The sequence below is a fragment of the Delphinus delphis genome, chromosome 8 (genome assembly GCF_949987515.2).
Source record: "Delphinus delphis chromosome 8, mDelDel1.2, whole genome shotgun sequence".
NCBI classification, from domain to species: Eukaryota; Metazoa; Chordata; class Mammalia; order Artiodactyla; family Delphinidae; genus Delphinus; species Delphinus delphis.
In genome coordinates, this window is record NC_082690.1 from 99425861 (window position 1) to 99539930 (window position 114070).

The window sequence follows — 114070 nt, forward strand, 5'->3', positions numbered from 1 at the left end:
TCCGCGTCTAGGGACCGGAGAAACCCTCCGCAGGCGCGGGTTTGCCCGAGCGCCGGGCTTGGGAGGGGCGACTCATTCTAGAAGCAGCTGAGCGGAGCCACAGGGAGGGGGAGCTCTGTCCCAGGCGGCGACAACTGAACGTGCGGTGAAAGGGTGGGGAGGGAGGGGAGGGAACTCGGCGTGCCAGTCCGAGCGCGATCGCGCGGCGAGATCCCACCCCGGCGTCTGCAGAGCCCGAGGCGCAACTGGTGCGAGGGCTTGATGCTCGTCTCGCCGTCAGCCCCAGCTCGCGGCCGCCGGGGCTCCGGCCGCGCGCCCGCCGGGTGGCTTTGCTAGGCGGGGGCCAGTTTGCAGAGAGCCGGACATTTGCATGAAGCGACTCGACCCCACGGAGCAGCGGCAGCAGCGGCGGACCCGGGCGGCGGCGGCGGCGCGCGGTCGGAGCCCGGCGGCCCTGGTCTCCGGGCCCCGGTGGATGCGCGGCTGGGGGGCGGCCCATGGGCCGGAGCTGAGGCTGCCCGGGGTGTCGGGGCGCGGGGCGGGGGGCGCGGTCGAGGCCCGGAGGCGGCGGCGCAGGAGGAAGCGGAGGAGGGCGGGCGCGCCGGGCCCGGGAGGCAGGCATCGCAGCGCTGCCGCCGCCGCAGCCCCGGGCTCGCCATGCTCCTGGCCTCGGCCGTGGTGGTCTGGGAATGGCTGAACGAGCACGGCCGCTGGCGTCCCTACAGCCCGGCCGTGAGCCACCACATCGAGGCGGTGGTTCGCGCCGGCCCCCGCGCCGGGGGCAGCGTGGTGCTGGGCCAGGTGGACAGCCGTCTCGCGCCCTACATCATCGACCTGCAGTCCATGAACCAGTTTCGCCAGGACACCGGTGAGCTGGCCGCCCCTGCCCCGCCCGCGCCTCCTCCCCTGCCTGCCCTGAGGTCTCCCACGTCGCGAGCCCACCGGGGCCCACCTTTGTCCGCATCTCCATACACTGGTGTCACCGAGAGGGGGTCGTGGAGGGGGCGCTTGACGCCCCACGATGCTCTTAAGATACTCCCTGCAATAAACGTCCATGCAAATAGTATCCGTGGTTTGGTTATGCAAACCGAGCTTCAACCTAGCTCCTAAAAAACCCCCTTTCACGCCCCCCTTTGAAACGCTTGGTGGCTCTTGTAGAAATTCCGGGGCTCACCAGCCCACAAGCAATCCCAGCTGATAGGAAAGGCTTGCTGCTCTCATTCCTCACACATCACCTTGGCTCACTGACCCTACCGTGCCTCAGGCACCCTTGGGCCTGCCACACGTTCCCCTGGTCAACCACCTTGCTGCCTCTACCCCTCCGGGGTGGGATGGCTTCCCACAGCTGCATCCCGGGGGGGAGGAAGAAGGGATTCCCGGGAGGCTTTCACTGTGGTCTAGTACGGGCAGGGAGGGGCCTTCCTGGGAACAGAGATGGACTTGGGGATTCCAGGGCAGGAAACGCCTGGGTTGCTGTGGCATTGGTGAGTGCCTCTGCTTGGGCACTCCAAGCATTGAAGCAACAGGCCAGAGCAGATGGAGGGAGGCGGGGGAGGGACACAGCTCCGGAATGCCTGGCTGGGAAGCTGATCGCTTTGTCCTTGGAGGAGAAGAATTCCTAAAAAGAAACTGTCCCCAAGATTCGCCCCGTAAAGGTCCCCTATGGGGGACACTAAACTCCTATCTTTTTGTGAGAATCAAGTTGCCACTGTGGCCACCGCAAATCCCACATCCCAGCTGGCCAGCCTTTCCAGGTCAGAGCCAAGAAGAGAGCCTGCAGGCTGGAGGTCAGGGTGGCGGGTCCTTGGCGTGAGGGGCAGAGGGGGGGCTGCATCTTTTGTGTGGCCCACGCATGGTGCCCAGGCTTAATTTACCTGGGACAGGTCTGTCTCTCCAGCAGCCTCTTCATGGAGGTGGGCAGTTGTTTTGGGGATTCTGGCTCTGCTCTCCCGAGAGTGTGACCCAGGAGCCTGGAGAGACAGGTGTGGAAGGGAGGGACCGGAGGGGAGGACCGGGTGAGTCCCAGAGGGTCAGAGAACAGCTGTGTGAGCAAAGGCATCTCCGCCTCCTTGGAAAGCCCCCGCATCCTGTGCGCTAATTAGGATTGTCATGGGAAAGGGGTATCTTTCCACCCTCGTGTCCTCATCTTTAGTCATAACTCCTAACAACCTCTTTGCCAAGGACTTTGTAGACACCGACCGACCGGGTGAAGCTTTCTGGGGAAAGGATTCCAGAAGCGTTAGCATCTGGAGGGGCTTAAACCTTGGTGGGAAAGGGAGGGGGTTGGAGCTGAGAGGGACTGGGAGGAAGAGGGAATAAGGAGGAATGTGGGGAGGTCGAGAAAGAGGATTAAGTGTGGCCAAGGGGGAGGGGGGAGAAGGTAACTGTGTACTTTGGACAGAAGTCCGAGAGGGGAGGGTGGAGGCATCAGACTGTGGGGAGGGGGAAGCTAGCCCTGTAGGTGGGGTCAGAGAGTCTGACAGTCAAGACACCTACCTGACAGGGGACTCCAATCCTGCTCAGAATAGATGGGCAGGTGTTAGCTTTTCTATTTCAGACTAAGTCTCAGCAGCGGATGGAGAGACGTCTTGGTGACATAAAGGTCCCAGGCCTTGTCCCACATTTGAGAAGGGGGAAAGTTTCATCAGTGTTTAGGGATGTCTGAGATGGGCGTGGTTCCTAGGAAGGGTCATGGCCTGAAGGGCTCTTACTACAGAAATGAAGTTCTGGAGGAAACTGGATTGAAGGACAGTTGCTACTTCCCCCAGGTCTGACCACCCTTCCCTGAGGACAGGCTGCCCACTGCCTGGTGGTTCACAGTTAAGTCGGAGGCTGGAGCTCCTCAGATTTTAGACCCGACCTGGCCCTGGATCATTTTTCGAACTGCCTCAGGGTGTGTTTTACATTTTTTGTCTGTCTCTGAGGGATTCAGACTGCTTTGGTGTCATCCACTCATTCTACTGGTTCACCGGCCAACGTGGGCTGAGAGCCTCCATCCTCAGCGCCAGGCCCCGCGCGGGGTGCGCTGGGTGAGAAGGCACTGGGCTGAATTCCCAGGACTGCTGGGTCTGTCGGGGAGCTTGTCAAAGCAGAATAGAATCTCTGGGTTTCTGGGCTCACAGCCCCCCTCCTCTGTCTTCTCCATCAACAGACACACAGTTCCTCTCAATATAGCTCATTGATGAAGCCGTGACAGGGTAGGAACTGTAAGCCACCGGCTCCCAGGCAACCTCCGCCAAGCCCTGGCAACGTTTAATTAAATTACCCACCATCCCCAAGCCACAGTTTGAAGCTGGGAACCAGAAACATCCCCATAAACAAAGGAGAGCTGGAAGTCCCCTGCCCAGAGGCGATTCCTCTCTTTTTTTGTTGTTGCCTCCTCTGTGTGGGGACATTTCCTGACATGGGAGCTGTGTTTTTTCAGAAGTTGCCTGCCCTGCTGCCAAGGAAGTCCTCAGACTCTCCACTCCCCTGGGTTCCGACCTCATCCAGTCTGTCTCCAGGGAGATGGCTGGGAGGTTGCAGATACCCCCTGCCCACCTCTGTCTGTCCTGGACCCTTCTCCTTCCCCAGACCGTCTCTGAGTCTGCGCTTATTTGCATTCTATGCTGGTCTCCTCTAGGCATTTTGGGCTAGAGAATGGGGAAGAAGGGAAGAGACAGGGCTAGATAGAGGTGAAGGAGTCTTGGCTGCTTCGAAAAGCCTCTGTTGGGTCCTCTCCACCCACGATCATTCACCTGGACTGGGCTGACCTTTTTCTGTTGTAGGGCAGTGGCTGGAGCTCTGTCCCCTGTAACATCCAACATCCCTGTGTTCTGTATCTTCCAACATACCTGATCATTGCCATTTTCAGGGCCTGGCAGCAGGATGGGGGAGGATCCGGGCTGGCAGTGGGAGACGTGACTCAGGGTCTCATTCCAGACCCACTGGCTTACTCTGTGGCCTTCAGCAAGTGCCTCGGCTGCTCAGGCCTCATTCTCCCTCGTAGAATGAAGAGCAGCCTTAAGATTCCTTCTGTTTCCTTTCCTCCCATCATGCACATCGGCAGGTGAACTCTGGACTCTGAACTCTGAACTCTGAACTCTTGGACTCTGCGCCAGTGATGACGCTAATTAGAAGTAACATGCTATGAGGGAGGGTTCTTTCCAGCTCAGTTTTCTGTGCAACTTTTGCCTCTTTTATGTCTTTAACGCAGTGACGAGAGTCAGATGGAGAGTGATTCAAGGGTTTGATAGAAGCTGATTTTTAGTGCCCCCCCCAACTATACTCCCCACCCTGTGCGAGCACAAGAGTGGTGGGAGCAAATGTCACGACCACGTGATAGCTCCAGTATGAGGGAGGCACCAAGCACACTGCACACATCATCTGGTTTCATCCTCGGCCATCTTATGAAGGACCCATTGTTCTCACTTCATAGGAAAGGAAACAAGTTGAAAAAGATGAAGTTGCTCAAAGTTTTACAGCCAGTCCACGGCAGAGCTGAGATTCTGAACCAAGTGCCCATGTCCTCCTTCATTTGGAGGACCGCCTACTTCTTGCAGGCACTGTTCCAGGCTTGTGGGATATAGCAAACCATCCAAGTCTTTGCCCTCATGGAACATTCTAGTGAGGGTGAGGGGTGCTGGTAAGAGAGGCCTGGGATTTCCTGGGTACAGGAGCACAGTGCTGTATGGACGTGGGTGAAATGCCCTGGAGTCCTAGGGTCATGCCTGAAAGGAGTTGTCTGTCATTTCCCAGGAGCCAGAACAACTTGGGTGCTTTGGGATGTACGTGTCTGAGTTGCTGGAAGAAGCTTTTTTCCTCTTTCTTCCTCCTTAGTCTGTGAAATCCTTTATCCCTCTGCCATTAGAAGCCTTGTCCTTGGGTCACACTGCACCTTAGGACCCAGTGGCTTTCCTCAGATCATCTAATTCAGGGTCCTGATTATAGAAAGGTCCTGGACTCGCCCATGTCAGATGGAGTGATCTCAGAATAATCAGAGAATGTAATCCCACCATCTCTCTTGTCCCACGACTTTCGTGCTGAGGTCTGCCTTCTGTTTTTAACTAACCCTCTAGGGCTGAACTGAACGCAGCATCTTTCCTTCCAAAAATCAGCTCTTCCTTGTGACACCCCTCTTCTTGTTAAATGGCGTCACTACCTTACCGCTCGCCCGTGGTCAAAGCCTCAGGGGTCTTTGACTCGTCTCGTCATTCTTTTTGGATGCCCCACATATACAGGCATGCGGAAGCTGAAACTTGAGCATTCGCGATGAACACTCTGCAGTTGTTCACGTGCAGATTCCCGGACCCAGCTCCCAGGGATGCCGGCCCTCAGGTCTGGAGGGTGTTGCTGATCTGTTCCCCAGGAGATTCGAAAGCACGTGATCCTGGATCACTTGGAATGCATTCAGCTACTTGTGGTCAGGTCCTACCCATTACGTAGGGTCCCTCTGGTCTATCACCTGCTTTTCATTTTTGCTGCCAGCAACCTCCCCCTTCCCCCCCCCCATTACTTCTCATTTGGAACTAATAAACAGAGCAGCTCTGGTGTCATCACTTCTCTGTGTCACAAACCTCACTGGTTCCTCGTGGCCTGTACATAAAAGCCCTCATAGCCTAGCAGTCCAGACCATCTACGCCCTGGCTCTCACGCGCCTTTCCAAGTTTATCTTCCTGTATGCCCATATTTTCCTCCACTCCCGCCAAACAGATGTGCCTTTTATTCTCAGGCATTCCCGTAGACACCCTCCCGCCAACTATTCACAAGGTCCCTTCTCCTGAGAGGCCCTTCTTCATCATTTTCACCTGTTGAGGTTCTCCTCATTCAGGCCCTATGTTCTCTGTTATGCTCTCCATTTCTTGAAATGTTCTCCAAATTATGATTACTTCCTTTCTTCAGTGGATATTTACTGAGCCCTCAGGACATGCTAGGCATGCTAGGCTGCAGCCATAAGCAAACTCCTGGATGCCCCCCCTCATGAGATTGGGAGTCCCATGAGGTAGGTGGACATTCATCAAATGAATCACACAAATAAATGTGTAACTGCACCTCAGGACAGTGCAAAATATAGGAGCAGGAGTTTTACCTGGTCGGACAACCCAGAGAGCTTTCCTCGAGGAAGTGAGCTGAAATCTGAAGGATGGGTAGCCAGGAGGATGCCAGAGTGTGTGAGGGGAGGGACCAAGATTGTGAAGCAGCCCAGAGAGGAGAAGAGGCAGTGGCGAGAGTCTGCAGGAGGCCAGTGGGGCAGAAATGTGGGCAGAGTGTGTTAGGATTCGAGGAGACCACAGAGGTTGTGGGTGGAGAGCATCTTGGTCTTGACCTACAAGGAAGTCATGGAAGGGATCGAAGCCCGGTGGGGTTGTGGTTACATTTTCTGCTAGCGTTGCATTTGTTGACACCCTTTTTGGTGGCGTGTCTCATAACTAGGCACTTGTCTTGTTTTAGACTGGGGGGTGCTTCAGGAGTGCGTGAATCTGCATTCCCCACAGCAGCTAACGCATACTCAGCAATGTGGGCTAAATGATCAAATGCCAACGTAGCCAGAAGTCCTCACCCCATCACAGCACATCTGTGGAGCCCTCGTTACTGCCGACTCTGCGTTAGGCACTGATATGAAAAGTGCCAAGATGCTTGTACCCATCAGACGTAAGCAGCTGTGCACCCCAGACTCCTTGAAGATGGAGCCCGGACTAGGAGAGCATTTCAAGAAATGGATGGCAAGTGGCATAGGACCTGAACGATAAGGAAAGTTTCAGTAGATCAAAGCAGCAAAGGAGGGCATTTTGATAGACGGGACCTGGTGAATAGCAGGGGCAGCGGAGAGTCAGGGAACACTGAGGGAGTGCAGGAGGAAAAGGGGGCATCTGTCCAGGGCAGAGAGGAGGATACACCTGGAAAGAGGCAGGGCAGAGTTTCCAGAAGTTCTGGGGCAACTCCCAGGCATAGCTGGGACTGACACCACCCTTGTGAAAAATGCCTTTTAAGCACATTTATGAGAATTGGTCAAGGGCATTGTTTGTCCCTGCTACCCTGGAGAGAGAATAAAATAGTGTCATTTAAGCTCTCTAAACTTAATGTCCTCATCTTTAAACATTGTTTCACAGGATTGCCAGGGAGATCAAATGAGATAGGATAGCTGAAGGTGTTTTCTAAGTAACAAAGATTGTGCAAAGAGGGAGTTTAAACTCTCTCTCTGGTCCTCCTCTTCTCTCTCTGTCTCTGTCTCTGTCTCTGTCTCTCACACACACACACATACACACACATTTCACATCCCCTGGACTAAACTTTCCCCGTGACTTCTCCAGCCTGCTAAGACATACAATAGAAGATAAATTACAATAATAATCACCAACTTTTATTGCGCCCTTGCCAAGCGACAGGTATTATCTTAGCATTTATATTCATTCCTGCATTTAATCCTCAAATCCACCCTTTGAAGAAGCTACCCAGGACCCAAACAGATGAGGAAACTAAGGCTTAATCACACAGCTGGAAGGGACGGAAACTCTGCTGTTGGATCCAAAGGTTGCGCTGTTTGTCCCCCAGCAAGCTGGCGCCTTAGGAAGGAAATGGCGGCAAACCAGGGGCCTACTGGCCACCCCGTTCCTCCTGCTCTCCCACTCCCCCCACATCCAGCAGACCTCCTGGCGCTGAATAGGGAGGGGATTGTTCTGCTTCTCCCTCCTGCTTCTGAATGTTGATGTTTTGGGTCATTAAGGGGCTTGGAGATGGGGGCGGGGGGGGGGGGTTATGACCTGGCAAAGGCCTGAATAGTCATTGTTCCTTTTCTTCCCCCCTTGAATGAGATTCTGTCCCCAGTCTTGGTGTCTCCCTCTGGGTTGGAGGAGGGGGTGGGTCAGAGGCCGGGGAAGGGGAGCCTTTTCCCACCACTTTGATGGATAGAGCTTAAGCTGACGGATGCAGAGATTCCAGCATCCTTGGAGCTCTCCCCAGTCTCCCTACCCGGCCTTGAACCAGGCATCTTCGGCCTTGATGTTAATATCCACGAAATGAGCCCTGGTCGGGCATGGATCTGAATTCAAGGTTCCGGTAGATAGAGGAGAAAGAGGCAACAGTTACAGGTGTAGTTTTCCCTGACAGTCCTGCAGGTTCATTTCTGCTGTCCTATTCCCCTGCAACAAACCCTCATCTCCTCCCTGCCCTCACCACCCCCCATCCCACCCACTGTGAGACTATCGAAATTGAGACTCTCCTATCTTTAGGAAGGTTGAGCTTCTCGGGGGCGGGGCGGGGGGGGGGAAGACGTTAGATAAATAGAAAGTTATTCTTGCGATCACTCTTGCAGTTGTTGATATAAGACTTAATGCTGGGAAGTATGAGAGAGTTCTTCCAACCTGACCTTTTATTTTTTTTTTACCACACCCAAAGAAGTCCAGAGAGCCAGCCATCGCCCCCAGCCCTGGGGCAGCCTTCCTGGGTTGGGGGCAGAGTCTTCCTCTATCCTCTAGGGTCCCATGACCCTGTGTTCATTTCCCCTGTAGTCTTCGGGGCTGAGGCAAGTGGAGAATCAGGGAAGAAGGGAAATGATGTTTCTGAGCGCCTAGCACGTGTCAAGGGCTTTATATACCTTATTGCAGAGTACAGGGCGCGTGAGAAATCCAGGTCCTGCCACAGACAAATGCATATTCGTTGATTGAGTGAGCCACATTTAATTTTACAAAAACTCGGCAAAGGAGTTATCATCTTGTTTCTTGGGGGAGAAAAGAAGGGTGTGGGGTGTTATATTAAGTGATCAAATTTGCCTGCAAACTAAGGTCTCCCGACTCCAAACCAGGAAGTGCTCTTTCTGGTACCCTGTTACTATCTCCCACATCCTTCCCCGTGTAACTCATCTGCTTCCACCCCCACGTGACTGCTGGACTTCAAAAGGGCAGGCATGAGCCTCATTCAAAGCTGATATCTCAACAGGCAGCCCAGTGCCGGCACACTGTAGGACCCGTTTAATGTCTGCCTATTAACGTAACACGATTCAGTTTCATCCCTTGGTGACCCTGATCCTCTCCTCTGTCCCATTCTGGCAGGGACCCTCCGTCCGGTTCGCCGCAACTACTACGACCCGACCTCGGCCCCTGGGAAGGGCGTGGTGTGGGAGTGGGAGAACGACAATGGTTCTTGGACGCCCTACGACATGGAAGTGGGCATCACCATCCAGCACGCCTACGAGAAGCAGCACCCCTGGATCGACCTCACTTCCATCGGCTTCAGCTACGTCATTGATTTCAGCACCATGGGCCAGATCAACCGGCAGACCCAGCGCCAGCGCCGCGTCCGCCGGCGGCTGGATCTTATCTACCCCATGGTCACTGGCACCTTGCCCAAGCCCCAGTCCTGGCCGGCCAGCCCCGGGTCTGCCGCCGCGCCGCCCGCCGCGCCCTGCTCCTGCCCGCAGTGCGTCCTGGTGATGAGCGTCAAGGCCGCGGTGGCCAATGGGAGCGCTGGACCCCTGCAGCCCCCGGCTGCCCGCAAGCACATGCCCGAGTCTGGAATGGTCAAGATGCCTCCCCCACCGGGCCCCGGGGCCAAGCCACTGGACAGCACGGGCACCATTCGAGGCCCGGTGAAGATGGTCCCATCGCAGGCGATCCGGCGACAAGCCTCCAGCACGCCGGCAGGGGCGAATGCGGTCTCCCCTGCTAGCCCCCCGGGAGCCAATGGCAAGACCGGAAGGGTGGCCCTGGCGACCTTGAATCGGACCAACCTGCAGCGACTGGCCATCGCCCAGTCCCGGGTGCTGATCGCCTCCGGGTAGGTGCTTCCATGGCTGCCTCTGAGCGTCAACTGACCAGGGGCATCAGACGTCACTGATCATCCGGGTCAGAGATGAAGGAAGGGCTGCCGAGGCTTAAGGTCCTCCTCGTCTTCCCCTGACCCCCTGGCTGCAGGTGGAAGGCAGCACGGTGTGGTGGGTAAGCAAGGATGTGGCCTTTGGGATCCAGCAGATCTGGATTCTAATGGAGACCTTGCCTCTTCCTAGCCCTGTGATAGGGGCGGATCCCTAACCTCGCAGAGCCCCAGCTTCCTCATCTGTAAATGCTGGCCGTAATCTTCATGTTAGGGTTGCAGTGAGCATTAAAGGAGGTGACGCCTACCGAGAGACAGCAGGCAAAATTCAGGGGCTCCCAGCACGTTCTAGTTTGGGGGCTTCATCACTTTACTTAATCCTTACAACAAGTCTATGGAGTAGGCATTTTTTTTTTTTTTTTTTTTTTTTTTTTTTTTGCAGTACGCGCGCCTCTCACTGTTGTGGCCTCTCCCGTTGCGGAGCACAGGCTCCGGACGCACAGGCTCAGCGGCCATGGCTCACGGGCCCAGCCGCTCCGCGGCATGTGGGATCTTCCCGAACTGGGGCACAAACCCGTGTCCCCTGCATCGGCAGGCGGACTCTCAACCACGGCGCCACCAGGGAAGCCCCTGGAGTAGGCATTTTTGATCCCATTTTACCCTTGAAGACATGAGAGTTTCACTCGCTCCAGGGCACATACCTAATCATCAGTAGAGAACGGGATTCAGACTTCAGGAGGTCTGAGCCCAGACTCTTCCCCACTCAGCCATGCTGCTTCCCTGTCAATCACCTACCACGGTGTCCAGCACACAGCAGGTGCCAGGTGAGGGTTAGTCCCTTTCCTCTGGTGCCTCCAGACTGGAATAACAGCCCGTGTTTAATGAGTACTTACTACCTCCCAGGCAGTTCCCATGCACCGTCTCAGTCGTTCCTGTGACAACTTGGGGATGTTGTAGATTCTGTTATGACTGCTTTTTATCATCCTCTTGGCCTTCCTGATCATAAAATGGGAGAGACACAGGTCCACGTGGTACCCGTAGCCTTTGCCTGCCAGCCCCTGATTTCTTGTGAGATTGGCCTCTTATATCTGTCCAATCTTCCCTTTCTCTGGAGGAGCCTGGCCCTGCCTGCCACCCAAGCCCCAGACATTCGGCATGGTTCAGAGGTAGGTTGGACCCAAGAGTGTGAAGGTCAGGCTGCCCAGAGGAAGATCTCTGCACAGAGAGGCTCAGCGCCGGGAGGAGACAGGAAGGAGGGTAGCTTGCAGACCGTGAGGCCGGGCCTTTACTCCTGCCTCTGCCACTGGGTGAGGCGTGGAATCTTTGCAAGGTCCGTGTTCCCCCTGTGTGGAATGGGGATCATCATGCTTGCCTTGCCTACCCCATGGAGTCAGTGTCAAAACCTCAGCTAAGAGCAGTCACCCCTTAACAGCTGACCCGATGCGCTCGCCGGCATTAACTCATGACTTTACACCATGATGCAAGTGTCAGGCATGGGCACTCAGCTAGGAATTAACTCCCCAAGGAGAGAGGCACAGCCCACGTGTTACAGAGCGGGAGCTGGAACCTAGATGTTCGTCTCCTTGTCTGCCGCTCTTTTGGCCAAAGCCCAGCTCCTCGTTGTATTCAAAGGCAACTTATAAATGGTCAGATGCTAGTCAGATGCCCGGGGTTTTCATGACTTCCTCTGAGCCTGCAGAAGTATTTGGCAGAGGGGAAGGGGTACCCGCACGATGCCGCTGCTCAGTTTCTCCACACTGGCGTACAGCAGCATCCCGGGGCCCCTAACGGAGTTCCAGGGCGACTGCTGGCATGGCAGAGGGAGGCTCCTATAGTGGGTAAGAACACAGTCTTTAGAATCTGACTGGCTGGGCTGGAACCCAAGTTTCTGGCTGTGTAACTTGGGGCAAGTTTTGCATCCTCTATCTTCAGTTTACTCATCTGTAAAATGGGGATAGGAATGGTACCTTGCTTATAGGGTTCGTCACGAGGACTAAATGAAATATCCAGTGTGGAATTACTACAGTGCTTGGCACATAATAAGAGTCTTTTCAGTATTAGCTGCTATTACTATTACGAACAGTATCTATGCGCTCTGTAGTTACTGAGTCGAATCTGACGCCCTACTTCATTTCTGGCGCCCTACACAAAAGCCAAGTGACCCCATGCCATACTTGAGGGAGGGGAACCCCAGATCGCTTTAAATGTCAATGAAGGATTCGTCAGCTCTTTATCTCTCTGCTCGAGTATCTGCCTGCCAATAGAATCCGAGCAGCAGAATTGGGGCGGAGGTCTGGGCAGTGCAATTTCAAAAGGGCTATAGAAACAAGTTGTTTTTTTCTCTGCTCTGTTTTCCTGACAAGGGAGGCCCCTCCCTACCCTCTCTGTCTTCCAGCCCTCTCCTTTTCACCTCTTACCACCTCCCTCACCCCCACTACCATCTTCTCCTCCAGTCTTTCTTGGCCATTTAATTAGCGTGTTTATTCCCTTTGTCTGCCGTTGCCATCGACCTTCTGTCGTCCAACGGCCCCTTCCCCCTCCCCTCTCTGCCCATGACCTCTTCCAGTAACTTTCCCACGGAAAAAAGGAAGACCAGGGAGGGCGGGAGAGGTGGGATGGAGAGAAGGGTTTGGGGGGAACAAAAGATCCTGTGAATTATTCAGAGACACAAGCAGGGGGTTTCTAAAGAGGAGAGAGGAGGGCTGTGCTGAGGGGGGCGGGAGTCGCCCCTCTGGCCGTCTTTTCCAGAATGGAGGCTTCTCTATCTCCAGCGAGACCTCAGTTGCTGGAGAGACAAGACCATTGTTCCGCCGAGGATTCCTGGGTTGGCTCGTAACTCCCAGAAAAACACTTCTCACCATGGTATCTGCAGAGCTATTCTCCCCTCATCAACCCCCCCTTCCCCTGCCACCTTGCCAGCTCTTCTCTTTTCTTAGTTTTGTATGTTAGAGACAGAAATTAAAACGTGCACCCTCCATGACTGGGAACTTCCCCACGGCACGGGGGCAGGGGGTGTCTGCTGATGGGCCAACGAGTAGTTGGGTCAGGCAGCTTTTGCTGAGCTGAGCTGCCTGGAGGATGTGAATGCTCACCTGCCTTTGGGTTACTGACCTCTAGGAAAAGGACTCAGGCACCTATAACCCTGGGGGCCCCGACAGGGTGTGCCCGGTGTGGACCATACAGGCTGTTCTCCTTGGTTTTCATTTTAACGAAGAACGGTGAGGGAAGGGTGGTCAAGTGTTGCCAGCCCAGCGATCTGCCCAGCACTCAACTTTGTATTAACACTTTACACCTGACATCCTCAAGAATCTGAGAAAATTGGAATATTAAGCAGGAAAAGGCTTTTATCAAGCCCAACTTCCTCTTTCCTTTGGGAACCAAAAAATGTAAACAGTCACCCAAATTTGCATAGGGCTTGCTATTTACAAAGTATTCGACCTGGATCCTAAATCCTCCCTCCCTGGGAACCCAGGGACAGGGATTTAGGGTGCCCTGTTTACTGCGTGGTAACTCGGAGGCGGTCCTGAATGGCAGAGAGACTGCGCGGTACTCCCAAAGGCACAAAGTCGGTGCAGAGCTGGGCTAGAAGCAGATATCCTGACCCCCTTGCAGGGCCCCTTCCGCTGGACCCTTCTGTATTTCATAAGCAAATATCCCCTCTTCCCCAAGCCCTGCTGCCACCATCCAGAGCCTCCTGACAAGCCCTTCCGCCATGTTGTCCCTGTCCTGGCGTGGCAGGGACACCCACCTGTTCCACAGTATTCACCAGCACACCCTCCCTCTCCCCAGACCTTGCCCCCAGCGCTGAGTTCTCGGGCTGCCCGGGATGTGCGCTCTGGGGATTGGACTATTTCCTGGTTAACCAGGTTGGGTGTGGAAACCTGCCAGTCCAGTTTGTGGGAACAAAGGTGGCTTTTGTCACCCAGATCACAGCTACTTATCAGCTGAAGTGGGGGCCTTGGAGATGGTGAGGGGGGAAGGCAGGTGCTGGGCTGGGTGGCGCCCACTGCCCCCTGGTGTGGATCCAGGCACAGAGGAGGGATCCTGCCCACCCCCCCTCCCCAGAGAGAGGCGGGCGGAGAATCGGCCCCAGGTGGGGGACCCAGGGCAGAGACTGCACTTTGGGTCCCCAGGTACTGGGGTGGGAAGTCATCAGGAAGTCTCCTCGGCAGCTTCTAACCCAAGACTTTCACAGTTTTACAGACAGGGAAATTGAGGCTCAGAAAAGCTGATGGACATTGTTACTGGCAGGACTGGGTCTTTAAGCTGATTTCTCTGACCCCCCATCCACTATACCATGCCTGGCCCTGTGGGGCAGGTTACAGAGTCCGGAATCAAGTCTGTGCCTCTTTTTCTTGGTGTCTTTCTTTTGTGTTGAATTCAGCTTTCACCTCGTCCCATCGGGATTTGACTTATCCTGGGGACAGTTTCTGAGGACAAGTAGCCTTTGGGGGCCTGTTGAGACACAAACACACCCACATTTGTTACTTCCACATCCTTCTCACAGCCCTGGTGCACACGTCATCATCCCTGGGAAGGGACAGAGACCCCAGAAGACTCAGCGTGGCCAGGCAAGCACCCATCCTTCTGGGCACGTGGGGGACAGACAGACCCAGGGCTCAGCCTTGAGGTGACATTCCAACCTCCCCTCTGAGTTGTGGGTTCATTCCTTAAACCTGAAGCTTCGTGTTTTCTGTCTGCAGCATGGGGTGTGATGAGGATTACACAGACACAAGAGCACAGCCTAGTGAGTGGCTAAAACAATGGGCTCCGGAGACAGATTTCCCGGGTTCAAATCCTTCGCCGTGTGACCTTCGTCAAGTTTGCTTAACCTCTCTGTATCTCACCTTCCCTGCCTATTAAAACGGAGTTAATAATAATAACACCTCTTGCATAGGTTGTTGGAAGGGTCAGATGGATGTATATACTGTGAGCAGGTAGAACGGTGCCTGGGATTAAGTGCCTGACTCTACTCTTGTTAGCGATTTTAACACAGGGATGAAGGGCTGTGGGCTGTCTTGTTCACTGCTGTGTCCCTGGCATACAGCAGAGTATCCAACACAAAGTGGGCTCAGTATGAATGGACAAATAAATTAATAACAAATAAACAAGTGCTTTTTCCCCTCCCCTACTTTCCCAGCACCACCCTACCCCCATAGCAGAAACTCTGGTTCCTGGAGTCGTCGCTGACCCAGTCCATCTCCAAGCCCACATCCCCTTCCAAGCCCAGCTGTGGAGGCCTGGGTGACAAGGGGATGGTGCAAGACCTAGCCCCGTGTGTCTCATATTTTTCCATTCAGCACCGTGGGAGGCCTCAACTTTCCCAGGCAGCTGTGCTGTCTTCTCTCCATCCTGGCTCAAGTTGCTGGGGAGAAGGACAGAAAAGGGAGGAGGCCCTGCCTGATTTATGCTTCTCAGGGAAAAGGAGAAGTGACAGCTGTTAGAGCAATGGTTTCCAAATGTTAGACTAGGGATCGGCTGCCTCTGCATCCTCTCGGCAGGAGCTTGTCAAAATGTAGATTCTCCTGGCCCACAGGTAGTGCTTCTGACGCAGGCAAGGGGCTTTGTCTTTTCAAAAGCTTCTGAGGTGACTATACACCCAAGTTTGAACTTGCTTCTTTATGTTTTTTTCATTTCTTCAACCAAATTTGTTGAATGCCTACTAGTGTCAGGCTCTGAGTGAAACAGGCAAAGATATTTGCCCTGGTAGAGCTTAGATTTTAGGAGGGAAGATAAGAAGCAACAACTTATTTTCAAAGATCATACGTGGGAATTCCCTGGCGGTCCAGTGGTGAGGACTCAACACTTTCACTGCCCTGGGCCCAGGTTCAATCCCCGGTTGGGGAACTAATATCCCACAAACCATGGGACGTGGCCAAAAAAAAAAAAAAAGACCAGGGTAAGAGGGCTTGTTGCAGGGGGGGGGAGTCTCAGGGTGGGATGGAGGGGTGGGTAGCAGTATTAAATAAGATGGCCTCAGGAACATCACTGAGAAGGGAACATTTGAGCCAAGGCTGAAGAAGTTGTAGGAGGGAACCAAGTAGGTGTTAGGTGGAACAGCATTTTAGGCAGAGGGAACAGCCTATGCAAAGGCTCTGAGGCAGGAACGTTCTTGGCCAGTAGGAGGAACAGCTAGAGTGCAGTAAAGAGGCGAGTGACTTGAGGAGAGGCCAGAGAGCTGGGGGGACTGGGGTGGGGGGTTTTGGCAGCTCAGGCAGGGCTGTGTGGGCCTTCCTGGGACTCTGAGGGAACTGCGGGGCCATTCTGAGTTTTGAGGTTCTGTGGAGTGGACTGACAAGGTCTGAAGGTATCAGCTCTGGCTGAGGGGCTAAGAACTTACTGCATCTTTAGTAGGAATAAGTAGTTCCTGTAAGAAAGGGGAACCCCTCAGTGGGTGAAGTTTTGGGGTCCCCACCACTGGCCCATTTTGTCCCACTTGTCAAAAGCATGATGTGTCTGTTCTCTCCTTTTTCAGGGTCCCCACTGTCCCAGTGAAGAACCTAAGTGGGTCCAGTCCTGTCAACCCAGCCTTGGCAGGTAAGAGAAGCCCCCGGCTGAAGGTAGAAAAACAAAAGCAATGAAATAGGTATAGTGAGCATTTGTAAAAAGAGACAGAATTCGGATGTTGATTAAGACAAATGAGGATGTGAGGAGTTGGGTTGGACGGGCAGGAAGAGTTTGGGCAGAATTGATCGTGAAAAGCAAAGCTTGCTGTTGAAAATGAGGGAATGGATACGTTTCCGAGAAAAGCAGAGGCTACGCAGAGAATCCATGAGTTATGAGAATGCTGGTGGAAAGGAGGCGAGGAGGTTACTGGGGGGGGGGGGGGGGGCTGACTCTCCAGTCCTTCTTTCATGCTCTTGCCCTTCCAGGAATCACTGGGATCCTCATGAGTGCGGCAGGGCTGCCTGTGTGTCTCACCAGGCCACCAAAGCTGGCCCTCCACCCACCCCCCGTCAGCAAGAGTGAAATAAAGTCCATTCCAGGGGTTTCCAACACAAGCCGCAAGACCACCAAGAAACAAGCCAAGAAAGGTATCGGCCTCTTTATCGAAAGGGGTCCTGGCGGGGAGGTCACAGACATGGCTCCCAGCCCTGGCTCTGCCTCCACCACTGAGGGTCACACCCATGCCTTCCCCCTCTGTGCCTTAATTTCTGCATCTGCTAAATGGGCCTACCTAGTACCTGTTCTGATGATTACATCAAAGTGGGTGAGGTATGGCTCAGATGGCGACACCTTGAGAAATATAAAATAGGATGCGGACACAGATAAAATAGCGATACATTAGAGAGAAAGATCGCTTTGACACTGGAACCCAAACAGACTTGACTCATATCCCAACTTTGTCCCTTGCAGTCTTGTGACCCCAGTCTCTTCTTTTCTCACCTTTACAAGGGGCACAACCGGTACCCAGCAGGTATGTCCTGTAATGTACCCATGTCACTAGGGAAGTAACCACTGTCTTGTGTCCCTCTGTAGACTCCAGGTGCTCTGGTCCCTCAAATCCCCCTTTAGGAGCTCCATTCTCCCTTTTCACATCCTACAACTAGGAGGTCAAATACCTGTGCTTATCAGGGCCCCAAGGACCCCACTTCAGCTCTGTGGCTGGTCTCTCTAGTCTCTGGTATTGGTTGTTAAATGATTTCACCGTCACCCCTAAGTCCCCACCTTGCAAACTTGTTATGAAGTTTCAGTGGGATCACATGTATATTGTGACTTAGCCCGGCAAGTACTAGGCTTTCAGTTAATAGAAGCTTGATTCTTCTAAGAGAAGCAGGGCGGTGGGAAGGAAGGACCTGCATCCCAGCTTTTGAATGTTGCAGGATCCACTTCCTCAAACCCTTGTCCTACTTTTCCAGTCTATCAAAAGCTCTCTGCTTAAATAAACTTGATTGCCTTGCTTGCAGTCTCATAGGAAACGGCAGGATTTTGCACTTTCCCACTCTTCCTGTTATTATTAATAGCATATATCAGACTCTTAGCAGGTAAAGTGCCAAAGAACTGTACACCCGTTAGCTCATTTAATTGTCAAAGCATCGCTCTCAGTACGTGCTAGCGGTTGCTCTTGCCCATTTCCTAGGTGAGAAAACAGAATCTTAGAGACGTTAAGAAGGTCACCCAGGGAGGCACTGACCCTTTTTTCAAATTTCTATGCCTCTTTGTGAGTCCGTATCATCCCATTCCCTGCCTTTAGGCTAGGCTGTCTAGCCTTAGGGGTCCAGTTCCTCCTCTCCCCAAAATTCCAGAATCAATGCACCTTTCAGGTAATTGCTTCCCAGAGCATCACCCTTTCCCTACTGCTGGGCTACCTCTGCTGGCAGTGATCATGCCATCAACAGCCGAAGAAGACCGTCCTGAAGCTGTGGTCATAAATTCCTGGTTTCCCATAAAAACAGTAGCACTTTGACTCCACATTACTCATTGAGACAGTACTTAGCACATTGTAAAAGGATGCCATAAGCCTACCTAATGCTTTTAAATGTGTAACAGTTTACAGTGTGCTTTCTTTTTTTTTTTTTACATCTTTATTGGGGTATAATTGCTTTACAATGGTGTGTTAGTTTCTGCTTTATAACAAAGTGAATCAGTTATACATATACATATGTTCCCATATCTCTTCCCTGTTGCGTCTCCCTCCCACCTTCCCTATCCCACCCCTCCAGGCGGTCACAAAGCACGGAGCTGATCTCCCTGGGCTATGCGGCTGCTTCCCACTAGCTATCTATTTTACGTTTGGTAGTGTATATATGTCCATGCCTCTCTCTCGCTTTGTCACAGCTTACCCTTCCCCCTCCCCATATCCTCAAGTCCATTCTCTAGTAGGTCTGTGTCTTTATTCCTGTCTTACCCCTAGGTTCTTCATGACATTTTTTTTTAGATTCCATATATATGTGTTAGCATACGGTATTTGTCTTTCTCTTTCTGACTTCACTCTGTAGGACAGACTCTAGGTCCATCCACCTCACTACAAATAACTCAATTTCGTTTCTTTTTATGGCTGAGTAATATTCCATTGTATATATGTGCCACATCTTCTTTATCCATTCATCCCATGATGGACACTTAGGTTGTTTCCATCTCTGGGCTATTGTAAATAGAGCTGCAATGCAGAGTGCTTTCATTTGTCATCTCATTGCATCGTTTGGGTGGGTCTAGGCTCTTCGATGATGTGGAAGAGAAACCCACTCAACCTCTGTCAGTTAAAAAGTGGGTTTGTTGAAATTAGGCAGGGGGCTGTCAGGGAAGTGACCTAAGGAGATAAAGGCGGATGTGAACACCTCCCACCTCCTCAGACCACCTCCCTCCATCTTCTACCACTCTGTTCCCTTTCAGTTCTTAAATCCAATTGCGCAATGAATTGCTTGCCTTTTCTGCTTTGAGCCTGGCTAACAACTCCCCTCTCTCTGGCACATCCAGCTTGTCTTGGTGGCCCACTGAATATCTTGTCCCCACAGGTAAAACCCCAGAAGAGGTGCTGAAGAAGTATCTGCAGAAAGTCCGGCATCCACCAGACGAGGTGACTGCAGGGGAGACAGGGCGGGGCTCACCTTCTCCGTCACCCACGAGCATCTCCTCTGCTGGAGTTTTCCACAGGATGCGGCAGGAGCTGCTTTCTAAGTCCTGACTGGTGCAGAGCTGGTCAGAGCGGACGCCCAGGCTCCCAGGTTCACGGTCCTGAGCGATAGCTGCAGCTTAACCTCTCCCACCTCCCCATTCAGCAAACTGCTGACTGATTCTAAACTGCCTTAACATGAGAGTCTGCATTTAAGAAAGGCAGTATGATAAGCTATGGGCACTGACTTTAAAAGGGGGCTTGATGTCCCAGCAGTTCTCAACCAGAGGTGATTTTATGTGACTGGAGGGGAGAGGGGATGCTGATAGTGTCTAGTAGACAAAGGCCAAGGTTGCTGCTAAACTCCCTACAATGCCCAGGAAGGCCCAGGACAGCACCCACAGCGAAGAATGATCTGGCCCCGAATGTCAAGGGTGCCAAGGTTGAGAAATCCTGCTGTAGACTTACTTAAACAGCAGCCTCTCCAGGACGCTCCAAATACAATTCCTTTACAGATGTTCCATTTAAGTAAAGCTTGTCGGTGAGTCAGCAAGCATTGATTTCCGCCACAAGCCACTGAAGGATACCAAGGAAGGACGGTCAGTCACAGCCCCCAAGGAGGTTATCATTCTGTGGGCCAGCCCAAATGAACACGTACCACCGCCAGGAATCATTTCAGGAATTTCTCTGTGGTGCAGAGCAGGGCAGAATTCTATTTAGATTCCCAAAGGCATGTTTACCCTGGTTTGTGGGCTTTCTAGAAGAGGAGAAGAAAGAGCTCACCTGACATCTGAGGTCACGCGGGAACCACCTTGGAGACGCTTAGGCCTCCTAGGCTGATTGAGAGCTGATGTCCTCTTTCCTCTGTCCCCTCCCACCCCCAGGACTGCACCATCTGTATGGAGCGCCTCACAGCCCCCTCAGGCTACAAGGGGCCACAGCCGACGGTCAAGCCTGACCTAGTGGGTAAGCTGTCCAGATGCGGCCACATCTACCACATCTACTGCCTGGTCGCCATGTACAACAACGGCAACAAGGTTAGTGCCAGCCCGTGGGGCTGCTGCCACCTCCCACGGGGGCCCTGGGGTGCGAGAGCATGGAGGCCGTATTGGAGTGGCACGCAGGTGGCTTGGGGAGTCTCAGAGGCATCCCAGGGCAGCAGGAGTAATGAACTTGGTTGTTCTCAGCAGGATCAGTTTTCCACGAAATTATGATGTTGGTAAAATCTCTCTTTACCTTCCTTTTGGTCTATGCTACCCGATTCTCCCCCTGTATCCACACTGAGTGGTGGTCTGAAAGGTGTAAACTTCTGTCCCTGAGAGTCCCGGCGGGGAGTGGTCCATGATGATGGGCCAGGGGTTAGTATCCAGTCATACTGGCATGGATGGATTTCCCATCACTCTTCCTTCTCCCAGGGCTAGTGATTTTCAGTTACAATTCATTTTCGGTGGACAATTTCAAAACACCTTTCACCGCCCCTTCAAAAGCACTGAAGATTTTATCAAGGTATAACTGGAAGTCCCTTAGGGTCCTAGTTCGAGGAGGGGAAGGCTGTCCGTGATGCTTGTCTTGTCCAAGAGAGCCGGTTTCCAGGAATATGGGAGTGTCCTCAGATGATGACTCTCTGCTTACAATGCCTAAGCCATTGAGTTTTCTCACGTTCTCTCCCGTGCCTGGAAGAACCTTCATTCCCCATCTGCATGAATTTGAATTCTACTTATTTCTCCAGGCCCAGCTTGGATTGCCTCAGAGTCTGAGATTTTTGTGATATCCTCCAACCGCTTATTCATCCAAAAAAATGTTTGACTCTCAGAGGCTGCTCTGTACTTCTCTTGCTGTGGGAAAAGAGTAAAGGCAGCAGACCTAAGCTCAAACCCTGGCTCAGTGGCCAAATGGCCTTGGGCAAGATTTTCAACCTCCCGGACATTTCATTTTCCATCTGGAAAATGGAGATAAAACAATCCCTACTTTATAGGGTGCTGTTAGCATTGTTATTCAAATTAGTAGTATCTCCTTTGTATTATGGGTGTATGTTTTTTCCCTTCATCCTAATATAGCCCTGTGGTTGAAATTCCCGAAGGGCTGATCTTGGGATCTCTCTCTGTCTCAGAGAGCTCAATTATTCGTGAACCACGTGTGTCTGTATCCCTTGCCCAATTTCCTGACCCTAAGACAAAAGGTTTCATCGGGATTTGGCACTTGAAGAGGTTATTTTGGGTTTAAAGAGGTTTCTTAGAAGATGTATTCCCTTTTTTGATAACTGTATTCAAGAATAATCTAGGACTCTTGCGTTTATTTCCGTGGTGCTTCAAAAATGTTGAAGACACTATCCTTTATTCTCTTTTGCACTAATACTTTGAAGCACGCAGTTTTTATCTTCTTTACAGAGAAGCGGGGTGAAAAGGCCCAGAGAGAATTTATTGGATGGAGTGATTCATCCAAGGTCACGAAGCAAGTTAAGGCCAGAACAGAGAGTGGGACCCTGGCCTTGGATTCCCATCCTTTGATCACACGGAGTAACTTCCATTGCCCTGAATACAAGCTGTCCCTTTAAATGAGTAGAGTTTGAATGGAAACGTCCTTAAATAGCCCCGCAGAGGATCCCAGTCTTCCCCAAGGAGATCTGGATGTCCTGGAGAGCTCTGGTCCCCTCTGTGTGACAGCACTTTGTACACATGTTGTTTCCTGCCCACGCTTTCCTTCTCCTCACTCCCTTTCTTTTTGCAAGCTGGGAACAGGATTTACTGTCCAGGCTCTCTCCCAAGCTCTCCTCCTATCCTTCCAGAAGACACGTCACCAGGTCCCGCTGTGAAACCACGACCCCTCACGTCACTGTACCCAGAGTCCCCCACCATCCCCCCATCAGAGTCCTGAGATGCAGGGCAAAGCCCGGTCTCCTTATGAAGGATGGGGTCTCTCTTACATGTCCCTTAGCGTGGAGCATGGGGTTGGTGTGGAAGTTTCCTCCTCTTATTTTGGAGAAAGCTTCAGCTTTCAATGGCCTCAGTGGCCAAGCAGGGGGGCAACTCAGGTCTGTTACTCATTTGGGTGCATTTTGCCCCCGACCCCAACCCTTTATCTCTGGTACCTTTTGGGGTTGGGTGGGAAGGTCATTACTAAAACTGTTTCCTATTCTGACCTTGTCTCTTCAGGACGGGAGTTTGCAGTGTCCAACCTGTAAGACCATTTATGGGGTGAAGACAGGTACCCAGCCTCCAGGGAAGATGGAGTACCACCTCATTCCCCACTCTCTGCCTGGCCACCCAGACTGCAAGACCATCCGAATCATCTACAGCATCCCCCCTGGCATTCAGGTGAGCCCACCCTGAGCCACTGGCTTTTATCATTTAAAGTTCAAATGTTTGCAGGTAAATGTTTGTCTTCAGTCCATTCAAGCTACTGTAACAAACAAACAAAAAAACCCACAGACTGGATGACTTTTAAACAACAGAACTTTATTTCTCACTGTTCCGGAGGCTGAGAAGTTCAAGGTTGAGATGCCAGCAGATTCAGTGTCTGGTGGCAGCCCGCCTCCTGGTTTGTACACCGTCTTCTTACTGTGTCCTCACGTGGCAGAAGGGACGAGCAACCTCTCTGGCGTCTCTTTTATAAGGATACTGATCCCATTCGTGATGGCTTCACCTTCATAACCTAATCACCCACCAAGGGACCCCACACACCTCCTAATACCATCACATTGGGGATTAGATTTCAACATAATAATTTATGGGGGGGACCCAGACTTTCAGTCTACAGCTCTCCACCCGTGGCTTCCCCAAATTCATGGCCTTCCTGCACACAAAATACATTCATTCCATCCCAATAGCCCCCAAGTCTTAACACATTCCAGCACCCACTTTAAAGTTTCAGTCCAAAGTCTTATCTAAATATCATCTACATTAGATAGGGTGAGACTCAAGGTAGAATTCATTCTGAGGCCAATTCCTCTCCAGCTGTGAACCTGTGAAACAGAGCAATTTATGTGGTGTTGTCTCACCAGACACTGAATCGGCCGACACCTTGATCTGGAACTTTCCAGACTCTAGAACTGTGAAAAATGAATTTCTGTTGTTTACAAACCACCCAGTTTATGTTATTTTCTTATAGCAGCCAGAGCTGCTAAGACAATGTTATGCTATGAAAAGTCTCCTTCCCACTCTGGTCCCCCGTCTACCCAGTCTCACCCTCCCCGACTCTCTGCCACTGTTCTCACTTTCTTATGTATCCTTTCAGGGTTCTTTGTGCATTTGTGACAAAGATTTCATCCACTCCTCCCATCTTCACACAAAGGGTGACATATCAGACAAATTGCTCTGCACCCTGCACTCTCTTTCTTTTTTTTATAGATCTTTATTGGAGTATAACTGCTTCACAATGCTGTGCTAGTTTCTGTCGTACAACAAAGTGAATCAGCCGTATGCGTACACATGTCCCTATGTCCCCTCCCTCTTGAGCCTCCCTCCCATCCTCCCCAGCCCACCCCTCTAGGTCGTGGAAGCACTGAGCTGATCTCCCTGTGCTATGTTGCTGCTTCCCACATGTACCACAATGTTCATTGCAACACTATTTACCATAGCCAGGACGTGGACGCACCCTGCATTTTCAATGAACAATATAGTCTGTAGATCTTTCCATGTCAGTATAGAGAGAACTTCCACATTCTTTCTTAGCTTTGCATAATCATCCCTTGTATAAATGTACCATAATTTATATTCAGCCATCTCCATTTGATGGGCACATGGATTGTTTCCAATCTTTTGCTACAACAAAATGCCGTCATGAATAACCCTGCACGCATGTGAGTATATCTGTAGAATAATTTTCTAGAAGTGGATTTTTTTTTTCTTTGTCAAATGGTATTTGCGTTTGTAATTTGATAGATAATCCTTGACTTTTGTGGACATTTCTTGTGATTCTTCAAAAGACAGCCCTAAGGAACAAATTGAACAATTTTCCTGGCAGTAAACACAAACGTGTCCCTTCCTTCACACGTTGAAGCTTTTTCTAGATGTTTAGGGTGTTCACTGGATTCATTTGTTTAACAAATATTTATCAGTTTACCTTCCTTTCCTCCTTCCTCCTTGCCTTCCTCCATTTTGTCTTTTGTTTAACACACATTTGAGTGTGGACAGGGGACCAGACGTGTTCTAGATGCTAGAGAAAGAATGGTGAGCAAAACAGACACAGTCCTTGCTTCCCTGAAGTCCCCCTTCTAGTGACATAAGGAAGAAATAAAACAGGGAGATGTAATAGCCTGTAAAAAATTGAATTCAAAAACCTGGTTCTTCTTTGAAGGACGTATCAACCAGTCAGGCAGAAAAAAATACACATCACTAAACTATAGAGTAAACACTGATGTGCACCACTGATACAAGCTTTGGGAAGAAGGACGGACAGACAACACAGGGCTTCAAAGTCTGACAGGACCTGGCTTCCAATTCCTGGCTGATTCCTCCTGAGCTGGTGATTTTGGGACCTTGACCACTTGACCTTCCTGAGCCCTGTTGCTTTATCTGCACATCCGGGAAGCTAATGTGTGGGGGTTTTGTAAAGATGGGTGATAATGTTTATATGTGCATATTGTGGTCCAGGGTACAGAACCAAGGTGCTCAGTACCTGGTCTCCATCATTAATGAGTATCTTACATGTCAGGGTAAGGAACAGGGCCTACGTCTGTCCGTCTGGGAGGGTTGGAGGAGACTTTCTGGGGGCAGTAGCAGAGGAAAGACATGAAGAAATGGAGGAGAGTGTTTTTAGTTGGAGGACACAACAGAGTTGCCAAAGGAGAGAAAAAGGGGGTGTGGAAGGCCCATAAGGAAGAGTTTAATTTGGGTTAAGATTTGCCGAAGTAGGCGACAGGAGGAGGGAGTAAGGAGGATGTGAGAGAGCGGGCAGAGAAGGGGGACTGTGGCCAGGTCAGGAGGCCTTCAACACCAGGGTGAAGGCTGTGGGTTCTCCTTGACAGGCTGGTGGCGGGGCGTCCCTCAAGGTGGTCGGGCGTTGGTTAGGATTATGGAAAGTCGTGTGATTGGGAAGCTGCTTTAGGAAGGCCAGTCTGGCAAAAGAGTCGGGGGTGACCTGACAGACCAATTAGGAGACCACTGCGATAATTTAGCTTCCAGTCATGAAAAAGGGAGGGGCCGGGACCAGGGAGATATGGTTGGATGTGAGGGCAAGTGAGACTTCTGGGTTGATTCTAGGACTGCCAGGGAGGGTATAATAGGGCCAAGAATGAGAGTACGGGAGTCCCGAGAAACAGCCAATGGCCTCGGGGGGAAGTAGGACAGACTGACGTGGGCAAAGTTGGGGTGGGGCACCCACTTTGGAGGATGTTCCTTGTTCCCGGACTCCAGGACCAAAGAACGGGGAGCCTGCACTAGGGTGTAGAGGTGCCCGCCTGCTGCCTCTGGAGGTGCCATGGCTTCCCTAGGAAAACCCAAGCTTGTGTCAAAGGAAATGCATCCGTGCACTGTCCTTGCAGCCGTTCCGTAGACCACCCGTGAGAGTCGGTAGGAGAACCCTTAGGGCAAAGTCCCTTCCTGGAGACCCCAGGGGCCACACAGCTTGGGCTTTCATGAGGAGTGAGACCCTGTAAGCTCTGCCTTCACTGCAGACGATGATTCTCTGGGGGAGAAACTCTGAGCGGGACCAAGGCAGAGTCGTGACTGCTGAGCTTAGCACCGTGCGGGGAGCACACAGCCTTGCTGGGCTGGCCAAGCAGGTGTCTGTGTTGGCCGCATAACAGGCAAGTCCCGGGCGGGAGAGGAGCGGGCAGAACCGTGGTGAGAATCGACCATCAGTTGTCCAGCCTGGCTTAGAAACAGCCGTGGCCGTGGGAATGTTGTAAATGTGATTTCATAAGAATGTCAAATTCAGAACCTTCAAGTCCCGCGTCTCCCAGAAGACACTGTTGCCTCTTTCCGTTTTCTGTGATCGTTCCCTTCTCTGAGACTCCACTGTACTCGTCATGCTGTTCAGTTTGCAAAATCATGCCTGATCCTGAACACGCTATTAGAAAAGATTGTTTTAATCCCATAATTTTTAAATCATTTTGGAACTGTCGTCCATAGTAAGAGAAAATGGAAAATCTGTGTTTTCTTGAAGTTTTGTCACTCATTCATTCATTCCTGCATTCACTCGCTCATTCGTTTGTTCAGCCAGGATACGGTTACTGATCTACGGTGTGAGAGCTTGTACCAGGAGCTGTGTGGAATTATCAATATTATATCGGCTTCATCTAGAAGGGATTTTAAAACAGGGTTTCACAGACTCTGAGGGGGGCCAGGGGTGCTCAGAAATTATAGACAAACATTGTGTGTAGGGGGAAAATATGTGCATTGTTACTGGGAGAAAATCCCTCATTTTTCATGAGCTTCTCAAAGGGACCTGCAGACCAATCTGAACCCTGATTAGGAAGCCTTGTTTTTGGCTAACTTCTGCTTCCGTTTCTTTCCCACCTGGTGGCTTGAGACCGCTTGCTTAATAGGGGTATTGGATGATGACAGTTACAATGTCAGAAGATTTTTAGGCGTGAATATGCCAACGTATATTGTTAAATAAGACAACAAACCAAAACCCATGAGGACAAAGGAGAAAATCCCCAAGATTCATTCAGATAATTCTGATCGCATGGTTCTTGGCTCAAAGCTCACAGGCACTTAGGTTATCCTGAGTAGTTTAGAGGTTAAAAAAGTCCAGAGTATGCTTCAGGAAACCTGGGCTTACGATTTGGCAAAACCATTACCATAACGGAAGTCATTTAACCTCTGGGGCTGCAGTGTTCCTCTTTTGTAAAACAAAAGAGCCAGAATAGATGATGATGAGGGTGATAAACAGCTGCTGAGCTCTGAACGTGCGCCTTAACATTCATAAGGGTCCCACATCTTCCTTAGTTAAGGGGTGGGGAATTAACACCCCGAGGAAGAGCAGCTCCAGCTAACACAGCTGGGAGGCAGCAGCTCTGGGTCCAGAGCCAGGTCCGAGGACCCGAGTATGTGTTAAACCGCTACTCCCACCGCTGTTTGGGTCTGTTCTCTGTCTAGACTCTGCGGCCATTAGTATTCATCATTATTTGAATCAATCACAGCCTGCATCCCCTGCATCCAAAAGATTCTGAAAAATGCTCTTTGCTCTCTTTTTTTTTTGCTTTCAGGGGCCAGAACACCCAAATCCTGGGAAAAGTTTCAGCGCCCGTGGCTTCCCACGACACTGTTACCTTCCAGACAGCGAGAAAGGGAGAAAGGTGAGAGCAGGTTTCAGCGAAGGGCTGGGGAATTTTCTTGTCTCTTAGGGCCTCAAGTTTGCTCCCTAAACAGAACTGGGTCTCTTGTAACTCTAGATGCCCACATAGCAAAGTCGTAGTCAAGTCAACTAGAGGTAGGATGGATATGTTTAGAATTTTATTTTTGCAGGGTGGTGGGGCCTGGGCTTTTGGCTTTTTCCTCTCCTGGATTTTACTGGCAATAATTCCTCTATTTTAGGATCCTTCCTCTAGAGCTTTGCTGTCTAATGGCAGATTCTGGGACCAACACCAGTGACAAGACCTAAGAGTTTGATATAAATGCAGAACCTTAGGACATACTTCATTTTAACAAGATCCCAAGCGATCTGACAGCATATTAAAGATTGAGAAGCACTGCTCTGGGGCAGGGATCTTAATTTGTGGAATTTTATTTGCTTATTTATTTTTTAATGAATACTTTGATTTTCCCCAAAAGAGTAGAGGGAAAAATCACTGGGTTTCTGGATTCTTAGTGACTCCCGGTGAGGCCTCGGCGGTTCTATGAACTCTAAAATTAGAATTAAAATCTCATGTTCATTTTCCTGTGGATAAGGCCAGAAAATCATTGGATTTTCAAAACATTCCCTGATCTCAAAAGTGAAAAGAACCGTTGATTTATTGAACAAGAGGTGTGCCTTTGTTAGCTTTCTCTAGGTCACGCCGCGTAACAAACAACCCCTAAATCTCAGTGACTTCCTTCAACCACTGTTTATTTCTCATGTACTTTGCATGTTAGTGGCTGTGTCTCAGTTGCTGCTGTGGGTCAGCTTTCATCTGCCCCATGTGGCTTCCTGTTTTGGAATCCAGGTCAAAGGAGCAGCCCTTCCGTGGTCCATCCCCTTCCCGTGGAATGAGGCAGATTCCCAAGAGAGAATCCAAGCAGGAGTGTACAATCCCATTAAAGCTGCTCCTGGAAGCTTGTTACTCCCACTCACCTTTCATAGGCCCCAGCAAGTCACGGACAAGCCAGACAAGGAGCTGGTGCCCTGCCTACAGGGAGGCCCCTTGGCAAAGAGTGTGGCTATAGTCTCTCAGAGGGGAAGAATCAGATAGTTCAGGACCATAAGAGAATCATATCATCCTGAAGAGGTGCCCAGTTCAGTGTCCCCAGATTAGGAGGCAGGGCCAGTCCTGATACCTGTTCGCCCTGAACAGCCACGTCTCTACGCTCGAGATCTACAGCTCCAACTGCTGGCTAAAGCTGGCTAAACGTCTCCACCATCAAGTCCTGCCGTCAAAATTAGAATCCTCTTGCCGACAGCTGCTCCTCTGCCAGGCCTCCCTCTTCATGTTAATGACATACCCTGCATCCCTGGGACCAAACTGGACACATGAACATCTCGGACTCTGGCCCTGAACCACACATTTCTCCCTGCACTGCCCTCCAAACCGCTTGCCTCCTTTTCTAATCCTGCCACCGCCAACCTAGTTATCTGTCACCAGAATAGTAATCCTGAAACACAGTTTCTGGCATCACTCTCCTTGCTTAACTGAAATAAAGCGAGAGAAAACAATACAAAATTGTTAGGATGGCTTTCCCTTCCTTCTTCACAAGGACAATCTTCTCTGCTTAATATACAAGACCTACTACAGTGTGGGTCCCCTATCACCAATTCCTCACCCTTATCCCTCCTGTCTGCCGTTCCCAGATGCTAACCTTGGGCTCCTTTGCAGAGCAAAGTAATAAGAGCGTGGGCTTTGGAGCCAGACGAGCCTGGGTTCAAATCCTAGTTCTGCCGTTTACCAGCTGTGGGAACTGACGTGAAGTTGACTTAATCTATAAAAGAATGGTGATCACTTCTAGCTGTATGGACAGGATGTTGTAAGAATTAAATGAAGGTCGCGTTTGTAACATGCCCAGCGTGGTGGCAGCAATCTCAATTATCCGTGCCTTGGATGATATGTGTTTCCAGTGTCTCTACGTCCTACTCTATTAATATACCTCACATCCTCCCCTCTCTCTGAGATCAGCTCAGAAGCAGCCTCCTCCGTGAAATCTATACTGACCCCCACCTGAGAGTCAACAGAGACATGACTGAGAGCAGGGATGGGAAAGTCAAGCAGTCCTGAAGCCAAGGCCCCCTCTGGCACTTTCTAGCTGTGATCAAGGCAAATCTTTTGTCTTCTGAGCCTGTTTCCTCTTCTGCAGAGAAGGGATAATGAATATCCTGTCTTGGCCAATTATTATAACCATTACATGACCCAGTGCCTGGCATTAGTAAGTAAACACTCAGGAAATGGTAACTCTTAGTTTCAGAGCCTGCTACTTTTATTACTATTAAGATTCCCCACCTCCAGCTCGCACCGTGGTTATAGTCATTCAGTTTTGAACCCAGTGCATTTTAATCGGGTGCCTTCCTCATGCTGGTCAGGGCGTCAGGCATTCATCTTAACAAAGATTTTTCTAATGCAGCTGAATTAGAACATTCTGCAAGCCCTAACACCTCTCTGAGCCTCACCTATAAAACAGAGATAACATTAGTACCTGCCAGACCTGCCTCAAAGGGTGGCTGTGAGGATCAGATGAGAAAATAAATATGAAATAGCCTGGAAGAGGTCAAAACGCTTCCACCATGTCCCTGGAGAGATATTCCACAACTTTAGCTGTGGATCAATTAATACCACATTCAGGTGGTGGTGATGGCGGTGGGGGAGGGCATAGCTCAGAAGATCTCAGATCATAAGTGCCTTGGATGCCTAGATCCCAGCTTTTAAAATGCAGCTATGATGCTCGCACCTAGCATTTGTTGAGTAGGTGTGCCAAGCACTACTGTGAAAGTGCTTTTCACATAGTACTCCCTAAGTTGCGCACAGCCTTCTGGGGTAAAGTGTACCATTGCCGTTTTATAAGTAAGGAAATGAAAGTTCAGAGAGGTGATGTAACTTGTCCACGGTCACACAGTTAGTCAACGACAGAGTCGAGACTTAACCTGCAGGTCCCTGACTCCATTTGCAAATCCCTTTCTATTCACTGTGCTACTTAGGGTATCACGATGCAGGAGGGGCTAGGACCTTTGGGAGGACTCTCCACTTCCCAAGGGATAGTCTTTGACCACCACTGAATGCCTGACTCTGATCTCCTGCCTTTTCTCTTAGGTCCTGAAGCTGCTGCTTGTGGCCTGGGATCGCCGTCTCATCTTTGCCATCGGTACGTCCAGCACCACAGGCGAGTCAGATACCGTCATCTGGAATGAGGTCCATCACAAGACAGAGTTTGGCTCTAATCTCACTGGCCACGGCTACCCAGATGCCAATTACCTGGATAATGTGCTGGCTGAACTGGCTGCCCAGGGCATTTCTGAGGACAGTACTGCCCAGGAGAAGGACTGAACCGGAGGGGCTTTGGGGTGGGAGAGGCCATGGGACCACAGGTCAGGAAGTGGGGAGAGTCAAGGTGGAAGTTGGCGCCATGCCCTCCCAACTCCCTGTCTCCCCTCCTGTCCTGCCTCCACCCCCCATCCCTCCCAGCCCCAGGCTGGGGGGAGCAGTCAGAATGAATAAGGTGGTTGGTGTCATCCACAAACCTCATCCAACGCAAAGGGGACGTGGGATGAGGGCCATCCTCAGTCTGTTCCCATGGAGTTTTCGGTGCTGGGTAGGCAGGGACCCCCCTCACCCCCTTAAGCAGGGGGCGCGGGCAGCACGCTTAGGGTATGGGCACTCCTTATCCTGGCCTTGTGAAGCCGGAGGTTCATGCCTCAGCCGGTTTCTTGCTGCTTCCACTCTGCTTCGAGAGCGGAGTTTCTGCTTTTCTCTCCTCCGCTGGAGGTGAGGGGCTCTCACTGTGCGAGACTGGGGGGCAAAGTGGTGAACCGTGAAACTGCTGTGACGTCAGAAATCCGTGCCTCGGTGTACAGCAAGGAAGCACGTCTCGCCAAGAGGGTCAGGGTGGCACAGGCTCCCGGGAGCAGGCTCAGCTCTCATCATCGCCCTGGCTTCTCTGGGCCCTCCCTCCTCCTCCCACCTTTGACCCGTCCAAAGAGGCATCCAGATGGATAGGCTCTGGGGTTCCTCTCTGGGGCCGCATCCCACGATGTCTCCGGCCCCTCTCTGATCAGATCCGAGCCTGCATCCGACTTAGCATCTGAACAGTCCTCAGGGAGAGGAGCCCATAGCCTTCTTCCCAACTCATGCCAGACCGGCTCAAAGATTCCATGAGTTTCATCCAGTCACTGTGAGTGGAGCCCAGGCTGGGCTCTGTGCCATCTGTGTGCGTGCATGTATGTGTATGTGCACGTGCGTGTGTGCGCGTGTGTGCACTGCTGGGCCAGGTTGGTGGAGGGTCCCGTCGTGTTCTCACACTCTGTTTTGCAAGATGTCAAACCCCCATTCTGATGGGGATGAAACAGCCCTTGACTTGCTTCACCCTTTGCCAGCCCATCCCCTAGGAAACTTGGACCCAGAAGAAGACAGAACTATGCTTGGGAAGATGTGTAAGGTGAGGGCTGGACTGACCCCTTTGTATGTCTCTTTCAAGATGAGATCTGAGCCAGACGACAAGGGCTTCACTCTGTCTCCGTGCACATTGCTAACCAGAGCCCGGAGGTGGTGCTGGGCCCCTCACCTCCCTCGTCGATTACAGGATGACCCAGAGCGTGAGGGAGACCCTAGCCCATTCCCAGCAGGATTGGGGCCCCGTTAGGGTCCGGTCCAACCTGCGTCTGGGTTGTGTCCCAAGACCCTGTCTAGCCCCTCCCTGACATTCCCTTCAGCTCCCGTTAAGGAAGGGATTGTGTGTCAGGGAGGAGAGAAGGGGGACCAAGAAGGGAAACCCAACCCTCCCTTTGAAAGTGGGTTCTTTGAACTACGTGTTTGGGGGAAGTTCCTCTGGATTCTAATTTGATTTTATATACCTCACGTTTGGGGATTTGACGTATATATATGCATATATATTTCATAGTATGTGGAAGGTTTTCGATGCTAGAAAGGTGGAAACGGAAGAACCTTCAAAACTGGTATTTAAGTTAGAAGCAGAAGCCAAGCTTTTCTGAGAGCGGGCTCCGAGCTGCTTGCTCCAAACGCCTGCAGGCGTTTTGACTGTCGGGTGGCCAGTGGGCTCACCTGGGTGTCACCCAGCTTCTGGGTCACGCTCCCCTCCTTTTCCAAATGGCTATAGGGGTGTGCATCGGCTCCAGCAGAGGGAGCTCTGACAGGAGGAATGGCTCCTGCTGGCTGAGTTCCAGTGTCTCTCATCCGTCATTTATCTCACCAGCAGACCAGGGCCTGAGTTCACCGCACCATGGGGCAGTTTCCTGCCACAGTGGGGAAGGAAACATCTGAACTCAACGGAAGGGACATCCCTGCAGCTTTTGATGTCACGTCCATGCCCTTTGCCAGGCTAAGGCTACGCCGTGCCAGAGATGAGCCACGTTATACGCCTCGTACCACCCCTACCTTCAGTCAGCACCCTTGTCAAGTATCCCCTGGGTTCCTCACCCACAGGGGATGAGGAAACAGACCGAGCGTCAGCGGGTAGATCGAGCTGTGCAGTAGGAGACGGGAAAGAAAGAAGAATGCTTTGACAACCGGCAGAGGGCCGTGGGGAGAGATTGATTTCCCTGGATCAGGAAGAAGAAGGTGTGGGTGGAGAAGGGGGCGGCCAGGAGCAGAAAGAGGATGCAGGGAACGTGTAAGGCAGGCAGTGTGCCAGGGGCAATACCCCTTTGAGAGTCCATCTTCATACCTTCAAGCCTTCCCCCCCTAGGGCGCTGATAGTATCGGCGCCCCGTGTCTCTTGCTCTCTAAGGATGCACAGTAGGGACTACCTCATCCTCATGCTGCTCTATTTGTGGGACCTTCTCAGAAGAAGGAATCTTCAACTTCCTTTCTAACACTGTGTCAGGCAAGGCGGGAGGCATTCCTTTGCCCTCTCTCTTGTGCCAACCTGGAAAGGTACAGTCTCGGGTTCGGTGAGAACCCCCTCCAGCAGAGGCCCTGTGCGTCCATCCCTTTGACACAGGAAGTTCTCCCAGCGGAAGCCCTGCTGTGTTCCCTGCCCCATGCAGGGAATTTCATGCCTTTCCTTTCATGGTCTTAGCACCAGCAGCCTAGTTTCTCCCTTCCTGAGTCTCCAGGGATGACACGTGGGACTGGAGACAAACCTTGTTATATGCTCATCCCTTAAAAGATGAATTGTGTATGTGTAGTTGTGTGTGCCTTTGTGTTTTCGTCCCCCATTTGTAAAGCTTGGACTTCTCTGTGGTTTTATACTTGGTCAAAAGTGCTCGTCCTGGTATTGCACTGTTGTGGGCATGAGAGGATTAGGGGAAGGTCTCGCGTGGTACAAGAAAGGACCCTGTCCTCTTTCCTTGTTTGTGGCCACTGACACTGATGGGGAGTGGGGAGAAGGTGGGTCTGGGAGAGGGCAGGTGAATGTCCTGTCGCAAATCATTGTTTGAAACCAGCGTCTTTTGACGTCCTTGGTGTTGCTCTGTGAGAGGACATCGCCACCTGGTGCTCATGAGGTGTATGTGCAGAACAATAAATGGTAAATGAACAACCACAGAATTGCCGTCAACCTGCTTTCTGTAGACCAGTACACCAACCTGTGAGGCATTGGGGTGACCTCCCTCAGTCCGTAAGCAACCACAAGCCCTTCCACTGAACGGGAGCGTCCCTTTTTCTAATTTTTTCACATCTTTTCTACCCACACGTTTGACCAAGTTACCTAGCTTGATTTCTTGTTCCTCTAAAGGAACAGACCATGTGACAGGGGAAGTACGTAAGTGAAACTGAGGGGGAAAGACCGTCTTAAAAGCCATGAACGTTTGCTTCTTAAAGTTCCCTTCACCTGACTACAATATCGTGTATGTTTCAATAGTTTACAGGCTGTTGTTTTTCAAATACATGTTTAGTATTGATCATCTCGATACTAATGAGATCACAAAAATAAAATGCAATTGCAAAACCGCCTTTGTCACCCAAATGTGTCTCTATTTCTGATAGTCTGTGGAGTGTGGTTAGTGTTTCCACAGATGCCAGCCTGAGCTAGCCGGTCAGGAAAGCAGGATTCGGAAAGCGGAGCCTGTGAACCCCGCATGGAGGTTCTGATTTGTAAAGTGAATTGATGACTAAGCCACAGACTCCCTCATTCTGCTTTCCTGTGGATGAACAGTCGAACAGAGTATTCCTTAAGTACACATTTGGGTGCACATTTATGTGCAACGTTGTTAGAAATATAGCTGCCTGCTAATGCAGGGGACACGGGTTCGAGCCCTGGTCTGGGAAGATCCCACATGCCGCGGAGCAATGAGGCCCGTGAGCCACAACTACTGAGCCTGCGCGTCTGGAGCCTGTGCTCCGCAACAAGAGAGGCCTCGATAGCGAGAGGCCCGCGCACCGCGATGAAGAGTGGCCCCCGCTTGCCACAATTAGAGAAAGCCCTCGCACAGAAACGAAAGACGCAACACAGCAAAAATAAATAAATTAATGAATAAACTCCTACCCCCAACATCTTCTTTAAAAAAAAAAAAGTCTGGGAGGCTTTAGCTATACTTGGTCTCTCTGACTCAGTAATCTTCAAAGAATTCACGGGGAAGTCAGTATTGGCAGGAAAGTGGTTAGCTTGGCTGAAACATACCCACAAAACACCCAGAGCTTAAGGAGAACATTTTAATGCTTAAGAAGCAGGGGTTTGGTAGAGAGGTTGTAGAAATCCATGTCTCTGGCTGAGAGCATGACTCAAATTCTGTGAATCACTTCCCTGTAGCACAGTGAGAGGTGAATGTGTGACGCCCCCTCCCATCTCCCCACAGTCTGGGATGCTTCAGGCTACTCAGAAGAAGGACCTAATATAAGCCTAAACTCTTGACTGTGAATGTTAATGAGGACAAATTATCCTTCATAAAAGATAACTCAGCAATGACATTTGATTTGGTGAAGAAATATGTAACTATAAAAAATGTTGCAGAAGAATATTAACAGATTCACCCTAATAATTACAATTAGGTGACACTGTTTTTAAAATTGGGCAAAGCCCCAACTTCCAAGTAACAATCGTGTATCATGCTACATGACCCAGGGAAGTCAGCCTGGAACTGAAATAAATGTGTCACAAATGACGTTGGATGGCTTTTTCGTTTCATTTAAAAGAATTGATTTGATCATGTCAACCCGCTTTCTGCTGGAAAAAAAAAAAATAAGGGTAGGGTACCTAATTGGTAATTTTTACTCTGTTTAGGTTTTAGGGATGAAGTGATACTTAGGTATGGGCTTACTTTGACTTTCTTGTGTTTTTCTTGTCTCCCACCCCCAGAAGAATGCAGACTTCTTGTTGGAATGTGGTGTGTGTGTGTTTGAGGGTGTGTGTGCATGTGATGGGGACGACCTGAAGGGGGGATGGCCATCCATGGAAGAGAAAGAGATTGTACCTTGGTAACAGAAAATGAGATGGTAATGCTTGATCTATCCAAACCTGCGGCTCCTTTCTTTGCCCATTTATGATGAGCTAAGAGGACAAAACCAAGTAGTTGGCTGTGGGTAAGAATTTCAATTTCCCATGAGCACCAGAATCTTTTCTAGTTTTTACCCTTTCTTCACTCACTCCTGGTCTCCAAACCATCCCTTCTCCCTCTTAATAGAAGTTTATATGTTAAAATGTTTTCTGAGGACTTTATGACCCTAGTCTGAAGTCCAAGAGTGGCCTGGTCTCAGTAAGTCTTAACTGTGGTGAAGGTGGAGAAAGTGGGCCTAGTATAGGCACCATCTCTCGGTTCAGATGATGTTGAGAGGACCCAGAGGAGATGACACAGTTCATCAATTCAGAGCCCTCAAAGCTGAAAAGCAATAGTCAAGCAGGACCTCCTGTGTCTTCTGGGGGCTCTGTCCGCCTCCAGGAGTATGAAATCCAGACAGCTTTTTAAAAACACAAAATAGTGGGAGGGTAACACGTAAAGGCATAAATTCTTAGAGCTCATGAATTGGAAACCATGGCTGACCTCAGATTAAACGCGTCTTCAGATTCAAATATCAACATTCTCCCTCCTCTCTTTTTACACATGGGCATTCAGGTGAAGATACTTACTGACGCAGGTAGAGAAAAGACACCTCCCTAGTGTTTTAGGCTCCAGGAGGACCTTTGCTTAAAAAGTCACAACTGTTCTCCAACTTCTCCCACAACTTTGTCCACGTAGCTCTATTCATTTTCTGGCCCAAAGACCTAAGAAAGTCCCAAAGTTATACCTGCCTTTTGTTGCATTTACCACATCAATACTTAGGAAAGCAGAAGTGGAAAGAAAAAATGAAAGACATGTTTGAAGCTCTGGCCGGAGACGAGAGAAATAGTTTCCTGGGAGAGCCTAGGCTGGACTCTGCACCTGTTCTTGGTCAAGGGCATCTCCATGCACAGCCGTGTCCGTAACCAAACTCTGCCTCTCGTCTTGGACCGCCTGGTATCCCCTCTTCTTGTACTTCCGGGTGCCGTAGATGGCCAGGGCAATGACAGCTGCCAGGACGGTGGTGATCCCCAGCGTGACCCCAGCTGCCGCCCCTCCAGACAGACCACTACCATCCCCATGGATGACCTTCATGGCCCTGCGGAGCTCGAGAGGCTCCCCGAGCCTCCACTGGTGGGTCTGGGAATCTTTAATCCAGGAGCTTGCAGTCTCAAGATTAGTCACTAGGACAGTGTTGGTGGCAGCCTGACTCATGAGGGGTGGTTGGGTGTAAGGTGGGAGCCTGACGGGAGGCAGAGACCCTCCTGTAAAAAGCCCGGCTTTGACGCAGTAAGACACTTGGCACCCGTCACTGATGAGGGCTAGGTGTTGGCTGAAACCCCCCGGACACTTTTTTAGAGAAGGTGCCCCTAAATCTTTGTCCATGACAGAATCCACCAAGGGGTTCCCGACTGCACAGCTAAAGAACCCGCCAAACGGGACGGAAAACCTATATCCCAACTCATAGTCCTGAGAGGCACATACCTTGAGGTTTTCAAAAAGTCTCAGCGGAAAGTAGCCAGCTGGGCATGACTGTGCATTTGTCAAAGGGTTGATGCTCTTATCGCTGAAGAGGCCGCCAAAGAGTAGTCCTGAGTTTTCAGGTGCTTGGCCACTGGCCGCGCACCAAAGAGCCCTAAATTCTGCTTTGGCCACCCGGAAGACATCTTCACACACCGTCTTGCAGAAGATAAGGAGGGTACACTTCCGGGAACACTCCAGGTGGTTGTAACCCTCCTCGTGGGTCTGGGAGAGCAGCTGGACTGGGGTGTAGCCAGAGGGGCAGGAGAAATCGCCAGTGAGTGGATTCTTCTGCTCCAAGTTTCGGCAGAGTTGGACAACCTCATTCCCTGAGAACTGGGTGCATTCCTGGTAAACCCCGCCAAAGGAGAAATTGGTCATCTTCCCCTCGCAAGAGCCATCATCCATGTTGGCCTGGAAATTGAAGTTGGGCGAGTTGACATCTGTGCAGCCGGGGTAGGTGTTGAACGTGTAATAGCGTCTCACGGCAGTTTCCACTGTGTTAGACAGCTTTTTCACCAAGGGTCCTGGCAAGTCAGGCAGCCTGTCAGGGTTGATGAAGAAATACAGAGGCAGGCCAGCTCGGTCCATGGCCACCAGGTGGTTGGTGATGCCCTGCTGCCAGGTCTGGAGGGTGATGCCTGGGTAAAAAGGAAGCCCTCCAATGCTCTGCACCCTGGAGTCGGTTCGGTTGGAGAGGTAGCTCTTGGTGAAGGCGTTCTGTGAGGTGTGGTTCTCCTCAAATTTGAAGTTTACGATGTTTAGGAAGGTGATTCCAGCGGACGCTGTCACTGCACTGCGGCTGTTCTGGCTGTCCTGGAGCAAGGAAGATCTGATGTGGTCCTCCTGAATGAGAGCAGCCCCTGCATCCACACTGGTGATGACATGGGTACCATAGTTGAGGACCAGCAGTTCCGCCAAGTAGGTGGCCATCCGCGTCTGGTTTTTCTCCAGACGCTCAGAGATGTCCATGAGCTCCTTCTTAAACCCCCAGCTTAGCTCTGCATCTGGGTTGATTTTGACTGTGTAGACCAGGTTTCTTACCTGAACCTGGGTAGTTACAGCTTGGTCCTTCACCTGAAGGGTCTTCATCCTCTGGAACTCAGGCGAGAACTTGCCATTGACTTTGGAAAAAAGGGAGAGCTCCATGTTGATGGAGTAGGAGGTGCTACTCTGGTAATTCTCCCAGGACTCCAGGATTTTTGAGTTCATCTCCAGGTTGCTCTCTTTCTGGGGAATGGTAAAGACCTCATCAGGGACGATGTACTGTCCATCCTCTGTGGTCCTGCAGTAGGTGTAAGTCAAGTTCATCACCCGTCCCATGTCCACATTCCGCAGATTATCCCAGCCGCCTCCAGGTAAGACTGCCAGAACAGGTAGTTTTAAGGCATTCTTGCATTTTTGAAATCCGTCCTCATCTGTGTCTCCCAGAGGTTTGTTCATTTTAGCCCATGCTGCCACTGCCCAGATAAGCACGGCACCCCTGACGCTGTTCATGGCTCAGATAGCCCCAGCCTGACACACTAGCACCAAGTAGCAGCCAGCAAGCTTGGGGCAGACTGAGCTGATGGGAAAGAAAGCCGTGGCTGAAACAGAAAGTTCAGCAGTTCTCCTAAAGCCACTAGTTCCTCTTTAGGCTAATCTAATCGCAAAATGGGAAAATGAGAGTCGATTGGAATATTAAGGTCAATCGGGACTTTGAAAAAGTTGTGTTGTACTAGATATGCAAACTTAGCCCTATACCCTTACCAGTTAACTACCCTAACTGCCCCCCACCTCCCCCAGGGCTGGTTACTCTGCAGCAGCAGTGGGCACTCAGAAAAACTGTAACCACACACTTTGCTGTTACCCCCAGGAGAGTTTTCTAGCTTTGAAAGAAAGCTTCGGTTTTGTTCCCTCTCTTGATGTTTCAGCTTTTCCCTGACTACTCTCTCCTGGGACTTCAATACCAGTTTCCTTTTCCTGTGTGTACAGTTGGCAATAAGCTGGTACCTACTACTATAACTTTAATTTTTTCATGCCATTGTCAAGTGCATGTAACCAGGATAGGTGCGTAAAAATGAATGGGGCTCTTCATTACTCAATTTTTTAAAGCAACAGTTCATTTATTATATTATTAGGAGAAGATAATTTCCTGAATTTGTTTCTGTATGCTAATGCTAAGTCTATTAAACCCCATAATTCAGAGCAGTGTTTCCAGGCCCATTGATCTAGAACCAGGTTTAACTGAAGCCCAGCTCTGTCAATTCTGTGGGACAACTAGTACACTTAGTGGGAACCAGGGAATCCAGAGGAGTTAATGGAAACTCCCAGTTTCACCCTTATGGCTCCGTAAACCATACCGTGAAACGGAGGCAGTGCTGAGACTGAAAAAGTCATGGTTCAATGTACAGGTCACCTGTATGCATTCTGGAAAGAAGGTTTCAAGCAACTGAATTACCACAGATTGTCACTGATGCAGCTGACAAGTGTTTTCAGAAATAATGAGGCCAGTTGCCTAGCTTCACAGGCTGAGCACCACTAGTTATTAAAACCTTGATGTCGAGCTGCCATATGACCCAGCAATCCCACTCCTGGGCAAATATCTGGAGAAAACTCTAATTCCAAAAGATACACGCACCCCAATGTTCATTGCAGCACTATTTACAATAGGCAGGACATGGAAACAGACTAAATGTCGATTGACAGGTGAATGGGTAAAGAAGACGCAGTACATACATACAATGGAATACTACTCAGCCATGAAAAGAATGAAACAATGCCATTTGCAGCAACGTGGATGGACCTAGAGATTATCATACTAAGTGAGGTAAGTCAGACAGAGAACGATAAATACCATATGATATCACTTATATGTGGAATCTAATATACGACACAAATGAACTTATCTATGAAACAGACACAGACTCACAGACAGAGAGAACAGACTTGTGGTTCCCAGGGGGAGGGGGAGTGGGGGAAGGATGGATTGGGAGTTTGGGATTAGCAGATGCAAACTATAATATAGAGGATGGATAAACAACAAGGTCCTACTGTACAGCACAGGGAACTATATTCAGTATCCTGTGATAAACCATATTGGAAAAGAATATGTAAAAGAATATATATATTCTATATATATATCTACATATATATCTATATCTATATCTATCTATCTATATATATATAGATATATCTATATATCTATATATATATAGAGAGATAGATATAGATATAGATATATATGTAGATATATATATCTATATATATAGATATATCTATCTATCTATCTATATATATATAGATATAGATATAGATATCTATATATAGATATATAGATATCTATATCTATATATCTATATATCTATTCTATATATATATATTCTATCTATATATCTATATATATATAGATAGATATCTGAATCACTTTGCTGTATAGTAGAAATTAACATAAAATTGTAACTCAACTATACTTGAATAAAATAAATTTTAAAAAAAACCTTGATAGTATTCTGTGAACCCAGAAATACCACATTCTGGGTCTATTCATGCCTCAGTTATCATGCTCTGGGGAATTCACTTACTTTCAAGAGGGATTAATTTATGAACCAGTGTCCATTTTCTACTTGGCTAGAGAAGCAAGCCTCTGGTTAATTTATAAATCAGTTAGTTATAAATTTATAGCTCAGTAGAGTGATGCTAGAATTAGAAAAATTAGAGTTGAAAGCCCTTGAGTACTTCCAGTAAGTCTGTTGAAATATCCAAATACTTCTCTTCAAACTCTTTCAGGGCTAGTTCATCAGAATTAGAAAACTCACTTACATTGTTATGAAGACCTGCTGACAATTTCTTACTTTTTGTTTTGGTTTTAATAGATCCTGATGAGACTTCACTCTTCTTCAGTGAAAATACAAACAAGGTGAATATAGATAATTCTATATTCAGGTGTTCCTATATCTCTAAACACTTAGTCATTGTCATTTACATTTGGACAGCCTTCCTCTTCACTTTTATCATAGCAAAAAAAGATTGAAAATGACTAAAAGAGCCAAGAAAGAGTGAAGTTGTATTACATCCATATGACAAAACATTTTACAGCCATCATAATTATATTTTCAAACAATTTTAATAACATGAGAAATTCTTATGCCATAATGTTATGTGAAAAAGGCATGACATACATTCAATATGACCTCAACCATGTACAAATATAACTAGAGGAATATACACCAACGGACCCATTGACAGTAATTATATCTAGTAGGTAGGTTTTATGAATCATCTAAATTTTTTCCACTCTTCTCTACATTTTGAGCATGTTTTTACTCATTTAACAAATTTTTATTGAGAATCTACCAAGTACCAAACACAGGGATGGGTAGCCATCACTTTTGCACTCAGAAAAGTGAGCAGCAAATATACATTTAAAAAACAAAAGAAACCAAATATTTCTGGAATTTCCATATTCCATATATCATTTGGAGATGATCCAAAGCCTATGACTGTGTTTGCTGTGCTCAAGGAAGTTCTCTTTGCAATTCATGGGGAAAAAATGAAAGAAGAAGTGCAAATGGGAATTTCGGCTCAACTTAAATTTGCATATGCCACCAGCAGCGATTGGTGCTCCTAATGGTCACATAGGAGGAATCGACCTCCAAGAGTTTGACCAGAGCATTTCACCCATTCTTGTCTTGCTTTACTCTGCTCACCAGCAATTTCTTCCACTTTTTCTTGTCCTGAAAGGCACAGGCAACCGCATAAACTCTCCAAATGGCCACTCTCAAGGGCTTGTGTCTAAAAGCTAAACTTTGGAAAAGGCAACTTTTCTACAAAAGTTATGCACCTGAGGGAAGAGATATGGGAACACATGTATATGTATAACTGATTCACTTTGTTATAAAGCAGAAACTAACACACCATTGTAAAGCAATTATACCCCAATAAAGATGTTAAAAAAAAAAAGTTATGCATCTGTGTTGCAAAAGAGTGATTTCACTTCCTCCAAAAAGAGGCAAGAGGGAAGTCCCACATCTGCTTTCTTTCTCAGTTTGAGCACGTGCTTTCTGACACCAGCTCACGCAGAGCCAAACCATGATTCATGTCTGAGGTTCAGTTCTGTGTGGGCTTGGAGCTGGTCCAGGTGTTCCCTACTTCTGCATTTCACCTGTGGTCTGAAATAGGGAGGAACGTTTGGCTGTGTTTGCAGGGACCATCCCCTTGCTTATTTTTAGCAGGAATCTAGGAAACTGGATTTAGCAAGAGTCTGAAATCTGACAGTCAAATAGTCCCTAAATGGATCAAAGAACTATGACTCTCAAAGACTCTGGAATAAACTTGGTTCTGGCAAATCCAGGAGGAATCAGTAACAACGGGACGATATTTTCTTTTCTGAACAGTTGATTGCTAACCTAATGCTCTGAGAACTGCTTTGTCAGCTCCTTCTCCTCAGAGACTATTCTTCTCAGCAGGACTGTTTATGTCCTGACCACAAAAGTCAGAACACAGTGGTTTCTTGATTCCTTTTCATCTTGTGAGGAAAAAAAAAACAACAGAATGCCCATGTGAAATTCTACATATTCCCAGTAAATATGCTAGAATTTGGCCACCTCGACCATTTTATTTCTTTTCTCTATTAGCATTTGTCCCTCATGTTGTTTCTAATTCTTTTCCTCCTCAACAACTTTTCCCCTTCTGCTCTTTTTTTTCTCTTTGCCATTTCCATATTTAGGTTTGGAGGACACAAGTCCGTGATTTAAGGTGATACTTCCACTGCACCAAAGAAGGAAATCTTAATGTGGCAGAGACTTCCTCTTTAAGCTACCACTTCCCTATTGCGTGTCATGGCAGACATCACTAATCAATCTCACCATTAATTCCACTGAGCTCTGAGGCTGCCTCATTATCATTCTTAGCCCAGTTCCACAGAACATTCTAAAGGAAGCCTATTTCACCCACCCCTTAAATAAATACTCATTGAGCGCCTATTACTCAGGCACCCATTGCAGGTACTGTTTTTGCCATAGCCAATGTCAAATTTAATGCTCTTTTAAGAGTCTGGCTGAGCAGATGTGCCCTTGGAAGCACTGCTTCCTTTTTTTCTATTCTCCAAGCCAAGCTCCACTGGACTGAGCAGTTAGGACCAACCCATTCCCCCTCCCCATCAGCTTTCAGGTTTCCTAATGACACCAGTCTAATATGAAGAGTGCCTCTTTTTTTTTTTTTTTTTTTTTTTTTTTTTGCGGTACAAGGGCCTCTCACTGTTGCGGCCTCTCCCGTTGCGGAGCACAGGCTCCGGACGCTCAGGCTCAGCAGCCATGGCTCACGGGCCCAGCCACTCCGCGGCACGTGGGATCTTCCCGGACCGGGGCACGAACCTGTGTCCCCTGCATCGGCAGGCGGACTCTCAACCACTGCGCCACCAGGGAAACCCAAGAGTGCCTCTTATATTCTCCTTCAGCTGAAAGCAGCTAAACACAGAGAGCTTTGCCCACAACGGGACTGGAAACACAGTGGGATTTCTCTTATTCCCTCGTTTCTTAGTCCCCGAGCATTGCCTGTCGCGTAACTCCTCTTTGGAGGAAGATTTGAGCAAAAGAAGTGATTGGGTGGCATCTGGACTCTGAACTGCTGGCCGAGTTCACATTTCTATACTTGTTGCATTATTGGGTAACACAAGACCAATCTAACATTCAATCTTTTCCTCTTTTCCTGCAGGATCTTCAGAGGGACTTCAAGCAGAGATGAAGTAAAAATTGCCACCATTTTTCTTTCTACCTGAAATAACCATGGAAACAAGTGAGTTAGGGGAGGTTGTTCTTCCATCATGGAATTATGTGGAATTGGGAGCTTTGGCTCCTCCACTGAAATTTTCCTATTGTCTTTACTACTTCTTTGTGATCTAAATACGAAATTAAGAGCATGGGCTGGGTTGTGAGTCTATTTAATCTCTAGACTTTGTTCTGCTTTGTACAGTCACTGAAAATATCTCAGCAGCTAGACTGATGTGCACAGATGTGAAATAGAGGTTTCAGAATTGAAATACAGGTAATATCCTGGCTCCATATGTGACTTAGGGCAAGTTCTAGAGTCTCCCTAAGCCCCCATCTCCTCAACTGTGACACACAAATAGCATCTACCTCTACGCAGTAGATGAAGTTGTTGAGAGGATTAACAGAAGCCATGCATGTAAAGCTCTGTAGGACCCAAGCAAGAGCTCACTGTATATCAACTTTTAGCTTTGCTGGACTTGTCGCTGCAGGTTTCAGACTGACTCTGTAGTTCAATCCTCACAGGAGGGGAATGGGAGAAAAGCCGTATTAGAGCATCTCAGGAACTTGACTTTTTTCTGCTCATCCATTTGATAGCACGGGAAGTCCTACTGACTCAGAGAGACCACCTGAATATTTTTTATTAATATCCTGAACAAAGATATGCATATCTTTAAGGAAAACAATATAGTAGCCATGCCATCTAGATTAACAACACAGGTAAATCAGAAATGACTGGATGCTTTATCAAAGAGTTCATTTCGGGAGTCTCTTAGAATGGGAATAACGAACTCTTTATGTAAACGGCCAGCCGGTAAATTTTTCAGGCTTTGCAACCAAATGGTCTCTGTGGTAACTACTCAACTCTGCCATTGTACTGCAAAAGCTGATGACACGTGGGACTTCCCTGGTGGTCCAGTGAGTAAGACTCCATGCTCCCAATGCAGCGGACCCAGGTTCGATCCCTGGTTGGGGAACTAGATCCTGCATGCACGCCACAGCTAGAAGTCCGAATGCCGCAGCTAAGAAGTCGGCATGCCACAACAAAGATCCCACGTGCCACAACTAAGACCTGGCATAGCCAAGATAAATGAATTTTTTTTAAAAAAAGTAGACGATATGTAAATGCATGGGCATGACTGTGTTCCAATAAATCTTTACAAAAACAAGTGGGGGCTGACTTTTGCCTGGGGTCTGCGGTTTACTGACATCCTGGTTCAACCTCAAGGGATACACGTAACAATATCTTTGAGCTCTGCTTTTTTTTTTTTTTTTTGCATGTGGACCAATTTTAAAGTCTTGATTGAATTTGTTACAATATTGCTTCTGTTTTGTGTTTTGATTTTTGGCCTCGAGGCATGTGAGATCTTAGCTCCCCAACCAGGGATCAAACCCGCACCCCCTGCATTGGAAGGTGAAGTCTTAACCTCTGGACCGCCAGGGAAGTTCCTCTTTGAGCTCTTCTGCAGAACTAAAACCCACAACAAATGGAAGATAACTACTTGTTGAAACATTCTTCATTCTAGAGAGAAGGTCGCAGTTTGATAACCTCGAGAACCACAGAAGCTCATCAGGAGGGCACCTGAGGCCAGATTAAAGGAATGCAGGCCCTGCACGCACCCTGATCCCATCAGTGACCCCACCCTGGAACCATTGCTATAAAACTCCTCACCAAATCCCACCAGGTTGGGTCACACAGTTTTTTGTTTTTGTTTTTTTCTGTGTGTGTGTGGTACGTGGGCCTCTCACTGCTGTGGCCTCTCCCATTGCGGAGCACAGGCTCCGGACGCGCAGGCTCAGCGGCCATGGCTCACGGGCCCAGCCGCTCCGCGGCATGTGGGATCTTCCCGGACCGGGGCACAAACCCATGTCCCCTGCATCGGCAAGGGGACTCTCAACCACTGCACCACCAGGGAAGCCCATGTCACACAGTTTTGAGGGCATTAGTCTGCTGTGTCCCCCTTTGCTTGACAAAACAATAAAGCTCTTCTTTTCTACTTCACCCAAAACTCTGTCTCTGAGATGCAATTCGGCACTGGTGCACAGAGGCCGAGTTTCGGCATCCGTACCTAGAAGCAGCAAATTCATAAAGACAGAAAGTAGAAAGGGGTTGGGGCAGAGAAGAATGAGGGGTGTGAAAATGCAAGAAAATGTTGACAATGTGTATTTATTTGGGGTGTTGCAGAGGCAGACTCGAACTGAAGAGCTGCCTTTTGAGATGCAGGCAAAAACACAGCTAAAGGCAGTTACACAAACTTGAAGTCCTCTGTCTGGGTGCTGAGCAGAGAATGCTGTTTATTCAGATTGAACTACTCCCCAGATTCTCCAGGCTAAATCTTTCTTCAGCTGCAGTAGCCTCCCAAACCCTCAGATACTTCCCCTGCGAAGAGTTCTGGCTGGTCCTCCAACCCCTCACCTCCAAAGACCACTTGACCTCTCCCAGGAGGAGGTCTGGACTCTGACATAGTCTCCACCTGACCCACAGCAAGGGGAGGGTCGCTTGATTTAGCAGATACGAATGTGGGATGCCCAATTACATTTAAATTCCAGTTAAACAACAAATAATTTTTTAGTCAGAGTATGTCCTATGCAACACTGGGGGCATACTTACACTCAGAAAAATATTCATTGTTTATCTAAAATTCAAATTTGGGAATTCCTTAGTGGTCCAGTGGTTAAGACTTGTGCTTTCACTGACATGGACTGGGGTTCAATCCCTGGTTGGAGAGCTAAGATCCCACAAGCTGTGTGGCCAAAAAAATATATAAAAATAAATAAAATTACTAAAAAAAAAACCCAATAAATAAAATGCGAATGTAACTGAGCATCCTATATTGTATCTGGAGACCCTAAACACTACTGGACCGAAAGAGGCCTGGCTTCTTCTCACTTCTGAGCTCACATGAAGCACTGGGCCACCAGATGTGAGATGTGGTTTCTCCAGTAGTTGGTAAGCGAATACTGGATAACGCAGCCCAGAAATACAGAGGACTTAATTCCTTGTGCTAGTGACACTGAGAGATAGGAGGAATCTGGCACGTAATTTGCTCTTCGTTTCTCCCTCCAGTGGACTATTTTGAGGACTGGTGGTTTTGTGTGCTCTCTCTGAAGACATTTGCGTGACTAAACAATTGTCTGTGTCTTTCCTTAAACTGTGATCAGCTCAGTAATACAGCCCCTTAGACTTCCTTTGTCTCCTTTGCTGCCTTACCTCCCTTTTCCTTTTACATTTGCTGCCCTGGGATTTTACCTCCCAATGAAACATTAATTAATGTAGAGTATTAATTAATATTATAATGTTCCTCTATGTGCTCCACGGCATCCCTTGCATTTATCACTATTTTAATGGACTTCTTGTCTGACTCTCTCCCCTAGTAAACTGTAAGCTCCTAAAGGGAAGAGATCATGTTTTTTTCGGTTCATCACTGTATTACCCGAGGCTGGTGCTATATCTGGTACATAGCAGATACCCAATCAATATATGTTACTATTGAATGAATAAACAAGTGAATAAAGCCAACACAGCTGATAATATTTCTAGAACATGTCCTCAGTAAATCAGGTCTTGAGTGGTTGGGAATGAATACTTGAGCTGAAGCAAAATTATGATAGGATTTTTGTTTCAACTTACATTAGTATCTCTGAGCACTTACTCTGAGCCTAGCTTGTGTGACTTGTATTTCTTATTACAAAATTTAATTTGGTTTTCTGGTCTGTAATTGTGTCTTGGTGAATTTGGGAGGGCGTAAGCTTAGTGTCTTACATAATACATGAATCATAAGAGCCCAGATGGAATGTCCCCATGTGCCAACTCCTTCTGCCTTATTTACATCTGATCTGGTATTTAAAGTTTTGATCCTGCAGGACTGAACCCACACCTGCTTGCATACCCACCTTGGTTCCCATCCCTGCCAAGTATCTGCATCTAGTGAAGCTGGCCTTGGGATACTTGGTCCTCACCCCATTCCTTTTCCCCTTCCGTCTCCCTAATCTGCCTATGCAGTGTGCAAGCAGGGCTTGCCTGGAGGGTAGAACAGAGGTTAAGAACGAAGGAGCAACAATCACAGAACTGACTTGCCCAATTCTGATAACATTTCCATTCTGCGGACAGTCAAGAGAAGGACTAAGGGAAATAGGGGAAGAATAGGAAAGAAAAACAGGTCAGTGTAATGCAAAATGGTGATAGGAGGGGTTTAATAAAAAATTCTAGAGGACCTCCCTTGTGGTCCAGTAGTTAGGACTCCATGCTTCCCAGGCAGGGGGTACGGGTTCGATCCTTGGTCGGGGAACAAAGATCCCGCATGTCGTGCAGCATGGCCAAAAAAAAAAACTAGTTATTCGAACACCAAACCTGAGCTTTGCTAATAAGAGTCAGAGCCCTGATTTGGGGGTTTCCTGGGTCTTAAGTAGGCTTTTCTGCCCCCCTTTCCTCCTGGTCTTCTCTTGAAGGTAGGTTTTTAATTTCTATCTTGGGAAATTAGGGCATCGTGGGGCAGGAAAAGTAGCACAGGGTTAGAAATATGGAGACGTGGATTCTGTTCCTCATTCTATACTAACCTGCTGGTGACCTTAGACAAGTCATTTCCCCCCTCTCTCTCTGTTTCCCAATATGTAAAATAAGAGGGTGTGTTGAGGTCCTTTCCAGCATCTTCATGAGGCACGAGTCTGCATTCCAGTTACAACCTGCCTCAATTTGAAAGCTACAGCTGCGATCTTTTATTTTAAAAGTTTTAGAAGATTTTGTTCTGTGCAGGTCATGGCGTGTATGTTCTCCCATGTTGTTCCTGCTGAAACTTCCTTTTGGTGACTTATTTCCCTGTGTGGTTTGACATTTGTGACTCGAGCCCCTTTTCCACTGAGGTTTGCTGTGCAAGGCTGGTTTGCACCGGTTTGTTCAGCTCTTCCTCCAAGGTGGTTTTCATTTTGTCTCTGCTGAGGCCTTATAATCATACTGGACCAGAGTTTGTGTTAATTTCTTGGTTTGGAGTCGATGTGAACTAAGACCTTCCATCTGTGTCAACACATGCGTGGGGTTCTCTGATCTCTGTTAAGATGGCAGGAGTCCTAGCCATTTTCCACGGGCGCGTGGGTGGAGTTTTCCTCATCGGCAGGTGGTGGCAGAGGCAGTGCTTCTTGATTCCCAGGATGGTTCCAGCCTCCCTTGAACATTGTACACAGGACCAGTGGCCTGGGTGATCTCCCACAGCCCTTAAAGCCACAGTACCCTGCTCTGAGGTCGGCGTCTGGCTCCGAATGTCCCTCAGCCACAGGCCTAAGTACCCACTCGCTGCTCTGATTGTGAGCTCTCTCTTTCTAGCACCCGCAGATTTCCCTTTCTTGGTTTTGAGCTTGAATCTTTGTGTTGGCGGAAATGGGTCTGTGCCTGTGTGTCTAAGGTGTGGGAGTCTCCCCTGGGTCAGCTCAACCAGCCAAATCCTCTCTTGTTATGATTATTTTGTGCAGTTAAGTTTTTCATAGGTATAATGGGGGTGCGGGCACATACGTTGCGGCACAAGGGCTTTGGAGAACAAACTTTCCTGCTGTCACGTCCCTTCCTCCCAGTAAAAGAACACCTTCACTGAAGTCTGAGACCCTGTCTCCAGAGGGGACAGCTCTCCTTCTGCAGGGAGAGTCGGGCTTCTAATGTGCTCTGCTCTCCCTCTCCCTGCGTCCCCTGGAGAAAGGTGGAGAACATCGTGAACAGCTTCCACAGGAAGTGACGAGAACAGAATGTTTCATGAGGCACGGGGCATGGAGAGCAGCTGCTTACCGCGTGAGATGGAGGGAGGGAAGGATGGAGAAAGCCGAGGTCCTTTGGTGGAGAAAGATCTCGGACCAATTTTACAGACAGTAGGATGTCAACGAGAACCATTTCCTTCCCTCCTTCCCCTTCATTTCCACACTTATGTGTGTGTGTATGTGTGTGAGAGTGTGTACTGTGTGAGTGCGTGTATGTGTGAGTGTATGTTTATGAGTGTGTATGTGTGTATGTGTTTGTGACTGTGTGTATCTGTATGTGTGTGACTGTGTATGTGTGTGTGAGTGCATGTGAGTGTGTGTATGTGTGTGAACATGTCTGTGTGTAGTGTGTATATATGTGTGTAGTGTGTGTATGTGTCTGTGTGTAGTGTGTGTATGTGCCTATGTGTGTAGTGTGTGTATGTGTGCATGTGTGTAGTGCATGTATGTGTGTGTATGTGTGTAGTGTATGTGTGTGTGTGTGTGTAGTGTGTGTGTCTGTGTCTATGTGTGGTTTTGTGTCTGTGTGTGTGTCTGTGTGTATGTATGTGTGTGTGTGTATATGTGTGTGTGTGTAGAGAAAAATGCGTGGTCAAGACACAGGGAGGCGGGAGAACTCAGTTTGAATCCCAGCTTCGTTGTTCTCTACAGTTTCTTCCAGTTTCTACAGTTTCTTCCAGTTGGGGCATTGTAATTATGAGAAGGAGAAAACTTTCCCTAGCCATAAAATTCATGAGACAGAGCTGAAGTGGGAAGATTTCCCTGAAAACAGGAAGTCAAAGCTGCCAGACTGTGAGGCAATATGGTTTTTAGACCGTATTGCATTCTTTCTTATAGGACCTTTCACCGCAGTTTGGGTAAGATTTTGATGGTAACGGCCAGCTGTTGTGTAGACATGGGAAGATTGCTGGGCTGGAGAGGAGTGCTTTCAGTAGCCAGCTGTGAGTCATTTGCAAATTATTTCACCACCCAGAGGCTCAGTTCTTTATTTGTGAAAGAGGGAAGTGGAATAGACTAGTCACTAGGAGATCACTGACGACTAAAAATGTTCTGAGATAGAGCAAATTACTAACGTACTCACAGAAACTTATTGTGCAAATACTATGTCAGACACCACTTGCTCTGCATGGAGATTATGGTCTAATGGGAAGATAGACACTGAACAATTATGCTTTATATGGAAAAGGAAGTACAGGGTTATAAATGACCAGAGAGGAAGGTCTCAACCTGGACCAGCGGGTCGGGCGGTCCTCCAAGACAGACAGAGATAGAGACAGACAGAGACACAGAGAGACACAGAGGTAGAAGGAGATAGACACAGAGAGACAGAGACAGATGAGAGAAGCAGAGAGAAAAAACAGAAAGAGACAGAGAATGGGGAGAATGATGGAAAAGGCGTCTTGGATGACTACAGATGAGGGAGATAAGTTTGATTTCAGCTAAGGTTAGAGATATAGGTGACCCAAAGAACCAAAATGGATTCACTTTCTAATGCACCGATCTGGTGGGTAAAGCAAACTCTTTGGTTATCTTTATATTCTACTTGGTTCCAAAATGTTTGAGCAAGCAGCTTGCAAAGATATATAAAATGTACAAAATAACAGATTAAAAGATTGGTGAGAGAAAAAAGTAGAATTGCAGAGTAGAGCCAGGAGTAAGAATAAAAGTGCTCCTCAGAGTTACCTAAATTCTTGCTACAGATGAGTCACAAATTTTACTCAAAACTTCTCAGCAAAAAAAAAAAAAAAAAAAAAACTTCTCAGCAATCAATGTAGAAAGAGCTTGTGTTTCCATATTCAATGATGCAATTCACGGTGTTAATGGGACAAACATGGAAAAATTGTTGATAGGAAAGCAGTTAGAGAGTAAAATTCTTCTGGGGTCCTCCACGCTAAACGATTCACTATGAATGCTGGTACAATGTTGTCTGCTAAATTCTTTTTTATCTGGCTTAATCCAGAGTGAAACTTCAAGGCATCAACCTGCCCTGCCTCTTATTATCCCCCTAACCCTGATATCTTGATACATTGCCTCTCAAGACTTTTCCTTCACCAGAGCCTACAGCACAACTGGTCATTTCTTTATCTGAATATAGAAACAGATGCTATAAGTTGGGTTGGAGCTCCATTACTATTGTTACCTTTGAAGAACATTATTCATTCATTACTAATTCAATTTTGGTTTTGTTTTAACATTTTGGTTTCTCCTTGTTTCATAGTTATTTGGGAATCAAACCATTCAGAGGGAAGAGATATGGGAACATATGTATATGTATAACTGATTCACTTTGTTATAAAGCAGAAACGAACACACCATTGTAAAGCAATTAGACTCCAATAAAGATGTAAAAAATATTTGTTCCATTAACAAATCTATTTTTGAATAATGCTTTTTAAATTATTGTTTTAAATAAAGCTCCTGGTATAGAACTTAAGTGGTGATCTTATTGAAACTGATCCTAACTATTTAACAGAAGTCAGTCAGTCGTCCTTTCTCTTTATGCACTGAAATCAGGCCTGACTTGAGAAATTAGTTGTTTTTTGTTTTTCTGTTGTTTTTTTTTTACAGAATTTGCTTTAATATTTCCTTCTTCGTCTCTGGACGATGCCAAGCATACGTGTAAGAATATGTATTTTCAATGAATGGCCTTGGTGTCGTGTAGACATGCACTTAGGATCTCCTTAGCTTGTTAGTGTGTGCCTTTGTGTATGTTACGTAACCTCCTTCCCGAGTCTTACATATCTCATCTCTTAGATAAAGACGATTAACACCCCTATCTCATAGTGTGGTTGTGAAAACTAAAGAAAAAAAATTGTGTATATTAGAGACTTTCTGTAGTAAGTGAATGAGGACAATAAACGATCCTATCTAATAGGATCATTTCAAGGATTAAAAGAATACATTTAAAGAGGCATCAGGGAGGAAAAATAACTCAGTTTGATAGTATCATCCTTTACCAAGGGTATGAAGAGATAGCTGCCCTATTACGTTGCTGACAGGAGGGTCCATTGGGAGCCGCTCTAGAGAGAACTTGGCAGTGTCTATCAAAATTTTAAAATATACATGTCCTATAAGCAGCAATTCAACTTCTCAGTTTCTACCATAAAAGTGCATATTAGCAGGAAGTGTATGTACAGACATGCATGTTGCAACACTGTTTGTAATAAACTAGCAAAAACTGGACACTACCTAAATGTCCATCAGGGAGGAATAGGTACATACATTTTGGCACATCAATTCTACGAAACAATGAAAAAGACTAAGGTAGATTTATATGTATAATATGGAAGGAGGTCCAGGAAATAATGATTGAATTTCTAAAAAATCAAGGTATAGAATGATCATTCAATATGATTTCATTTATGTGAATACACAGAGAGCTACATAAAGCAGTACGATGTATTTTTGATTGGTACATATGTGAATGTTATTAAGCAGAAAAAGTATAAATTTACATGTCTGACAACATAAACCATAGCTACCTCTTGGGGAGACCAGGAAGGGATTAAAATTGAGGGTTCTGGTTTAAACATCCCTTTACCTATGGTGTTTTAATTTTTTTTGAATAGGGAATTTGTATGTTATAGAGTTGAAATGAAGTTTATAAAAGCTTCTGAGAACAATGTCTGGCATATAATAAGCTTCTAATAAGTGTTAATTCCTTCCTTTGGCCTAAGATGAATCTCTAAATCATCTACCAAGTGAATTTGGATTTATTTATTCATTTATTTAAAAAATTTTATTAACACAGAGTTTGTCCCAGTCATAGCTTATGCTTCAGGGAAACAGTAGGGAGTAGTTTACAACTTGAGGAGAAGGAAGATAAATAAACAAAATAAAAATAGTAGTGTTGTAGGAGCTGATGGATGAAATAGAGGATGCTATGGGAATACACTGCAGTAACTCTTTACTATGTCTGGAGGAGTCAAGGGCCAAGGAAGGCTTTACAGACAAACTTCAAAGTCATACCCCTCCTATACCTAAACTCCCAGTAATCCAAGTGGTCAGAGGAGAATGGATCAAATACCAGCATGAACTGGAAGAAGGACAGAAGCAGAAGAGTTACAGCCAAAGTTGATGCAACTTAGGGAAGGCTGTCACGATTCACCATGATTTATATACACAACCACTAAAGAAGCAAGACTTCATAAATGTTTGTCCTTTGCTCAAGAACCATCTTGTAGAATAGGATCAAAGACAAATTAAAATCCACATTCAATTCTGCTGCAAACTCACTGACTTGGTTGTCCTATCTCAAATCATGTCATAGAGATCTGGGATAGGACACAGAAGGGGCCCCTTCTGAGATAATGCATGAGAATGAAAGCAGGGGTGCCAGAATCAGGGAACAGGTTGCATTCAAATTCCGGAGCAACAGTAGAAAAGATACAAACTCTAGTATATGGAGTGAAAGTCAATTGGGGATGAGGTGAGAACAGAGAGTAAGTCAAATATGCACAGAGCAAGAGTGGAAGCTGGTCTAGGGAACAGGTATGGAACCAGAGCTGCCAGAGGAAGACTCTCTTCTCTGACTCTGTTCCTTAAATCAGGTCCCACCCAGTCACTAGGCAGTTTCAACCAAGAAAATTAACCGTATGGCACTCTGCTCTCCTTTAGGGCTTCTCCCTTACCCTTATCTCTGCTCTTTGCTCACTGTGATTTCACATCTTTGGATCTGCTGGTTTAGGTCCCTATTTCTGACCCCAGGGGACACCATGACCCCACAGATGTGACCCTGGTCTCTTTTCACACACGGTTTACAGATACCCTATTGCTTTGCTGGCTCTGAGTCACCACTGCTGAACCCAATTCAATGAGGGCTCTCAGGTCAGAGAGTCAGCCTTCCTGGTCAGTATCAACCTTTGGATAGGTAAGTATCCAAGGCAAAGGGAACAAAAAATTTGTCCCAAATAGTGAATGGACTGGTATGAGTGGTGTTTTGTAAACAGGTCTCTAATCAATGCTCATGGTCCTAGGCCATGCCCCAGCTGGCTCTAAAGCAACCTGGACACAGCACCTGAGGCCATAAAGCTAAGGAATATCATAGCAAAGCATATTTATTTTCTATTGCAAGTGATCAAAATTGAAACCCTACCAGTCTATGACAAGAAAAGTAAAAGGAAGGAACAAACCTTTGTAGAGCCTAATTACACAGTAGGCATGTAGGTTGGGGATCTTATTTGAAAGAGTTTCTTTCAATTATTATTCAGATTCCTATTATTACTAATAATAAGTGGGCCACTTATTATTATGATTACATATAGCAAAACTTAAGGGATTTTTGTTTGTTTTTTCTTTTAAACTCAAGGAACTATAAGACACAGAGAGGACATCTGCTTCTTTCTCTCCTTGAGCTTTTTCAATGTATCTTTGATCTCCTTGATGGGGAGATGGGGCTCATCATGGGAATCACAGCTCCATAGAGCATGGACACCACCTTATCTTGGTCTAATGAGTAGCCAGCACTAGAATGGAGATATGAGAAGAGACCAGAGCCATAGAAGAGAATCACTGTGGTCAGATGAAAGGAACAGTTGTTGAAAGCCTTTGTTGGCCCTTGGGTTGAATGGATCTTCATGACAGCAGCAATGATGTAGCCATAGGGAACCAGGACCACAAGAGCTGAAGTCCCACCAACTGTACACACAACAAGAAAGTTCATTACCTGGCTGAGGAAGGTACTAGGACAAGGCAAGACCAGCAGCGGTGGCAGGTCACAGAAAAAGTGGTTAATGATTCGTGGCCCACAGAAATGGAGCCAGAATATAGAGCTGGCTTGGACCAATCCGGTGAGGAATCCTCCAGCATGCGCTGTAATGGCCACCCCCATTAGATGGTGGGTGTCATGAAGGCTGTGTAGAGCAGAGGGTTGGAGATGGCAGCGTACCAGTCATATGCCATGGCTTCCAGGAGACAGCCCTCTGTGCTCACCATGCCAATGAAGAAGAAAAATTGAGCATCACAGCCCACAAAGGAGATGGTCTTCTGCTCCTTGAAGAAGTCACAGAGCATCTTAAGGGCTATAGAGGAGGTGTATGAAATATCAGTGAAGGACAGTTACAAAGGAAGAAACACATGGTGGGGTGGAGGTGTGACTTCATGGCAATCACGACAGTAAGGTCCAGGTTCCAAGCCAGAGTCATGGAGTAGATCCCCAGAAACAGTACAAAGAGGGTAACTTGCCGCTCTGGAGGCTCTGAAAATCCCCAAAGGATGAAACTGGTCATCATGCTGATATTCCTTCCCAGGGCCATCTCTCTTCTCTCCGCTGCCTTCAAAGCCCCAAAATGAGATTCCTGGGGCAAAGAAAATCCAGGTGAAGAAACCATTTTGTTCTGTCATGGAAACATAGACGCCCCAGAGCCAGAAGAGACAGTGGAAGGCAAATGTCCTACCCCCATCCAATGCAGAAATCCCCTCTACAGCATTTATTGGGTCTTTCAAAGAGATTGTCACCACCCTGATCCGATTCATTTGTTTATGCAGAAGTGACAGGTCCCAGAAGAGACTGGCATTTTTGCATTACCTGGATCATCACCTTCACTGTCAATGTCACGACTTCATCAAAGGAGGTTGTTAATAGCCCTTGGACTAAGTACCCCCATTTTTTTTCCAGTTGATCCAAGCATTGTGATTGGATTAATGAGCCACTCAGATTTATACTAGATTTTTTTTCTTTTTTGAGAAGAAATGCCTAGAGAGGCGATTTTGTGTTTCTTATCACCATAGTCTGTTCTGACCAGGTTTTATGGGGTCAAGGTGTTCTTTTTCCTTAAAGCAGAGGAACGAAGCACTTAGAGATCTGAAACACTGGCATCCCCTTTAGAGATTCAAGAAAGGGATAAGGAAACAAAAGTTCAACCCTGTGAAAAGCTTATGCTCATTTTGCACAAATATTATCAACTCACCTTGCCCCATGTGTTTGATAGAGAAATGCGGATGATGTACGAAGTAATAAAACATTCCTATTAAGTTGAAAATATTCAACATACTGTATAAGATAGTCAGGAAACAGACAAGTCACAGCACAGCGTGACAGTGCTCTCAGAGTAGTATTTGCACAGTGCCCTGGGTCCTGGACATAGCTTCCGAGAGGAGATGTGTTTGAGGAGGAGTCCAGCAATGAGGAAGGGGTTACCAGAATGAAAGTTGTGTGTGTGAGCGGTTGACAGGTGGCTGGCTCAAGGCTTTATATTAAAAATGGGAAAAGTATTTGTGAAAGCACAGGAGACCATACTGTTTGAGGCGCCTTAAAAACATGAGCATGGCAGGAGCACAGACTAAATAGAATTAAGAGAAGATAGGGGCTTCCCTGGTGGGGCAGTGGTTGACAGTCCGCCTGCCGATGCAGGGGACACGGGTTCGTGCCCCGGTCCGGGAAGATCCCACATGCCGCAGAGCGGCTGGGCCCTTGAGCCATGGCCGCTGAGCCTGCGCGTCCGGAGCCTGTGCTCCGCAACAGGAGAGGCCACAACAGTGAGAGGCCCGCGTACCGCAAGAAAAAAAAAAAAAAGAGAAGATAATGTAAGGCTACTTTTGAGAGACAGCAGGGGCTGAACAAATTGTGAAAGATCTTCAAAAGCAAAGATTGTGAAGACATTTGTTGAAATGTTTCATATACGTAATTGCATTTGCTCCATATATAATTGCACATACTCTATTATATATAATTGCATATATGTGTTTACATATTCATGTTTAATTTCAACCTTCTCTCCGCTTCTGGGCTTCTGTCCCGTTTGCCCTGCCCTCTTCTTTTGATAGGACTTATCACCTCCTACTATTGCATATAGTTCATTGGTTTGTTGATTATTGTCTCTCTCCTTCATCAGGAATGTAAGCTCAATGGAGACCAAGATTTTTAGGCATTTTTGTCTCTTTCGTTCACTGAAGTATCACAAGCACCTAGACCAGTGCTTAGCACATAGTAGATGCTCAATACCTATTTGTTGAATAAATATCATGCTAAGGAGTTTGACCTTTCCCCTATGGCCAAAGGGAAGACATGAACATTTTATTTTTGTTTGTTTTTTAAATTTTACTTTTTTTTGTAAGCAAGGAACTAGATGTCAAGTACGTGGTTTTTGGGCCTCTCACTGTTGTGGCCTCTCCCGTTGAGGAGCACAGGCTCCGGACGCGCAGGCTCAGAGGCCATGGCTCACGGGCCCAGCCGCTCCGCGGCATGTGGGATCTTCCCAGACCGGGGCACGAACCCGTGTCCCCTGCGTCGGGAGGCAGACTCTCAACCACTGCGCCACCAGGGAAGCCCTCAAGTACATGTTTAACAATATAACTGAGAGCAGTGCAGAAGCAGTGTAAAAGATGGATGAGAGTGAAAGAAGGCTGAGAAGGAAGATTGGAAAGTTGCAAGAATAGAAAGTTGCTTCAAAGGCCAGGAAGAAAGCTGATGATGATTTGAATTAAAATAGGTAGATTTAGAAACAAATTCTTCCCTGAGATGTAACAGCACCATTCATTCTGCAGTGCAGTCGAGAAGATAAACCATATATGGCCAGACAACTCGTCCCTCCCCCCTCATTTTTCACATTTACAGTTGTTTTCAAAGGTATATTTTAGTAAGATTCATCCTGATTCTTGCTACTTCAGCCTCAAGGTTCTGTGATACCTAGTCTATTACATTTTTAGAGTGTGATAAAAGCTAATTGCCAATTCTTTTATGTGATTACTACATCGATAACCTGGTCACTTTGACCTGAATTATCTGAAGGTAAAGATACAGAAATAGAGTATGAGACATACATTAAATTTCCTTATGATAATAACTATATATAAATTAGTTTGCATGGTCTGAGAACCACCATCACTTATTTTTAGTGTTTTTAAGTTTCTACAAAATTTTCACATCGCTCATGGTATTGGTGGTCCTCCAAAGCATGGCCTTGATGTCAGACATAGCTAGTCTCCAATCCTTGTGTCACTACTCACTAGCTATGTGGCCTTGCTCATACTGACACAGGATTCTCAAATCTCTTTTGAGTTCCCTCTACTGTAAAGGGGAGGCAATACTAGGACTACCTCCTAGGTTGTGAATATTAAATGAAATAAATCACATCATGTTTTGGAGGGGAAAATAAATATTTTTATTATTTAACAAAGGATCCACACTATCAGGGTTTGAACCCAGATGTACTTCATCCCTAATCCAGGGTCTGCTCTCCACTGCACCGGCTGACTAACCCCAGGTACATGTGCTTGTACATAATAATTGCTACATCAACCATATGCCCTTTATGATGTAGGAAGTAATAAAAACTTTGTTATTGCCAATATTTATAGCAACGTGTTGGCTTATTTGATAACACTTACCGCACTCTGTATTTACTCTTTGCTTGCTGACTTGTTCTGTCTGTAATCTTAACTGTGAAGTCTGGGAGGGCATTATAACCTTAATTCCTTGCACTGTGCCTGGAACATAGTGGACATTAAATAGTATTTGCTGAATGAGTTCAATTTACAATTCCAAAAGACATGTATTACAGACAAGAATCTCATTGAAGTTATGACAGCTCAAGGAGATATTAAATGACTAAACCAAGATTTAAACGCCTGATTCTTTGACTCTAGAGCCTGTTTCTCCTGAGTGCTTTGAAAGAACCTGGCCATGGGTCTGGGCAATCCATAGGACAATCGTATAGATGGAGCAGCAATAGATATTATACTTTCCCCATCCCAACTGACTGGACAAGACTGGTTATGTGGAACTTGAACTCTGAAAATCATTGTCAAGAGTTTTCTTCTCCTCAACCTGAGCAAGTCCATTCATATTTTAACAAAATTAAGCCACTACCAAAATAAAGAGCAATGAGGTTCTAATGTGGTGATTTCCAAATAAATGATATAATTGAGGTATAGAGCCTATTTGCACTTCAGATGACTTTGTAGGGTATGATGAAGAAAACTTAGAGAGAATAACATGCAGGAAAAGAAATGTGTTTTCTGCTTTCATCAATTCTTTCTCCTTCTCTGTGACAGTGCATAGCAGATTATAGGTGTCCAATGAATATATGTCATCTGGTTGAATAAAGGGCTATAAGATAGTTACTATATAGACATTATAAACTTTCCCTAATTCCAAGACTATTGGATCTGCCCTATTTTAAATACTCCCTGAATGTCCAGAAAATTCTGGTGATATGCCTAAAATAATAAAATATCAGAGATAGAAACCAGTTAGCCTAGCCTTTGTCCACTATAAAAAATAAAACTGAAGCCAAAGAGAGAGAGCTATTGTCTGTACCGCTGGTTGGTATCACAGGTGAAATTAGGACCTAAATCTCATTCTCCAAGGTTAGCTCTTTCTGCTTTACCTTATTCTAAAACCTGGAGTTTCAGTGGTCATTAGAGAGAATCCAAGGAAATTATATGATTTTTCTTTTAATTGCAGACACACACACGCACGTATTCATGAGTCTAGAATAGCGTAAAAAGCCCTGGACTGAAACCTTAAAAAAAAAAAAAGAAAAAGAAAAGTGCTTCAAGTCCTGTTTCTCCTACCTTTCTGCTGTGTTACCTTGGGAAAAAATATTTGCCTTTCTGAATTTTAATCTTCTTATCTCCTGTCTATACTAGAAAAAAATCAGCTTAGATCATTGTTTTCTAGTCCACTTCCCTTCCTTCTTTCTTTCCTTCCTTATTTCCATTTGTAAATAGCAGAAACTTTTTAAAAATGAGAGCTTCTGCAGAATTCCAGAATATAAAATAGGTCAAGTTCAGCTCCTCTGGTCAAAGTCAGAGCAGTAGGGAAGAGGACTCCAGCATATTGCCTGCTCCACCTTCCTCATTTTCAAGGGTCTTTCTAACTCTCTCATTCTGTGATTCTAGAATTCACCATGAACCATATCTAAAGAAGGGTAAAAGGCAAACTCACCCACAACTCCCTAAACTCTGGGTTTCGGTCAGATGGCTAAGACCAGAAGCTTGTGACAAAAATGAAACCCATCTCTGCTTGCACCTGGAACACTGGTGTTGGCCAAAAAGATAAACAAAATTTATACGTAGCTACTTTAAATTGGCCACCAAGGGAAGGACTTGATGGGGCTTTAAAGCAAGGTCCATTCTCTCTGACGTACCATTGGATCTCTCTAGTTGTGGGGTATGACATATCCCAGAGACAACCTACTGGCAGCTTGGCTGCCCATCTGGGCTCGGAGGGAAAAAGGATGCCAGCTTTGGTTGGGTGGAGTTGATTTCCATTGGCCCTGCTTCCATTATATTTCTAGTCCCTGGTCTGGTTCCAGTAATGTATCTCTAGAGGCAGTGAAAGCCAAGAGTGGCTTTCGGCTTCAAAATAAGTAACTATATCATCAACGGCAGTTACCTTTGTAAAGCACCAGTTATTTTGCAGAACTTCTTCAATGTAAAAATATCTTCTGAATGACTCCAAGGGTTGGAGCTAGGACTGAATGGATAAAATTGAGAGAAAGAAAGAGACAGAGACAGAGAAATTATAAGGAAACAATAGGACAGGCCAAAGGTAGAATGGGTGTTCTGGAAAGGAGTACATTCTCCATCACTGGAAGTACGTGAGGAGAAGATAGTACAGTTGACAGTGATGATCTCACTTATACGTGGAATCTAAAAACAACCAAACAAAGAAAGTCATAGAAACAGAGAACAGATTGGTGGTTGCCAGAGGCAATGGGTGAAGGTGACCAAAACAAATTTCCAGTTGTAAGAGAAATAAGTTCTGGAGATGTAATGTACAGCATGGTGACTATAGTTAACAATAGTGCATCATATATTTAAAAGTTGTTAAGAGAGTTGATCTTAAAAGTTCTCCTCACAAGGAGGAACATTGTAACTACGTGAGGTGATGTATCATAACTACATAAACCTATGTGGTAATCATTTCACAGTATATACCTGTACCGAATTGTTATGTTGTACACCTTAAACTGATACAATGTTATGTCATTTGTATCTCAATAAAACTGGGAGAAAGTAAAATAAATAGGCTATCTGAGAGAGAGACAGAGAGACTGAATTAGATGACCTAATGGGTTCTTCAAAATTCTAAGATTCTGTGATTTTGTACAATGAGGAAAAAGAGGAAAGAAGACTGACAGGTACTACTATTTTTGGCTGTATAGATTGGGCCTTTTGTATCCTTTGTTTCATAATAGCCTCACGGTAGCTCCCAATGGAAAGCATTCTTAAATGCATTTTCAGGTGAGAGAAAGGAATTTTGGGGAAGTGCTTACCAAAGGTCATGCAGAGAGCTTGTGATAAAGCTGGCATTTGTACTAAGGTCTTCCAGAATCCAAAGTCCATGTTCAGTCCTCTATACCCCACGTCGCCCACCCCCACAAGGACATGAAAAACGGATGGCAATGGGGGAAAAAAATCACTCGATAGGCCTCATTTTTCAAAAAAAAAAAAAAACTATGTGTCGGGAATTTAAAAGAAAAATAACTTTTGGTGTTTGACTAAGGCCAGATTTCCCTCATGTCCATGTTTTGTTTATGATTTATCAAATACCCAACTTGAAAAGACTTGAAATCTATTTGTGTATCTGGTGAAAGGACATGGAAGGAACAGAAGGAAGTGGGTATTGTGCAAACCCACAGGACTCTGCGGCTCCTTTCGAGGATTTGTGAAAGATGGCAGCCACACCCTGTTTATGTTGGCAGTTCTTCAAGCTGCAGCCAGATGAGAAAAATCTTCTGCCTCTTCCCTTCTCCACTCCCAGACCCCATCCACTTCTCTCCTATCAGGGTCATAATCTCTTACTGTGAAGCTAAAATAATTATACCCCTTCCCCAAATTCCCAGCTCTTGGCCTTAGGCCTACATTCTTGGGATCTCTCTAAGGCTTGACATTGGGGAAAGGGTCACCATGGTCAGTGCAGTCATTTGTATGTAATTAATCTTTTCTAGATTAAAAAAATATGTGAATAAAACCCAAAAAACCCTCTAGTTTCTTACTCCTCGTTGCAGAGTCAAGGGTGTAAGGATGGAATTACTGGAAGACTGTGGTGTTTTTAAAAACCCCTGCCTATCTCCTTCCCTTCTTCCCAAGGCAAAATTTCAGAAAGGGCTCTCTTTCTTTGACATTGGCAGAATAAGAATATCTTCAATAGAATAAAGTCCGCCTTCCGTGGCATCTCCATCCCAGTCCCTTTTTGTCGGGCAGTTTTCACCTGATTGGTCATAATCTGCCAAAGTCTTCCAACTGCTTTCTTTTCGCCTTCAGACTCTTTCCAAGTCAATCCTTCCTCCTTGACCTGCAGGAAGACCTCCCTAAACACAGGTCCAAACGTGTCTCTCCTTGCTCAAGAATACTCATTCGTATTGTTCATTAATAGCCTGACGACACCCAAGTTTCTTACCCTGATCCTCAAAGCCCTTACCACCCAGTGATGCCTGGTGAACCTGGCATGGAAATCAAAGATAGAAAAATATGAATAAAAAGCCATTGGATGTGGCAAGAAGGAAATGGTGATCTGCCCAGCACAGTTTCAGTAGGAGCCCATCAATCTCAGATGGGATATCTGGAGTGGGGATCAGAGAGGGTTTGAGTAAAGCCAGGTGCAGAAAAAAATGAGATCCCAGTTTAGCAGTAAAAGAAGAGAAGGAAATGGGAAAGCTGGTGTCATGGCTGGCAAGGTCAGGGGAAAGAATTCTCAAGATTAGGGACATTGGAACAGATCTGGAGACTGAAGGAAAGGCCTTGGAGATGGATACTCTGCTGCAGTAGTTCTCAGTCATGGCTACTCACAGATCACAGCCAGTCATTGGCAGAAGCCAGAATTTAAGCCTGTGCCTCCAATCATGAGAGGTGAAGGAAGGTTGGATGAGAACAATGGAGGCAAATGGTAATCAGTGAATCAGGGAACACAGAATCAGGAAGGGAGGGGCTTAAAAAGGAAGGAGGCGGCACAGAGGGCAAAATTATAGGACGCTATGCTTTTGCTTAAAGCTGGTCTCGTCTGCCTTTGCCAGTCATTGTTTTAGCTCACTGAAAATTACATAGAAGTTTATTTACTTTTCTGGGTCCAGGGTAAATGGAGAAGGTATTCTCTGAAATCCATTCTCAGTCTTAGAATAGATCTATAAACCAGCACCGTAAAACCTAGAAAATAGTTGCTCAACCACACGTGTCAGGCAGATGTCGCCCTTCACACACACTGTCTGTTGTCTATTCTTCAAGAGACTCTGAGCCTTCAGTGCTGTTTGGAGTGATGGGAAGGGTTGAGGCTCTTCTGGGAAGCCGCATTGCTGTGGTATCCCCTGCTGAGAGAGCCCACCCCAGACGTTCCTGAAGAAGCCTTTCTGGGACACAGAACATGGACAAGCATGGAGCCAGTAGGAATCGTGCATCCAATTAACTGTGTATTGCAACGCTGAGTTGTCCCTTAAAACAGACCTTAAAATGACCCAGAGCTGATGTTGCTTGGGAAATGTACAACCACTCTGAATTTGCTTTTATCTTAAAAGTAGCACATTTCAGTGGGCTGAATTTCATGGAGAAAAGGCAGCTGTGATTGGATACAGGCAGTCAGGTTGATTAACGTTCACTGAAGAGCGCTATCCAGTTGGATCCCAGATGGTGGGAAAGGCCTTGTCTATGAGGCCATAAAAAGCCAGATGAATAAGGAACATTTTAGTCTACATGGATGTTGCTGTCTTGGAGAGGCAAGAGAGGAAGAGAGGAGAGAGCAGCTGTCGGGTATCAAGTATCTGTTTATTTTACTGAATCATTAATGAGCTGAAAATCTGAAAATGGTCTTGAAATTCTCTCTATCAGATGTGGCAGATAGATAGAGGGAAAACCCAACAGATTCCCTCTGTGCACTGCCTCTATTATATCTCTGATTGAGGTCTCAACACGTCACTCTAACCCAATGTGTTTGGGCAGTCAGCTTAAGAGCAACCACACATGCTAGGAATGGCAAGAAAGAACCTATTACTCACCCATTTGTTGCCTCTCCTCAAGACCAAATTTTGAACTCAGCAATGCTGGAAATATTTCTGGATTGACTTCACCTCACTCTGATTCTTTCATTCTTCTGTTTGCTCCTCAAGTCAACATTTATTTAGCTCTCTACGATTAAGGGAAACCGGAAAGAGAAATCAGATGGTTTCAAGGTTGACGCCTTGAAATTCCCTAGCTGTACACTGTCTTGACCTCTATGCCTCCACCAACTTCAACCTCTATGCTACCCCAGTAACACAATGTGGTAGCCCCATCCCAGACCTCACCATAATGGGAGACTGCTAAATTTAAAAATCTCAAACCCTAACATTTCCCTTTATCGAAACTTCTTCTTTTTCTACTATGCAACTGTCAGTGAACCTATTCTTGGTGGCTTTTTGTTCCTCAAACCCTCCCAGGTTCATGAGTCTACTGGCTCTAAGCTATTCCTACTACCACCCCTCATGATTTTCTTCTTTTTCCCTGTACTATTCCCAGACTTAGGTTGCTGGTGAGATCAGCTATTTAAATGAGGTCTACAACCCCACAAAGAAATTCACTGCTGCGTAAAATCCTTCCTGAGCCTTCTGTTGTCTCTCTATCATATTCCCCACAGCCAGCCCAAGATAACCTTTCTTGACACCCTCAACTGGATATGAATTCTCCCTGTTCTAAACTCTCATAGCTTGTACTTGTTACGCTCTCATGGCATCTATCACTTTCTGACTCAGACAACAGTTATGCATCTACTTGTATTATTTCTCTTTGAGGTCTTTTAGGGCTTCAACTTCTTATTCATCTTTGTATTGCAGTGCTCGGCATCAAGCAGAAGCTTGGTGACTGTTTCCTGAATTGAACAGGACAATTTTTCTATACAGGAACTTTTAAAACTTCATCAGGGTATCAACTGCAAAGTTCAGAGGAGGGTAGATTTACAGAGAAGCAAACTAAAATGTAAACGAAGATATTAATTTCCCATTGTTGCATAATGAATTAACACAAATCTAGCAGCTTAAAACAATAGGCATGGGCTTCCCTGGTGGCGCAGTGGTTAAGAATCCGCCTGCCAATGCAGGGGACACGGGTTCGAGCCCCGGTCCGGGAAGATCCCACATGCCGCAGAGCAACTAAGCCCCTGTGCACCACAACTACTGAGCCTGCGCTCTAGAGCCCACGAGCCACAGCTACTGAAGCCAGCGCGCCTAGAGTCCATGCTTCGCAACAAGAGAAGCCACCACAATGAGAGACCCGCCCACCGCAATGAAGAGTAGGCCCCGCTCGCTGCAACTAGAGAAAGCCCGCGCACAGCAACAATGACACAACGCAGCCAAAAATAAATAAATAAATAAAAATTAAAAAAAAAAAAAAGAATGCCAACCTTAAAAACAAACAAACACAACGGGAGAGGCCACAACAGTGAGAGGCCCGAGTACCGCAAAAAAAAACAAACAAAAAAAAAACAATAGGCATATTATTATTTCACAATTCTGTAGGTCAGAATTCTGAGCACAGTGTGGCTGGGTTCTCTGCTTACTGTCTTCCTCCTGAACAGGGTAAGAGAAGATAATGGAGTTTTGTAGCTTTATTCACCTCTTCAAGGAGAGTGTCACATCTTGCATCTTATGAAGTTGGGAGGGAGGATATTTTCACGTCCCTTTTGCAGATGAAACCAGGTTGAAGTTACTTGGAAAGAGCTTGTTGTTTAGTTCAAGGAGGAGTTTTCTTACAGTGAGAATTTTCTTATCTTAATCCACAGTTATAAGGGACTGAAAGGCTGTGAACCCTTGGGGTGAAGAGAAGTACTGAAGGTAAGTATTCATGTGTCCTAGGCACATAGCAGTGGTGAATGCATTTGGCCTTCCTCAGACAGCCATACCAAGTTTGAAGGGATAATTCCAGCTAACGTGGCAACTCCTGGGAGAAAAGAGTATCCTATCTGGACCACTGTGGGAGACGTGTTAATGTTCTGTCCCCTGGGATGACGTAGTTGCACGTGCATGCCTTGTCCCTCGTCTGCTGATCGTGTGCTAGGCCACCTTTCCAAATGTGAGCTGGGGTTCTGCTTCCTCATCTACAAGATGAGGGTCTCAAAGCCAAGCTGTCATGAAGACCAAAAGTTTGTGGATACAAACTGTAAACAGTTACACTGAAGTCAGTGTCATCACTGTCACTAGTCAAATCTGTCCACTGCTCTCCTAGTCTTGTGTTAAGTCCTCAGTTACAGTAGAGTCTTCTGATGGAGCTCCCTCTACTGGTTAATGAAAGTCTAACAGGATATCACATGTTGGTGTCTCATAACCGATATATCATATGTATATAAGACTTTGTTCCATTTTACTTGCCTCTTCAAATTCATTGGTTAATTTGGTCATCTTTATGGCTATGTAATACATTCTTGACAATCTATATGGAACTAAACAAGTCAAGCCATATTTTAAGTGCATAAAGAGAAATGGCTATTTCAAGGAAGCCTATGGTGAATCTCTTCATTTCTATTTCTGACCAAAAAGGCTCCCTGCACCCTCCTGCTCTTTCATTTGTCTCAGTTCTGTTGTAAGCGGTTTTTCGCAGGAAAGAGCTCTCAGCGGGAGACCCTGTTGTCTTGTCACTAACCTTAAAGCAGGCACCCCCACGCTCTACTCATCTCCGGCCCTCACACGTATTTCACATGTTTTGGCCACACAATACCATGCCTAATCTGTTGGTTCTTTCTGTAGATCCAAGAAGTAGAAATGAAGAATAAGTAATTAACAGATGACCAGATCTCTTCCCTAACTTCCCCTTTCACAGGCTGCGTGAAAAAGATAGCATCTAAAGAAAAACACAAAAAGTCAGTAAGCCTGCACACAAGTCTACACACAGCGGGGTATGCGGATGACTTTGACCCCATATCTCAATGATTAACTGACATTGCTCCCCTTTTTCCCTTTAAAAACTTTCATGGCCAAGCAGAATCTTTGGAGATGGTTTTTGGGGGACACGGAGTCCACCATCTCCCCAGATTGCAGGTATTCTGATTAAAAGCGACTTTCCCTTCTACCAACATTTGTCTCTCTCTCACGTATGGATTTTTGAGCAGCGAGCAGCCGGACCTGAGTTAGGTAACACTGTCCCAAGAACACTGAGTTGTTCGGTATATGTCTTGTTGGTGAACGATATATCTGGACCATGCCACAGCACAACAGGTGGGGGAATTGCTAGATCCTGGAAGTATTGCTCAATCATGTTTCTACCAGGGCCTGAGGTCTGAGACTGTGCAGGGTTCTATGAGGATCAAACAGGGAATGGGGCTTGAACGTTAAACTGGGTTTCTTAGCTTAAGGGTGTCCTCTTCTGTTGGTACAGAGAAGAGCAATTTCTTTTGTATAGTCACTTTACTCAGGAACAGAGATGGGTGAGTGTTTTGCTTGATTTCAAAATTTTTCTTAGGACCTTTAATTTTCCCTGCTCACTTCCTTTTTCTCTTTCATTACCAAATATTTAGGGAATACCCACCACAGAAATTGTGCCTTCCCAAGACCTTTGCCTTTTGTCCTGTGCACTTTCCAGCCTCTTTCTTTAAAAAACAAAACAAAACAAAACATACAGCTTTACTGAGGTATACTTCACATATTATAAAATTCAGCCTTTTAAAGTGTGCAATTCAGTGACTTGCAGTCTATTCACAGAGTTTTTCAACGATTACCGCAATCTAATTTTAGGATGTTTCCATTAAATATTTTTACCCATATTCACCAGCAGCCACTCCCCTTTCCTCCCCACCCCCTTATCCCTATGCAATCACTAATCTTTCTGTCTGTATAGATCTGCCTATTATGAAGATTTCATTAAAATGGAATCATACACCATGTGGTCCTTTGTGACTGGTTCTTTCACTTGGCACGACGTTTTCAGGGTTCAGCCATATTGTAGCAGATGTCAGCACCTCACTCCTTTTTATGGCCCAATAATATTCCACTGCATAGATATACCAACGCTCTTCCTTTTGCTTTTTTTTTTGAGATATAACGTTATATTAGTTTCAGCGGTACCACATAATGATTCAATATTTGTATGCATCGTGAGGTGCTCACCACAACGTCTAGTTAACATCCATCGTCACATAGCTACAGATTATTTTTCTTGTGATGAGAACTTTTAAGATTTATTCTCTTAACAATGCTTTCAATATACAGTCTCCAGGCTGTACATTATGTCCCCATGACTTATTTATTTTATAACTGGAAGTTTGTACTTTTTGATTCTCTTTACCCACTTGCCTTCTCCCTACTCCCTGCCTCAGGCAACCACCCATCTGTTCTCTGTGTCTGTGAGATTGTTTGTCTGTTTGTCTTCCACATACACGTGAGATCCTATGTATTCGTCTTTCTCTGTCCAGCTTATTGGCTCAGCATATGCCCCTGTGTTCCATCCACTTGTGGCAAATGGCAACCTTCTTCCTTTCGGTTCTACAGTTTTTAGCTCTGACTCACCAGGTCTCTGACCTATTTTTAGTATTTCTCCCTTTGAGGAGGGGGGTATCTCTTTTGAGGGGAGATTTCATCTGTGTTTCCCCGTAGCTAGGCCTCACTGCCTTATCCTCTTTACCAATAATGCCAATATCTTAAGAGTTTTCAGGTCTGTTTCTAGGGACTATGTTGCCCCTGCCGGTTCTCAGTTATGGGCGTTTGACTCTAGATAGAGGTTTGTGCTTATTTTATTTTTTACAATGAACTGCTCTTTTTCGTTCTTGAACATAATCTGTGGGAATTCTTGCTAATTTATACTGAGGTTATAGCCTTCCAGTTCCCCTGGGGCATGTCCTAAGTCTTGTCTTCTGAGCCTCCACCACCCATGCAGTCCGCATAGTAGAAGTCAGGGCCTCTAGCCTTTAGCAAGACTCTCCAACTCTCCAGCACTTGTTTACTCTCCTGCGTTCCTGGTTTCACTACTTTTGAGGGTTTAGCTTATTACTCCTTTTCATTAAGTTAACTGGAAGTTCATTTAAAAGATGATTTTATTTCCAATTTAACATTTCAGGTGTTTCAGTTACGAGAGTCATTCAGGTATAACATATAATTCACCACACCTCCAGATGCAGAAATCCTCCATTGTCCTGGTCTTTAAAGATAGTTTCAATTCCCCTTCTTGACTTTGACCATATCAGTCATATCTAATGTTTATTTGTATTAAGACAATTGCCATTCCTGATGTCTTTGTAGGTTTGACATGACGGGTCTTTCTGGCTTTCATCCATCAGGTCTTGTTTCCTTGTGTACTTTAAGATTTGTACAACTCGATTTTCTTCAGCAAGTTACATGGGGGAATTATTTCAGCTTGGGTTTAAGATTTTCTCTTAAGGATCTGCATTTGCTTTTGATTGGTACTTGAGGGTACTACCAACCTGGGGCTGTTTTAAAATTAATTCTCACCTAAGATTCCTTTATCTGCAGAGGTTGTGTGAATTCAGACCACGAACCTCCATGAGGGTGCATGGTTACAAATTTTCAGTTTACTTTTCCCCATACCCAGCAGTAAGCCTGAGAGAGTTGAGATTTCTTTTTTGTGAGATAGGACTTTTTTTTTTTTTTGCTGTACGCGGGCCTCTCACCGTTGTGGCCTTTCCCGTTGCGGAGCACAGGCTCCGGACGCGCAGGCTCAGCGGCCATGGCTCACGGGCCCAGCCGCTCCGCGGCATGTGGGATCTTCCCGGACCAGGGCACGAACCCGTGTCCCCTGCATCGGCAGGCGGACTCTCAACCACTGCGCCACCAGGGAAGCCCGAGATAGGACTTTTTTTCCCTTAATTTCCTTTCATATCAAGGTCTAGTCCACTGGACTCTCATACGTATGTCTGGGTCTCCTATCAAACTCTCCCCGAGAGTTTGGGTTTGGTCTCCTCTCCCCGAGCCTCACGTGCTTGTCACAATACAGGCCAAATATTACCAGAGTTCAGCAGATCCCCCCAATGTGAAAGTCATCTTCAGAGCTGCCTTTACTCTCAGGATTCCTGATTTTTCTTTACATTTGGAGGTTGGAGATCTCCTTTTCTTTTCTTGTTTGCTCAGAAGTGTATTTTTAAATATTTTCTAAAAAATATTTTGTCCAGCATCTTTAGTAGTTTTGCAGTGGTGGGTGCATCTATGCTATTCAATCTGCCATAATAACAGAAATGTAATCTTTTCAATATATTTCAGAATTCAAATGATCACTTCTTTTCTTTGTACTTTAGCTCTCCCGGGTCAGGATAGTATCATAGAAATCCCTTGTTCATTCTCCTATTGGTGTTAGGTTCTAAAAATAGAAACTCAGAAAACAAACTCTAGACGAAACTCCGTGTGGTATTATTTTCCATGGTGAGGAAGTTATGTCAAAGTCTAAAGTTATGGTTCTCTCCACATCCCCATTTTCATCAACTGGAATTTACCTAGGCACCCAGAGAGTTTGAAGTCTATAACAAAGTGGTTGTTGTTCTACTTGTGATGTTGTGTATGAGAAAGATCATTTACTGACCTGTGTTTAGTCCCATTCTTGTCATAGCCATCTTGTCATAGCCCATGCCATCTTGTCATAGCCCAGAGAATGATCAGTGCTGGGGTGCATACGGACAAAGAGTTCTGATCCAAAGAAAAACGTCACTGCTGCCAGGTGAGAAGCACAGGTGTTGAAGTCCTTGGCCCTGCCTTCAACTGAGCTGATCTTCAGGATGGTGGCAGGGATATAACCATAAGATATCACGATGATTAAGACGGATGCCACACCAAAAATCACTCCTATCAGAAACTTTATCACTTGTAGGAGAAAGGTTTCAGAGCAGGAGAGGACTAATAATTGAGGCAGGTCACAGAAGTGATTGATACCATTTGGTCCACAGAAATGGAGCTGAAGTAAAGCACACAGTTGGATCAATGAGCCAGAGAATCCAACTATATACGCTCCAACCACCACCTGCACACAGAGGGTGGGGGACATGATACCTGTGTAGAGCAGAGGATTACAAACAGCAACATAGCCATCATAAGCCTTCGCTGCCAGGAGACAGCATTCCGTCAGACCCAGGCTAGCGAAAAAGAAGTATTGCATGGTGCATCCCATAAAGGAGATGAATTCAGGCTTCCGGAAGAAGTCTGAGAGCATTTTGGGTGTTGTAGAAGTAACATAGCAGAAATCTAAGAAGGATAAAGATAAGCTGCTGAGGAAGAAGTACATGGGTGTATGTATGGAGGAGTCCATCCTAATCAGGATAATGAAACCCAGGTTCCAGGCCACTGTCAAGAGGTAAGTCCCCAAGAACACTGAAAAGAGACCAATCTTGAGCTTGGGAGAATCTGAGAATCCCAAGAGGATAAATTTGGTGCCTGTTGTATTGTTCCTTCCTCCAGCCCTTGTCTTGAAGTCCCTTCAAACTGCAGAAGTTTGGGTTAATGATTGTCTATTTTTAATATTATGAAGCATACTTGTTTTGGATATAGTCTCATGTTTTTGGACAAAAATTATCCATAGTCAAGATAACTTTTTTAAACAATGTAAGAAATTATAAAAAGTATTTAAAAAAACATTGGGAATCCCGTTTCTCAGTTATACGTGATAGTTTGTGGCAAATTTTTCTGCACACACACGTGTGCACACACATAAGCACACAGATGTTGCCAAACCGCTGTCTAAAAATTGGTACTAGTTTACACAAGTTCAAGATTTTATGACAATATACCTTACCATCCCATTCAACACTGCCCATAATTATTTAGCTTTACTCTTTGACAATCTTACACATTAAAAAAAATACTTTTTCATTATTTTTTATTTGTACTTACTTTATTGATTTACTTATATATATATATATATAAAACATCTTTATTGGAGTATAATTGCTTTGCAATGGTGTGTTAGTTTCTGCTTCATAACAAAGTGAATCAATTACACATATACATATGTTCCCATGTCTCTTCCCTCTTGCATCTCCCTCCCTCCCACCCTCCCTATCCCACCCCTCCAGGTAGTCACAAACAACCTACCTGATCTCCCTGTGCTATGCAGCTGCTTCCCACTAGCTATCTATTTTACATTTGGTAGTGTATATATGTCCATGCCTCTCTCTCGCTTTGTCACAGCTTACCCTTCCCCCTCCCCATATCCTCAAGTCCATTCTCTAGTAGGTCTGTGTCTTCATTCCTGTCTTACCCCTAGGTTCTTCATGACATTATTTTCCCCTTAAATTCCATATATATGTGTTAGCATACGGTATTTGTTTTTCTCTTTCTGATTTACTTCACTCTGTATGACAGACTCTAGGTCCATCCACCTCACTACAAATAGCTCAATTTCATTTCTTTTTATGGCTGAGTAATATTCCATTGTATATATGTGCCACATCTTCTTTATCCATTCATCCAATGATGAATACTTAGGTTGTTTCCAACTCCAGGCTATTATAAATAGAGCTGCAATGAACATTTTGGTACATGACTCTTTTTGAATTATGGTTTTCTCAGGGTATATGCCCAGTAGTGGGATTTGGGGGTCATATGGTAGTTCTATTTGTATTTTTTTTAAGGAACCTCCATACTGTTCTCCATAGTGGCTGTACCAATTCACATTCCCACCAGCAGTGCAAGAGTGTTCTCTTTTCTCCACACCCTCTCCAGCCTTTATTGTTTCTAGGTTTTTTGATGATGGCCAATCTGACCGGTGTGAGATGATATCTCATTGTAGTTTTGATTTGCATTTCTCTAATGATTAATGATGTTGAGCATTCTTTCATGTGTTTGTTGGCAGTCTGTATATCTTCTTTGGAGAAATGTCTATTTAGATCTTCTGCCCATTTTTGGATTGGGTTGTTTGTTTTTTTGTTATTGAGCTGCATGAGCTGCTTATAAATTTTGGAGATTAATCCTTTGTCAGTTGCTTCATTTGCAAATATTTTCTCACATTCTGAGGGTTGTTTTTTGGTCTTGTTTATGGTTTCCTTTGCTGTGCAAAAGCTTTTAATTTTCATTAGGTCCTATTTGGTTTTTTTTTGTTTTTATTTCCAATTCTCTAGGAGGTGGGTCAAAAAGGATCTTGCTGTGATTTATGTCATAGAGTGTTCTACCTATATTTTCCTCTAAGAGTTTTATAGTGTCTGGCCTTACATTTAGGTCTTTAATCCATTTTGAGCTTATTTTTATGTATGGTGTTAGGGAGTGATCTAATCTCAAACTTTTACATGTACCTGTCCAGTTTTCCCAGCACCACTTATTGAAGAGGCTGTCCTTTCTCCACTGTACATTCCTGCCTTCTTTATCAAAGATAAGGTGACCATATGTGCATGGGTTTATCTCTGGGCTTTCTATCCTGTTCCACTGATCTATCTTTCTGTTTTTGTGCCAGTACCATACTGTCTTGATTACTGTAGCTTTGTAGTATAGTCTGAAGTCAGGGAGCCTGATTCCTCCAGCTCCGTTTTTTGTTCTCAAGATTGCTTTGGCTATTCGGGGTCTTTTGTGTTTCCATACAAATTGTGAAATTTTTTGTTCTAGTTCTGTGAAAAATGCCAGTGGTAGTTTGAAAGGGATTGCATTGAATCTGTAGATTGCTTTGGGTAGTAGAGTCATTTTCACAATGTTGATTCTTCCAATCCAAGAACATGGTATATCTCTCCATCTATTTGTATCATCTTTAATTTCTTTCATCAGTGTCTTATAATTTTCTTCATATAGGCTTTTTGTCTCCTTAGGTAGGTTTATTCCTAGATATTTTATTCTTTTTGTTGCAATGGTAAATGGGAGTGTTTTCTTGATTTCACTTTCAGATTTTTCATCATTAGTGTATAGGAATATAAGAGATTTCTGTGCATTAATTTTGTATCCTGCTACTTTACCAAATTCATTGATTAGCTCTAGTAGTTTTCTGGTAGCATCTTTAGGATGCTCTATGTATACTATCATGTCATCTGCAAACAGTGACAGCTTTACTTATTCTTTTCCGATTTGGATTCCTTTTATTTCCTTTTCTTCTCTGATTGCTGTGGCTAAAACTTCCAAAACTATGTTGAATAAGAGTGGTGAGAGTGGGCAACCTTGTCTTCTTCCTAATCTTAGTGGAAGTGCTTTCAGTTTTTCAAGATTGAGGACGATGTTGGCTGTGGGTTTGTCATATATGGCCTTTATTATGTTGAGGAAAGTTCACTCTATCCCTACTTTCTGGAGGGTTTTTATCATAAATAGGTGTTGAATTTTGTCAAAAGCTTTCTCTGCATCTATTGAGATGACCATATGGTTTTTCTCCTTCATTTGGTTAATATGGTGTATCACATTGATTGATTTGCATATATTGAAGAATCCTTGCATTCCTGGAATAAACCCCACTTGATCATGGTGTATGATCCTTTTAATGTGCTGTTGGATTCTGTTTGCTAGTATTTTGTTGAGGATTTTTGCATCTATGTTCACCAGTGATATTGGCCTGTAGTATTCTTTCTTTGTGATATCCTTGTCTGATTTTGGTATCAGGGTGATGGTGGCCTCGTAGAATGAGTTTGGGAGTGTTCCTCCCTCTGCTATATTTTGGAAGAGTTTGAGAAGGATAGGTGTTAGCTCTTCTCTAAACGTTTGATAGAATTTGCCTGTGAAGCCATCTGGTCCTGGGCTTTTGTTTGTTGGAAGATTTTTAATCACAGTTTCAATTTCAGTGCTTCTGATTGGTCTGTTCATATCTTCTATTTCTTCCTGATTCAGTCTTGGCAGTTTGTGCATTTCTAAGAATTTGTCCATTTCTTCCAGGTTGTCCATTTTATTGGCATATAGTTGCTTGTAGTCATCTCTCATGATCTTTTGTATTTCTGCAGTGTCAGTTGTTACTTCTCCTTTTTCATTTCTAATTCTATTGATTTGAATCTTCTCCCTTTTTTTCTTGATGAGTCTGGCTAGTGGTTTATCAATTTTGTTGATCTTGTCAAAGAACCAGCTTTTAGTTTTATTGATCTTTGCTATCGTTTCCTTCATTTCTTTTTCACTTATTTCTGATCTGATCTTTATGATTTCTTTCGTTCTGCTAACTTTGGGGGTTTTTTGTTCTTCTCTCTCTAATTGCTTTAGGTGTAAGGTTAGGTTATTTATTCGAGATGTTTCCTGTTTCTTAAGGTAGGATTGTATTTCTATGAACTTCCCTCTTAGAACTGCTTTTGCTGCATTCCATAGGTTTTGAGTCATTGTGTCTCCATTGTCATTTGTTTCTAGGTATTTTTTGATTTCCTCTTTGATTTCTTCAGTGATCACTTCGTTATTAAGTAGTGTATTGTTTAGCCTCCATGTGTTTGTATTTTTTACAGATCTTTTCCTGTAATGGATATCTAGTCTCATAGTGTTGTGGTCGCAAAAGATACTTGATACAATTTCAATTTCTTCAAGGCTTGATTTGTGACCCAAGATATGATCTATCCTGGAGAATGTTCCATGAGCACTTGAGAAAAATGTGTATTCTGTTGTGTTTGGATGGAATATCTTATAAATATCAATTAAGTCCATCTTGTTTAATGTATCATTTAAAGCTTGTGTTTCCTTATTTATTTTCATTTTGGATGATCTGTCCATTGGTGAAACTGGGGTGTTAAAGTCCCCTACTATGAATGTGTTACTGTCGATTTCCCCTTTTATGGCTGTTAGTATTTGCCTTATGTATTGAGGTGCTCCTATGTTGGGTGCATAAATATTTACAATTGTTATATCTTCTTGGATCAATCCCTTGACCATTATATAGTGTCCTTCTTTGTCTCTTCTAATAATCTTTATTTTAAAGTCTATTTTGTCTGATATGAGAATTGCTACTCCAGCTTTCTTTTGGTTTCCATTTGCATGGAATATCTTTTTCCATCCTCTCACTTTCAGTCTGTATGTGTCTCTAGGTCTGAAGTGGGTCTCTTGTAGACAGTATATATATGGGTCTTGTTTTTGTATCCATTCAGCCAGTCTGTGTCTTTTGGTGGGAGCATTTAATCCATTTACTTTTAAGGTAATTATTGATATGTGTGTTCCTATTCCCATTTTCTTAACTGTTTTGGGTTTGTTATTATAGGTCTTTTCCTTCTCTTGTGTTTCTTGCTTAGAGAAGATCCTTTAGCATTTGTTGTAAAGCTGGTTTGGTGGTGCTGAACTCTCTCAGCTTTTGCTTGTCTGTAAAGGTTTTAATTTCTGCATCTAATCTGAATGAGATCCTTGCTGGGTAGAGTAATCTTAGTTGTAGGTTTTTCTCCTTCATCACTTTAAATATGTCCTGCCAGTCCCTTCTGGCTTGCAGAGTTTCTGCTGAAAGATCAGATGTTAACCTTATGGGGATTCCTTTGTTTGTTACTTGTTGTTTTTCCCTTGCTGCTTTTAATATGTTTTCTTTGTATTTAATTTTTGACAGTTTGATTAATATGTGTCTTGGCATGTTTCTCCTTGGATTTATCCTGTATGGGACTCTCTGTGCTTCCTGGACTTGATTCACTATTTCCTTTCCCATATTAGGGAAGTTTTCAACTATAATCTCTTCAAATATTTTCTCAGTCCCTTTCTTTTCCTCTTCTTCTTCTGGAACCCCTATAATTCGAATGTTGATGTGTTTAATGTTGTCCCAGAGGTCTCTGAGACTGTCCTCAGTTCTTTTCATTCTTTTTTCTTTATTCTGCTCTGCAGTAGTTATTTCCACTATTTTATCTTCCAAGTTACTTATTTGTTCTTCTGCCTCAGTTATTCTGCTATTGATCCCTTCTAGAGTATTTTTAATTTCATTTATTGTGTTGTTCATCGTTGTTTGTTTCATCTTTAGTTCTTCTAGGTCCTTGTTAAATGTTTCTTGCATTTTGTCCATTCTATTTCCAAGATTTTGGATCATCTTTACTATCATTATTCTGAATTCTTTTTCAGGTAGACTGCCTATTTCCTCTTCATTTGTTAGGTCTGGTGGGTTTTTATCTTGCTCCTTCATCTGCTGTGTGTTTTTCTGTCTTCTCATTTTGCTTATCTTACTGTGTTTGGGGTCTCCTTTTTGCAGGCTGCAGGTTCGTAGTTCCCGTTGTTTTTGGTGTCTGTCCCCAGTGGCTAAAGTTGGTTCAGTGGGTTGTGTAGGCTTCCTGGTGGAGGGGACTAGTGCCTGTGTTGTGGTGGATGAGGCTGGATCTTGTCTTTCTGGTGGGCAGGTCCATGTCTGGTGGTATGTTTTGGGGTGTCTGTGGCCTTATTATGATTTTAGGCAGCCTCTCTGCTAATGGGTGGGGTTGTGTTCCTGTCTTGCTAGTTGTTTGGCATACGGTGTCCAGCACTGTAGCTTGCTGGTCGTTGAGTGAAGCTGGGTGCTGGTGTTGAGATGGAGATCTCCGGGAGATTTTCGCCGTTTGATATTACGTGGAGCTGGGAGGTCTCTTGGTGACCAGTGTCCTGAAGTTGGCTCTCCCACCTCAGAGGCACAGCACTGACTCCTGGCTGCAGCACCAAGAGCTTTTCATCCACACGGCTCAGAATAAAAGGGAGAAAAAGTAGAAAGAAAGAAAGAAGGAAAGAAAGAAAGAAAGAAAGAAAGAAAGAAAGAAAGAAAGAAAGAAAGAAAGAAAGAAAGAAAGAAAGAAAGAAAGAGAAAGAAAGAGGATAAAAGAAAAGAAAATAAAGTAAGGTAAAATAAAATTACTAAAATAGAAAAATAATTATTAAGAAAAAAAAATTTTTTTAAGTAAAAAGAACGAAAAAACGGACGGATAGAACCCTAGGACAAATGGTGAAAGTAAAGCTATACAGACAAAATGTCACACAGAAACATACACATACACACTCACAAAAAGAGGAAAAGGGGAAAAAATCATAAATCTTGCTCCCAAAGTCCACCTCCTCAATTTGGGAGGATTCGTTGTCTATTCGTGTATTCCACAGATGCAGGTACATCAGGTTGATTGTGGAGGTTTAATCCGCTGCTTCTGAGGCTGCTGGGAGAGATTTCCCTTCCTCTTCTTTGTTCGCATAGCTCCCGGGGTTCAGCTTTGGATTTGGCCCCGCCTCTGCGTGTAGGTTGCCAGAGGGCGTCTGTTGTTCGCTCAGACAGGACGGGGTTAAAGGAGCCGCTGAATCGGGGGCTCTGGCTCACTCAGGCCCGGGGTGGGGGGGGGGGGAGGGGCACGATGCGGGCCGAGCCTGCGGCAGCAGAGGCCGGCCTGACGTTGCACCAGCCTGAGGCGCGCCGTGCGTTCTCCCGGGGGAGTTGTCCCTGGATTCCGGGACCCTGGCAGTGGCGGGCTGCACAGGCTCCCCGGAAGGGAGGTGTGGAGAGTGACCTGTGCTCGCACACAGGCTTCTTGGTGGCGGCAGCAGCTGCCTTAGCATCTCATGCCCGTCTCTGGGGTCCGCGCTGTTAGCCGCGGCTCGCGCCAGTCTCTGGAGCTCCTTTAAGCAGCGCTCTTAATCCCCTCTCCTCGCGCACCAGATAACAAAGAGGGAAGAAAAAGTCCCTTGCTTCTTCGGCAGGTCCAGACTTTTTCCCAACTCCCTGTGTCTGATTCTTTACAGCAGAGTGAGTCTCAACTCTCTACCATCCTATCTTGAATGCGTTTTTGGTTTCTGTTTTTTACTTTAGGATGGCACTGCATAGACGGATCATGTTCAGAAAGACCTTACAGAGATTTGGAATCGGGAATAAGAAACATAAATAGTTCTCTTCTCTCCCATAGCTCCAACTGTTTGGTTTAAAGGCGTGAAAGAGAAGGAAAGGGAGAATAGGAGGGTAGAGGCAAGGGTAGAGACAAGGGTACAGAGACAAGGAGGAAAAAACAGGGAGAACTGGGCGAAGTGTGTAGGAAACTTTGAAAAGTTAATAAACTGATCTCCCCAAAACACACACCGAGGAGTCCTTCCACCTCCCTTCACCCCACTTTGCTGTCTTCTCTCTCAAAATGTACAAGAAGAGAAGTAATTTTTGTTTTGTAGCCAAGACACTAAGGTAGACTAAGTCATTGTCCTTTGATCCTCAAGGTCTGGCTTTTCTCTCCCCAGACACTACGTGGGAAGGACATCTTAGAGGGGATAGAAGAGGCCAGCCTATTTCTAATATATTAGTTGTGATGTATTAGAAATAAGGTCTGCTCATGCTTCTAACATGTCTTTAATCTCTTGGTTTATTCTCATCCAACCCTCTTTTTAAATTTTGCACTTAGCTGTATGTGACAGCTTAAAGAGAATATTTTTGAAATATTTTCAAAGTTTTACCTAATATATTCTTCCCCACATATCTAACCATTCCCTTATTTCAAGCAGATACGTTGTTAGGTTTTTGAGCCTCAGAGAAGAGATGTGACAGCAAAAGGAGTTTGAAGCAGACGTGATGAGGTCAAAAACATGAGTGAGTCTTCAGGATGGCTTATAGACACAGCCCAAGGGCAATAGCACAGCTATCAAATAAGTTTAGGGACACCAAGAACAGAGAGACCCTAACCAAAAGATGGATAGAGGCTGGGTCGGCAGGCAGAAACTTAAGAGAATGTAATCATAGTGCTTCAGGTCCACTGGGAAGTGACGGCTTGGGTTCTACAGAGTCTCCTCAACAGTTCCCATTGAACCAAGAGTAGCTACGAATAGTCATCAGACCTAACATGTCTTGATGATGGGGATAAATGGCATTCAGCAGCAGAATTCCATTTGTGATTTGACAGCCAGGAATCTGATGAGGCAATAGATATTTCAGGAGATGCTGCTATGGAGAGAGGTCAAGGACCTGAGCCCCCGTTGTCCTGGCATCATTCAAGCCCTCTAGAACTTAGACACAAATGTAGGGAGAAGAGCGAAGGACCCTTGAATTAACCAATTTTTTTCCCAGTAGAGAAGTAAGGGGAGTGCAAAGGAAAAATAATGTGATGGAAAAATAATAGAAATTATTTCTTGAGTCCCTAAATTTGTGGATTGATTATCAAAACCTCATGAGTGCATTACAAATATTATTTTCCTCCATGTGCATTGTAATAGACCCCTGACTTTACCTTAACGTATTTAACCATTTTCTTCACATAGCATATAAATTGTTTCCAAATTTTCAGTGAATGTTTCGAATATCGTTACTCTGAAACATTTCTAATGAGGGGGACAGGCAGCCTTCAAAATGGTCCCCAATGATCCTTGAACTTACGTAGACCCTTCCTATATATAACAGGGCTAACCCATGCAACCGAGAATATTGTTCTCTGTCATCAGTCAGCACCAACTTGCGAGCTATGTGAGAGATCTATTTGGAAGTGGATCCTCCAGCCTCGATCTAGCTTCAGAAGCCTACGCCTTGACCAACTACTGAATGCAGCCTCATGAGAGACCCCGAGCTGGAACCACACAGCCAAGTTGCCCCTGGATTCCTGATCCACAGAAACTGGATGAGATAATAAATATCTCTTTTTGTTTCAAGGCACAAAGTTTTGTAACAATTTCTTGCACAGCAGTAAGTAATTAATATATTAAGAATAGGGTTGACTTTCGCAAAAAGAATCATATTTTTTTGATTCTTGGTATATATTACACAATTACTTCCAGGATCAGGAATCTTTCATTTTTAATGACAGAAAAAAAAGAACTGATCAAAACAATCAAGTGAATCTATTAGCTCATAAAACTGAAGTAGTCATAATATGTTGGACTGTAGAAGTGGAAGTTGGTGAAGAATTTAACGAGTAATTAAATGCAGATCTTTCTTTGAGGGATATTACTGGGTACATATTTTGGACTCTTGAAATTACTAAAGCTTCATTTTCAAAATGCAGTTCATTTCATTGATATTAGAGTCACAGATATATACTATTTTGTTTTCTTTTCTCTGTCTCCTGTATATTTGGCTTGCTGATTATTTATGTACCATTCTGCTAGCCCTCTTAGTTTCTTTGAGCTTTCTGCCACCTGTTTGCTTAGTTTAAATACTCTATATCCAATTTAATGTGTCAGTTAGTAGATCAGTATCAATCTGTTTTATATAATTTCCGTGTAGGTTTTACTCTTTAACAGGAATTATCGGTGCGTTTCTCTCTTCATTTTAACTTCATTCATGTACCTTTTGGCAATTAAAAAATAACCTTTATAATTGATCTATTCAATAAAAGATGTGCAATTTGAAAGCTTAAAAGAAAAAAAGTAGTGAGAGAAATTGTGATTCAGTGGCTCAAACAGTATCATAAACGTCCAGTCTCTTCATTTTTGTTTCATTTGCCTTATGCAGAAATGTTCCATCCCGTGGTAATAAAATTGTACAAGTTCTAGATCTCACAGAGTCACTTCACATCATCCAAAAGAAGAGAGCATCTCTTCTTGTAGCTTCCACAGAAGAGAAAAACATTTCTCTCCCAAAAGGCCCAGCAAACATCTCCTTGCATCTTTCTGGTTTTGACTGGGCTATACCCCTCACTTCGACACTAAGCTAGTTGCAACGGCTATCAGATATTTTCTTTTTTTTAGTTGAAGTATAGTTGATTTACAATATTGTGTTAGTTTTAGGTGTACAGCAAAGTGATTCAGTTATATATTTTTTCAGATCATTTTCCATTATCGGTTATTACAGATATTGAATATAGTTCCCTGTGTTATACAGTAAACCCTTGAAGCTTATGTATTTTATGTACAGTAGTTTGTATCTGTTAATCCCATACTCCTAATTTATCCCTCTTCCCTTTCCCCCTTTGGTAACTATAAGTTTGTTTTCTGCATCCGTGAGTCTATTTTTGTTTTGTATATACATTCATTTGCATTATTTTTAGGTTCCACATATAAGTGATATCATATAATATTTGTCTTTCTCTGTCTGACTTACTTCACTTAGTATGATATTCTCTAGGTCCACGGATGTTGCTGCAAATGGCAATATTTCATTGTTTTTTTATGACTGAGTAATAACCCATCTTCTCAAACCAATCTTCTTTCGATGGGCACTTGGGTTGCTTCCATGTCTTGGCTATTGTAAATTGTGCTGCTATGAACATTAGGGTGCATGTATCTTTTTGAATTAGAGTTTCTGTGTGTTTTCCAGATATATGCCCAGTAGTGGGATTGCTGGATCATATGGTAGCTCTATTTTTAGTTTTTTAAGGAACTTCTATACTGTTCTCCTTAGTGGCTATGCCAATTTACATTCCCACCAACAGTGTAGGAGGGTTCCTTTTTCTCTACATCCTCTCCAGCATTTATTATTTGTAGACTTTTTGATGACACCCATTCTGACAGGTGTGAGATGATACCTCATTGTGGTTTTGATTTGCATTTCAGATATTTTCTAATTGTCCTAAGCCCGTCGGGGTTCAACCCTGAAACCCAGAGTTGGAACCAATCCCATTCAAGCAATGATGGCTGAGGACAGAAAAGGTTATTTTCCCCTTCAAACTAACAAATATTTTCCCCTTCACAGTGAGTTATACCTAATTGTAATTGTTAAACAAAATTAAATCAAATGAATAAAGAAGGCTAGAGTTTTCCTCAAAGGTGTTTAACTGGCCAAAGCAGGAAAATCTCACATATGACATTCTGTTGGAAAACTACCAGGAATAGCACATATGATGAAAAACAATTCCAGAACCTTCAGAGATCTGGAAGCCACAGACACCAAAAGTGTGAAACAGAGAAGGAATACTTGCTTTGCCTTTGGGTAAAAAGAGGAACTGGAAGAAAAAAAAAAAAAGTGTCATCCAGAGAGATAGCACAGATGATAACAGCAAATTATAAATAGTGTATGTCACAGGATACATGAAATAAGTAAAGGAAAGATTGGACTGGTAGGAGTGCTGAGATGCAGGACTTCCCAGAACCCACCTCTTCTTGATTAGGCTCAAGGACACCTCCCAGCTGCTTCTCAACCCCAGAGAGGTTGTTTTCTAGACTGGGGATCAAGTTGAAGGGTGAAACGATCCCTGCTATGCTGCTTCCTTAGCTTATAGTTGTTAGAAAATGGACTATGGGTTTTATTGTGTATCTGATATAAGGATCTCCTCCCTCTGGTCCATGTGGATCAATTTTGCTCCTTAAGGATTCCGTAAGATGAAAACAACCCAGCCTTCCTTTGCATAAAAAAGAGGTTTTATTAGAATAAAGAATATACCATACAATATCAACGTGATACTTTACACATGCCAGTTTTTCTACTTATGTTGATATATAAGTCCAATCAGACATCGTGATTCTATTTCAGAAGAACTTGGAGAGAGATGAAACCTCTGTTCTTCTGTGAGGTCTCCCTGGATCCCAGATGCCTGTTTATTTCTAGAGTGTGGTCCCACCAAAGTGTGTGGTTTTTCTGTCTTCCAGCCAGATGGTGCCAGCCATCTAGTCTGGCAACACTGATGGGAGATGCTGCCACACCCAGTTTATAACAGTTCCAAGCCATGACTGCAAGAGCCCGCCATGGCTATTTCTTTACTTGTAGGAATGAAGGGAATCTCGTCCCTGGCCAGATCATATGTGGTATTGCACATAGGAGATTCGGGCCATCATTAGAAAGGGATAGGGAAGCATGAAGAGTGAGGAGGGAATAAAACCAGCAAAAGTCAAAAGTAAACAGTTGGGGGCTTCCCTGGTGGCGCAGTGGTTGAAAGTCCGCCTGCCGATGCGGGGGGCATGGGTTCGTGCCCCGGTCCGGGAAGATACCGCCTGCCGCGGAGCGGCTGGGTCCGTGAGCCATGGCTGCTGAGCCTGCGCGTCCGGAGCCTGTGCTCCGCAACGGGAGAGACCACAGCGGTGAGAGGCCCGCGTACCGCAAAAAAACCCAAAAAAACAAAACTAAACAGTTGGTTTTTCTTCCCCAGTTATTTAGGAGATGTTACAGACAAGGAGGTGCACCAAAAATTCAGAGAAAGTAGCCTTGAGACAGGCTGGGACCCGGGACCCTTTGCTGCAGTGCTGCAACGCTCGCATGGGGACACACCTTTCCTTGGGCCACAAAATACAAAGAAACTGTATGGGACTAAAAGTAACTGCATGCATGCACAGTTAGGGCAAATTCTGGACAAAACATACAAAGAGACAAAAAACCCAACTGCCACTTTTGAAGAGCCCAGAGCAAAAGTAGGGTACTGTGCATGCCCCCTGCACACAACACTCCACCTAAGGGGTGGGCAAACCACCTAAGCGACCCCGCTCCAGCCCAACCCCTGGACACACCCCTACCTTCACCCATATAAGGAACAAGCTCGCCCCGCCCCCATGCCCCCCGCTCAGGGAGCTGGCAAGCAAGGGAATCTCTTGCTTGTTCTCACTTCCCTGTGCTGCAGCAGGGGCCCCAACAAAGCCTTTCCTGAATTTCTTGTCTGGCCTCTGACCAATTTCTATTAATTAAGGAGGTCAAGAACCCTGGTTGATAATAGTGGTAGATCAAGATGATGGGAGAATTCTGGGATACATGTTTTATCTCCTTGCAGGCAAGACCTCAGACTCTCCCTGCTCCGTTGTAGGTCAGGGAAATCCAGATCCGTTTTCTGGACACAGGGAAGTGAAATGCAAATGTTTCCTTATTCGTGTGGATCAGCGCAAAACAAGCAAACTCTAGGTTTGCCGAGGTTTAAGGTCAGAAACATGAGACTAGTAATCTTTAGAAAAAAGTTGAAAATCTCATCAGAGCTCATTTAATGCATCAGTTACTAATTTGTGAATGAGTGTGTGTATGGGGGAGTGTGGGTAATCATATATACCTACCAAAGAATTAGGGAAATGTAGAAGGTAGATATGGACACTACTCAGGTTTCTGGAAATGCTAAAAAACAAGCCACAAAACAAGATCACAACAGATAATTAAAATGTGTAAACCAGGCATTTTAGAGGCAAAATATTTCTTAGATCAAAAGAAGGAAAAGCTGTCAATTAGTCAATCTGTAAATAATATATTGATTAAAAGGGAAGATGGTCACTTAGAAGACAGAAAAATGAATGCTTGGGGAGAAAAATTGGTAGCTCCCTGGCCCAGGGCCTCAGCCTATCTGGATGCGGTAGCCGGGCACATCAGACGTTGATATACGTTATCCACTTTGCTTTGATTCCTGTCTCTACACACAGACTTTCAATTGTAATTTGCCCTTCCACGTGGTTTCTTCAGCTAGAGGAAAAATGGTACCACTGGCACAAGTACAAACTTGGGGGCTTTGTTCTTCACTGAAAACTAAAAATGGCACACTGGCGTATGCAGCCAGCTATTCTGAGCGTGGTTAACTTCAGGCCATCTGGAAAAGGTTTTCAGACGTTGCAAAATGAGCACCACACCCTGAGTTGTGGTAATGTTACTAAAGTGAATTTATCTCCAGCTAGCTAGCCGCCCCCTGGAGACAGATGTACCTCGTCCTGTTTCAAATAGCTATAAAATATCTGATTCTTTTAGTGACAAAAATATTCTGTTTGATGTATATCTGATCTGTGTATATGCTCCATGATGAATAAACTTCTTTGCAAAGTTTTATTTAACACTTGGCTTACTGTAAACCCCAGATCGTTTTTGCTTTATTCGTCTTGTGCCAATCCCCATCTTAAGCACTAGATTTAATTATTATTAATGAATGAGCATCACTTTCTCCTGGGTAGTTGGGTAAACTGCAAAAAACGCCTATCTTCTCGGGCTTCCCTGGTGGCGCAGTGGTTGAAAGTCTGCCTGCCGATGCAGGGGACGCGGGTTCGTGCCCCGGTCTGGGAGGATCCCACATGCCGCGGAGCGGCTGGGCCCGTGAGCCATGGCCGCTGAGCCTGCGCGTCTGGAGCCTGGGCTCCGCAACGCAAGAGGCCACAGCAGTGAGAGGCGCGCGTACCGAGAAAAAAAAAAAAAAAAGAACCCAAACAGCATGGTTACAACTGAGATAACTATTAACAAGCCATTATGTTCAGAGATGCCTACTAGTTTAGCCCCACTATGGAATGTTGCTACCACCTGGTAGAAGTATGCCTAATTTGTAGGGTGAGTTGTCTGTTTTGTTTTGTTTTTTGCGGTACGCGGGCCTCTCACTGTTGTGGCCTCTCCCGTTGCGGAGCACAGGCTCCGGACGCGCAGGCTCAGCGGCCATGGCTCACGGGCCCAGCCACTCCGCGGCACGTGGGATCTTCCCGGACTGGGGCACGAACCCATGTCCCCTGCATCGGCAGGCGGACTCTCAACCACTGCGCCACCAGGGAAGCCCGTAGGGTGAGTTTTAAGAGGTGACTGGGGGACTAAAATCCATATGAGAACCCAGCATTGCAGTAGTAATTGACCTTCCTCAAAAACATTGTATGCTCATCGTGCTCTCATCACTCTACCATGAGCTCCTCAAGTACCCGAGCTTGATGCTTTCATGCAGTTTAATTCTGGGAAAGAAACCAGACCAGGGAGACGGGGAATTTACTGAGTATATTGTAAGTGTTGAATAACATTAATGAACAAATACATTCTCAGAAGGCTAATGTAATTGAGAACAGGTAAGTTACACATTCACAGTACCATTTTAAACAAATCATACTGTTAATTCTTAAAAAGAGGCATCAAGACATAATGAAAGAACAGTCTCAAAGAGTGGGCATTATAGTTTCAAAAAAAAAAAAGTGATAATGTTATCACATGGCATAGGATTGAATCCTGCCTATTTTCATCTGTGTGGTCTTGTGACCCTCAACTGATCTCACATAAGCCCTTCATTCATCTGTGAGATGCACCTAAACATGTCAACATTGTATATTTGTGGGAGGATCATATGATATACAACCCATATGAAAACCATTATGTAAGAACTATTCAAATAGGACAGATTATCATTTTGATTTTTAAATTCCCATTTGTCTCTGAAGAAATACCTCCAACTGTAATATTCTGATACCAGTTTATTAGAAATGCATGGTAATGTATATTATTATTGTTCCCAGCTGACTATATGTTTTCATTAAATACAAGCTAACTATATGTTTTAATTAAAATGCCAACTAATTTGGACATAGTTTTAAAAAGACTTTCATTTTCAGAAAATCTTGGCATAGTGATTTTTGATAAACAATTACCTTTGCTGTCACTGTCAATTTTTTATTATTATGAGATTAATATTAGTAGGAACACTAATTACTTATGAATAATGTGAACATTATACTTCTGGAAAATATTAGAGTATATTAGACTCTTTGGAATTACTAGATAAGACTTAAACTCAAAATGAGCCATTAGGAAATTATGTGTTGATTAACACATAAAATGAAAATTCCTTAACCATTGATATAATGAAAATTGCAGCAAAAATTTTTAATAACAACCTGTCGATTGGAATGAAATTCAGGTTTACACACAAAAATCTGATGAGCCTGTTCAAAACTATTACAATCAACTTCAGATTATTTTTAAAGAAAATTCTGGTCTTCCTTCAGATGTTAATTCCACTCGGGTAGCTTTAACTCTATGTTTATTTATGGACTGAACTGGGACCTTTCTCTTCCAGTAAAAAGGACCAGGATGGAATGAGAAACTATGTCCACCCCAGATTTAGTTAATCTGGCAAACCAGCTCTCTCATACACTAGATGAGTCACCTAAGAGAAAGACCACCGTAATTTTTAACCTTCATCTCTAGTAAATGAAGCCAAACCCTCTTAGTTTCTGTTACTGCAAAGAGCCAGGACATTGGAAAAAATATTGTTATAAATCTAAGTACTTGCAGCTCTCTAACAAATCTTTCCAGCAACTACAGGGGCTCTTCCCAACCCTCCCTCTTAATTGGCTTGGAGAAACATTTCTCCAGATTGGAGATGAATCTCTTCCAGTCCTAAATGACACCAGAGCCACATTCTTGGTGCTCAACCCTGCTATTAGAAAACAGCCCCTGCCTTGGAGTCCTAAAACAGTTCAAATAGTGGGGATGTCTAACGAACCTCAAGAGGTTCCTGTCTCTGAACCTATCCCCTATTGTTTAAGCCCTTTGAGAGATACACACCCTCTTTTCCTTAGTTCCTGCACCCCACCCATTTATTAGGTTGAGAGTTCTTAGAGAAGTACCATGCTTGAATTTCTTTCTCCCAAAAGGGGGAAATAATCCTAGAATTTGATAGTCATCATCAAACTAACCAACCAGATAAATTAAATGACACTTTGACATCTTTTATTTGTTCCATCTGTGACAGTACTAGAGCTGATTCTGGAAACACTGATCATTTGTCCTTATCGAATTAACTACCATTCTCCTTATGGGCAAAATCTCCAACTGATGTTGGCAAAATTCACAGTGCATCTCCCAATCAAGATTCAAATAGATCCTTCAAAACGTCTTCTCAGAATTAATCAATACCCTGTAAGTCAAGAAGTCCTTCAAGGCATAAAGCCCATAATAGAAGATTACAAGGTTCAAGGCCTCATTATCTCTTGCTCTAGCCCCTGTAACAACCTCATTTTACCAGTGAGAAAACCTAAGGGCCAAGGGTGGAGGTTTGTCCAGGACCTTCAAGCAATAAACAACCTTCAAGCAATAAACAAAGTTGTTATCTCTCAACACCCTATTTTTCCTACCTTCGTATGTTACTAACATCCATTCCCACCGGAAGTAAATTCTTTACTGTAATTGATCTATGCAGTGCATTCTTTAGTATTCCAGTTGACGAAGCTAGAAACACACATAACAGAAGACAAGGTAAGGACTTTGCTCATATGTTGCTTATATAATAATTGCTTCGGATGAAGTTTTCACTGAAGGGAAACTTTGGAAAACCAAGCAACTGCTGCGCTTGATCATTATGTTAGTAATGACGACTACTATGACGACTAGATGGCCTGTTTGTTTTTGACTCCACTAGAGAGCTTACAGCAAAAAGTCGATACGCTTGAGGTTTTAAACCCTCAGCTCACTTCCCAGACAACTGGAGTGCCTCTATTTTACGCATATATATACATATATATAGCCAGCTATATGTATAAAGCTAGCAATACAGGCTTTTTTTTTTTTTTTTTACGATACTCGGGCCTCTCACCGCCGCGGCCTCTCCCATTGCAGAGCACAGGCTCCGGACGCGCAGGCCCAGCGGCCATGGCCCACGGGCCCAGCGGCTCTGCGGCATGCGGGATCCTCCCGGGCCTGGGCACGAACCCGCATCCCCTGCATCGGCAGGCAGACTCCCAACCACTGCGCCACCAGGGAAGCCCAATACAGGCTATTTTAATTCTTTTTTTCAGTTTTTTATATATATATATATATATTCATATTCTTTCCCATTGTAGATTATTACAAGATATTGAATATAGTTCCCTGTACTATACAGTAAATCCTTGTTGCTTAACTATTTTATGTACAGTAGTTTGTATCTGTTTATCACATACCCCTAATTTGCCCCTCCCTCCTCCCTTTCCCCTTTGGTAAACATAAGTTTGTTTTCTATATCTGTGAGTCTGTTTCTGCTTTGTATATAGATTCATTTGTATTATTCACGTGTATTATTTTTTAGATTCCACATATAAGTGATATCATATATTTGCCTTTCTCTGTCTGACTGACTTCACTTAGTATGATATTCTCTAGGTCCATTCATGTTGCTGCAAATGGCAATATTTCATTCTTTTTTATGGTTGATTAATATTCCAGCGTGTGTGTGTGTGTGTGTGTGTGTGTGTGTGTGTGTGTGTGTGTGTGTGACATCTTCTTAAACCAATCATCTGTCAATGGGCTCTTAGGTTGCTTCCATGTCTTGGTCATTATAACTAATGCCACTATGAACACTGGGGTGCGTGTATCTTTTCAAGTTAGAGTTCTTGTCTTTTCCAGATATGTGCCCAAGAGTGGGATTGCTGGATCATATGGTAACTCTATTTTTAATTTTTTAAGGAACCTCCATACTGTTTCCCATAGTGGCTGCACCAATTTACATTCCCACCAACGGTGTAGGTGGGTTCCATTTTCCCCACACCCTCTCTAACTAAAATAAATATTTTATTTATTGTAGATTCAGGGTCGATAAGACTTAAAATCAGGACCCAGTTTAACTGTGAGGGTTGCAGAGCCTCTTAAGTTAATGTAATGACATGTTTGAAAAAGAACAAGACCCTGAGATTCGGACCAGGGACTTATTAGTAGGCTCAAATGAAGCTGGTAATCTTGAACTCCCGAATTGCCCTGAGCTTCTCTAGCCATGAGACAATCCCTCTTAACCTGTCTGAAGAGACTAGCCATCCTTGCTCAGTGGCATTTCTTAACCTCATGTGAAGCAATTGCCTTGCAAGAGGATGCCTATTTACGTCAAGACCCACCAAACCACGCTTTATTGCTACCAGCCTGTTATTAGATTCAAAATCAGCATGCTCCAGGAGAACAAGCGCAAACTATAACCTTTTAGAAGAGAAGTTATTCCTCCCAAGCTTGAGAGATATTGTCGATTTATTTGGGGAAAATCCTGGGGGAATACAGGAATACCTCGGAGATATTGTGGGTTTGATTCCAGACCACTGCAATAAAGTGGAAATCACAGTAAAGGGAGTCTCAAGAATTTTTTGGTTTCCCAGTGTACATAAAATTTATGTTTACACTATTCTGTAGTGTATAAGTGTTCAATAGCATTATGTCTAAAAAAGCTATGTACATGCCTTAATTTAAAAATATTTTAAAAGATATAAAAATATTTTTAATTTTAAAAATTAAAAAATGTATTAAAATTAATTTTTTATTTAAATTTAAGTTAAGTTAAATTTAAGTTAATTTAATTAAAATTAAAATTTTAATTAAAATTTTTAATTAAATTAACAATTTTTTTAATTGATTTATTTGTAGTGAGGTGGATGGACCTGGAGTCTGTCATATAAAGTAAGTCAGAAAGAGAAAAACAAATACTGTATGCTAACACATATATATGGAATCTAAAAAGAAATGGTTCTGATGAACCTAGGGGCAGGACATGAATAAAGACACAGACGTAGAGAATGGACTTGAGGACATGGTGGCGGGGGAGGGGGGAAGTGTAAACTAGGATGAAGTGAGAGAGTAGCATTGACATATATACACTACCAAATGTTAAATAGATAGCTAGTAGGAAGCAGCTGCATAGCACAGGGAGATCAGCTCTGTACTTTGTGACCACCTAGAGGTGTGGGATATGGACAATAGGAGGGAGACACAAGAGGGAGGAGATATGGAGATATATGTATACATATAGCTGATTCACTCTGTTATACAGCAGAAACTAACAACACTGTAAAGCAATTATACTCGAATAAAGATGTTAAAATTTTTTTAAAATAAAAATTAAAAATATTTTAAAAGATACAAAAAAATAAAATTAAAAAATTAATTAATTTTAAAAAATAAAAATATTTTATTACTAAAAAATGACAACCATCATCTGGGTCTTCAGTGAGTCATGGTAGTAACATCAAAGACCACTGATCATGGGACTTCCCTGGTTTGCTCACTGGTTAAGAATCTGCCTGCCAATGCAAGGGACATGGGTTCAATCCCTAGTCTGGGAAGATCCCACATGCCACAGAGCAACTAAGCCCGTGTGCCACAACTCCTGAGCCTGTGCTCTAGGGCCCTCGAGCCACAACTACTGAACCCCTGTGCCACAACTACTGAAACCCGCATGCTTGGAGCCCATGCTCTGCAACAAAGAGTAGACCCCGCTCACCGCAACTAGAGAAAGCCCACGCGCAGCAACGAAGACCCAATGCAGCCAAAAATAAATAATAAATAAATAAATTTATTTTAAAAAAAGACCACTGATCACAATCATCACAACAAATATAATAAAGAAAACAACAACATATACCATATATTCATACGCAGGATTTGGTGTCATATAGTCACGGGTTCAAATATTGAACCAATCCCTAACCAACTATAAGATTTTGAGCAACTTATTTAGCTTCTCCAAATTTCGGTTTCCTCCTCTTCAAGGGGGATTTTGGAGTATTTAGTAAGTTAACACACATAAAGCACCCAGTACAGTTAGCGCATAGCTTAGCACATGGTAGGAGCTTGATAAGATTGAGTTCCCATTCATCTAACATATTTCAGGCCAAAGAGGTTCTGTGAAGGAGTGGAAGAAAGTAAATGTGAATACATGTGTAGATACACATTGCATACTTATATGCAACGTGTATACACAATACAATTATTTCTGGGGGTATATATTATGTAGATATAAACAAGAAGTAACTTTCTAAAAAGATATATAGATAGATAGATAGATAGATAGATATAGATATAGATATACAATCGTGTTTTCTTCTACAGAGTAAGTGTTTATCTTATCCTTTGTGTTCTGCTGCTATCCTGAGTTTGATCACCAAGTACCAGAAGAGATCTTGATTAGCCTTGGGGGATCAGAGGACCTGGCCACTGGGATAGAGCTTAATAAGCATTGTCTTCAGAGCATTTATGTGAATATGTGTTCTCCATTCCACCCCAGAGACCAATTAACTACAAATCTGTGAAATTTGGGTGATACATTCCTTTCTCTTTAAAAAAAAAAAAGACCCTCCAGGGCAAATGTAATAAAACATCTCCAAGGAGAGAGAAAAAGCCCTTTTTCTCAAATTCACCCCCAACCCCAGGTTTTAAAACTTCCAAAATGACCTCAAATGCAGACATTAGTTGATACCAGAAGAGATTCTTAAAGATTACATCCTCTCCTTCTTCTCCCGATACATCTTTTCCCTCTACTTTTCTCCCCACAAACACACATTCTACGCAACAAGTGGATATCTTTATCTTTGGTGAACAAACCAACCTCAAACTTGCTCTTCAAACTTGTTAGCGTTTTGGGTACTGGAAGCAGGTACTGAAGCATGATTAGCTCCTTCCAAAGCAGAACGCAAGACAAGTATAAGCTAAATGACAGACAAAGCAAGAGGGAGGGGTAAGTGCAGTCATTCATCTTTTACTTTTCATATTCATGTCCATATTAATCTTACCTTATAGAGCACCCTAGATCTACGAGCCTATGTAGATGACGAAAGAGTTATTTGGCTTTCAGTTTTTTCCCCTTGTACCTCTCAATTCTACCTGTTTTGCCCAAATTCAGCCCCCATCTTGGTTCTACCTTAGTGCTCCTTTGATGGGCATCTGGAACCATATTAAGTCCTTGCAACTAGGAATAGAATTAAGCAGACATAAAATTTCTGAAGGAACTTCTATGCCCTTGAACACGGCCCCAATTATTAACAAGTTGTCTGAAAAGCAATTTGGAAGGGCTGTAATTGGGGCAGACTTTGCATAGCAGATTTTCCAGACAATGCAGAGACCTCTGAAACCTTTCTTCTCTCTTCTGACTGATGACTTGAATGTTGCCATCTGAATCTTAATGTCTTGGCACCTTTGAGTTCTCACCTTACGTGGAGAGGGACTCATTCAGTCCCGTCAATCATTTGTACATCCAGATGATAGACAGACCTAGAAGGGCAAGCCTTGAGGGCACTGGGCTCTTGCCCAGTGAGGGGAGGAGGCCTCATGAACTCAGGAAGGATGGCAAGATCACAGAAAACCAGTTTGGCTAAGGTTCTCCTTGCCATTATTGCATTTTTTTCTTGCATTCCCAACTGCATCTGTTAAACTCAGATTAGGCATAGTTAGTGATAAAATTTAACACTTTCTTGAAGATCTTTCATAAAAGATGAGTTGAGTTATAAATCAGTGCTACCAGATCCTGCCTGTCTCTGCCTGTCTTCCACGTGCTAGATTGTTCATTTTACTGCCCTGTTATCTCTTCACCATGGCTTTGAAGGCTAGTGTTATTCACAGAGATGCAGCCCCAGCAGGTATAAATCCAACAAAGTCACTGAGCCCCTCAAACTCTCTTCAGCTCTGTAAAATAGGCTTGGTGTTGATTATATCTACACCACAGGATCATAGGGAGTCCAGATTCAGACCAAACTGAACCTCCCAGAGTTTGCTGCAAGAATGAAGGAGATTTCCTTTCTCTCTCAAGGGAAGAAGCACCTCTTTGTGAGCAGAGTTCAGCGATGTAAAGTGCTTCATAAACCCTTAAGATAACTTCCATTTAATGGTCTAGAATAACATTCAGGGCATCCATATGTGAGAATAAAACCCTGGATAAGCTTCTCCTCTTGATTCAATATGTCCAGCTTCACTTTCTGTTTCTGGGGATGGGAAATTTCATTCTTAAATATGAAAGTTTTCCCTCCTAATGGCAACATTCAAAACAGACTTTCAGTTGACACATCAACCTCCAGATCGTCAAATTCTGCAACCTCACCCCTGTACACCTCTTACAATCCTATATGGTCCATCAGTGAACTCCTTTTTTCTGTAAGAAAAGCATATTTTAACCTATCACATGAGGAGGAATTGTTTCCAATAAAGGCTCAGTTTCATAAATAATTATTTAAGGTTATTAAAATATTCAGTGCTGGGCTTCCCTGGTGGCGCAGTGGTTGAGAGTCCGCCTGCCGATGCAGGGGACACGGGTTCATGCCCCGGTCCGGGAAGATCCCGCGTGCCACGGAGCGGCTGGGCCCGTGATCCATGGCCACTGAGCCCGTGCATCCGGAGCCTGTGCTCCACAACGGGAGAGGCCACAATGGTGAGAGGCCTGCGTACTGAAAAAAAAAAAAGAAAAAAAATTCAGTGCTGATAGCAATCACAGCGCCAATTTATTAAGCAAACATTCTATCTCAGGACCCATGAACCTTTCACACATTGTCTCATGCGATCCTCAAACAACTCTGTTAACTGATCCTCAAACAACTCCGTAGTCACTGTTCTCCCTGTTTTGCTAATAGAGAAAGTGAGACTCAGAACAGAGAAATGAGTTTTTCAATATCCCACCACTGGCAAGTGGCAGAGTCAGGATTAGAACCCGGCTTGTCCTGAAGCCTACCCAGAATCATAACCACTACCTTATCCCTTTTCTGCTAACCTGAATAGCTGCCCCAAACAACCTGAACCACACCACGAACCTCAGGTCCCTAACTTGCTAAATGGTGGCCCCTACTCAGAATTGGATGAAGACTCCAGCACAGCTGTTTCTGTTTAGCTCTCAGTTTCTCCACGTGACTCTCCACCTGTGGCAGACCATGCTAAACTTTGCTGTGGGTCCCTTGCTTTTCTTCAAGAGGAAAGAATCCTCTCTTGATTCTCAGAACTCTACATACCTCTCACAAACAGATGCATAACCTCTGAACATAGGATAAATCTTAAAACCACATTGGTAAGATTAGCATTGTGAGAGATCTCCTAAACTGCACAAATGATGGCATGGTGATGGCTAAAATGAGGTTCACACTGTCTCACTATCCAAATTTGAGCATTTTAGCACTGAAAACTCTGTAGTAGGAACTATTGAGAGGGAAGAAGGTGGACCCCAATTCTAAGGGCATCTCTCTGTGCAAGTACCAAGAAGAAAGTGAAGAAGGTCAATGAGACCTTGACTGGCAATGGGTAGATATGGAATGATTTATGAAAAACTGGGGATATTAAAATGAGGTCACACTCCTAAAGTGAGCCAGAAAAATTCAGAGCAAATAGAGAAAGTGTTACTTCCCAAATTGTGAAGTTACTGACTTAGAATGTTTTCTATAATATATGTAAGTCATAGAGGGTCTGTGTACTATGATACAAACACCCACACATATATACATATCCTTGCACATGAGAAGAACAGGCCAAAATATTAAAAGCTTTTATTTCAGGGGCTAGAAGGCCATAATTTCCAGCTTGGAGGGTTTTTGTGTGTCGATGAGGAATTGCACATGATTTTTAGGTTTAGTATTTCACAGTTGTTTGCTGATCAAATTATTTTACAGTTCTCACATATTGCTTTAAAATTCATAAAATAACATTTTGTTTTTGAAAAGTAAATGAAATTTGTGGGATTTACTCTATTTTAAGAGTTAGGTAGAATAGGCTGAAAATATGGCTTAAAAGACAGTTAAAGGGGGCTTCCCTGGTGGCGCAGTGGTTGAGAGTCCACCTGCCGATGCCGGGGACACGGGTTCGTGCCCCGGTCCGGGAGGATCCCACGTGCCGCGGAGCGGCTGGGCCCGTGAGCCATGGCCGCTGGGCCTGCGCATCCAAGCCTGTGCTCTGCAACGGGAGAGGCCACAACAGTGAGAGGCCCACGTACCGCAAAAAATAAATAAATAAAATAATAAAAAAGAAAAAAAAAAAAGACAGTTAAGGTAATTTGGTTGATTTCCAAATTGTTTAGGTTAAGACGTGAAGAAGGATCAAGATATATTCCAAACGTTTAAGGGTCATTCACCATGAGCCACCAAGTCCTCTGACCACACTTCTCCTAGAGTCTCCTGCAGGGACAGGACCTCAGCTTCAGAGACCAATGGCAGAGTTCTCTTCTGATTGATGTGGACTGAGATTCAGTGTGGATGTGTGAGGTGGTGATGGGAATTTTTACAGATGTGGATTGAACGGAATCAAGTCCCCGATCTCGAAAGACGCTTCATACATTGAAAATTCTAAGAATTTGGTCGAGGATAGTTTGCAATTTAGGTTTTAAACAATAGCAACAACAAACACTTGTAGAATGCTTACTATGGGCCAGGAATGTCCTAAAGGAGAGTTGAAAGATGACAGATAGATGATAGGTAGATAGATATGATAGTTTCTAATAACAAGGTAAGTGCTATTATGATCTCTAATTTTACAGAGTGTCATAGAGAGTTCAAGTGACCTGTCCAAGATCACACATCTATTAAGTGGTAAAGCTGGAAATTGATTCCAGGCAGTCCAAATCCAGAGCCCACATTCTTTTTTTTTTTTTTTTTTTGGCTGCATTGGGTCTTCGTTGCTGTGCGCGGGCTTTCTCCAGTTGCGGCGGGCAGGGACCACTCATTGCTGCGCTGCGCAGGCCTCTCATTGCAATGGCCTCTCCCATTACAGAGCGCGGGGCTCCAGGCGCACGGGCCTCAGCAGTTGTGGCTCGTGGGGTCTAGAGCGCAGGCTCAGTAGCTGTGGTGCATGGGCCCAGTTGCTCCATGGCATGTGGGATCTTCCCAGACCAGGGCTCGAGCCAATGTCCCCTGCATTGGCAGGCGGACTCTTAACCACTGTGCCACCAGGGAAGCCCTAGAGTCCCCATTCTTAACGAACAGCTTAGAGAGCTCAGAGTGAACACAAATTTGAGACTGGAACCACGTTAGTATATTCAGATCTAATATTTGACAATTAAGAGCATTTCTATGCACATCTGGCCTAATCCTTTGGATTAAAAACATTCAAAATGTCTGATTGACTGTTTCACAAGTGAAGAGCTGAATACTGTCCATCTGTTGGTTTCTCCATTCCAATACTGAAACTGGAATAATGTCAGATAAATAGTTACTTCAGGGCATGGCGTGATTCCCCTGGGAAACACAAAACTGTTTTCACTGTGGACTTACTATGTGTCCGTCACTTTATACACTTTGCTTTATTTGATTCTTAAAACAAATACGTGAAGTAGATAAAGTCACCCTTTTTAAAGATAAGGATATTGAAGCCTAGAGATGTTAACTTCTCATCCAAAGTGACACAGCTACTAAAAGGTAGAGGCAGGAGTTAATCACAGGAGTCTGAATCCAAAGTTTAAGTTCATATAAACCATATTATATTATGTTAAAAAGCAAATATTTAAGATATTTGCCTTCTGAGAGAAAGAGAGAGAGAGAATCTTTGCATAGGTTGTAACCTCCTGTAATACTCTGCCCTTCCTCTCGTGCATTTAATGATTTACAGACATCGCCTGCACTGTGGAGTATCATTATTATCCCAGGTCTGTGTCTCGTCCTTGTGGTCCATGGGAAACATGTCCACAACTAAGGCCTGGAACGGCTCATCAGTGACCATGTTCATCCTCCTGGGATTTGCAGACCATCCAGAACTCCAGGCCCCCCTCTTTGTGACCTTCCTGGGCATCTATCTTGTGACCCTGGCCTGGAAACTGGCCCTCATCTTTCTGATCAGAGGTGACACCCACCTACACACACCAATGTACTTCTTCCTCAGCAACCTGTCCTTCATTGACATTTGCTACTCTTCCGCATTGGCTCCCAAAATGCTCACTGACGTCTTCCAGGAGCAGAAGACCATATCATTCTTGGGCTGTGCTGCTCAGTTCTTTTTCTTTGTCGGCATATGTCTAACTGAGTGCTTCCTCCTGATTTCTATGGCGTACAACCGATACGCCACCATTTCCAGCCCCCCTGCTGTACACTGCTGTCATGTCCCGGGGCCTCTGTACACGCATGGTGGTTGGGGCCTATGTCAGTGGCTTCCTGAGCTCCCTGGTCCAAACCAGCTTCATGTTTCAGCTCCACTTCTGCGGACCCAACATCGTCAACCATTTCTTCTGTGACCTCCCACCGGTCTTGGCAGAGTACAATTGCTTTACAATGGTGTGTTAGTTTCTGCTTTATAACAAAGTGAATCAGTTAGACATATACATATGTTCCCATATCTCTTCCCTCTTGCGTCTCCCTCCCTCCCACCCTCCCTATCCCACCCCTCTAGGTGGTCACAAACCACCTACATGATCTCCCTGTGCTACGCGGCTGCTTCTCACTAGCTATTTTACATTTGTTAGTGTATATATGTCCATGCCACTCTTTCACTTTGTCACAGCTTACCCTTCCCCCTCCCCATATCCTCAAGTCCATGCTCTAGTATATCTGTGTCTTTATTCCCGTCTTACCTCTAGGTTTTTCATGACATTTTTTTCCCTTAGATTCCATATATATGTGTTAGCATATGGTATTTGTTTTTCTCTTTCTGACTTACTTCACTCTGTATGACAGACTCTAGGTCCATCCACCTCACTACAAATAACTCAATTTCAGTTTTTTTATGGCTGAGTAATATTCCATTGTATATATATGCCACATCTTCTTTATCCATTCATCTGTTGATGGACACTTAGGTTGCTTCCATGTCCTGGCTATTGTAAATAGAGCTGCAGTGAACACTGTGGTACATGACTCTTTTTGAATTATGGATTTCTCAGAGTATATGCCCAGTAGTGGGATTGCTGGGTCGTATGGTAGTTCTATTTTTAGTTTTTACGGAAACTCCATATTGTTCTCCATAGTGGCTCTATCAATTTACATTCCCACCAACAGTGCAAGAGGGTTCCCTTTGCTCCACACCCTCTCCAGCATTTATTGTTTGTAGATTTTTTGATGATGTCCATTCTGAATGGTGTGAGATGATACCTCATTATAGTTTTGATTTGCATTTCTCTAATGATTAGTGATGTTGAGCATTCTTTCATGTGTTTGTTGGTAATCTGTATATTTTCTTTGGAGAAATGTCTATTTAAGTCTTCTGTCCATTTTTGGATTGGGCTGTTTGTTTTTTTGATATTGAGCTGCTTGTAAATTTTGGAGATTAATCCTTTGTCAGTTGCTTCATTTGCAAATATTTTCTCCCATTCTGAGGGTGGTCTTGACATCTTGTTTATAGTTTCCTTTCCTGTGAAAAAGCTTTTACTTTTTATTAGGTCCCATTGGTTTATTTTTGTTTTTATTTCCATTTCTCTAGGAGGTGGGTCAAAAAGGATCTTGCTGTGATGTATGTCATAGAGTGTTCTGCCTATGTCTTCCTATAAGAGTTTTATACTGTCTGGCCTTACATTTAGGTCTTTAATCCATTTTGAGTTTGTTTTTGTGTATGGTGTTAGGGATTTCATTCTCTTCATGTAGCTGTCCAGTTTTCCCAGCACCACTTTTTGAGGAGACTGTCTTTTCTGCACTGTATATTCTTGCCTCCTTTATCAAAGATAAGGTGACCATAGGTGCATTGGTTTAACTCTGGCCTTTCTATACTGTTGCATTGATCTATATTTCTGTTTTTATGCCAGTACCATACTGTCTTGATTACTGTAACTTTGTAGTATAGTCTGAAATCAGGGAGCCTGATTCCTCCAGCTCCATTTTTCGTTCTCAAGATTGCTTTGGCTATTCGGGGTCTTTTGTGTTTCCATACAAATTGTGAAATTTTGTTCTAGTTCTGTAATATATGCCAGTGGTAGTTTGATAGGGATTGCATTGAATCTGTAGATTACTTTGGGTAGTATATTCATTTTCACAATGTTGATTCTTCCAATCCAAGCACATGGTATATCTCTATATCTGTTTGTATCATCTTTAATTTCTTTCATCAGTGTCTTCCAGTTTTCTGCATACAGGTCTTTTATCTCCTTAGGTAGGTTTATTCCTAGATATTTTATTCTTTTTGTTGCAATGGTAAACAGGAGTGTTTCCTTAATTTCTCTTTCAGATTTTTCATCATTAGTGTATAGGAATATAAGAGATTTCTGTGCATTAATTTTGTATCCTGCTACTTTACCAAATTCATTGATTAGCTCTAGTAGTTTTCTGGTAGCATCTTTAGGATTCTCTATGTATACTATCATGTCATCTGCAAACAGTGACAGCTTTACTTATTCTTTTCCGATTTGGATTCCTTTTATTTCCTTTTCTTCTCTGATTGCTGTGGCTAAAACTTCCAAAACTATGTTGAATAATAGTGGTGAGAGTGGGCAACCTTGTCTTGTTCCTGATCTTAGTGGAAATGGTTTCAGTTTTTCACCATTGAGGATGATGTTGGCTGTGGGTTTGTCATATATGGCCTTTATTATGTTGAGGAAAGTTCACTCTATGCCTACTTTCTGGACGGTCTTTATCATAAATGGGTGTTGAATTTTTGTCAAAAGCTTTCTCTGCATCTATTGAGATGATCATATGGTTTTTCTCTTTTTATTTGTTAATATGGTGTATCACATTGATTGATTTGCATATATTGAAGAATCGTTGCATTCCTCGGATAAACCCCACTTGATCATGGTGTATGATCCTTTTAATGTGCTGTTGGATTCTGTTTGCTAGTATTTTGTTGAGGATTTTTGCATCTATGGTCATCAGTGATATTGGCCTGTAGTTTTTTTCTGTGTGACATCTTTGTCTGGTTTTGGTATCAGGGTGATGGTGGCCTCATAGAATGTGTTTGGGGGTGTTCCTCCCTCTGCTATATTTTGGAATAGTTTGAGAAGGATTGGTGTTAGCTTTTCTCGAAATGTTTGATAGAATTCGCCTGTGAAGCCATCTGGTCCTGGGCTTTTGTTTGTTGGAAGATTTTTTTTTTTTTTTTTTTTTTGGTGGTATGCGGGCCTCTCACTGTTGTGGAGCACAGGCTCTGGACGCACAGGCTCAACGGCCATGGCTCATGGGCCCAGCCACTCCGCAGCATGTGGGAATCTTCCCAGACCAGGGCATGAACCCGTGTCCTCTGCATTGGCAGGCAGACTCTCAACCACTGCGCCACCAGGGAAGGCCCCTGTTGGAAGATTTTTAACCACAGTTTCAATTTCAGTGCTTGTGATTGGTCTGTTCATATTTTCTGTTTCTTCCTGATTCAGTCTCGGAACGTTGTGCATTTCTAATAATTGTCCATTTCTTCCAGGTTGTACATTTTATTGGCATAGAGTTGCTTGTAGTAATCTCTCATGATCCTTTGTATTTCTGCAGTGTCAGTTGTTACTTCTCCTTTTTCATTTCTAATTCTGTTGTCTTGAGTCTTCTCCCTTTTTTTCTTGATGAGTCTGGCTAATGGTTTATCAATTTTGTTTATCTTCTCAAAGAACCAGCTTTTAGTTTTATTGATCTTTGCTATCGTTTCCGTCATTTCTTTTTCATTTATTTCTGATCTGATCTTTATGATTTCTTTCCTTCTGCTAACTTAGGGGGTTTTTTGTTCTTCTTTCTCTAATTGCTTTAGGTGTAAGGTTAGGTTGTTTATTTGAGTTGCTTCTTGTTTCTTAAGGTAGGATTGTATTTCTATGAACTTCCCTCTTAGAACTGCTTTTGTTGCATTCCTTAGGTTTGGGGTCATCGTGTTTTCATTGTCATCTGTTTCTAGGTATTTTTTGATTTCCTCTTTGATTTCTTCAGTGATCTCTTGGTTATTAAGTAGTGTATTGTTTATCCTCCATGTGTTTGTATTTTTTACAGATATTTTCCTGTAATTGATATCTAGTCTCATAACGTTGTGGTCAGAAAAGATACTTGATACGATTTCAATTTTCTTAAATTTACCAAGGCTTGATTTGTGACCCAAGATATGATCTATCCTGGAGAATGTTCCATGAGCACTTGAGAAGAATGTGTATTCTGTTGTTTTTGGATGGAATGTCCTATAAACATCAATTAAGTCAATCTTGTTTAATGTATCCTTTAAAGCTTGTGTTTCCTTATTTATTTTCATTTTGGATGATCTGTCCATTGGTGAAAGTGAGGTGTTAAAGTCCCCTACTATGAATGTGTTACTGTCGATTTCCCCTTTTTATGGCTGTTAGTATTTGCCTTATGTATTGAGGTGCTCCTATGTTGGGTGCCTAAATATTTATAATTGTTATATCTTCTTCTTGGATTGATCCCTTGGTCATTATGTAGTGTCCTTCCTTTTCACAGAACTAGAACAAAAAACTTCACAATTTGTATGGAAACACAAAAGACCCCGAATAGCCAAAGCAATCTTGAGAAAGAAAAACAGAGCTGGAGGATTCAGGCACCCTGACCCCAGGCTATACTACAAAGCTACAGTAATCAAGACAGTATGGTACTGGCACAAAAACAGAAAGATAGATCAGTGGAACAGGATAGAAAGCCCAGAGATAAACCCACACACATATGGTCACCTTATTTTTGATAAAGGAGGCAAGAATATACAATGGAGAAAAGACAGCCTCTTCAATAAGTGGTGCTGGGAAAACTGGACAGCTACATATAAAGGAACGAAATTAGAACACTCCCTAACACCATACACAAAAATAAACTCAAAATGGATTAAGGACCTAAATGTAAGGCCAGACAGCATAAAACTCTTAAAGCAAAACATAGGCAGAACACTTTATGACATAAATCACAGCAAGATCCTTTTTGACCCACCTCTTAGAGAAAAGGAAATAAAAACAAAAGTAAAAAAATCGAACCTAATGCAACTTAAAAGCTTTTGCACAGCAAAGGAAACCATAAACAAGACAAAAAGACAACCCTCAGAATGGGAGATAATATTTGCAAACAAAGCAACTGACAAAGGATTAATCTCCAAAACATACAAGCAACTCATGCAGCTCAATATCAAAAAAACAAACAATGCAATCCAAAAATCGGTGGAAGATCTAAGCAGACATTTCTCCAAAGAAGACATACAGATTGCCAACAAAAACATGAAAGGATGTTCAACATCACTAATCATTAGAGAAATGCAAATCAAAACTACAATGAGGTATCACCTCACACCAGTCAGAATGGCCATAACCAAAAAATCTACAAATAATAAATGCTGGAGAGGGTGTGGAGCAAAGGCAACCCTCTTGCACTGTTGGTGGGAATGTGAATTGATACAGCCACTATGGAGAGCAGTATGGAGATTCCTTAAAAAACTAAAAATAGAACTACCGTATGACCCAACAGTCCCACTACTGGGCATATACCAGTATATGATAAAACCATAATTCAAAAAGAGTCATGTACCACAATGTTCATTGCAGCTTTATTTACAATAGCCAGGACATTGAAGCAACCTAAGTGCCCATCAGCAGATGAATGGACAAAGAAGATGTGGCACATATATACAATGGAATATTACTCAGCCATGAAAAGAAACAAAATTGAGTTATTTGTAGTGAGGTGGATGGACCTAGAGTCTGTCATACAGAGTGAAGTAAGTCAGAAAGAGAAAAATAAATACCGTATGCTAACACATATATATGGAATCTGAAAAAAAAAAAGGTTCTGACGAACCTAGGGGCAGGACAGGAATAAATACGCAGATGTAGACAAGGGACTTGAGGACACAGGGAGTGGGAAGTGTAAGCTGGGACGAAGTGAGAGAGTGGCATGTACATATATACACTACCAAACGTAAGGTAGATAGCTAGTGGGAAGCAGCCACATAGCACAGGGAGATCAGCTTGGTGCTTTGCAACCACCTAGAGGGGTGGGATAGGGAGGGTAGGAGGGAGACACAAGAGGGAGGAGATATTGGGATATTTGTATATGTATAGCTGATTCACTTTGTTATAAAGCAGAAACTAACACACCGTTGTAAAGTAATTATACTCCAATAAAGTTGTTAAAAAAAATGCTAGGCCTAAATAACTTTGCAGACGATTTCCAATAAATATTCAAGGAGTCAGTAATTTACAAATCTTATACATTTTAGAATGCTCCTTAACTCATTCTATAAGAATTAGCGTAACCCTATTGAAAAACTAGATAATAGCACCTAATAGATCTAATAATATCACATATCTAATATAGGTGTACATACCGATCACATCTTTAGAGACAGATGTAAAATTCTTATAAAACATTAGGAAGTTACATAGCAATGTATTACACAGCAACAAGACCAAATAGAATTTATTCCAGAAATTCAGAGAGAAATATTTATATAATTCACTGCAATTACAGATTAAAAGAAGAAACAAGGCAATTATCTCAGTGATGCAGAAAATATTCACTGTAATTCAACCTACATCCCTAGGAAACAAAACACCTAAGAAACCAGGAACTGAGGAAAAAAGTGTACCACCTCAATAAATAATATCAACAAGAACTATATAGCAAACATTATACTTAATGATTAAACATTAAAACAATTTTAATACTGTTCATAAATAGACAATAATGCCCACTGTCACCACTAATATTAATTATTAAACTTGAATTCACTTACAATTCAAAAACACTACAAAAATGAGAAAGTATATAAAGGTGGGAAAACTGGAGGAAAAAAAGTCATTATGCTCAGATATTGAGAAGATATACCCAAAATGCTATAAGGAATTCACTGAAACATTATTGAAAATAGTAAAAGAATTCAACTTGGTGGTAACATATAAAATCAAATTACATGCATCATTTTTTTCTATACACCACCAATATTCATGGAGAAAATATAATAAGTGCTATTTTTTTTTTTTCGCGGTACACGGGCCTCTCACTGTTGTGGCCTCTCCCATTGCGGAGATAAGTGCTATTTTAAGCAAAATGAAAGACCACATATCATGAAGTAAAGTCCTGATTTAAACATGCACATGCATTGCTTCTTGCAAATATACACTTCAGTGCATATCAGAACTCACAAGAAGGGAAGGGAAAGCCTCAGGACCAAAAATAAACATAAAGCAGAAAACCAGAGAATTGAATACTCCTCCATCAGTGGAAGGGTAAACTGGATAGAAATCATCCCACAGCAAAGATCACAATGAAATGGTTTGCCTCAACCTGAGCTTTGAGTGGAAAAAAAATCATCTCTTCTGAGAATTCAAAACCCTGACAGGAGTCTTGGGTTCAAGTTTGCATTGCCTACATGAAATGGGAAACTCCAAAGGGAAAAATTAACTAAGATTAATTCAGGGTTAATAATGACTTATGATGCCTGGAAGAAGCAAATATTTGCCTTCTCTGAAGGAATGCACAGTGAACCTGAGTCTTCCAAGATTTCCACATAAGTAGCTGAACATAAATTCATAATTAAAAATTCATGAAGAAACTAGCCATTATTAGCAAGAATCAAAAGAAACAACCAAAGCATAACAGACTCTCAAGGACCTGAACACTGGAGTAATCATATACAGAATGTAATGTGAATAAGAAGCTAAAAAAATTGAAGGAGTTTTTGTTTGTTTGTTTTTTGGCTGTGTCGGATCTTTGTTGCAGTGAGTGGGCTTCTCTCTAGTTGCTACATGTGGGCTTCTCTATAGTTGTGGCACGCGGGCTCTCCTGTTGAGGCGCACAAGCTCAGTAGTTGCTTAGTTGCCCCGCGGCATGTGGGATCTTAGTTCCCTGACCAGAGATCGAACCCACGTCCTCTGCATTGGAAGGTGGATTCTTCTCCACTGGACCACCAGGGAAGTCCCTTAAAAGAGTGTTTTAAATGAGCAAGAAAAAAAGATAATAAAAGAAAAAAAGTAGATTTGTAAAAAGAATGAAATAGAACTTCTAGAAATGAAAGCTATAACCAACTGAATAACTCCCTGAAATTGGTCACATATATACACAGATGGATGGTTAGGAGACTTTGAAAAGAAAATGAACAAATCTAATAAGTAATATATCTGCATGAGTTCCAGAATGAAAAAATAATATGAATGAGGAAGGGTCACTATTTTATGGGATATAACTGGGAAATTTCTATAATTGATGAGAAATACAAATTCCCATATTCATAACATATCATCCCAGAATACATAAGAAGTAGTCCACATATAGTCACATTGTGGCAAAACTGTAAATCACCAAAGTCAAAAAGTACATCATTTCTATACACTAACAACAAACTATCAGAAAGATAAATTAAGAAAACAATCCCATCTACAATTGCATCAAGAGAATAAAATACCTAGGAATAAATTTAACCAAGGAGGTGAAAGGTCTGTTCACTGAAAACCATACAAGACTGATGAAAGAAATTCAAGAAAATACAAATAAATGGGAAGATATTCCATGCTCATGGTTTGGAAGAATTCTTATTACAAAATTTCCATTCTATCCAAAGATAGCTACAGATTCTATGCAACCCCCATCAAAATTCCAAAGGCAATTTTCACAGAAATAGAAAAGCAATCCTTAACATTGTGGGGTACCACAAAAGACCCTCCACAGCCAAAGCGAACTTGAGAAAGAACAAAGCTAGAGAGATCACACTTATCATTTGAAACTATACTACAAACCTGTAATAATCAAAGCTACATAGCAGTAGCATAAAAACAGACATATAGACCAACGGAACAGAACGGAGAGCCCAGAAATAAACCCATACAACGACAATCAATTAATTTATGATTCATTGATTAATTGGAGAAAAGCCAAGAATATACAGTGGAGAAAGGATAGTCTCTTCAATAAATATTTTTGGGAAAACTGGATAACCACATGCATAATAATGAAATTGGACCCCTATCTTAGACCACTCACAAAAATTAACTTGAATGGATTAAATATTTAAACATAAGACATGAAATCATAAAACTTCTAGAAGAAAAACTGGGGGAAACCTCCTTGGCATTGGTCTTGGCAATGATTTTTTGGATCTGACACCAAAAACACAAGCAACAAAGCAAAAATTAATAAATGGAACTGCATCAAACTGAAAAGCTTCTGCACAGCAAAAGACATAATCAACAAATGAAAGGACAACCTACACAATGAGAGAAGATATTTGTAAATCATATATTAGATAAGGGGTTAATATCCAAAATGTATAAAGAACTCATACAACTCAATAGAAGGAAAAAAATCCAATTTTAAAAAGGGCAGAGGTGGGCTTCCCTGGTGGCGCAGTGGTTGAGAGTCCTCCTGCCGATGCAGGGGACACGGATTCGTGCCCCGGACCGGGAAGATCCCACATGCCATGGAGCGGCTGGGCCCGTGAGCCATGGCCGCTGAGCCTGCGCGTCCCGAGCCTGTGCTCCGCAACGGGAGAGGCCACAACAGTGAGAGGCCCGCGTACCGAAAAAAAAAAAAAAAACCTGAATAGAACAAAAGAGGTGGAGGAAGGAGAAATGTACCCCCATATTCTTGTCTCACAGCTTGAGTTGGGACATCTCGTCTCATCATTTACACCAGTGGCTCCCCTGGTTCTCAGGTCATTGAATTAGGACTGAATTACACTCTCAGGTTTCCTGGGTCTCCAGCTTGCAGAAGGCAGATTGCGGGACTTCTCGGCCTCCATAATAGCGTGAGCCAATTCTGCACGATAATTCTCTCTCTCTCTCTCTAACTGTGTATATATACATAAATATGATGGATATAGCTGATGTAGATATAGACATAGATCCTATTAGCTCTGTTTCTGGAGAACCCTAATACTGTCCTGGAAATGGTATATAGAGGAAGGAAAAAAAATAGAAATAGTAAAGAAAAACAGGAGAAAGAAAGAAGGGAGGGAGAAAGAGAACAGGTGACACAGAAGCTCTTAATCTTGTCATGTGGTTTCCTGAGCAGAAGATTTGAAAACCATTCACTTATCATTCCAATATACAAAAGAAAGATTCTAGAATAAGATGCTGTCATCAATTAAAATATTTCTATGTTCCAGCTTTAACCAAAGACTCCTTTGGGAATGATTTCTCCACTTTCTAGTTATGGTAAGTAGCTAGTGTGGGGAATTTTAGGATTCCGGACAGCTGAAATCTTCTGTGATCATTATTCTGAACGTGTATTCTTATCACTCCGTGTTGTTGACATAGACACCAAAAATTAATGACAATGAAATGAAAAAGGGGCTCTTATTCTTCTGTATGAATAAAAAGGAAAGTGCTGCCTGGGGAACTGTCGTCTTTAAAGGATTTTTTTCTAAGGTTCAAAGAGCAAAATGGGGGAAAAAAGAAATAGAAGAATTAAAACCAGAATCAGAGAAAGAACTACAGCAGGGCAACTGCATAAGACAAGAATTTGGGGGCTTCCCTGGTGGCGCAGTGGTTGAGAGTCCGCCTGCCGATGCAGGGGACACGGGTTCGTGCCCCGGTCTGGGAGGATCCCACATGCCGCGGAGTGGCTGGGCCCGTGAGCCATGGCTGCTGAGCCTGCGCGTCCGGAGCTTGTGCTCCGCAACGGGAGAGGCCACAACAGTGAGAGGCCCGCGTACCGCAAAAAAAAAAAAAAGATATTGGAAATAAGGGGGTGGAGAGGGGAGGTAGATGGACTTCCCTGGCAGTCCAGTGGTTAAGACTCTGAGCTCCCACTGCAGAGGGCACAGGTTCAATCCCTGGTAGGGGAACTAAGATCCCACGTGCTGCACGGTATGGCAAAAAGAAAAAAGAAAAAAAGAAAACAAGAAAGGAGAGAGAAAATGGAAATCTTTGGGATTATAGGGCCTGGAACATGGAAGGTACTCAGTAAATCTTTTATAATTAAATATTTAATGGATGAATGGTACCAACCCATCCTTTGTCTGCTATATTCCCTCTTTGTGTGAGAAGTTTGGTGAAAAACAAGGAGAAAATGCATTTCCCAGTCTTTATGATGCATCTGATTATGTATATTATTAGGACAACAAGCAAACCACCTGCCTAAAAAAAAAAAAAAGTAAGAAAGAAAGAAATGAAATGGACTGAGACACACCCTCCTGGGAGTTCTATTTATTTTCCCTACATTCCCGCCTCTTAAGGAGACAGACTCCTCTGTTTGTCCCCTATGAGCCCTTCAGGCAAAGATATTTGGGCTCTAATCCCAAGGTCTATGAGGACACATCTCCTCCCCTGCATTAGGAGAATTTCAAAACCAAGATGTGCATGTTCGCATACCCCTTCTAGTGTGCGTTCAATTTCTTAATAACACTCTAGGGAGCTGCATCCCAATAGGAAAGTCTGGCTACTCAGGTTCAACAATCACTTCCAAAAGTGTTCCCTCTGGGGATCCTTCCATTGGGGCTGAGAGACTGGTGCTCACGGCACCGGCACCGTGGGGCAGTGTGTTAGGACCACTCAGAGGCAATTCTGGGAGCCTACCCTTTGCCTCCTGTATCAGGAGAGAAGGTACTGTACCAACCAACCCCCAGAGGCATGTCTACCTTAAAGAGGAGTATTCCTTGATAATCAATCATTCCTAAGGTCAGTGTATGCAACCGAATGGCTAGCACTGCTTCTTGGGTAGGGATTAGAGGTCGGGAGCTTTAAGGGAGGATATTTTGTGACATTGGGGGCTTTTGGCTATGTGCTTGTGTGTCTGACTATACGTCTGTGCATGTGTGCCCATGCACTACCAGTTTTGAAATATTATTGTGGATTTCAGAAATATTTTGAATGTTAATAATGCTCCTGAAAGGTAGAGGATACTGAATATTAAAGCTAAAAACTTTAGTGATACAGAGCAGATAATTAGTCCTTCAGTATTAGGAAGGGGACTTGAGGAGCATAGAGAGAAGGTCAGCTTGTCAAGAGGGATAGAGGAACATATGCTTGGTGGGCAATTGGGGCGGGGATTCCCTCAAGTTGGGGACTCTATGAAATTCAATAAGCCTGTTTTGGGGGGTTTGGGGGGTTTTTTTCTGGTTTTTTGTTTGTTTGTTTGGCCAGTTGTGCGGTTTGCAGGATCTTATTTCCCTGACCAGGGATCAAACCTGGCCCGGCAGTGAGAGCCCCGAGTCCTAACCACTGGACCGCCAGGAAATTCTCAAGCCTGTTTTATTAGAATGGGTTTACCTCGGCCTATTTCTAAAGCAGTTCTTGAGATCTTGAACTCGTTCTTACCAAAAGCAAGGACAACAGCAAACTTATAAACAATAGTTCTCTGTTTTCTCTTCTTCCTTCCTGTTACAGACACACATACAGAGAGATTCTCATTTGTCCTCCCACCCTCCATCTTTACTTTCTTAGTTGTGCATGTATTTTGTGCAGGGAAGTGTACCCATTTTTCAGTTGCATTGGTGACTTGATTACTTTCATGACTAATTTCTGCACAGAACCTCGTGCATTTGGGTTACAAAGCCTATTCTCCTAACCACTACGGTAGACTGCCCCTGGAAATTCTTGATCACAGCCGTTTTTCTTGCCACCACTAATAAGCCATCAGTTAACTGCCAAGAAACAGTTGAGGTTTACAATTAATTGAGGTTCAAATGTTGGTAAAAGCAATGGACGGAACACAGTCTTAGACTCGTCACAAGGTAATTGAGGGCAACGTTGTTTAAAACAATTGAGTATTACAACTCCAAAGGTTGGGGGGTCATAAACTGCGAATGTGGAATTAACAGATGCACACTACCATATATAAAATAGATTTAAAAAACAAGGATGTACTGTATAGCACCGGGAACTATATTCAATATCTTGTAATAACCTATAATGGAAAAGAATAGAAAAAATGAATATAGATATATACATACATACATATCTCCAAATCACTTTGCTATATACCTGAAACTAACACAATATTGTAAATCAACTATATTCCAATAAAAAAATTTATATATATATATATATATATTATATATATATATTTTTTGGCCACACCACGCAGCACGTGGGATCTTAATTCCCCAACCAGGGATTTAACCCGGGGCCCCCGTCAGTAGCAGTGTGGAGTCCTAACCACTGGACCTCCAGGAAAGTCCTCCAAAATGTATATATTTTTTAAAAAGCTCTGTGGTGACCTAAATGAGAAGGAAATCTGAAAAGGAGGGGATGTGTGTATACGTGTAGCTGATTCACTTTGTTGTACAGTATAAACTAACACAACATTGTAAAGCAACTATACTCCAACAAGAAACAATTTTTTAATTTAAGAATTTAAAAAAAGCTCCAAAGGTCTAGAAATCACCTAGATCAATGGATCCATTTAATATTGTTTAATATTGTGCAGAACTTGCCTACTTGCAAAGGGACTCAAGGCAGTGAAGGCTCCCATTTCACTCATGAAAAGACTGAACATCCTGGAGTTTACACGCCTTTAAAGATTCCACTATTGTTCCATGAAGGCCTCAGAGCTCAGATCTCCCAAGCTGGTATCTTTTCTCTGTGCCACAATACTTCCCACCATAGTCCAACATTAAAAAGAAAGAAAGAAAAAGAAAAATCCTCTGTGCATTATCTAAAAAACTTCATGTGTTCTGATCATTTTCTTTTAAAAATCTGTAAAAACCATTTACTCTGAAGAAAATAACTGGCCCTTTTTTTAAAAAAATAAATTTATTTTATATATTTGTGGCTGCTTTGGTCTTCGTTGCTGCACGCGGGCTTTCTCTGGTTGTGGCGCGCAGGGGCTACTCTTCTTGTGGTGCATGGGCTTCTCATTGCGGTGGCTTCTCTTGTTGTGGAGCACGGGCTCTAGGCGCACGGGCTTCAGTAGTTGTGGCTCAAGGGCTCTAGAGCGCAGGCTCAATAGTTGTGGCGCACGGGCTTAGTTGCTCCGTGGCATGTGGGATCTTCCCAGACCAGGGCTCAAACCCATGTCCCCTACATTGGCAGGCGGATTCTTAACCACCGTGCCACCAGGGAAGTCCCTAACTGGTCCTTTTAAAAACTAAAAATATTTGAAAAGGATGAAATCTTCTGGGAGTTATTGATGGATTCATAGATCACTGGGAATGAGCTAAGAAAATTAGCTTTGTGTTGCTTGGGCTTCACAGGAAAGGGAATAGGAGGAAAGTTAGTAATATAGAAGTTCTGTTCTGATGAGAAAATGAAAAATAAAGTACAGTGGGATCCGGAGAGCTGAGTCATGAACAGCAGGATGAGAGGTTGGCTTCAAGACAGACAGAATACAGAGGGAAGTGGTACAAAGAAATGTCAAAGGTGAACACAGCCCAGTGTTAGTGAAAACAATAGTGAAAAGGCTAAGCTCCAAGCCTATTTGCCCAAAGCGATTGGGTGCTTTAAAGGGAGAGTGAGGGGGACAAGCTGGGGCTCAGTAGAGCCAGAAAAGTGAAAAATTGCAAAGAGTTAGTGTCAGTGCGATTAGGCTGGTTGTGTCTGGGAGCTGGAAGTAATCCCCCCACGGAGACTGGGAGACAGAGGCCCCTTCCTTCCTGTTGATCATAGTTAGAGGAAAGGCTCTCAGTCCTTGAGAGAGACACTTGTTAGTCACAAGATATACATATTCACAGTTACAAGGCCTTTCCCATACATGCTCTAAGTAAAGGAGGTCAGCGGCCTATCTCAGATGTTGGCTGGAACAAACAGTAAATTCACCTGGCGGCTTTGTGCTTTCCCAGGAAGGCGTTTTAATGGGGGTTTGGGGTCATCCTAAGGACACAGCCTTGTGCTGCCAGAGGCCATGCTACAGTCTGGTCACCTCTTGGTGCAGGTTTGGACAGAGTCATTAGGTGCCGAGATTCTGCAGTTCTCAGGGGCACAAGGAAACTTTGGGGTGATGGAGATGTTCCTTATCCTAATTGTGGTGATGGCTTCATGGGTGTACACGTATGTCAAATCTCATCAAATTTACCTCTAAATGTGTGCAGTTCATTGTATGGAAGCTGCACCGCAACAAAGCCGATTAAAAAAAAAAAAGCCACAAAAGACAGTTTTGTTTTAAGCAGTTGGCAAAATCACAATAGCCTGATGCCTGTCAACACCCGAACTGGAATTTATTCTAAATGTTTTTTTTTAAAACAGGGTGGGAAACAGGAGAAAAGCATCAAGTAGGATTTATAGGAAATGAATCTTGGTAATAAAAGTTTTTAAAAAATTGTGTTCCTGGGCTTCCCTGGTGGCGCAGTGGTT

General features: G+C 44.3%; 4 protein-coding genes and 1 pseudogene across 4 annotated transcripts; 2 read left to right on the forward strand and 3 right to left on the reverse strand.

The window, feature by feature from the left end:
* Window positions 1-657: 657 nt before the first annotated feature.
* Window positions 658-34525, forward strand: DTX4 (deltex E3 ubiquitin ligase 4). Its single transcript, XM_060017431.1, has 9 exons — window positions 658-868; window positions 9027-9750; window positions 16262-16323; window positions 16659-16820; window positions 19242-19303; window positions 20224-20376; window positions 22492-22653; window positions 27492-27581; window positions 30717-34525. Exons 1-9 carry the CDS (start codon window positions 658-660, stop codon window positions 30948-30950), a joined length of 1860 nt encoding a protein of 619 aa, XP_059873414.1. The 3' UTR covers window positions 30951-34525.
* A 2326-nt stretch (window positions 34526-36851) lies between these two features.
* MPEG1 (macrophage expressed 1) lies at window positions 36852-39070 on the reverse strand. The gene has a single exon (XM_060017432.2). The coding sequence runs from the start codon at window positions 39068-39070 to the stop codon at window positions 36917-36919; it is 2154 nt and encodes a 717-aa protein (XP_059873415.1). The 3' UTR covers window positions 36852-36916.
* A 16291-nt stretch (window positions 39071-55361) lies between these two features.
* Window positions 55362-56312, reverse strand: LOC132429220 (olfactory receptor 5A1-like; annotated as a pseudogene).
* A 15193-nt stretch (window positions 56313-71505) lies between these two features.
* LOC132430317 (olfactory receptor 5AN6-like) lies at window positions 71506-93920 on the reverse strand. The gene is made up of 2 exons (XM_060019707.1): window positions 93895-93920; window positions 71506-72370 (listed from the first exon to the last, which is right to left on the reverse strand). The coding sequence occupies exons 1-2, from the start codon at window positions 93918-93920 to the stop codon at window positions 71506-71508; spliced, it is 891 nt and encodes a 296-aa protein (XP_059875690.1).
* Window positions 93921-98641: 4721 nt separating this feature from the next.
* On the forward strand, window positions 98642-99248 carry LOC132430318 (olfactory receptor 5A1). The gene is given in 2 exon segments (XM_060019708.2): window positions 98642-99043; window positions 99045-99248. Coding segments are annotated over 2 exon segments (606 nt in total).
* Window positions 99249-114070: the final 14822 nt, after the last annotated feature.

What these genes read in the sequence shown, in the direction of transcription:
- MPEG1 (XM_060017432.2), bottom strand. Translation starts at nt 39,070, where the DNA reads ATGAACAGCGTCAGGGGTGCCGTGCTTATCTGGGCAGTGGCAGCATGG.
- LOC132430317 (XM_060019707.1), bottom strand. Translation starts at nt 93,920, where the DNA reads ATGGGGGCTGAATTTGGGCAAAACAG. An exon ending in GCTGAATTTGGGCAAAACAG is followed by an intron (nt 72,371 to 93,894) that starts GTAGAATTGAGA and finishes TGCAGTTTGAAG; the next exon opens with GGACTTCAAGACAAGGGCTG.
- DTX4 (XM_060017431.1), top strand. Translation starts at nt 658, where the DNA reads ATGCTCCTGGCCTCGGCCGTGGTGGTCTGGGAATGGCTGAACGAGCAC. An exon ending in GCATCCCCCCTGGCATTCAG is followed by an intron (nt 22,654 to 27,491) that starts GTGAGCCCACCC and finishes TTTTGCTTTCAG; the next exon opens with GGGCCAGAACACCCAAATCC. An exon ending in ACAGCGAGAAAGGGAGAAAG is followed by an intron (nt 27,582 to 30,716) that starts GTGAGAGCAGGT and finishes CTTTTCTCTTAG; the next exon opens with GTCCTGAAGCTGCTGCTTGT.